The sequence below is a fragment of the Xiphias gladius genome, chromosome 22 (genome assembly GCF_016859285.1).
Source record: "Xiphias gladius isolate SHS-SW01 ecotype Sanya breed wild chromosome 22, ASM1685928v1, whole genome shotgun sequence".
Lineage (NCBI taxonomy): Eukaryota > Metazoa > Chordata > Actinopteri > Istiophoriformes > Xiphiidae > Xiphias > Xiphias gladius.
Window position 1 is genome coordinate 25,215,129 of NC_053421.1, and position 144,179 is coordinate 25,359,307.

Consider the following 144,179-nt stretch of genomic DNA (forward strand, 5'->3'; position numbering starts at 1 on the left):
TCACCTCGTCAGTTTTTGTTTTGATGGTCTCGTTTGTTTTTTTGTTTTTCCCCCTCCAGATGGTAGAATATGTTGAGAAGAGGTGCAGGTCTCTCACTAATTCTCAGAGACAGCAGCTAGCTGTCACAATGGATGATATTATATTTGTGCTTCCGGAGGACGTGTCTGTTGTCTTTGATCAGTATGGTGAGTTTTGTACTATTAGTTTTCCTACACAATGAGAACACTTTGAGCGAGGAGGTGATTTCAGGACACCTGAGTTGAAATATGCATTCTGCCAGGGTCACCTTTTGGTCAGTGGAGGTCCTTCACTAACTGAGCAAACCAGTTAAGCTGCTCCACTACCAAGTTAGAGTGCTAGTAAAAGGATCCCATTTGTTCAAGGTCGTAAAACCGCTCATGCTCTCTTCCCAAGAAGGACGCTGCAAACTCATAACTTCAGTTTCAGAGCTGGTCTTTATCATTCACTATTATTTCCTGCAGTGTTGTCCATTTTCTTCCCCCGGAGTAGTTAGAGAACACTAATCGGACAGCCTGTAATTTGGAGTCAAACTTCGCTGATGTGAAGCTCCTTGAACCCATTCAGGTCCTGTGCTCCCTTACAAGTCACGCATATCTGAGTTTTGCCCAAAAAACCAAAAAAAAACCAAAAAAAAAACCCACCAGGTTTCCTCAACACCTATTGGGTAAAGTGTACTTTAGCAAGGCACTTAACCCTCAGCTGTATCTACAGAGGACTATAGATATAAACGTTCTGAATGTGTGACTACATAGGATATTGCTGAAAAGACCTATCATGCCTGTTTGAAGCTTCAGTTCTGCTGACTCTGGTTCTCTCTCTCTCTCTCTCTCTGTGCAGGCAGAAAGTTCTGCTTCATCGTCATGAGGTTTTGGATTCTGTCAACACACGAGGGCCCCGATGACCCAGAAGGAACAAAAATCTTCAAAGTGGGCTCTAGTGAAGACGGCAGCCCACAGAAGAAAATTGCAACCGCTGTCTATGAGTAAGCACTCAGCTTGTCCTCTGCACACACATCACAAACAGGCCGTGTGTCCAAGAGAATGGATTACAATCAAATCTTCCCTCATTCGGCTTCAGATCTATTTCATGCAGTGCTTGCTGGCGCTTTCTGCTTATACTCAGTTTTGATCATTAATTTGTTCAGATGCTCGGTGCCAAAATCTCTGTTTGCTTCATTTCTCCATATAGAGTAAGCTGAATGACAATTAAAAAAAAAAAAAAAGGTGCAAATATTTACTTAGAGAAATAATTATATGTTGAAAAAAGCTCAATTACCTGCGGGCCATCTAACATATGGCAGGTCTGTTGTTGTCTGGTGGGTAGCAGAGCCACAGCTACACAACAGCTGATGGTAGCGAGTTAAACGTTTATCAAATATAAGTGGAAAGGATCATTTTTGGAGAAATGCTCCAAAGTTTAATGTGTGTATGGATGCGACTTCATCTAATATTTAAATCCTCACGTGGGGAAATGGTGAAAGTGACATCAATTTTACGGGAGGACTGCTACTAATACACTTTAAAGTAAGAAATATTAATAGAAGCCCTGATTGGAAGAAAAAAAAAAAAAAGCCACAAAAGTGACAGTCCTGTGTACAATGTGTCCACACAGCTACCATAGTGGAAATGGCACATCAGTAGGGCAGCAAAAACGTCAGTTCTCTGTCAGTGTCTACACAGGATGCGTTCAGGCAAAGTACTGTGTGTAGGTCATTAGTATTTTGGCAGCGTTCACAATCTCCGTAGTCATGCACATAAAAACAGCAGAAGGTAATTTTACCGGGTCGGACCTTTCAGTGTTGGTGTAACACTTCCAACACAGCGCAAGTCTGAGTTGAATGGCGTCAGATTAATGTTAAGTCCACAGCAGCACAAGGACAAATATGCAGTGAGGCAAATTAAGCAGGTCTTGTCCTTATTAAGAGCACTCTATAAATGAATCTTAACTCTATAAATTATCCTGATTTGCTCAAAGAAAATTATATATTGTTGAGGAGATTCTTCAAATGTCAGATCAGTCTATAATCACAACAATAACAGCGCCAGCTGTCTCCTTTTATATCTAAGATTTTCAGTCATGCAGTCAGAAGGCTTGACATGCATCATTTGAGCAAACGAAAAGTCACAACGTAGCGTGTTTTAATTTTATGCTTGGTCACCTTTAAAAAATACACAGAAGAATTTTCTGACTAATAAATGAGGACTTTGATGAGAAAATGTATAAGGGGATTGACTGTGAGAAGAGGGGTCTAGTGTCCCTCTCACTCATGATGGTCATTAATCAAGGCCTCAAAATATAAATCACTGAGCTTCTTCTTTTATCTATTCAACTCATCACTTTGCAGGTACCAAGTATCACACAAAGTATTGTGGCTCTTTCTGTAAAATGTCCTCTCATGCCTGAATAAAGCCAAAAGGAACACTGACATAATGGACACCCATGTCTGAGTAACAGAACGCTATAACTTTCAGAGACAGATTAGCCCAGCAATATTACATATTCCATGTAAGAAAAGGGCTAATGGCAGAATCCAGTTGTGATTATGTGAAATTCTTGTACTGCTTCACTTCAAGTTGCTCTGATGTCACCTTAAAGAACCACTGACACGATTTGCTGCTGTAACAAAAGAGGAAACAATTTCACTCCCATTGCATGTAACAGTTAAAGCCTCTTTCCATTTCCCATCAGTAATCCAGTTAGTTGTTGGACCAAATGGTGGGGTCTACTCTACCTAATGCCCACCTATCAAGTTGGCCAGATTCTCCTTCCTATTGTTTTCAGGTCTTAGAATCCCTGAGAAAGCCTGTTACACTTCAAATGTTATCCTGAAGGCTAGCAAACAGACAGTTTGGCAGACTGAGGAAGCCATTTTCAGAATCCTCACCTCATTATTTTCAAGGTGAGACAAGAGGCAAAACTTAGTTTGAATGTCAGTGTTAGTCTGCCTTTATCTTCAAGACTTTAAATAAACTTTTACTGCTAAGAATTTAGGATGCTCTTCTGCAGCACTTTTGAATTCTCAATATGATTTACATCAGTCTGGGGAGCTGCTCTTATTTAAAAGGAGCGTAAACTGTCTTAGCTCCTACTAAAAATGCCTGCCTCTTTTCTTTCAGATTCCACCGAGAGCTGACGAGGGGGGCCTCTCCCGACTGGACGGTCACGACTGTTTGGCACTGGCACTGGAAACTGGCAGAATAATTTGGCTCGACGCCGTGAGGCCATTTGTCATTCATCAGGACACAGCAGCAGACTAGCGATCAGCTGAATTTATTTATCCACAACAACACCGAACTGGACAACAAACAAAGCGAGCAGCAGAGTGAGGAAGTGTCCATTTGGATCACATGAAGCAGGACCCAAAGCCATAGCACTGAAGCTGTGCAGACACCTGAAGACCTCAGAACTTTATTAATGAACCAGTTTTCCTACTTGAAAGGCATTCTCTGATCCTCAGATGCCTTTAAAGCCTTCCTCCAGTGATTTCACACAGTTGAAAACATTTGCAATACAGGTCAAATTGGGAGTAACACCCATTAAGTGTTTTAGCTGATACATGGACCAAGTGATGAGGTCACTGGAGGAAGACTTTTAAACTCTTCTCCTGAAAATCTTCTGTGTGTTACAAAAAAACCAAAAAAAAAAAAAAAACTAATGTCATGTACTAGCTTTTTTCACAATTGCTCAGTCTTCCTCCGCAAATGGAGTTTGCTTATTTGTCACGGTGTTGGCCCAGTTGTCATCGTGTGACCTACAGTAAGCATGAAACTGGTTATGGAACAATAGATGTCAACCGAGCCATCTCCATTACAACCGATTAACCTTCATTTGCTAAGGAAGACGGCAGGATACGGCTGAAAGCTATAAAAAGCAAGAAAGTGGACCATTAGTTTAAAAAAAAAAAAAAAAAAAAAAGGTCAAAAACTCAATTGAGTTTGTTAAACCAATATCCTGTGTTAATAAATTGTTTGATCATGGCACCAAATTCTACCCTGAACCCTTTAATTTACATAGAAAATCTGCCTTCCCGCCACTCACAATCAATACGTGAGAGATTTAATCTACACTACACCAACAGTATGCCACTCTGACAGTTGCACTGATAAACTAAGGGACTGTACCAAAATGATCGGGGTGGTAAGACCAGCTGAACGTTGTTTAACTCAAAATCATCAAGGCCCTCCCCAGCATTATAAATGCTTTCTTCACACCCTCCCTTGACTTAGAAAAAACTACAATACCCTTTCCACAACAACATGTTTAATCATGTAAAGACACAGAACTGTTGTCCTCTGCACATAGCAAGTTGCAGCTTTGGGAGCCATGGCACAAATGAAAGTTTCTTTTTGACATAACGAGTTAAGAAACTATCAGACTATCAGAGGAAATACATGGAAGTGTCCATAGAGCCCCTAAGATTGCAACAATTTCATCCACCAGCTTCTGATCGCAACATCAACACGCTAATTTAACAGCTGACTGCCTTAGCATTAAAGGCATAGTCCTTGTATTCCATAAATGTTTTCCACATGTTATTCATGAAACATGTAAGGGACCAAATATATATTAGTATTCTGGTAGTTGGGATAGGAGGCAAAGTGAAACAAGATAATCCATTTTCCATAGTAGGCAGGAGGGGGCGTACGTTCTGGTACGTGGTTGTCAGCGATGCAGTTGACTGTTCAGGCAAGTGCTTTATGGGTCGTCAAGACATCACAACACGAGTCTTACATCAAGTGTAAATGGTTGTATAGCATCGCTGCGAGCGAGAATGACAAATTCTACCCGAAAAATTCTCCACCTGTTTGACTAACTCAAACACAAGCCCGCGCTTGAGCCCTCGTCAAAAACATCACATCTGACAGGCTTGTGAATGCTGCGTGTCATCCCATTCTGTTAAAGCTTGGCTGCGATATTATTTATGTTGATAACATATCTGACAAACAGAGAGGATTCTGTCATTAGCGGCCGCTAAATCATGCATAATGAAATACGCTGAGGATTATTCTAATTTTCCTGCATAGTAATATGCAGTCTGTAGAAGTTTGCGTGGGGGTTTTTTGGTTCCAGTAGAGCATGTTGCAGAGTCATAATGAGATTAAATGAGTGTGGTTAGCTTAGCCTGTCAATATGCTCATGGATATGGTGAGAGCACATTAAACAATTTAACACGCCTGTGCATCACTCAGTTTAATGGAAATTAACGGAAAAACAAAAACAAGTGGTGAATATACAAAAAGCTAATGTTTTTTTATTAGTTATTTTACTGTTTTGTAATGTTCTGCCGTGGATCAGTCAAGGCTGCGTGCCAACCTGTTTCATTAATCTGGTTAGCGAAACCGATTGCAAACAATTCCTCATGCCTCTTTGAGTCCTGTCTGTTTGTATGTCTTCATGTGTCTCAGCTCCAAGAAGCCATAAATTAATTGTAATATCTCTGTCAGACTCTCATTTTAAGGTTGATTAATAGAATTACATGATAAATATGCTTGAAAATCAAATCTAATTCTCTGACAGAACAAATGATAAGGTACGGAGAATGTACCTCTCAGTATTTACTGAAGTCTTTTTACAGGCATAGCAACAGTGTTAAAAGGCTGTTGCTATTAAGGCCAAAGCAATCAATTAAAAATTTAACACTGTTTCACAGCAGCTTAGGTGTACCAACAAAAGATGGCATGTTGCTTTCAACAAAAATGAGCGGGAATGCTGATGCGACAAATTAGCTGTTTCTATCCATGAAATTATATTTCATCATTTTAATAGCAAAACCGATTCACCATAAACAAAAAAAAAAAAAAACTTTTGTTTTAGTGACATGTTTATCTTTAGTGAATTTGTGGCGCTACTAATATTATGACTGATGAATGCTAATTATGGTTGAGAGCTTTCAAAAGTGCAGGATAATAAAATCAAGGCAAAAAAAACAAATCTTTTTGCAATTTAAGGGCGCTGTGCATTTCAACATACAAAAGTATTTTTGACTATAATTTATACTTCAGCTTTGATTTTTTTTTATTTTAAATGCCATCCAGAGTCAGTGAGGAAGATTCTCCAACTGTTGTTTTACTGACACTAAATTACACTTCATATTCAGGCAATAACAAAGACAAATGCAAGTCAAGAAAAGTCCAGACCGAAACAAATCAGAAAACACTGTGATGTCAAGGCCAAGAGCAGATTCAGACATGAATGTGTAACAGTCATGATAGTAACTGAGTTATTGTACCACAACAATGTTTATTTTAGTCATCTCAGAGTGCTGAAGGTATGAACCTGGTTGGTATCTGCAGAACGTTGGTTCAAATCTAAAGAAGTAAACACCACCCATACACCTGGTAGGTGTATCCTCTGAGGAATTCTCAAAACAGTTAAGTCAAAATGTATTTATTGGTGTAAAATCTGCTCAATGGTGCAATACTGGCTACTTCGAGCACTGCATGTAACACTACATTAAACAAGTTGTTTGTTGCTGTTCCCAATGATGAAGATAGAATTTCGCGGTGCAGCTCAGTTCTCAAGCATTTCATCATATACAACCAAATTGATAGTGTAAGATATAAGTCCATATATTGAAAAATGTGTAACAGATGCAATATATCTCTTTACATAACCGTCTTTTGAATGGATGCTCTGCCAGAAACTGCTATGTGGCTTCCAGCGAATTCATGAAATAAGAAGAAAGGCAGCACTCCAAAAAACCATAAACCTAAAAAAATAGGTCAAAAGGAGGCTCAGATAAAGGCTTATATGACAAAACACATTAGTCTGATGTTAGCCATTAAAAAATGTTTCATTTTTAAAATAAGTTCTATGGAGTATGTGTTGCTTTCCTGTATTTGTTGTTGTGTATTTATGGACTGATTTCGTGCACTAGACAGAGTTCTTAGTATTTAGTTAGTTCAACTGTCAGCTCAAATAGACCCCCACTAGCAAAAAAGATTACAACCTAACATTGCGTTAAGTGCAACACTTCATACAAAGCAAAGCCAAATATTGAACTTGTTCATTTCAGCTCTCCAGCAGCTGACACCTACGTTCATTAAAAAAAAAAAAAAAAAAAAGTGTTATATATGGCTCCAGATGCATCAAAATAAGTTTCCCAATAGTAAAGAAAAAGAAAATGCAGAAAGATTATGATATGCATTAGGAACGCCTTTTTTTTTGCTCTTTAAAAACTAACTGACAGGTTACTGAGAGTGGTACAGATTTTTGGTTATGGTTGTCATGTGAAAATGTTTTAACACCACAACAACCATGCACTTCAGATGAATGTTTCTGTCAGATATTTTGGGCTGCCAAAGTCCAAATTCTTCTTCGTTATGTCTAAAAAATGCACCCTCATCATACTAAAACATTTCGGAGCTCACTGTACTCACTGGACAGCGGAGATACATATTTCGACAGAAATATTGATGGTGATGGGGAAACACTGCACTAGTAAAAAGCATCTTCAGTATTACACTGCTTTTATTTCCTTGAGTACGTTACGGAAAACCTCGACACAAACCTCCCCTTCCGGTTGCTTCATGGATGCCAGCTTCCAGGCCTCCTCAAAGGTCTCCTCAGAAATTTTCACACCCACATTCCTGAAGATCTCTGCAATCTGTGAAGAAGAGGATGAAAGGGGTAAGTAACAAAAATCCTATTTCACTAAAACATGTTCATGTTATAACTGAGATTTATGTCTATAGCCACACTGCAGCAGCAGGAGACTTATAATGACCAATCTGGAAAAAGAACTGAATGAATATGAAACAGGCTGGTGATTGAAATTTTTTCCTAGACAGAAAAAAAAAAAAAATTAAACTCCTCCCAGGTTAAAGGTTGATTCAAACAACAGATAATACAACTGAAGAAAAGTGTTAGGCAGAGAGGGATCACAGAGAAAGGGAGTACGGATTCTACAGGGCACATCCAATTTAATGATTTAACCAAGTCTCAAAACCATATTTGACACAAGCAGCCAAAATTATTTAAAAATAAAAAATAAAAAATAAAAAAAGCTCCCAGCATGAGTTGAGATTTCAATTAAGTTTTGAGACTGAAGTACCCAACAGTGCATTTAGCTAATATTCAATAAAATGAAAATGTAAGTGGAAAAATTATAACTTTCTAATGTAAGAGAGTGATTTTGACAGTCACAACTGTTTTATAATGGAGGCTGAATACATGTATTTTAAGTCACTTTAGATAAAAGTGCCTGTCATATGAATTTGATGTATGCAGTGGAATAGAACATAATGTGATTGTTTTTAATCAAATGTGTGAAGCCAAGATATGACATGAAAGACAAAAGACATAGCTGCAAATTTTCATGAATTGTTTTGTCCAAATTATTGTTTAGTTAAAAAACAGACTGAAAAGCTAATACATAGGCTTTTCTCAGGCAGATATTTTGATTTGTCCAACATAGGAGTATTTAATAACATTAAAGATGGCTGAATTGATTTTGTAGGACAGGTCCAGGGCCCTGATATTGTGCATGCTGCCTCACTGGCATGACTTACTGAGACACCTAAGTAGAACAGAGCCATCATTAATGTTGTTAACGCTGTGCTTTCCTTCTATGACAGGAACAAAATTGTCGCCCATGAAAAAAAAAAGCATATTACACTAACATCTGTCTCATTCATCAGCTAATCATTTTTCAAAAAAAAAAAAAAAAAAAGAAAAAAGGTCCACTTGGTCACAAATAATGATTAAATTTTAATTTTATACCAATCAGAAACAGCCAATGACATAAAAGAATATCAGATAAAATAGCTATCAAAGGTAACCAATCAAATTTCAAAAGATAGATGCTGTCACTGCGACCTCTCTGTATTTACTCACATTAATACTTATTTTGTTAATTAGATACACAATTCAACTGATTTAGTGCATAGTGCGTACCTCTTTCTTGGTGCGAGGACAGAACAAGTGTTGCTCGTGAACACCCCAGAGGGCATGAACTGATGGATGCAGAAGATCTGCGGCCGTGGATGTATCACCGTAGTTAGTGGTGTCACTGACTCTCTTGATAACTGGAGCTGGAAGGTCGGAGCGCACAGACGGGATCCCGAATGTGCGACTGTCTATGTGAAAGAGACCAGATGATGAGTAAGGATTTTTAGGAGATGGGAATGACTGAAATGTAAAGAAGTTAAATTAGCACTTATAAAACTGGGGCATATCAGTCAAAAAACAGATGATGACCTCAAACTGCAGAACTAATTTAAGTATGTTTTAGTTTACACAATTATGACTCATGTAGAACAGTTTAATATGAGACACTAATACTAACTAACTACAAGAATGAACGGTTGTAATGAGTTCACTTATTTTATTTATCATCTCACAATGGTAATTTTAATTGTGTCATGATAGGGTCCCTTCAATATTTGCATATTGCTGTTCCTGTTTTTTTTCACCCCTGACATACACCCTTTACTGTACTGTGCACATTCTGACTACAGTCATAGTATGTTGTCGCCCCCAAATCCCACTTGTTGGGTTCAAATGATAAGAAAAATGTCAAATGGTCATTTTACAGTCATTATGTGTATTATTTTCATGTCTACAGTAGACACATGTGGCACTGTGTGTGGATGTGTGTGATTCTGTAAGTGTACAACTACTTAACACAGCACATTTCTACTGCTGTCTTACTCGATGTGAGCAGATCATCACTCATAGCCCCAATGAGGGAGGAGGAGGTGGTGAAGTGGTCTGGGACTGCCCTGGGTCGCCTCAGGGTCCTGAGAGTCTTCTGTGAGCTGCCTGGCTCTACAGGCTCCAGGTCCTCAGGTTTAATCAAGGTCTGAGAGACAGGGAGCTGCTCTGATTCTGACAAAGTCAAGAATGGGTTTAATGAAAGGACAAAGTTAAACATTAGTTGGTAAAACATAGTCAGAGGTCACACGATTGGTCAGAAGACACAGCCAGTTCTAATTCAGTACCTGAGACTTGAGCAGGTGAAATTAAAGCGTACAAATGTAAACGTGAAGCAAAGTGGACCTAAAAAGCATTAAGGTTAAAATAATCAGATCATCTTGGAGCACTATAGTAAATATATTGATACAGTACAATGCATTTAACTGACCATTTGTTATGATGCCTTGCTCCTCAGCGTTTATGAGCATCTTGTCCTTCCAGTTAAGGAAGTTAGCAAACTCCAGGAAGTTTATTAGTCCGTCTTTGTCCGTGTCACAGTAATCCATCAGGTCATCCAGGACAGGTTCGCTAACATCCAGCCGGAACTGACGGCACACTGCCTGCAGGTCCTCTTTGTCAATCATTCCCTTGCCTTTCTAGTTATTTACATGAAGAGATATACACGAAAAGGCTCAGCAACTACAATATGTTCTTAAAAGTGTGAGACTACAATAGGAGAATTATAGTAGCATTGTTACTTTATGACTTGTCTGCGACACCAGGGTCAAATCACTGGCTTTATCTCAAACCGGGAATTCTCACAGCAGATATCCTGACTTGTCAAACACAGGTTTAATCAATAACATCAACAATGTCTTCCAGGGATAAATAGGAAATCAGGGTTAATAATGTTACGTGTCACACTTGTGCTTTTACTGCTATGACAAGTAAAAATGTTCACTGTGAGAAAGGGCTATGCTCTTCTTTCTTAAACTATTCTTTAATATAAAAAATATGTGTTTGGGAACTTAGCATACTAAACAAAGTGTCACTGTATTTTTTCAGATTATGTTAAATGTGATGAGTTAAATAGTCAGCTGATCGAAAATACAGGTCTGCAGCATTGTGTGGAAGTGTCACTATGCCTGTGGGGATTCCAGTTGTACCTTGTCATAATGTCTGAACGCCCGCAGCAGGGAGGGGAAGTTATGGAAATTGATCTTCTTGAGTTGGTGTTGCACTGCATTGACCAGGCTGCGCTGTCGGTCTCGACCTCTCACATTCTGCCCTGGCTCTGTGGAGTGGATTATATCTCCAACACCTGTGCAAGAAGAGGGCAAGATGTTGTTTGCCGTCTTGAACAAAAAAAACAAAAACAAAAAAAACTCCAGCATGTGCATTTTCTTTTACATTATATCTTACATATTCCAATATATAACCCAGGAAAAAAATGTTTTACATAAACTCTACCAAATTCATCCACCGGCAAGAGCATTCCAAAGGTGTGATCTGGTGGAACATTCAACAAATTTCTTCTCCTGTAAATATTGGGTTTAATGAGAGAATGAAGTTAAACATTAGTTAGTAAAGTATAATCAGAAGTCACAGGGTTGGTCAAAAGAAGCTTATCAAATCATGATAAACTTACATCTTGTTCACTTTGGCAGATTGTGGCTCCATCTTTTCCCTGTTCCCAGATCTCTTCCAAACAGTCTTTGGATTGTAAAACCTATGGCTTAATAATATGAGTGACAGGTAAGGTACAATTTCATTTTTTATAATTAGATACACAGCGTTGTGAAACTTAACAACAAAACACTACTTCAGCACTTACTTCTGTGCCTCCCCAAGCCAGTGGAGAGTTTTTCCAAGATTACGGCCATCATTAAAATGAGGTGTGACTATCCCAAACCTGCTGTCTTTACTGTAGTGATTCCAATCGTACTTCCTATCAATGCGCTCCCCTGGAGTAGAGCAAGAGGATTTTATTGTGGTGAAAAGCGGGCATCACATTTCAAAACGATCGATAATATTCAACAAATAGAAAGTTAGTAGGAAAAGCAAAAGCCTCTTACCAACAAAATAGGCATTGTGGCTACGAATATAAGCCTCGTGTCCTTCCTCAGCTTCCCTCTCCACCTCCTCAGCTGTTTTTGAAGGGTTAATAATCTCCCGCATGTCCAACCCTGGACAACAAGGAATGTGAGACAATAAAAAGAGAGAAGGCTCCTCCTTTCAGTAAAATAATACCTACTGTTATGTTAAATAGTTATCACATAAAATTTAAAAACAAATCTGGACATTTTAGGGGACTAATTGCTGAGTTGATCCATTTTTGATTAGACTAGATAAATATTTGCTTGTTCAAGTTACAGCATTTGTGCCTTACCAGACTTAAACCCATTTTCCTCTTTTTTTATATTGTATCAGCAATTACCTTGTTTGATGTTACACATACCTTTAACTGTTTTAATACCAAACGTAGTTTTGTCATTATACCACGCAGGAAGTCCTAAGTGCTGATCACGTGATCTGCCCAGGGGTGCTTTTTGACTGGAGGTGTACCCTGCTTCACTGAGCTCTTGTAACTTATTTTGGAACAAGGTCTTTTGAGAAGGATTCAGCAAGCTTCTGCCCTGTTGGAATCACATAAAAATGAAGAAATTATATCCATATTCTGGTTGTGTGGCATCAAAAATGTGACGCTTAAAAAGTCAGCTTTAGTCATAAATGAATCACACAAATACTGATGACCATACAGTAAAACTGCCACCGATATTCTTCTCTTAAATTGATCCCTTGGCTATACCATTAATGATACATTATGACTGAGGCATTAAGTAATTAATCAGAAGCATCATTAAATGCCAACAGGTAAATGGGTTATGGTCTTAAACTTATGTAAGACATAAGTTTTGAGAGGTATAAATCTCATCACCGAGCAGAGTAATAAATCATTCACAGGCAATGATCTAAAAATATATCATCTCACTAAATCTGGGGCAGTAAAAACTCTCCTTGTTGTCCCTTTCAACCCTAAGGAGGCGTGCATGTGTGTGTGTGTGTGTGTGTGTGTGTGTGTGTGTATGTGTGTGTTAGTTACTTACAGTGAGGGATGATTTGTTGCTGATGCCATGAACAAGACTGCTGGCAACATCTGGATCGTTTGCCTTGCCTCGGTGCACTCTGATAGCTCCTGGTTCTGGTTGGATGCTGTTGCGGAATTTCCTCACCACCGGTGGGGTGGAGGGCTGAAGAGTAAAAAAATGTTGGCCCGGCTTATCAGAGAGAGTGAACATGCACCTTCAAATTTTACAAATCTGTCTGTCACTTCAAATGATATTCGCACCCTCAGTTATGCCAAAGCACCCAGAGATAAAACCCAGAGGGTGGATTGTAACATACATTAGTACATTTACTCACGTATGGTACTTAAATACAGTTCTGATGTATATGTACGTGACTATCTCCATTTTATGTTACCTTTGCCTGCTGCAACGTCAGTGATGCTTACACATTAATGCATCAATAATTACAGCCCAATAATATAATAAGTATAATTCTGAAATGGGCCATTCTGTATAGAGAGTATTTTTAATTTTGGTACTTTTACTTGAATGCAGGACTTTTACTTGTAACAGAGAATTTCTACACAATGGTGGTATTGCTACTTTTCCTTATCCGAGTAGCTACTCGCTCCACCACTGGACCTACCCTTGCCACTTCTTGTAAGCAGGTCTTAGCCCCCTCTCCTACAGGTATTAGTTTTCCGGCCTGGTGGTAAAAAAGAAAAAACGAAAAATTATATACGGTATCAAGTGTAGAGTATCCGCCAGACAAAGGTTTATGTAGAAAAAAAAAACGCCCCAGACTCCATAGAGTAGGAGCAAACTAACAGAACGTTAGCTAGCTAGCGATATCTTAAAGTTGACTTACCGTCGGTAGGTTTGGACATCTGTCTGTATATTTCAATTGGTAAGAGGGATTTCCGTGAGTCAAATTCATCTTGAATTCACGTTTAGCAGCAACAGAGGCAACCACCTTTACCTAGTCTTTAACCCTTCCCCCTGGGGAAAAAAATTTCAAACAACTTTCTAGCTAGCTTTTCGCAGTTCCTCTGGTCACTCAGAAGACGCTGCGTTGTGCACCTGTTTAAGTTCCGTTTCCAGGCAACAGCAGTCCTCGGTTCAATTCACAATACTAGGACAGGGTGTTTGACAGTCATTTTCAGTTGAATTTAAAATTATCTAAATTAATGGGCTTGTCCGTAAGCTATTTAAAATGCATAGTCAATCACAAATATGACTAATAATCGTTGTGGCAATTCTTTTTATTTAGGTACAGACAGGTTTGTTTTTTTTTTGTTTGTTTGTTTGTTTGTTTTTTTAAACCAAGGCGTATCAGTTTTAACAAATCCCCACCTTTCGGTCTTTATCCTCCTGAGAGTCTGCTTAGTTTCTATAGCTGCGTTTTGCATTGGAAAAGGCGCAGTCCAGTAAATTGGCAATGAACGCTAACATATGATTGGTCTGCCGCACTGATACGTAGGCGGATTGTCAATTCTAGTCATACGATCTGTCATCATCCTTCGTACAATGCGAAAGGGGAAGTTGAAAGAAGTGGGAGAGGGACATCGCGGAGCCTTTTGAAATCTAGCGTTAGAGTTGCTGGCTGGTTACTGGACACACTGTGAAAGACACTGGAGTGCCACAAATATTGTCCTGGAGACAACATTCACATTAACTAGCTTCCTCATTTTGGCAGGTGAGTAGCTAATATTAGCGTTAGCTAGCTGGCTAAGGGCTATCTGAAAGGGCTCCTCCCGATGCGGCCACAGCTAAACAACGTTAGCCAGCCCAGTGTCTATTATCTGGCTAGCTAACGTTAGTTAGCCGATACTGGAAGGGCCAAGCTAGTTAGCATAGTGAGTTAACGTAGTTCGACTGGTGAATCCGAATGAGTCATCATGATTGGATCATTAGCATATTACTGTTTAATATAACAAAGATCTGCGACCCTGTTTAGTCCACTGATTGATTAGGTGGGTCACTGATTTAACGTCATGCAGCTAACGTTAGCTAGCTGTCACTAGCTGTACACACCCAAACCTGCATCATCTGTGTTTTGGCATTCTCAAACGTTATATAAATGTCAGTTCAAAGTAGTATTAACAAGCTCGGTGTGTAAAATGCTACCTAGATTAAAACTAACATTACACAGTTTAGATCATGCTTTATTACTGGCAGAGATTGGTTTTGGGCTAGCTGTTGCTAACGCTAATAGTCGTTACTCTGCTAATTCGAGCCAGTCAGCAACAACATAACAGGTTATTTGTGGTTAACTGCGTGTCGTAACGCGATTTCGACGAAGTTGAAAGCAATTATTTTTGGATTTATACTCTGTGTTTACTTGGTTAGTGATAATGAGAAATGCCCCAGTTATAGAGATAATCTGTTGTTTACTGGTCATTATGGTGGATGTTGTTATTCACCTTCAATCTACAGACCCCTGCATAGAAATCTGTCTCAAACTTAACCTTGAAACATTTTCCCACATATGTGCCCAGACCCGTATCATAGTGATTCCCTTTGTAACCGTCTGCCTGTACTTTACTGTAACTTAAATCTAAAAGCAGGAGCTGCCAGAGGGTTGCTGTTCCAGATTTTCCCAGCCACACCATTCGGTCAACTTTCTCTCATTTCTAGAAGCTGATCTTAAAATGGCACAGGTGAAAACCTTTGGCAACTTTGGAAGCAGAAGTTCTATGCTCTTCAGTTGCCAAAATGCGTTTATTGTTAGGTGGAAAATTGACTTTCTGCCAAACTCTAGTACGTTTTGGCCATACTTGTTTTACTTATTTGCTCAGCTAGTTATATGGCAAACAAACAGCTATTGTTTGGAGAGGAAAGAAAGTGTGGCTGGTAATTGAAACATTTGTTGACTCTATGTCTATAGTGAACTGCAGTAGATTTCCCTCCATGTCATTGTATTATCTGTGTAAATTTGGCCTCTGGGACTTGTTTTAAAAGAAATGTTTTAAGAACAACAACATAACACTATAAAATTGAAATTCCTGAATATTTCCCCTGAATATTTGCTTGTACAGTTTTTTTTTTTTTCTCTTCTGTGCTATGGCCATGCTGTTTCAGGCTCCTTTACCTACAGAGAAAATACTTATCTTATTTAGCCTTAAGTCACAAGATATCTGTGTTCCAGTTGCTGTATGATACCAAAAGCTACAGCTAAATTATTTAAGAAATCATCATCATTGTCCAAGTGTGCAGCTCAAATTTTCTTTTTTGTAATTGTGATTCATGGTTTGAGACAATAAAATGTCCAAAATATGTTTAATTTTCTAATAAAAAGCAAATCTGTAAAATTCTATTTTAACCAAATCTCCAGATATTTTTGAATCATTAAGATTCTTTTTATGTGAAAGTGACACGGCTTTCTGTTCTCTCTCCCATACAGGTATTTTCTGAAGTTTTTCACAGTACATCAGTGTCTTAAAGGAAGAGAGTGGACGGTGTGACATGGCAAGTAGAGGTGGAGCTACACGACCCAATGGGCCAAACGCAGGCAACAAGATTTGTCAGTTCAAACTTGTGCTTTTAGGAGAGTCAGCGGTGGGGAAGTCAAGTCTCGTACTCCGTTTCGTCAAGGGACAGTTTCACGAATTCCAAGAGAGCACAATCGGAGGTATGTGTCTTCATAAGACCATTTTGTGAATTCTTTTTTATGAACACTGCTGCAAAACTGTACGCAAGGATCAATAGTATGGACATACTTTTCATTTACATTCTCATCATGGCAAGACTTGCAATCAATCACACAAGTGGAATGAGCATTGAATATCTGGATCATAATCATAAGGTTATAAACTAATAGCTGTCAGAGGAGTCATATTTTCTTGAACCGTAAATTGATTAAAAATGTGACAATTAAATCAGCATTAGTGATGTCACAGTATAGGGACTATTACGCAGATTGGAGGAAATTGGTAGACATGGTGTTTATCCCCACAAAATGAGCATGGTGGGAAGCGGTACTGGCTTCAGTAGAGAAGACGTTTACAACTGAAGATGTAGAATTTTGAGTGTGAAAATGGCTGATAGGAACAGAGAACTGCTGGAAAAAATTAAGTGAATTCACAGACATCTGCCCCTAGTTCCTGGTATGTCCTGTGGCTCATGCAAGGTTGAAGCAGTTGGTTACCATATACATAATCTTACTCTTATTAGCCAGTGGCAAACATACTTCTGACGGGAAATAGCATGATTAAATAAAATTCCATCCACTCCATTCCATTGTTTATTCCCAGAGTCACCTAAGGCCAAATGAAAACACCTGTGCATTTGTAAAATCTCAGACAGCACTAATCACAGAAAGTAGATACACCCACGCTCAATGATTAGGCACAAACAAGGTGCAGTTAAAGTTATAACTCAGGTTATCTCTATAATATGAATCAGTATGTGTTAATATGCACAATTAGGTGACATGCATACAAACACACTGAAGAACCGTTTTTTCAAAAAATAGAGAAAAAAGAGAGTCCAGTTATGGATGAATCCATCCAGTTAGGGATGAATCCCTAACTGGAAAGATGCAGTCAGTGGGCAGTGATGGCCTAAAGTATTGTGACCTGAAGGTTGCCGGTTTGATTCCCCAGACCAGCGGGATATGTCTGGTAAGGAAAAGTGAAGTCCTACTGGGCAGTGAGTGAATGTGAATAGGGTGTTTCTTAAATAAAAGGAGAGAAAGAGAGAGAGAGCATTGTTGTCAGTGAAACGTCCCTGATTTAAAAAAAAAAAAAAAAAAAAAAAAACGTGACTTCCACCCTGCTCAATGTTTCAGCACCCATCAAGATTTTGTATGTTCTTTATACGACGTGTTTGATATTATTAGGACCCCATTTACTAAATGTGGAAATGTGGACTCAGTCAAGCAGATAATCCCCCCTGTTTGTCTCCAGCATTGGTCTTAAATTATTACCTCACAGAAAACATATTTTTTTGTAGCTCATTTGCTACAGGCCCATTTGTCATTGGCTCCTCTGCTTTGTGCCCTTGCAGCTGCCTTCCTGACTCAGACAGTATGTTTGGACGACACAACAGTCAAGTTTGAAATCTGGGACACAGCTGGTCAGGAGCGCTACCACAGTCTGGCTCCCATGTACTACAGAGGTGCCCAGGCAGCCATCGTGGTCTATGATATAACAAATGAGGTGAGTCAGGTGCCAGGTTTTTGTCATGTGGTTTTTGTTAGCAGCGCTGCTTTCACTGACTATAGCGGAAACAGCAATGTTGTGAATGATGAGAAGAAAGTGGGTGTTTCCATCTCAAACGTTCTTACTCAAGCCTAAAGCAGAATCTTATTTTGGTATCTTGACAAATTAAGAGGTGAGTCATCACTCAACTACACAGCCTTTTGTAGATAATGTACAGTATAAAGACCTCATACATACATGGGTCGCTTGACTCCAAAAGGGTTACACATCACATATACAACCCTGCATATACACAAATACACAAAGTATATGCAGTGTGTGCTGATAGATCTACTTTTCTCTCTCTTTTGGTTTTAGAAAGGTTGCTTACATCTGTAAATAGTCTTAAAAACAAAAAAAGCAGCTGCCATGAAGACAGCAGCTGATTTAGTTATATCTTATTTCTAGATTGTAACTGAAAGATAGACTGGGTGTCTAGCTTGTTTGTGCATACATAACTTTGAAGTTACATTTTTGTTTTTATTTTTTTTAATATGATTTGCAAAGTGGCCAAGGGGGTGATTAGGGAGGTGTGGGTTGATGAATTGGGTGTTAACCCTAAACCGCGCCCGACATGCATAAATGAATTTTCAAATAAAAGAGACCCGATCCGTGGGGGACCCAAGCAAAGCCAGACAAAACCCAAACTGACGCAAAGATAATTAGGCCCGATCCAAAATGTGGTTGACCCGAACAGACTCCAACAGAGAAACACCGACCACTGGCAGCGGCATGATGTGCTATCAGTTAATTAAATCAAATAACAAGCAGCTGCGGTAGGAAAGAGCAGCAATGTAATAATAATAGCGCCCTAAGAATGAATGTAAAGTCATAGAAACTCCTGCACCGAAATAAAACATTTTGCAGCCACCTGTGTGACAGATGGACAAAAGACGTGATGTTCTAATTTATTTAACATCTCTCATTCAAATTGCAACAAACTGTAATTCAATAGCGTAAATGTAGTGGGCTGCTGATTTTCCTAAAATAAGCCCCGCTTCAGTTCACCCTTCAGAATAAAGCTCCAGTGAGCTGTGAAGCTCGCAGTCGTCAACAGTCCCTCTCACCCCAAAACACACCCGATACAACGTAGCTCGGGCTCATTCGGATCCACTCAGGTATTGGACATCCTGACACACAGACCCGAGACCCGACCCAGTTGGACTAAGTAGACTGTAGACCCGGTCCGACTAAGGTACTGGGTTTGGTATACATTTCTCAGAACCGAGTGGACCTGTGAAGATCTCTAGTACAAAGTACCCTCTGACACTTCCAGTCAACTTGCGAAAAGAACACTAGAGAGCAGTAGGTTGTTTTTGTTTTTTGTTTTTTTTATAAGTCAAGGTCCTGAACAAAGGAAATCCTTTCTCAATCAGAACACAAAGAACAGGCATGTAGCTCACATTTTTGAAATTTTTTCGCGTGTGCACTGCATAGCTTCTGTATGGCACTATAGCACAACCCACAGCCGCGCCTCCCATACTGCACCAAGTGCTGCTTTTACTGTACCTGGGTCCATTTTCATTTGTTTCATATTCCATCAAAAGCATTATTTTAAGGAGACTTTACTCTGTTCTTTGATCAAAAGATAAGCGAAGGCCTACCCACTGATCATGGAAAGGCTCCTCTTATCTTCATCTTTCCATCCAATGGGACTTATTGTTATTTTCACTAACTGAGTCACCCCCCCCCCCCCCCCGACCCCTCCATGTTTTGTTTGTCAGGAGTCATTTGTACGGGCGAAGAACTGGGTTAAAGAGCTTCAGAGACAAGCCAGTCCAAATATTGTAATAGCCCTGGCTGGGAACAAGGCGGATCTCGCAAACAAGAGAGCACTGGACTTCCAGGTTTGTTTTTCTTCAAATTCTTTTTTTAATGAACCGAGAAAAATCATTAGAAATAAACTGGAAATTTCGGTTTTAAAAAAAACATAACATAAAATATTCACACACTGATTCTTAATTATGACACGTCTTTACAGGACACATGGGAAATTTGTTTCCTCCACATTTGGTTTTCCGTCCATGCGAACTGTGAAGCACTTAAATTCATTTTAACTAATGGTTTCCTGATGTTTGTTTCACTTTCATAGGATGCACAGTCATACGCAGATGATAACAGCTTGCTCTTCATGGAAACGTCAGCAAAGACCTCTATGAACGTGAATGAGATTTTCATGGCCATTGGTAAGTGACTCTACCATAATGCTTCTGAAGAGTTTAAAAAAAATTGATGTGGTGAGTATTACTTCAGAATTATTACAGAACTGGTCACTAGCCCTGGTGACCGGGGCCCTGACACACTCAGCTGTGGACAGTCCGGGTTATGTTCAATGGCACAAGTGCCCTTGAGCAACAGTGAAAAAGAGGGTGGTCGTACAGGGCATCTCTCATGTGAAAATCTGTCATTGGATGAATGTTACTTGTGAACATAACAGACATACAGAATTTTATGCAGGTTGTAAAAAGGTGCTTCATTTAGTTTTTGTTAAATAAATAACAGATGTGACTACGATATGATAACTGTAAACAAGACTACAGTTCCCATGAATCCCTTTGTTTCCTGTCTCAAAGTTGATGTTAATACTCGTCTCCCATCATGACAATGTGTGCATAGTATGATAAAGTTATGATATGTTGGATGTGACGTTCTATTATCTTTTCACTCCTTCTTAATACCTGCCATTGTGAGAGACTCTTGCTGTTTCCCTTTTCAAGGAACGCTTCCTCTTAAGTCTGCATTTCAATGCCAGTCACAAATAAATAGGTCAACAAAGCGTACTCATTACAAAGGCTCCTCCAAATCCACCCGAGAAATACAGCCTGCTTTTGCTTGAATTTGGAGGACACAATTGGCTCACCCCTCTGTATCCCATAATACATTGCAAGGCAGTCAGTTTTTAGTGGTGCATAATCACTGGTTACTATCACTTTCTTGGCTGCTTAAGAGCAAGCTCTTGATGACGGTTTTGGAAATAAAGGTGCGTTTTGGACATAAAGTTTTGGTCTCATTTGGCCTCATGTGCCGGGGGTGGGTCTTCAGATCCTCTGAAGGACACTGTCCCGTTTGAGAAGTGCAGCCACTGAACTGGGACGCAGCGTTGAGAGCCTTAGCTACATCTGCATTACACGAGGGCACGCTAAATGTTTTTCGCCATTGAAGGAGTCAAGCCGATTTCTTACAAAATAAGGCCTGTTAGCTCACAAGGTAAAAGGTAGTTTGAGGTATAAGCAGTGTGGCCAATACACAGTTTGTCCACCAGAGAGTGCTGGCAAATGTATTTTTAAACTGTAAAATGTCTTTTCACTACATATCATGGTCACAATTCTTTAGATGTGACACACCTGTAGTCCACCCACACAGGTGCTTTCCACTTATGTTGCCCGATTAGCCCTGTTCTCAAGACTGCGTGGCCGTGTACAGGCTGTGCTTGATTGACAGCTCTCTAACTGTCCTGTAGAGCTGCAACTAGTTAATCAGTTAGTGGATCAACAAAGAATTAATTGGCCACGATATTGATTATCGATTTGTTTTTTCAAGTAAAATTTGCCAAACATCTTTCTCAGGTGTGAGGATTTGATGCTTTTTTTTTTTCTTTTTTTTTTATCAGTAAACTGATTATTTTGGACTGTTGGTTCAATAAAACAAGCAAATGAAGTGGATCACCTTAGGCTGTGAGGAATTATAACTGGCATTTTTCACAATTTCAGACATTATATAGACAAAATGATTAATTGATTATTTGAGAAAATAATCGTCAGATTAATCAATAATGAAAATAATCGTTCCGTGCAGCCCTACTCTCCTGCTAGTTTTGTTGTACCTGTTGGGGTGGGACAATTTACTCTGGTACCCTTTTTGTTAGTTCATAGAGGAGGACAAAAGTACTAGATATTCCTCCGGAAGAAGGAAGTAATTTCTGCGGTTATGAATACTATAGACTCTTGCCCTTTAAAATAAATTTTGGCGTCATCAGAGGTAGGGTCATCTACGTGGCTCGTCTGATCATTTCTGCTCACGTCGTCACCGGCCTCGTTGCTATGTCATTGCAGCAAAGAAGCTACCCAAGAACGAGCCTCAAGCCGCCGGGGCCAGTAGCGGGCGGAACCGGGGAGTGGACCTGACAGAGACGGCTCAGCCCACCAGCCGTCCCTGCTGCAGTAACTAACCCAGCTCTTCCTGCTCATCCTCCCCGCGCACATCCCTCACTCTGCTCACCTCCCCTTCTCAACTGAACAACATCTGGACATCGGGCTCCTTGGCTCTCTGACATCAGACCTGACCCTCCACCTCACTCCCCTGGATTAGCTAAAAGACTCTGTATAGCTGCATTTCTAATACCTTTTTTTTTGTTGATGTTCTTTTTTTTTTTTTTTCTTTTTTCTTTTTTTTAACCTTTTTTAAGAAGTGTATATCAGTATAATGGATGCATGTATCACTACAACGCCTAAAAACACATTTTTGGTTCTTATTAAGTTGGAAGACTAACCCCATTTAAGAAAGCTGAGCGAGTGAGAAACCTGTGAATGTGTGATTGTGTTGTGTGTGAGTTTCCAAGAGTGATTTGCTGATGAGAAGGTGTAGCCTCATTTGTCACTTCACAGGGTCGACTGGATGCAAATTATGTTGCCTGTAATATTCTTTCTGTGCGGGTTATGTTTTGCTCACAATCAGGAGAAAAACCAAATTGTTCCCATCTCGAGACGCTCGGCTTCTCAGACTGTTTGTTGTGAGGCATTGATGTGTCGAGACAGTGCCAGGAAAGGACTGTCAGGCAAACTGAGAACCCCCTCCCTCCTCACATCAGTTACTCAAGAGGAAATCTTTGTCCAAGGCTCCTAATGGAAAAAAAAAAAAGGCGTATTTTGAGAATATAAAATAAAAAAAACGCATTGAAACACGTCAGGCTTCCCATTATGCGCAACCAATCTCATTTGTTTTTTATAAAAACCAAAAAATGTGAATCTTCATCTGTAGAGCGATTATGGGCTTGTCACGTTGCCGTACATCATATTGAACGACAGAGTCTTCATGGGTGTGGAAAACATGGAGTTTTGGAAAGTGCAGGAACATCAGGAACCAACACCTTCAGGCCAACATGAAACCGGTATGACAAAAGGTTTAAATCCAGCTTTGCTGTTTAACGAATGCTTTCGTGTTGCGGCATCGTCACCCAAGTCCCACGTCAGTTCTGACACCGATCTGGCTTCACGTTAAAAAGAAAATCAACAGGAAACCTGAAGACTGTTGAACATCCTGTTTATTGAGTCATCTTGCAAAGACTTAGACATGAGTAGTACTATGTTAAACTCTTGTTTTTCTTAATCCCCTCTGTTTCTGTTCAGGCCAGTAGCCAACCTTCATCGGTTTGGGTGATCTGAGGGGGGGCGTGGGGGTTATTAGAATAGAGTTCAGACAGCACACAAACAGAAAATTGGACTACTACCCATTGTCGCAAATCTGTGGAAAAATATACTCTAATGTTGTTATAGGGTGCAATGTTGCGATGTTGTCTTCTCCCTTCTTTAGTACAGCTTGCAGGGCTCATGAGCTCACCAGGAAATGTATCTAGAGATTCCGAACAATTGTACAGTTCAATATAGGTCTTTTTTTTTTTTTTTTTTTTTTTTTCTTCTTCCCATTCTAGACCTTGTCACAAACTGGTCAAATGTTATGCAGTGGTGGTCTTTTTAGGTATATGTAGTGTTATTAACGAAATCCCCATGTGGTGTCTTGTTACTTTTCTCAGAAATGGTCATGTTTGAAAGGAACTTTTATTGCATTGCACAGTGTTGATCATGTTTTAATTAATGACTGCCCTTCAATTTTATATGACAGACTGTATTGGACCTGCTAACCTACGGCTATAAACAGGTAGCATACTTAACCTAACTGGTGGTCTCTCTTACAGCTCAATGAATTTTAATGATGTAAAACAGCATTACTAGTGATGGGCTGATCAGTTTTGAGTGTCTGAATACAACTTAATAAATTCAATAAAGAGGTCTCTTGTACGCCTTTTTGCTCGGAATATGTCAGTGGTATCACTTGTAAGTGAAGTTTCGAATTAATTTCAAACAAGATTCTGCATTTAACGAAACGGGATTTCAGGGTACACACTCAATCTTTTGACAGCCTCCGAATCCTTTGCTCTAATGATCACACCCGAGGTGGTTTTTCTCTGTGGAACAGTTGTTTCAGAGTCAGTCGCCCCCGGATATCAGCTGCAAGGTGGAGTTCTCATCATTTATCATCCAACAAGACTTCAGTGTCTCCAGCCATGCTAGCTTCTCTAAGAGCCTTTGCTGGGATCACCAACGTAAGTGGGCCTCATCTTCTGAATTCCTGATTTTTCAAATGCAATAATTTCGTGCATTTTTTTTCTTTCCTTGGGTTTTTGAGTCCTGGACAAAAGTTATTCAAAGACGATCTAGTGATTTGCATTTTTCATTATTTTATGACCTTTTTAAAGATTATGCAATTAACTGATAAGAAGAATAGTCCTTTGTAAAGAATGGAAGTTTTAATTTGGAGCGGTCAAAGTCCACGCAGCAGAGGTTGAGATATCCTAACTTCTAGGCCCTATTATGGCTCAAGCTCCAAAAATACTGAATCTTAACATTCCCATAATATGACTTTGTAGCATTGTTTTGTGTTCCCCGTAATCTGCATTGTAACTTTCTTTTAAGGTCTGCATATTAGTAGCCCGAGCCCAGATAACCCTGGGTGTGTCACTTAGGTTACGTGTTGTTTGTTAGACTCGATAAAGTTCCTTCATATCAACTCTCAGAGACTGGGTAGCACTCCCTGTCAAAATTAAACTGATCTTGAAGTCAACCGATAACAAAAATAACCGACAGTTGCAGCCCCTACTTCTAACCAAATTTTCCACTCTCTTGCTTTAGCTCTGTTGTCCGTTCCGTGTCCCACGTTTTCCACATATTTCTACCCCTGCGCCTCCTCTCTCTGTTCCTGGCCGTGTTCCACGCAGACGCTTCACACACACACACACACACTCCCCACCCTGAAAGTCCTCACTAGACCAGTCCTCTGAACTCTATACCAGTCTGATCATATTTTCGGCCGAGACTCAAATCTCTCTGCAGAAATGAACTCCTGCTCCAGTTTATTTCAGCCATTACAGCTTCATTAACGGCCTTTGCTCGTCCAGCACCACCCACACATCACTGGAAGCAAGAGGCAGTAAATAGACAGAGGAGCTGTACGGGTAGACCACACGGGGATCAATAACCGATTAAATGCATGAGCTATAAGCAGCCAAGACCTCTTGTAGGCTTGATGCTGTCCCTCCACTCTGCTGTGTATATCCAAAGGGTCAGTTCAGCAAAATTACAAAACATTTTCTCACTCATCTCTACTGGTATCTAGTCACAGAGGTTTGCCCAGATGTTGAGATTTCTGCCCCCCCAATATAATCATGAATGAGCTTTGGTTTTTGGTGCTCATGGCATTCGAACATAGCGTCCAACGACTTCAATAGGCACGTCTCTTCATAGAAACAGTGTAACCGTTTCTCTGAATAATCTACTTAACATTGTGTCAAAAGTTGTCACAGGGACCGTTTCTTCAGTAGATGTTAGTTCCTACGAAAACAGTTCACGCTGAAGTCTGTGGATTATCTTGTGTATCAAAGAGAGATTTTTATTCACCTTGCTAGAACCGGTGACCTTGACCAGAAACCTTGACCTGGCAAAATAAAACCAAAGCTTCTGGAGCCTTCGATTATATCATATCTTCATCAGGATGGACGGACGAACGGATGCTTTCCCACAGTCTGCCCTTTTTTTTAATGTTGAGGATAACCACTAACCACAGGGATGCACGGGGAAACGTTTTCGCACAAGTGGGATGGCATTTTGCTTTCATCACAGAAAAGCTTGCCAGAAAAGCTTCAAACAAATATTGGACCCTATGAGTCACTATGTCGCCTGCTGCTCTATTGGGAGAGCTGCCCATCTACTTTGTCCAGAAAGTTAAATCAAAACCCTTTGATGACAAGTTAAAACTTAAAATGAATAGTGGCCACAGTTTGCGATTACAATCTTTCCACTGGGGGATTCTAACCCCTGATCTTTCCCACTGTCAATCAGGCAGTGTGCAAATGCTCAAACAGATTCTTGAAATTTAATTTCTGCCCCCCCCCCCCAAAAAAAAGTGGTACATTCTATAGAAGCCTGTAGCAAAGGCTACTCCCACTATGGTTGAGTTATCATGGACTAGTTATTGGGTCTCAGTGCTCTCCCTTTGAAAGTGGGACAGACATTTTTCCAAAGACGAGGAAGGTTTGAAGAGCTGGTCCGGAACTAATAGTTATTCATGCACAATAGATAGCGGGCTATGTTTTCGAATTGCTACGGCTTCCGTCCCTTTCATCTATTTCAAGTTCCTGACGCTATGATCAGTATTTTTACATTTACAATGGTCACATGACCTCGTGTATGTGTCAGTCGTAATGATGAACCCAAAGAGAATCAAAACCTCATTCTGCAATTCCCTTCAGCTCTGCTTTACAGCACCTCCCAGATCACTGTTTTGGTTCATCGTAATCCCGCATGTCTCTTTTTTTTATTTTATCCCCAAAAAAAACCCAAAAAACCTGACTGTATTCTAATGCTTGTCAATTATGGACTAGATCAAGAACATAGTGCAGCACTTAGCAGCTAATCGGGCCAGATATTTCCCTCAGGAGTTCGTGGAGAGCAAAACAGAGTTAAAGGAAGAGCGAATATCGGACTGACATTCACCAGGTGGCAGAAACACAACTGCAAATGAATGCTAATGTTCTGCGTATCCGCTGGTTGGCAACAAGAGGCAACTGATTGCTAACATGTTCACATAAAAGCTTGTTTCCATTGCCCCCAAGTGGCCAAGAAAAAAAAAATCACTTAATGAAGGCTGACTTTCACAACTAGCCAGAGCATGAACAGCAGGTCGCTGCTGCTGTAGATGCTGTGTAGATTCTGTCGGCATGCTCAAAACAACTCAGTTGGTACAATGTGATGTGGACCACGTCTGAAGGCCAAACTGTTTCTAGCTGTTCCAGACAGCCACGCGTGAAAGTGTGGGTGAAAAGCCAGCTGTCACAGACAGGGTTGACAGGCCATAGTTGTTCTAATAGGGATGGTGGTACACTTTCTCAGTAAGTCTCTCGCCAAACGCGTGTATAGCGGTGAACTCTTCGTAGACACGAAGTGTCCCGGGAGTAATCGCGCGACAAATGAAAAAAGAGAGCTAGAGGGAGAGGTTCAAACCCGGTTTGCTCTCACACCGCCGCACAGCTGGCCAGCGGCTGCACGATCTGGGTTTGTCGGACAAAGACTTCCATTTGTGATGTCGCAAAGGGGTGGGTGGAGGACCCTACAGACACTTTTCAACCTTTTCGATCAGACAAACACTTCGTTTGAAGCATACTGAGGTTCTTTCCATCAGAGGTGTACTACTATGAGAATTTACCCCTCATAAGGAAAGACAGTTGGGTTTTTGGACGGATAAATACATTATCCACTTCTCAGAGTCTGCACCAGTCCGTAATTCTAGATGTAGCAATGATGGTTGAGTGCCTCTCTGCTCGTCTGAAGATATCATAGTCTATTAAACCGAATTCAGCTGGTTGCTGACCTTTCCTCAGTTTCCCTGGCAACAAAATCACTTTTTGAACTGTGTAGGATGTGACTGTCAGCAGCCTGCCAAAGAAGAGAATAAAGTAAGACCAGCATTTTTTGTGGGTGTTTTGACATGTTGGCTGTAAGCCTATAAACGAAATGTTTTAAAGTTTTCACTTGCAAACTGGGAATACAGCAATGAAGTTTTGACATATTAAAGGATTTCATAAGTCAGAAACTGCCCGCAGTAGCACTCAGTGCTGTCTGTCTGGTGATTGTTTCACTTCCAAATCTGGACCTTGGCAGCGTTCCTGAGGTAGAAGTGGAAAATACCCGTTCCATCCACAAAGTGTATGGAGACTAGAAGGCAGACGTTCTGTTCTGCAGCGCTTTTCGATGTCATCTTGGATTTTTACGACCGATGATGATAATGTAATCAGTTAGCCAAGTTATCGTTGTTGAGGTGAAAAGGACACATCGCGGAGAGGCAGAGGCCAGACTTTTCTAGATCTTAACCACCTGCCACATCCAGGCATCGTCCCAGTATTTCAGCAGCTGCGCTGCGCTCCACAGCTGACCACGAGCGTCAGCAGCACACAGTCCGGGCCCCTCCTCTGCCCTCCGGGGGTGGGGAATGTGATGGTGAGATGCTGAGGAATTGGATTTGAGATTCGAGTCGGCTTCTGTCTTTTATAATTGAAAGGTGCTTATTGAATAGATGCGGTTCACTAGCACAAGCACAAATAACACTGCCGGTGTGAATGTCCGTGGTAAAGTGGGTCTATGAGTAGCCTAACGTGTGACATGAAGTAAAATTCAGTGTCTTGCTTCAATTCGCCGCCTCGCCATTTTCCCCTGTCTACAAAATGTCCGTCTGCATGGGTCAGAGTTTCGGTACAGTCTCAAAATCAAGTTGCTGGGGAAATTCTGCCTTCAAGTCCATCCGCTGTAAAATTGGTGTCAACTGGGATAGGAATTCCCAAATTAAGCGGTATCCTCCCCTTTCCTGAGTGTTTTTAAATGTATTTTCAAGACTACTTGCGTGGCCAAAAGGTCCGTGAAAGGTGCTCAGCGCACAAATGTCAACATAAGTTTGTTTGGGTTTGTTTATATCATGTGTTCCGCCTCTCCGCAGGCTCTAATAGGCCTTTTTCCTGGAAGACACTTTGACACGAGACAGTGGTAACAACACACTCCATTTAGCTGCTTCAGTTTCAGAGTCCTGGTATTGTGTGTGCCGACTCACTGGGACAGAGACATTGTTAAAGTTATTTGTAAAACCAGGGTTTGTCCTATTACAACAAGGCAAACTGTCTGCTGTGAAAATTATAAGTTCTATCATAGGATTGTGGTAAACACACCTCGGTCAATTAATTAATTGAGACGCTTAAGACACTAAATTTGGGTTTGTCCTATCTAAATAAACTTGTGAGTATAATTCTATTGATAGGTAAGTTGTCATTTTCAGGACACTGTTTGGGGTTTTTTTTTCTGCTGCATGTTCTGACTGGATTAATTTAGCCCGGTGCTAACGTATCACTTCATGTGACAGCCTCCACCCTTGAGGCCTTCAAGTTGGGCCAGACAAACGCTCCCAAAATTTAGTGAAAATACATCTCCAGTGGCTCTTTGAGCCACATATCGACCTACCCTCAACTGGCTTCACAGCAACTTGTGGCTCAGCACTTTTAACTGCATTTCACTCCGGTTGCCATGCGAGGGCAGCAGAGCACCGTACCCCCCCCCACATAACATTCCTATCAGCCCAACCACTTCTGCAAAGGGAAAGGTCTGTTTTCCAAAATGGCCTTGAACATGATATCAGTCACTCACCCCCTCACAGAACTGATGCATTTGCACTTAGTAAATGTTGACCTGCTGGACTGATATTCGCTCTTCAGCACACATCACCTTCATCGAAACTACATAAAATGTCAAGCTTCCAGCTGAGGTGAATTACAGAGAGGATAAAAACAGCACTAGAAACGTAACAGATACCTGCTGCCATCTTGCTTAAAGTTGCGGTAGTATTGCTTACAAGTTAAACAAAATGTATTTAGTTGTAAGTAAGTCAATCGCGGAAATCCTGATAATTTGCAAATTAGTCACAGCTCTGAAGAGGACCTGAACCCACAGGTTTTAGTCTCTGCATGTACTGACTCATAAAGCAAAAAGTGAAACAGAAGAGAGAAACAAGTCCACTGCCCAAGAAAAATCAGTCATCAAATTAGTCACTGACCATGTTTACATGGGCAATAATATGACATGTCTTAATTTAGTTGTGAGACAAGTTTGGTTCTAAGTGATTATTGCTGTGGTGTGTTTACACTGGACATATTGGATATCACTTATTCCAAACACAATGCTGTTAGTGCTGTCAGAAATATAAATTGCAACTTCCAGTAAGCCAAGGGCCTTTTTCCCGAGAAACACTCAGTGTTCAGAGATGTGAAAGCTTTCATGAGCGGTTCTAGGCTGAATCAATATTTTCACTGTGCCAATCTTCGCAGAGGATAGCATGACAGAAACATTCTATGACAGTTAATAGTAATTAAAGAAAGACAGCAGCAACTTTTTCCACCTTCACCTGTCGATTAAAAGAAATGCCGGCAGACAACAGAGCGCCGTTTGCCTGCCTGCATTTGATATGTCAAGGAAAAACACAAGGTTAGACCTCCCGAAGGTCTAACCGTGTGGGCTGTTGCCCGCTGTGATCTCCATAGCTGGCGGCGTGCGTCACCCGTCCTGGCTGTCCCCGGTAACCCTGGGACGTCGCCACGGGGACAGCCTCATTACAGTGATAACTCTGCAGGGCTGAATATATTTCCGTTCCGTTTCCTCGTGACGTTACGACGTGCAGTGTTGCAGTGATGACCGGGGAGACCCTTCTGCGGACGTTTAAGGCCTGAGCCGCAGGCTGCGAGATATCTCATCCACCTTCCAACCTGCAGGCTCTAGAAGGGGCCAGGAGAAACAGTAACCAAGGTGACAAACCACAGCAGCCCTGGCTCATAAGACTTGTGGTTTATTGCTGCATGGCTGATGCTTATCTAATCCAGCCAGCTCTCCGGTTGTCTCACACCTCGACTGCATGACTGTATCATATATTTACATGCAAAAAAAGATCAGGCTTTGATATTGTACTTACAGAGTCCAGATCAGTCCAGCGTGTGCCATCTACAGGCAAGGAATTTACCCTTTGAATTCAAAGGGTTAGGGTGAATGAACAGATGGTATGGAGAAAATTTCCGACGTAGGTTGACCAGTTTCATGATGTGTATTTATTTTGGATAAGAGATAACAGTGCACAGAGGGGTATGACATGCAACTAAGGTCGTGGTTACGTGGGACGTGTCTTAACCAGCAGGCCAATGGGGCACCCCAAAACTGTCGACTTAGGTTTGTTTTGAATCACTGGCACACAGTGTAGGTTGTTTCTCCGAGCCAGGTCTGCACACGATCGACACGTCGGTTGTCTTGTCTGATGGCCGGGTGCCTGAAAGAGCTTTGTGTAAGAAATAAGTCGAGGTTTTGGGGAATGCGCTTATTCGCTTTGTTGCCAAGAGTTGGGTGAGAAGATCTGTACCACTCCCGTACCCGACGCTCAGTGGCGAAGTTTTTAGCCAGGAGATGGTTAGCTTAGTTTAGCACAAGGACTGGAAACAGGTGGGAAACAGCTAGCCTGGCCATGTCCAAAGGAAAAGACAACAATTTGTGGTTTTTACGGGGGAGTTGGTTACAGGATTATTTCTCGCGCAGTGACCTCCTGAAGTCGTCTTTGTCATTAAAATGTTTTTGTAAATTATATTTACAAACATCTCTTCCTTTCCCTCCTAAACATTCTTAGAGGTACAGTTTGACATTCTGGAAAATAGCTTATCCCCTTTCTTGCAAAAAGTTAGACGAAACAATACCCTGCAATCGATAACTGTAAAATCCATTAATTCGGCAGATCTACATTACATAACGTGTACCATTTAACGGACACTTTTACCCAAAGCGCCCACACGTATGATAAATGAACATACGTTGTCAGTGCTGGTGGCACCAGAGGGAATAAAAGCCTGAACTCTGAGAGCTTTAATGCAGCTCTCTACCAACTGAACTGAGTGAAATAAGCTCAATAACCCTGAGCAGAAGATAAAATCGCTCTCCAAGCTGAGTTTTTATTTTTTCACTCTGCAGCTCCAGGAAGGTTATATTAAGAGATTGCGATCTTTCAGCGACCGCCACCTTTCGTACTACCAGTGGGTTTTCCATCCAGTATGTCCAGCATGTTTTTTTTTTTTTACAGGTACTTTACCTCCATATGGCCCAAAGTAAATGCATTAATGCCTTCTACGGGGATGCCTGTTTGGTTCCTTGAAGTGAAATGGAGCAGTTTAAGTATTTATACCTCGGTACAAGCTGATATATGAGCCAGACATTGTCATGGACGCTCTCCTCTCACTAGTTCCCCCGTCCTTGAAATTTACAGCACCTCTGAAAGGTGTTCATACACGAGTGCTCACGGCCGGACGTTCAGGCACGCTCGCTGTGTGTTTATAGCTCTGTGTTATTCATCAGGGTGAAAATGTCTGTCTCACTTGACTGATATCTGTTTGAGCCAGTAATTAATGGCTCAGTAATTGATGTGCCCATCATTTGGGCAACGAGGATGACAGAGAGGTTAGGTCAGTCTGTAGGCCAGCGCATGCTAATGAGCGGGTCACCCAACAACAACCTCTGCAGTACTCGGTACTGTACAATGACTGAGGCGTCCAAGAAGTGTTGATTATTTCTCTATTAATCATCCAGCGTCTGTTGCCTTTAATGCAGTAGGCAATCATTTCAGCTGTCTTCAGTCAGCACCTAAAGTTTCCAGGGACTACAACCTATGAAAGAAGTTTGACTTTAACTCATTTCTATTCATTCAGGTTGAGTATTCACACGGCTAATGCAGCAGCCGTGACTGGTGCATGTTTGACCAGTCATTCCCTAAATTTGCTGCAGTAGTTGTGTTTTCAATACTCCCTTGAAAATCACTCAGTTATTTCCTCAATGAAAAGTGTTAAATAGTCATCCATTTTTTTTTTTTACTCCTTTTCACTCTCACTACAAACCACTTAGATAGAATAGTTTTAATTTGACCTTAGACTGTGATTAGTATATATATATATATATAGCTAGATAGATAGATAGATAGATAGATATGAATATATTAATTAATATATTTTACTAGTAAACTGATAATAATTTATGAAATGAACAATGGAGCTACCAAAAAAGACTCCGTCATATGGCATAAAAATTGCTGTTTCATACGGATCAGAATTTCGTGTTGCATGCCCGTGTGCAAACGAACAAACAAACAAACAAACAAACAAAAAACGGGGTGCACAAATCACCTTACCACCTTGGTACTATTACTATTGTTGATTGTTCACTTCCATTGGAGTAACTATGTGTTAACCCTCTTGTTCGGTGGCATTTTAACACTAAGAGTTGAGAGTTGGTGTACAAGAGTCGCACACCCGGTCTGGGATTTTCACCGGTAGCACTCATTCATCGAAGAGACAAAGCTCTCCCCACTGGGGTTGTTTTGGAGAGGATGTTCACATTACTTGTTGTCTGACTCACTTGTAAAGTATGATCCACTGCTAGGCATCAAGAAGCCTCTCAGCAACTTTGAATCATCCCAATCTCAGAATGACACTTTCTTCTAAAGGTCAGTTATCAAAGACACACATTGTGTTAACTTGAAGGGGAATGATGCTCTGATAACCAGGAGGAAAACATCTCACTGGCGCAATAAAAGTCTTTTGTATGAGTCTATTAATGTGGTGAAGGCCTCAGCAATATAATATTGATTTTTTAAAATTTGTTTTCTTGTGATCATTTTGTTCATTCTTTTGACGTAGACATAAAATACCTATTTTTCCCCCGTAATGACAAAATAATCGTATCAAAATAACCAGTCTGTGACCTTGACGTAAGCCACACTATCTTCTTGAGATTTGACATGTAATCATCTGTAATCAGAAGACAATCACTGACACAGATAAAGAGGGGATTAACAGCTATCTCCTCAGCCCAAGATTTTACTTACATGTGTGTGTGCGTATGTGTGAATGTACTGGAGACCAGACGATGTTTGTTTTTTTATTTAAATCTTAAATAAAGAATACGTTAAACTAGTTCAGAAATAGCAAGAACCCAAAATGTGAAACAAAAGAAACACAAGCGCTAATCAAAAGAAAAGAAAAAAAATCCAAACAACACCTAAAAATATCATCATGAGAGAAAAAGGGGTCTCGTTAAACCTGCCAAAAAATATCCCACAGATGTTGAATATTATAAATTCCTCCAAAAACTCCAGATGTGAATCTACCTTGGTTTATCACATTCGGATATAAATACTCTGCTGTGGTCATCACAGTACCGACAGCAAAACGCTAAACGTGCGACGCCACAGCCCCAGGCTTTGACATTTAGAGCTTCACAAAGGACAGTAAGTCCAGGTTAACATTATTGTCTTCTGGCCAAGCTAAGGTTAGCTAGTAGCATGTAGACGTTACTTTTGCAAACATGAAATCGATGAGCCCTCGATACGTTTTTTTTTACTCAAGGCCAGGTTGCCTAAATGCTGTTTTTTTAAAATCTGTTAACAATCAGCAACGTCTGCCTTTAGCTGTCTGTCACTGAGGGGTGGCCAGCAGTGAAGTTGGCCTCCCGATACCACTGTTTCCACTTCCATTATGACTTCTTTAGGACTCAAAACACAAACTTTGGGACCCATTTCTTTTAAACGTCTTCATTTTTGGATTTCACTCAGGACTTCATGGCAATAAAAATCGATAACTTTGTCCCATCTTTGGCCCAGTCTGCAACGTTACAGGTAGTGGACTAGAAACAACATCAGAATCGGAGGGAGACGAAAAGTTAATTTGCGAGATGATTTTCTGCGTCAGCTGCTTCGCGTGAGTCGCAGTAGCGGCAAAAGGCCATGCTGTCTATATTCATGAGCACCGCGCTAACACAGCTGTCAGACAAGCCCTTGAAATTTTCTGGATTGCACTCACACTGTTCATATACCTGTGTTCTCAGCAGCGTCCCGGAGTTTTCAAGAGCCAGATGCAAGCCGGTGTCTGACAGTGAGACACTTGACTACCGGTGTGTCATTAAATTCTTCACGCTGAGGTAGAAATCAGTCTCTGCACATCATGTCGGTTTTTTTTTAGTCTCGCTGCTTTTCAGAGAAAAAGAAAAAGTTTGGATACAGAGAATTCAACTCAGTTTGGATTAAAAAACCAATGTGTCGGATTTAAGCGGATCTATTGGCAGAAATGGTACAGGATACTCATCATTATGTTTTCATTAGTGTATAACCACCTGAAGCTAAGAATTGTTCTGTTTTCGTTAGCTTAGAATGAGCCCTTCATATCTACGCAGGGAGCGGGCCCTCTTCCACGGAGCCCGCCATGTTGCACCGCCGTGTTTCTACAGTAGCCCAGAACGGACAAACCAAGCCCTGGCTCTAGAGAGGGCCTTTCAGGTTTTCTTTTTTTTTGTCTTTGTTACCTAAAGGCCACCTGCACCTTCTCCTACACACTTGGAAAGGTAAGGGTGAGGGGAGGGGGGTATTGAGTCGGTTGCAATCTGCGATCCTCACCACTAGATGCCAGTAAAGCCTACACCCTGGTTCTTTAAAGGAAGATGACAACCACCATATGCGCTACTTCCACTTATGGGGAGCAAGTATTCACGACTGCTATTGATCTGTAATGAATGATATTATTGATCTGATACCTCAGGTAATGTCCTTTCCCGGTCTTGAGCGTGCAGTGGAGTGGACATTTGCAGACTTCTTGTCTGTACTGGGTAGTTTCAATGGAGGCTGGTAGGATTTCCTTAGAGTGTTAATAAACTGTTGCGGCTGAGGTGCTTTCCTGGAAGTTGTGTTAAAATGTGTGCTGCATATTGAAGGAAACCTGTCCATTGGCAGCCTGGAGTGAAGCCCTCTCCTCAATCATACCTTAAAACTTAAAAATTGGATCTATATCTCTTCACCACAGATCGATCATGGCACCATGCACCCTGCTACTTAATGTATCCGTTTAAGTGATTCCAGTGTGTATGTGTGCGTAGGTGGATGTGCGTACTATGCACACCCGCGTGTACACTGTGTGTACTTTGAGCAAATCTCCGACCTTTTGCTCTGAACTTATTTTGGACCTCGGTAAGTCGCTTGAAAAAATTTGCAAAAGTGTTCTGAGAGCAACTGGTGAGCAAACCTTTCAGGGGGACTCATCGGCAAACCTCCCCTCTTCATCTTTCAGAGACTAAAAGCACTCTGCGAAAACACACAGGACACTAAAACCAGGGCGCTTTTAATGCAGGTGTTCTGTCAAAATCACAAGCTGGACCATGTTTCAGAATGATCGCTGCCTGGGAGCGAGGCTTTTTTGTAAACCGTGAATGTCTGGATGAAGTAAAAATGTCAAAGCCTTAATGAACTGAAATGTAAATTGAGGCATTTATCGCGATGTTGAATCATAGCTTTTACATGGAAATGGATGGGAGCTGCCTGGACCTGCCCGGCCCTGCCAGGAATCCCGGGGCATTGTCTGTGCAGCTCAAGTCGAGAGTCTGGAACAACCTCCTGCCTGAGTGATGGGGCCTTGAGGCGTTTTCTCCTCTCAACCAGCTGTAAATGAAAAATGAAAAATAGCTTGATATAACTAATGAAAAGCAATGAACTTCTTTCTTGTTACTGTGACAGAGAAGCTCGAAATGATGAATCTGACAGAGGAATTTGGCCAAGACATGCTCCAACTGTGCCAAGCCTGCATATAAATCACCTCCCTCTATGCTGAGATGAATGAGGGCGGCTGCAGAAATGAAGACCACATGGAGGTGAATCTATAGCAACTGCAGAGGAAATGGTCTCTTAATTGATTCCAATAACACTCAATGTTGCCTTTTTTTTTTTTTTTTTTTTTTAAGGTCACTGCTATTACTACCATCGCTGTGACCCTGTTGAACAACTCACTCAATATCTACTGAGTTTTACATTTAAAAGTTGTATATCCCAATGGAAATTTACAAAAGTTATCTGTTGCCCAGTATTTTAAAAACAGATGTCTACATGCTCTTAAATATTACTTTGGGCTTGTAACCTCAGTACAGGGCTTGTAACTTTGGTAACAGTCATAAATAACTATGTCAGACTGTGTGTTGTTATTATTTTTTATTGGTTGAACAGTCAGAGCTTGTTGTAATTCACCTATTGCCAAGCATATAATAAGCTGATGAGGTGATGAGTTTATTCTATTTTTCTATTCTGTGCTCTTTGTACATTAACGTTTATGAAGAAATGTCAAATGTATCTGAGAAAGAACCTTTCGGATCACAGGATCTGAAAATGTCACATAATGTAAGTATGACTCAAGATCCATGTCCACAGACTTGCTGGAAAATAATTCTTTTTATATTTTAGAATCATAGTGAGATGTGTGTTTTGCTTTCAGCTTCATCAGGCCAGAGGATGATGACGTGAAGGTAAAAAACCCGTATTCTTTTGCACCAGTTTAGTTCTCCCAGGTTGTGGTACAAAAACGAGGCCTCTGATATTCTTCTTGCTCCTGCCACCACCTCCTGACTGGCAAACTCATTCTGTTTATATCTGCATCACAGCCACCATTTAAAGAGTGAGAGTTATATTTATCGCAACTTACTGCCAGTCATATTTTTATAAACTTAATTCATTAGAGTCAGTAGCAATTCTTACGTCACTTGATTATTATCAAACAGACAATAACAGACATAAGTTCCATGTTATTTTTAGTTGATGCTTAAGCAGCAGCAGGGGTTGCTCGGAAAAGTTACTGCTTTTTTTTTTTACGTTGATCAAAGAAATATAATCATTTAAAAGTTCTTATTTCTGTTGGTTGACAGTTTCATCTGTACTTGTTGCTATTTTTCTGGCTCTGGAACATGAAGATGGCGTCCTCATTCTTAATCTCACAGGCAAAGCTAAGATAAACAGCCCGTCCCATGTGAGGACAGTAAGGTCATGCCCTTCAAAATTAATCTAATATAAAAAAACATCCAAAGCCCAAGCTCTTAGTCTATTCTAAGAAATGTAACATTTCTTTTCCATTATTATTTTATCTTTATCTTTTTTGTCTCATGTACAAGGTATTCACTGTTATATTGCTTGACACTGTGTAGGAAAAAAAAAAAGAAAGCTACAATATTGGATGACTGGCAGTGTGTTTGGCTGGACCGCAACAGCAGGGCCAGGCCTATGCACACGAATGTCTGTGACTGACTGACTGATTGACTAAGTAATATAGTCAGTTAAACCACTGTTCAGCCGAATGCCACGTGACTAATTTGCTAAAGTTTCCCCATTAGCGGTTGCTGCTTTAAAATGAATTGGCGCAAACACTTTCTATTGCATCATCAGGGGGTCATTTACAACTTATGTTGCCTTTGTCGCTAGATTTACCGACTTTTCACACCCTTTTGGAGACTTTTCCTCACAAAAGCCCCTAGCGACACATCTAGTGACAAACCTTTCTGGACAAACCTTTGCTACTTTCTGTAGAAGAAAGTCGCAAGTGTTGCGACTTTCGAGGACGAGGTCGGGCTTCACCTCCGCAGACACACCTCTCTACGCGCCCCTTTCAATTTAGCGCATGGAAGCCGACAGAGACGTGAAGGAGCTTCCACCGCTCTCTCTGAGTGGTCATTTCACAAGTAAATAGAGCTGAAATCACAGCACAGCCGTTGTCTTTAATTTATATGTTTGGTGATTCTGTCAGACAACGTCACGGTTATAAAGTCAGGATTTTAGCAGTGCAGAGCAGCAGCACGGAAAAGGCTTGGAAGTGACTGCTGGTTAAAATGTAGTCTTAATGGGCAGCGTTTCAGTCACTATTTCATACTTGTTCCGTTGTCTGACAGCAGAAACAGAAATACATGTAAATGAGAACAGCTTCATTGGGAATTTCGGCTGTAATAAATTATTGTATAAGTGAGGACAGAGAGTAGCAGAGAAGCAAAAAGATAAAGAGCGGTTAAGCCGTATACTAGGTACTGACCAAGTGTTGTTTGTTAATAAATAGTTGCTGAAGATAAAAGAATACTGAATGTATACATTTTATTTATAGACTATTGGTTACTTGATTTTTAAAATGACTGAATGACGAGCACTTCATGACTGTTTTATCATCATTATTGTATTCGTTGTCTTGGAACATGCTTCAGCTAAGGTTCACTTGATTTCAGAATTAGTCTGGTAATCACCCAGAGCCAAAAACTGATTTTCTCTTTTCTGAGTCACACTTAGGGATAATAGACATTCCATTGCTCGCTTGGTTGGACATCCAGCTGGTCACAGCATTTTCCCTGCTGACAAAGGAGGAGTCAGGAAGTGCTTTTCTGCTGATAGCTCTCCTGAACAGAAGATAGAGAGACTCCGCATCCCACTTACAGATGTTTGTGATCACTGCCCCAGTGAGATTAAATGGAAGCGAGATGGTGGCCATAGATTCAACTCACAGAGCAGCGGCCAGGTCCTCAGGCGGCCTGCTGTATTGGTTTTGGAGTGCGAGCCGGGGCCCTTGGTGGAAAGAAGCTCCCTCATCTGGCTGGACGGCCAGCTTTCATGCGTCAGGGAGTTTGGGGGTAGATATGCTACAAACGAGGGATGGATGAATAAGCTTAGGGGTTCATGGAAAAGTTCAGAGACTGAACAACTGAGCTTAATATGTACCGTATGAGTTATGGTGTTGTGGTGAATTGGGGTTCGTCCAAAATGTCAGAGTTAAGGCGCTCAGATCTGCTTTTGTCAGTGATGTTATTTCCTGGATGGAACGAGGCCATCTGGGTTTTAGGCTTTGAGACATCATGGATGTATTTATAGTGTGTGCACGGGCGTGTGTGCGTGCATCAGAGGTCTGTGAATTTTGGGGGCCTATCAAGGAGTAATATATGGCTTGAAATTTGTCCGCCACGTGTATGTGTTTTTCATAAAGCCTCCATAAAGCATGTATTTATCCATACTATATCTTTATCAAATTTATTTTGATAGAAACAGATTACCGTCTGCAGAAGAATGTGTCCTTCAAGGGTTTATTGATCAGCTGTAGGACTGTTGCCCACTCTGTGTTTATTCGGTTGTCTCAGGTATGTCAACAATGTGGTGCACAATGTTTAGAACTGGCTTACTTTAGGAAAATTACTTTTGTTCTACTGATTGTACAGAACCATGTACACGGACAGACTTTACTGATGTCGGTCTACGTTTGACATTGTGGTCAAAAGCGATGTTGCTTTATTACCACGGAGCTGTGCTGAAAACAAAAACTCCACAGACCCTCATCGTTGAAGAGTAAGGCTTGCTGATTTTCTATATTTTTGTTATTGTCAATAAATCCCGTGAAAATACCGAAACCAACAATGACTTGATCTACCAACAGGTATCACCTATGTAATCTAAACCTTGCCATAGAGCTCCATTGTCCAAATACTATCGAAAAACTATAATGAGTCACTCTGTTGCACTGGGTTACTTGTTCTTTCATTATCATAAACATGGGCACAGTAGCACACTGGTATTTAGACAATTCTACATGCACTGCCCTGCTGCTAAAGCACCAACTGTGTAATAATCCATGGCTGAAAATGTCCCCTAACAAAGGCACGATTTACTTCCTCTTTAATTTAAAAAAAAAAAAAAAAAAAGAAACTTTATTTATGACTTGTTTCCAGATTTACATCTTCAGTAAGGCTGATGGAGCTTGGGGCCACAGACGGGGGCCAGCAAATCAAAGATCCTTGGGATTTGTTGACAATAAGGAAAATATAGTGATCTTTTGAAATAAAGTGAAGTGAATCTACTATATACTGTAGTCTTACAATGAAAAATAATTTGTACGCTGTTCAGCATCAGCCGCTGTAGTAAAGTGACTACACTCAGGTAATAATCTGCTGCATTGTTACTCCGATAGGTCACCTGTCATGCAGTACCACAGCGGCCTGTTTGCCAAAATGTCTCGTTGAAATGGCGCAAATGTAATAATTTTCACGTCACTTGCAGACACATCAACTCTGCTCGTTAATTCTGCTTAAATGCAACATAATACTGTAAATAATCCAATTTGCCAGCAGCAATATTTACATCAGGATTATAGACCAGCCTCCGTATTACAAACACACATTGTGAGTCAAGCAAGGAGAGAGAACGTCCTTCAGAGACATTGTGTTAATAGTGGAAATGGAGTTGTTTCAGGAGTTTTAATTATGTGGTCTGAATTAGAATTTTGATCTCGGGATGTGAATACGCATTTATGAAACCCAGTGTTATGGTCTACAGTACATCGGGACCTTGAAGAACCGAACAACAACCCATGGCGGTAACAAACACGCACTGAGGGTGAACATCCTTGTGTTCATAGTGAGACGTACACGTTTGCTGTGCTGGATTTCTGGATTTCCAGATGTCACAAGTATATTTTTCAACCCAAATTAATATTAAGCACTGTAGGTATTGTGCATTTGGATTGTGTGTTCTGCATTCGAATTGTGTGTTCCATGCTCTACGAGTTTGTGTGTGATGATTGGGATTGCGCTTTTATAACGCTGACTGGTAGGTCAAGCCGTATCAAAAATGAGTGAACTCACCTTGTTACTCAGCAGTGTCGTTAACTTTAATATACTGGTGGTGGATTTCAAGGAACATATTGCACGTGCCGACGTTCTTCGAGCACCTAACAGTACCACAACTATGAGTGATAGCAGCCACTGAACTACGCAGGACCACCAGCGTTAACAAATTAGGACTCTTTTTATTTGAAATTGTTCACCTTTTACACGATGACAGTTACTATACACAAGCCTTTGTGGTCCCTCTGGCCTGAGACATGATCAGTGACAACGTGTGCTGGATAATCGACCGGCTTAGGGTGGATGGGAAGCGCTCACGCACACACACACACACACACACACACACACACACACACACACACACACATACACACGCAGAAGTAAGTACTCGCACGCACGCGCACACACACACACACACACACACAGGAAATGCAAGGACGAATACAAAAACACACATTACGACACAGACTGTACTCTAACCGTCTAACGCAGTCTAGCCATCTAATGTAGACATCAACCGAAGAGGGGCTTAAAGTGCATACAGGAACAGCGGAGGGCCTGGCTCGCTCTTATGATCAGTAACAGCCTTTTAAATTATGAGCGGCAGTAATCCTCCACTAAAGCAATGATCTTGGTGCCGCGCTGTATCTTTACAAAAAGCATATCCCTACCGTAGTTTTAGCTCAAAGTGTGCCTTACATCATGAAATAATGACACTGCATAGTTCACAGGGTTAGTCTTATACATTATTGCGGTACAATGTAGGTCCGAGTTTGGGGTCTGGGTGTGAGCCGTGGGCTGCAAGGATGGCACAGAAAGCACGTACAGTACAGTCCAGGTTTTCAGTGGGATTAGAGAAATAGATCCATCATGAGAAAAAGCGCCCAATGCTTCGCTGCCGTCCAGTTTAGCTTCAAATGCAGGATAATCCGTACGAGGACAGGTGAGAGGTTTGATCTTGTGAAGATGTTCAGTATCCCAGATGCATAGAAGGAGTACAGATGCTGACACGACTCCTTGGCCTGGTCTGGGTGAAGCACATGGTTTGGTCCTTGACGGGAGCTGGAGCGGCTCCGCCCGGGTCAAACGGGTCAATAAGGGGCAAATAGGATTTGTGGGTGGGAGGTCCTGACAGGCCCAGGGGCCGGGCGGAGCAGTGCAGCGGGGAGGGTCTGTGTCTGGAAGAGGGCAGGGGTCGGGGCGTGGTTATTGGCGTGGTTCGTGCGGTGCGTGAAAGAGCTGCTGAGGGCGGCGGCGGCTGCTGCCACTGCTGCCAGGTGAGCAGGTATGATCTGGGTAGCCAGCGGCTGACACTGGCGCTCCTTACCCAGAGTCAACTTTATCTGGGAAAGTGAGACAAAACACGCTTAATGCAATCGGTATGTACACAGAGTAGATGAAATAGTGTAAACACCCAATGAAAAAGACCTACGCTTAATTAACACTGCTATTTTTAGCAGGGCTGGGTATCGTTTGAAATTCTTCGGTGAGATTTGGCTCAGATACAAAGTCAACACCGTTTCAATGCTCCACTGTGAGAAACATAGACATTATTTCCACAAACCCCTTCGTCATTTAACTAAGGAAGTTCTCAGATATTCTTAAATGTTGTCCCCACACAAGCAGCCATGCAAGAACCAGAGCAAAACAAAAGTAATTATATTAATTATAATTAATAATATAAATAAATAAACTTTGATAAAACATGATTTTGATCTAAATAAAAAACTACTGGATGAAAGAACAAGTAAATGAGATTGTAAACCTGAGCAGAAATTCAAATAGGCCTGCAATTTACAACTATTTTCAACTACTGTCAATTATTAGTTTATTACAAATTATTTTCTAGGTTAAATGTTTGGTCTATAAAATATCAGCAAAAACTGAAAACCAGCCATAAATCAGACCCCAGGTTACATCCTCAGATCGCTTGTTTTGTCCAACCAACAGATCCAAAATTCATAGATATTCAGTTGAATATTGTAGAAGAAGAGAAAAAAAATTCAATTTAAGGAGTTGGAACAAAAGAGTTATTGAAACGATTCCTCGATTGATAAAATTGCTGGTAAATATGCCTTGTGTCGATTGATTAGTCGATCAGTCGACTCAATTGAATTACTGCAGCTCCACACTGGATGCCAGCTTTTCAGTGCCTGACAGTTTTTAATCTGCCGTGTTACGGACATATTTCAGTCTGGAACATAAAAGTATCGAGGTCTGATACCGAGCCCCACTTTTATGTGCCAAAATGTTTTGCTGGTTAATCAATTATTCGATTGACAGAAAGTTAATCAACAACCGTTTAGAGACTCTCAAATGTAACAATTTGCTGTTTTTCTGTTTTTATTAAATGCAAATTGACTATCTTTGACTGTGACCATTTTAAATATTCTGTGACATTTTACGGTCCTAACACATAATTGATTAAATGTAAAACTAATCAGAAATCAGAGGATTAATTACAACAATCCTGCATATTTTTTTTTAGCAAGTCTCAGTATTTGTAAACTTGCCTATCTACTGCTCGGAGGACTTTACATTGTACCTCCATGCGGTACATAGGTACCGTGCAGTTTTTCCGTTTTGTTGTCCTGATTTTCCAAACAGTCCCTTGCTGCAACCCTGGATCAACAGCAGCAGCATGTAAAGTCACAAACAGTGTTTAACTCGTACGTTCTTTTGACGACAAGGAACGGGAACAGACAGGAGACGTGGTAGCTGATCTGTGGACACTGCTACTGCAAGGAGCTGGGGCCGGAGACCTTTAACGGGGCACTGAACAGGTGCCAGAAATCAGCCGCTAATTGCTAAACTGTTCCAGGTGATCTGCAACACACCAGTGTTTACATAGGAAATGGCAGTGGAAATGACAACCCCACCAAATATAAAAATTATTTCTTCAGTTATTTAATCAATGTACCTGTAATTTGGGCATCAGGAATTAGCTAAATTTGTTTTTCTTAGACCTCTGTTGTTGTCTCCAAACTAGAACTTGCAAATTGATGTTCTGACCTTTTTTATTCATCCCAACAATAGGACAAATTTTCTCGCAGTAATTGTTCAGTGGAGATTTAAATTAATGGAAAAAAAAAAAAAGAAGGAAATAAACGAACAGAGAAAAAGGAAAGACACAAGTAGAGAAAAAATAAGAGTGACAGACAAACAGCACCCAACCTCCAACCACAGCCAAATAGGGTGAAAAGGTCACTGAAGTTATCTGGCTTAATCTTCTGTATCAGTAATGGAAAAGCTACGGTCTCGCGCCACCAGGATGGCAGCCGTTGTCATGGGTAATCAATCAACGACTCAGGCATCGCAACCCTATGGGAAGCATTCTTTACTCTCCGCTCATCAAAGAAGCTCCTCGCCGTTAACTCAGTCAATGATGGGTTTCAGAAAAAGTCATTTCCCCCACACTGGTAACCCCCGCGCCTCGTCGCGGCGAACAGCGGGTGTGTTGAATGCTGTTTTCTGCGGGCCTCCGCGAGATGAAAAGTCAGGCTCCCCTTTATCTTTGCCGCATTGAATCCACATGGCACTGTCGTGCATCCTACCAATCCTGTGCCACGTGGCACTCAAAAAAAAAAAAACCACCCACAACTTTTGGCTTTTGTTTTAACTCGGCTGAAATTCAAGAAGGTCGGGGCTTGGAGAGGACGCCGTGTACCAGAAAGTTAAACAATTACCTCAGGAAAGTTATTTCAGTGCTTATTCTTCGGTTTTGTCAACTTGCCTGACACTAATCTCCACTTCCCTGGTGCAGAAGACCAGAGGCCGAGGTACTCCAAATGAGTTCAAACTGACATTTACGATCACCTCTAAATAGTACTTTACCCGTGTCTGCATTCCTCCCTCAGTTCGCCGGGTCAGGTGAGCACTGATACGTGTCATTTTCTAGTTTTCTCAAATTTAATCAGTGTTCCCCGCCACAGATTTCAAACAAAATCCAGGTAACAGGTGATCCGCTTACGAAAGCTGACATCTCATAGGATTAGGTGCCGTCACGGGGATTGATTAAGACTTAACAAAGAGCAGACCCTAGTGCTTTCCGAGAGGCGCGTAGCATTTTTTTTTAAAATCATAAACAAAGAAACTTTACTTCAGAAATTCTGAATGCAGTTTCGTCCAATGTCAGACAGCAAGAGAGATCAATACATACCGGGGTCGGGCTTTTTATTTGACCTGAAAACTGTAAAGCCAGGAAGTGGCTGAAATAGGAGATTGACAATGAACACAGTCTCAGATACCAATCAATAACTGTCTCTCTCATGGGTTGATAGCACTGTCTCTTAAGAGGCTATTAGGACAGAGTCCCTGTGACTGTTTCGCCCACATCAGGACTTCTGTTGCTGATAAGATGACGGAGGCGTGCAGTGACTCACCGGCTGCCTGGTCTGGCCTTTCTGCGGCTTGTTGTAGGGGCTGTATTTAGGTTTGGCTGGTTTACCTGCTGCTCGGTCTTTATGACGCCGGCTGCTGATGTGCTGAAAATGAGACAGAACACAAGCTTCAAATGAGGCAGAGAGGTGTCAATCCTGAGTCGCGCTGCACTGTAGGTTTCGGCTCCACCGCGCACGAGTACTTTTCGTATTAAAACAATAACGAATAAACGGGATAGAAAAGATCATTTTCCATTTCTGTCCATTCGTGGCTTTGCATACATTTGCCCAGTTTCGGATTTTTCATAGGTCTTCGGAATATTTTTGCCGTCGTCGAGGCCAGGCGTTAGCTTGACTGTGGCTACCAAGACAAGCCTGGAAAAGTCACAGTCAAAGAAACGCCGTAAAGGTTCTTTCAGACACTGAGCAGCTGCCATCGCTGTCCCTGTTATTTCCAGCATAAACACAAAGAAAGCCAGTGCTGTCAAAGTGGGCAGCAGCGGCGAGGAGAGAGAGAGAGAGAGAGAGAGAGAGAGAGAGAGAGGCTGGCCGAAGGCTCTCCTGAATGCACACGACTTTTTCAACAAGTTTTCTCAAGCAGCCAAATAGAGGGGGGAAAAAAAAAAAATCTAATCTCAGTGGTACCTCTTCACCAGCAGTGAACCAACACGTCAACTAACCTAAAAAGGGTTTGGAGCAATATCAGCTTCAAAATGTGATTATAGTCTAAGTCAGTAAACAATATTTATAATATTATAGGATATTAAATTTTTATACTACTTGCAATGATGCTAACCTTTTCCTGTAATTTAGGATAAGATGCTCTGTTTGGCTGGATGGAAGATGATTTTAAAATCTGCCAATTGGCAATTCCAGAGTTTGTCCGGAGGAACTACCTCGCAAAAGGATGCGAAGCATCTTTTGGCAACCTGACCTTTTTTTTTTCTTTCTTTTTTTTAAATTTCTTGTGTGTGAGCGGCCCGGTTGCGGTGCTAGGAGGAAAGATCGGGGGGGGTCACCTGAACCACATGACTCGTCTTCCGGGGACCGTGAGGAGCCACAGCCAGTTTAATGGAAAGCCAGCCATCAGTTCATAAGACAGCTCGTCAGACTAATTATCTGGTCAAGGGGAAAGTTCGACCAGACAGTGGCACTAGAGGATGTTACAGACATAAACGTGTTGAGCCCTCTGGGACTATGAAATATCCAGACCCAGTTTCGGGGCAGTCTGCCTGAGACACTGCGTCTCTCTCTGGACAGCAGCCAGTCCAGAGGGGGAAAAAAAAAAAACAATGAAAATTCTTTTGGTTTTTTGTTGTCATTTTAAATCATTATTACAGATTAGCTGTGATGCTTTATAGACGCCGGTTGCCTCAGCCACAGGCTAGATGCCATTTCAGGGAAGATAGCTTATCATGTGCTGAGGCGGGAACCTGACCAACAGGGAAGGAGGGGGTAGGACTATAAATACACCTCCCGACTCAAGGCAAAAAGTATTAGAGCTTTAAAAGGTTTCCTTCTGACTGGAGCCCCCCCATAGTGAAAATAACTGCAGTTACAGCCATGGTACAGTGCAGACAGCATTTAGCAAATGATACATTAGGCTCCCGTATTAAATGTAGTATGTCATGTTGTGGATGTTGAGATGTAATATTGAATGTTTTCTGATGTTAGAAGACTAGAAACAAGTAAAATACAAGAATCTAGAACAACATAAAAATACTTTGTAACCCCAAGCCAGTAAATAATTCAATTTGAGTACACGTGGAGAACAAAAGGCACATTTCTGGCTCGATCGCTAAATTTCACAAAGTTCTTGCAGTGGATTTAAGAATCACACTCTTCCTCTGGATTCAAGCTGTTACTGAAATCTGTCACGCTGGATTCTTTTCACAGAGACTCGCCGCTATTCAGAAGTACAGGCATGAAAAATTCACACAGAGCCTGTCTATTTCCAGTGATAAATCTCAAGGTTAGCTCAGACAAAACGGAGGGGTTTTCAGGTATTGTAGATGAAATTTCCGCCATGACAGAGTAGTCACCAACGACAAGAAAAGATTTGTGGAGTGCCCCGAAGCCACAACCGAGATGCACATTCCTAGGCAGAGTTTTCAGCCAAGGCGCACTCAGGAAAAAATCACTAAGAGATCAGATTATTGTCAGCTTTCCATACTAACCTGATTTCTTTAACCTCATGTAAACTAGAAACGCTTTTCCTTATTGAAAAGAGGGCTTAGGAGAAACTCAGTTAGCTTTATTTTTACCAGAGAAACCTCATTTCCTGGCCGTGTACGGTCTACGCTTAACCAGATTTCTTCTGAGTGTATATGCATGACAAAGACTTCAGAGAGGGAAAGCTCTGCTGTGACAGCAATGCAGCAGGATGAAAGGAAAGATGATCACTAGTAGTCTTTGTATCCAAAAAAAAAAAAAAAAAGATTCAAATCCAACAAAACAAATCTGACACTGAAATAAATGCGCTAAATAGGTTTTCAAAAAGACTATGTGTAAAATTCAAACACGCACACAGTAAATTGTTTGCTCTCCTACCGTAGAGCCAATATGTCATCAATCTAAATACTCTGACAAAAATAAAAACATGAACTCTTGATGCCGCAGCTTGATAGCACTGATACTCGTCAGTCATGCCATCCCTAGTTCAACAACATGGTAGGGAGTGAGGCAGGAATGACCGAGCGGCTGCATGAAAAACGGAGGTTAGAGCACGTGAAACGTTTTTTGCCTTATATCGATTCTCTGAACCCCGCTGTCTGGTGAGCATCTAAACATTTTGAGGGAGCCAAACACTTAAAGGATAAATAGACTGATTTTTTCAATGTTATTTCTGATTTAGGTACTGGTAGCAAATGGATATCCACTGCTAAGTTGATATCCCTCCCCCCCCCGAACAGTGATTGTCCAGTCATAGATTAGCCACCACGACCGGACATTACAGTAGTTTGGGAGGCGGGGTCGGTTTTTAAAAGCTAGCTGCAGCTAGGAAAACCTGCGTAGCGACAGCCTGTCAATTCGGCCGACAAAATCAGCTCGGAATGAGAGGCCTGCTGTTTGCTCAACTTTGTGCAAAAACCAAGATCCACTGTTCCTAAAGCTACCGAGAATTTCGAGTGGTAAAACCTGCCACCGTTGGAGTCGTAAAACTAAAGTGCAAAGCTTCACAGGCATAGCAACAGTAGCTAAGGCGGGGTGAGACAATTACAGTTCAATCTCATAACAGCGTATCGTCTACTTATTTATTTTATGTTTTACCTTCAGTTTAAGATGCATCGCGTGCCTGAAAGTTATTCATACAAGGTTTCCATTTTCCTCACGCCATCAGAGTGTTTCGGTTTCCATCCCACTCACCTGTTTTAGCTGAGTCTCTGAGTTGACATGCACATCACACGTCTCACAGTGAAACGTTTTGTTCTGCAGGCCCGTTGTTGATTTGGAGGACGTGGCCAGTTTGCTTTTGACTCCGGTCCGGGGGAAGGACTTGATGGAGCCCACGCCGCTCCTGGCCCCGAGCATCGTCTTGTGCTTCGTACCTGCAGGTTCAAAACAAGAGGCAGCCCGGTTGGTAGCGTATATGAACTTGACCTGCAGATGCTGCCTTAAAGGAAAGGTGGGATCACGGGACAGAGGCTTCTCTGATCCGGGAAATATGAGGAAATTGTAAGATGAGAAGTGATCCCTGGTAAAATGACCCTGATCCAAAACTTTGTTAAAGGTTTCACATTTGTCCTGAGTTGTATCGTGTCTGGAGTGACGGGATACTCGAAATTAAGAACAATCCTTGACTTTTAACTCAGACCGGCGAAAACAGCCCTTAACCCTCCTAAGACAACGATGAAGTATCAGGGGGAAATAAGCAATGCATTATTACCGGACAAATAAAATGACTAGGCTTAAAAGGCTACAAATAATTGATGATGCAATTCCAGTATGTGAGGGGGAAAATAACCACTACACCGTGGCCTCAAGGATGGAACCAGTGACCCATACTGGTAAATTAATGGGCCAGTTATAGCACAGTCAGCTGTCAACACCACAGGTTTCAAAATGGGTTCCAGCAGCTCACTCCCTGGGCCAGTCATCATTCGTGACCTGATGCTTTGCCTTTTGTGAGTTTTGAACAGACGGATTATGTAGCATTAACTTAACCTGACTTCAAATTTGTCAGAACTTTAAACCCGTCTGTCCGGAAGTTCTTAAAAAACCCACACTGATCTGCAGGGGGACCGGGCTGGATGCCCCAGATCTAGCGGCTGAATTCCTTACGCCTATAAGATGACCAGTCCGCCTTTGCTGGAGCATCATGTTATCAACTGTGTTGAAGACTGTAGACAAGTCTGTGTTTATGATGTTAGAGGGCATCACGCAAGTCACAGGCGACTGTGTGACCCTTTTTATCAACGTCAAACATCAGTGGACAAGAGATGTGACTGTCCGATCCGCCTGTCAGTAGATGTTAACCCAGGAACTTATCACTGTGAGGAGACAGAGCTAACCACTGAGTTACCCTTCAATCACATTTCAAAAAAATGTAAACAAAAATAACTCAAGTAGGCAACAACTGGGGTTTAAAGCTAAAAAATATGAAGAATTGCAGTACAGGGCCATTAGGGGCTTAAAACCAACATTTAAAATAACAAGAAGTCCTCCAACCTAAACGAACACACAGGTCAATTGTCTCGACCCTCTGATACAATCTATAGGAGCGTTTCCTGAATTAGCGCCCCCTACAGCAGCAGCAGATGTCCCATAGACAAACCGCTAAAAAAAAAAAATCACTGGTGAAAAACAAATAACCAGCCCTTTGTGATGCTAGCGTCAATGCTATGTCAAAGGTTTGCTTAGTTTTAGGGAGAAGAACAACTTGTTTAGGATTAGGGAGAGATCCTGGTTTGGGTTTAAATAGATACTTAGTTTAGGTTCGAGGAATTTCGTCGCCGTGGCAAAGATAATAAACCTGCGGTTAGGTTTATAGACCGATCACGGTCATGGTTACAGGAAAAACACTGTCTGTTTGGAAATGAACAGCGGCCTCTCACGTTAACGTCAAATGCTTGGTCGACCCATCCATCCGCCCCGACCTCTTTGTTACGCATCATCGTTGTATAACGACGTCGCCTGACCTCCTCCTTTACTCCCGTCATTATTACCGCAGCCACCGGAGGGCTTTGTCACTTGAACGGAAACATCTTGTTTTGAGGCTTTTTCTGAAAAGCCCGATGCTGTCCTCGCACGGCCACTAGATGTTACTTAGCAATAAAACATAACGGTGGGTCGTAGTAAGCTGCTTCTTGCAAAAATGACCTATGGAGGTGGGCTTTTTTTTCCAGGGAAGAACAGTCTCTTTTAAAAATATTAAAAGCAGTGTAATAGCAGTTTAAACTACTATAGGCTCATGTTGGGTTACTACAACTACTCTTAAAGCAAACCATGAAAATAGACCTCATATAACAGAGCACTACAGCAGCTGCAATGCCGACAACGATAATGAGAAGAGGAGTTATTTTACATGCCAAGTTTCAACCCAGGCCAGTACTGCATAAAACATTTTTATTCAGTTTAAATAAAGTCAGGTATTTCCTGTTTCACGATTAGAGTGAGAACGAGTGTTCGATTCCGCATACACTTTGGACAGAACTTAAGGATTGGTGGAATAAGTTCCAAGAGGCTGTACTCTCTGTATACTACATATTATACGCTAAAGTTTCTGTAGAACTCTCTCTCTCTTGGGTTCAACCACTGAAGTTAAAGACTCTGGCTTCTCCGTTGAAAGGAGATGGAATATTTTGGCTATGAAAACAGATAACAGGATGCCGCTGAGACGCTGGAGGAAAAAACATCCGCCCACTTGTCAAGAATGAGATACAACAGAGGCTCAGCTGCCTGGCTGCGGAAGGGTCGCGGACTCTCTGTTGAACAAACTTTATCAATATGGGTTTGAATGGGACCCTTTCACTGTCTGGCGACAGTGACTGTAACTTTGAGGTCACTTGTACAATCCAGTGTAACCCTTGGTCCGCTGTGCTTAAATCTGAAAAAAGATTTCCCTGTTAATATCCTATTTTTGACACTGTTCTCTTACTCAAGCCTTCATTAAAATTGCTGTAAGGCAAAGCAGCAGGACATTCTCTGACTGAAGACACAGATGACTCAGCGCATTGTGTGTGTGTGTGTGTGTGTGTGAATGGGGTGTTAGAAATTTGTCTGACACAGAGTTTCAACACAAATGTTGGCACACGCCTCTTACCGCTGTTGTGAGCCTCCAGCTGTGATGCTGAGTTGACCGCCACTTTGCAGAGCGAGCAGTACAGAAGACGTCGAGCTTTCTCCTCCTCTGTTTCCACGTCAGTCTCCGCCTTGGGTTCGGCCTCAGGCTCCAGGTCTGGTTCTGAGGGTGAGTGGAGCTTTGATTGCCTCTCGTCCCCTCCGGCAGCTGAGGTAGTCTCTGGGGCTTTGGCTGCCGTGCTGTTCGGCGAGACCACAGGTGCCGCCGTTGGCACAGGAGTAGGAGTTGCCAAGGGTTGTGCTGGTCTCAGCACAGGGGATAGTGGTAGGGGTGCTGCACCTGGGACGCCATCTGTAGAGAGAAATACATGATTTGTTGTGAATCATACGGCTTCAATCGACAGGTGGCTGAACATGTTTTTTTTAAGACTTTAGAGAATTATTTCTATTTTTTTTTTGGTCTTATTTAAAGTCGTAGGATTTAGCATTAACATGAGAAATGAAGTACTTTGTAGTGAACTAAAAGTGTCCTGACAGTTGAAATTCAGACATGGGAGAAAGAAAAAAAACTGCATCCGGAGGGGGTCATGTGACAGTTGGACATTCTGTTCATTTGCACATGTCGGTGCATGTTTGAGTGAACATTTAAATTTGAGCCACTTCCAAAACCAGGTTCAAAGAGTTTGAGAACGAGTGAAGAAGATAATAACAAAACAAATCCTTGACAAAAAGTCATAATATAACGATATATACTGTTGATAACACTAAGAAGTGACGGCCGTGTTCGCCAAATTTAAGTGTCCCCTGGAATTTTTTGTTGTTTGGTAAGTAATTGCCATTCTGTTCTGTGCGAACTGATGCCCTCAGGGCCACCATATCTTTCTAACCAAATATTTGTCAGTTCTTCAGGAGTAGCTGTAGTAGCTCTGATATCTATTTACGATGATAAAAGGGCTTTAAAACAGCAGAGCTCACAGGATGAGATATCCAGAGGATAACTGATTATATACCATGTAATGCATGCACATATCAAACCAATGCCATCTAAATTATTGGGGAGGCTCTGCAAAAATAATCAGACCTCTAATCCACTGTCAGTACATGAGATCACATTAACAGGTTATACAAATATAGCTGCTGTGCTCTGAGAGAACTGTCTGATATTTTCAGGAAAAAAAAAAAAAAGACAGCAGTGGATCAATATATTTGACTCATAAAACAACATCACATGTCAGCAGTGCATGGAATACAGAGGACTGATGCCATATTTACGAAAATGAAATTTTGCCTTGGTGGCTCTACCTGATCGATGCCAGCGCCTCTTAGTTCTCTGCACTCCAGTGTCACGAAATGAAGATCAGCCAGCAAGGAGCGCAAATCAATAGTGAATTATGTCATGCTATTTTTGTGAGCCATTACACACGGTCCTTATTTATCCAAGCAGAGGTGTCGGCAGTGGGCGCCACAAAACTGCTCAAAGTTACATCGTCAAGGGCTTCAGTTCTGCCAAAGGTTAAAAAAATAAATCGGGGAGGTTGGAGCGGCAGGTATCTGTTTCTGTTATGACCTATGGTGAAAGAAGTACAGACATCCGCTACATTAGAAGAATCAGAAAGAGCTTCTGGAATCAATATGTCTATTATTCAGGCCAAGGTATTGAACGGCATCCAGGGACTGAGCTTTATTTTACTGTTGCACTGACACTCTGGATAAAAGCTTCAGCTAAATGCTTCAAATGTATGAAAATGTATGCACTGTGGATTTTTCTGTCAGTATTTCAGTGTTTGCGAGCAGCCAGTGCATTAACCTTTGAAATGGTTTTGGGGCACGTTTGTACTTGTCGAAATACTGCCCTCTTACAGCTGACTGACTCCAACTATGAAATTTGCAGCACTTTCATGAAACTTGCCGCATGTTTTTGAATGCATCTTTATCGTAATGAACAGGAGCAGGTGGAAGATAAATGTACAAAAAAATATATGACGTCTGCATTGATACGCAGTCAGGTGGAACTATGAGGAGCTTCTTCTAACAATATGTAACAAAATCTTTAAAAAAAAAAAAAAAAGATCAAATGCCTTATTTTCTGCAGTGTTGGCGAGCAACAAGATGAGCCTTAATGATAGTCATGACGGTATTTAAGAGTGAAATTAACATCTTCTAACGGAGTATCAGCTGGTGTTCATCTTTTCAACTAATACAAACATGTTTCAACAAAGACCCCTAATATCTGGCTGACAGAGAGTTAAGAGAAACGTGTGTGTTTTGGAATGTTTGAGAGCTAAACAAATAGGTTTACTGGTACAAGACAACAGCAACAGCAAACTGTGAAATTCATGTTTGACGTTGCTAATTCCTATGGATGCACAACAAAGTAAATTAGGCCTTTATATTTTAAATCATAAGTTGGTTTACTCTCGTGTGTTCAATGAAACCACATTCAGAAGCTGTGATGCTTATCTTTCCGCTGTCAGTGTTGCTTCTGACTGCCCCGGGCGGGATCTGCCCATCACATGAACAGATGACCTTAAGCCAGGGCGAGCCTATTGATTACTGTTACCAGCAGAGGATCAGGCGCTGGTGGTGCAGCGTGGTGCACCCATGACTAAAGTCGCCTCTACCTGTACGTCTGCGTGTGTGTTTCAGGGGGCCGCTGCAGATGCCTGTTAACTGATCTAGAGAAAACATCTGGCAAGAAAAGGCCATTATTCTAGGTTGTTACGCTCAATACCGTGACTGGAACATTTATATAAATGTCTGTGGGCTCAGCTCTGAAAAGGGGAACAGTGACTTCCCCTATTAGCTGTGCTTAAATTAGTGTTCTGCTTATGTTTCTGTTTTGCAAGAGCACAGTCATCTGAATACAAAAATGAACAATATGACTTTCACATTTGAACCATAAGACATAAATTAAAAAGTTCGAGTTGGTTTGATAAAAGGGGGGGCTAACAAAAAAAAAAAAAAAGTGCGATGGCACAGTTTGGGTTTATGACTTAAGTGTAACGTTACATTGCCGTGTCCCATCAAGCCCAGGCCATCACTACAAGAACAATAATTAATCTGTGAACTTTTTATGACACGGCTGACCTTCTTGCTCCTGATTGATAATGTTTATGCCACGAGCAGAGCGGCAGCAACCTCTCTGCCCCCTGCAATTAACCACTACCTAACTCCCAGTCCAGTCCGGTGTGCCAGGCATCAAAACAAAACCTGAAATCACAGCGATTAACTCACTCGATCTCACCGGCCAAAAGGCTGCCATCACACCTGCTTCTTTGGGCAGCTTTTCAATGGCACGGTCACCAGAGTGTCAGTCCAGAAAAAAGTGCAAGAAAGGGTTTGGTGTTCATGTGAGCCAGCGATTCTTTGCCTGCGAGTTGTCATTTAGCTGCTTTTGGCTGACGTTCTTGCCTCGGGAGAGCTAAAATAAATTCACCATCAGAATAATCGTAAAGTGGTAATAAGTGATTTTCTGGTATTGGTCAGGGATTACTTTTTGGTGCCAAGTCATTGCTGTGGTGTTTTTTCAGCTGTACCTCACAGATTGCTTTTATTTAGGTTCTCTCTTTTGCATTTATAAACAGCTGGGAAGCATAATCTGCATCAATTTCTCTCCAGAGGTTTTTTTTCTGGCAAAGACTAACTCAAAATCGACCCACTGTTTGGAACAGCAAATACACCAGCAATTGTTTGTAATGTCAGCTGGGGAAAGTAAATACCTCCATTGGTCAGAAGATTGACATATTCTTATTGGGAAACGTTGCTGGGAGCTATTATTAAGGAAAACTCCAAGATTTTGGCAATCTGTTTGTTTGCTCTGATACCTGGAGTGTGAAGATTAATATTAATTTCATCTTTGTGAATTCAGTGGAGATGGGTCCATGATTTCTTTGGCATAACTTAGCACAGGCTTGAAGGAGGGAAATTGTTAGCTTCCAAAAAAGGAATCACGCAGCATCCAACAGATCTAATACTGAGTGGGAAATCTGATTCTTTACCTCAGAAACAGTACTTTGACTTTTTCTCATGCTGTCATCTAAAGGTCTGCTCTCTACATTTTTCCAGAGTTTTCAACGGCATCTCGCAGTCTTCTACAGTAGGCAGAGTCTGCTCAGTTTGTTTTGTTGGAGTTTGCTCACACCAGTCAACAATACAGCAATGAATCACGTAGGTGTTGATCAAAAATGTGCAAAGCGACTTCACAATGATGCCAGGATGCTGCATGCAGCCCCTGTGCCTTGCTGGTTGCCTGGTTGGCAAAGAGTACCGATTATAACTTTTTGTTAAACTTTTTGTTTAATGACAGCTTCACTTTGGAAGAAGATAGGAACTAGCCTGGCACCCTCCAAGGTTCAGAAATAAGGCCATACACACGTGACTCCTCGTAAAAACTGCAACTTAATTTTTTCACATTTCTATTTGTGTACAGATTAAACAAACAGCACACCATGTGTTGATTGGTTGTGCTTTAGAGATTTTGTTAAGCATATTTTTTTTATCTTTGGACTGAGCCAGGCTAGCGGTTTCCCCCTGCTTCCAGTCTTTATGCTAAACTATGCTAATCACCTCCTGGTTCTAACTAAATACGTAATGCGCAGGCATGACAGTGGTATCAAACTCCCTCATCTAATTCTCTCCAATAAGGCGACTAATTCCAAAATTTCAAACTATGCCTCTGAGTGATATGTCAACAAAGCTGACATGGCAAAGATGAGTTTTTTCCTGTTACTAAGCTAGGCTAAACGTGTCTAGAAGCTACCTCTCTAATGCTACTTTAGCAAGTGCGCCATTCCCAATTTAGCATGACACCCGCTGGTAACGCTTTTCAATAACATTTCAATAAGTTACACTGCACATATATTCATACAGAGGACGTACTGAGGTTAGCACACAATTTTCGTACACAGCGCTGAGCTCAAAAACCCAGCACGGGGCACGTCTCCCATGAACTGGCAACACTGCACAATTACCAGTGACTTTTTCCTAGAGAGGGGTTCCCTTGAGCCAATAAACCTACATGGATACACGAATTAATACAGAATACTATACAAACTATGTTACACTAGCATGACAGAGAAATGCATATAACAAAAAAGTCATGAACTATTTTCAACCCACTCAAATGCTGTTTGATTACTTATAAAAATTCCTTTTGAAGAGGCCGTAACTCTTATCAAGAAGGTCACAAGCCTATTTACCAACTTGAAATAGAGTATTACTTTAATTCCACCAATACTTAATTCTAATTCCAACGGTAAGGACTGTAAAATTCAGAGCTAATACCTGCAGAAGCGTGAGATACATGAGTAATAATCAGCAAGAACAAGAAAAGTTTTGTCTTTATCTGTCCACTTATTACAGAGCCTGGTGGGTGAGCCTATCCCATGTTAAGTCAGGCATGTATTTGCCCTTGTGTTGGGGTGAACCCATCTACCACGGTATCATTAAAGAGTCATTTGCTGCTGGATGGGCAGGTGATTAAAGTGTACTTTGGCTGGCCTAGGACGCCCTGCACTCCGGGAAGCCTCCAGTAATCCATATCCCCAGTCAGTGTGACCTAGCTGGCTCTGCAGAGCCCAGTTAAGAACTCAATCCCCTCTCATTAATGGAGGTAATGACTGTGATCAATCTAAAGTTGGTATGGACGACCGAGGCCCGACAAAGTAACAGGAGGAAGACAAAGAAAGAGATAGAGATTGAGGCCAGGTAAAATAAAGGAAAGGATTGGAAACAAGAACAAAAGCAGATAGATTTGGGAGACGGAGATAGTGAAAAGTTAAATGAAAGTTAAACTGGAAAAGTAAACAAACTTGTGGAAAATCAAGTGTATGACACAATGAGAAAGAAAGAAAGAAAGAAAGAAAGAGAGAAAGAAAGAGGGGTGGAGAAGAGGGGAGGTGGGCAAGGGACGTGAGAAGGTGAGGAAAGAGATAACATTAAAAGAGAGTAATCGAGTAAGGAACACAATTAAAGAGAGAGAAATTGAGAGGGTCGAAGTGGTAAGGGCAACAAAGACGAAGGGAATCGAGAGAGAGGGGGAGATCAGAACAGACGCTGTGACCCTTCGAGACAGGATACCGCTTCTTTTCTTTCCTGCATTTGTGCCTCAGCTTCTCCTGAGATTTTCTTTGGTGATAGAGGAGAAACGCCGCTCTGAAATCCTTCCACTTTACTTAGGCTTTCAGGCAATCACAAGGCTCCCCAGAGATCTGATTACCTTTCTCAGTGAAGCTGGATTAAGCTCTTTAATTAAAATGATTGGGCCGTAATATATGCTGTCACAACTTAAAGGACAGAAATCCCTCATGGCCCTTGAGCTCTGTCAAATTTCATTCGAGGTTTATGATTTCCCCCCCTCTTGTCAGTATTCAAAGTGAGCGGATGAGAAAAGAGTCACGGTTGAATATTCCTAGAGTAAAAGACCGATAAGGTGAAAAATTTGCATTTACAAATAAGTGTGCATCGACGCTTGCAATCATCTTTTTTGTTGAAGGGGGAAAAAAAGCAACATTATCTCAGATATTTAACAACAGCGGGAGTCATTGATTTGAATTTGCGATTATTTATCTCTTTCCAATTTCATCCACAAGCAAATGATCCACACCTAATATCTGTCGGGAAGTTTGCGCTGTAAAACATCGCCATTCAAAATCCCCACAAATGAGAACAATTTCAGCAACGCACAGGTATGGAGCCAATCTCATCACACACTGCTGCTGTCTCTGACGTCTGTCTGTGAGGGCTTTTTCCAACCCAGTGCTTCTGTACGGAGACTTAGGCACATAAGCGTTTTTTTTGGGTGGAGGAGGGTGGGGTGGGAGGGCGGCGGAGGGGGCGTCAGCTGCCGACGGGGACCTTAGGAAGGAAACTGCGGGTGAAAAAAAGCCTGTGCTAGCCTCCTGTCTCCCTGCAGCCTGCTCCATTGTACAGCTTCTGTCAGTGCTGGCATGGCTCCCCTGACAATCTGCTCTTTAATAGCTAATATCAGGGTACATTTCCTCAGGCACTGGAGTGGAACTGAGAGATGGCGGGCTCTGCTGTGGGCATTTCTCGCTCTCCCTCTTTGCCTCTCTTGTTCTACCTCTGCTCTCCCTGGCGCTGGTGTAAGGACCCACAAACACACCCGCAGAAAGCTGACAGGCGGCCGCTGAGTCATCCCGCTAATCTATACTGCCTCGCTGTGTCCAGCTGTTCATCCGTCTCAGAACACACACAACTTCAACGATGTAGTAAAGAACACGGAGCCTCTGTGCATTTCACGAAGTCCGCCCTGGGATTACACGCTTCCTGACTCATTGTTCCATATGAGATGCACATGTGTTCTTTGCACATCAGCTTGCACCACTCTGAGCAGATGGACTTATGAAATTTAATTATTCACAGGAATTTTTTTCATCACGTGCTAATTTTCTGTGTTTTAGTGTTTTCCCCAAAAAGTTTGTTTTTAATTTGCATCTTTTGATTTTCCTAAGATAATATACAAAAAAAATTTGCGTGTGTGTGCGTATATATATATTACTGTAACCTCTCTCAATTTCAAGTATATTCAACCTAAAATTTCTAATTTTTATTTTCAGAGCATTTCAGAAATTTTAGACTTTAGTTCTTCTGACTTTCATTTCAGTCATTTCATCTGGAACGATTGAGATAAATGAACGTACTGCTGAGAGTTCATTCAACTCATGAAATTAAAGGAGAATTCCACCAGTTTTGCACACCAAAGTCCTGTGCGTGCTACTGCATGTGAAAAAAAAAAAAGTCTTTTGTGGCTCCAGAGGGAGCCGCATGAGGTTTTGACGAGGAAGAAAAATGGCTTGAATAAACAAGACAGTATCTCTTGGATTCTGCTCAATTTTGAGCCTTTTTTTTTTTCCAACTGTTCATTGCGAGTCTGAGTTGGTTATAGACGTATAATGATAAATCGGTGGAGTACTCTCTTAAGTTCCTGAAGAAAACATGATTTGCATATAATCAAACTTCCCAGCATGCAGTGTTTGAGAGTTAAAACTCTCCAGAGGCCCCCCCCCTCCCCTCCCGGTTTCAAACTCTTAAAACCCATGGGAAAATTTTGAATTAATAAGTTCAGTTAAACAATCATAAGGGTAACTGTGTGCACTTTGTGCATTTCTGCCTTTATTTTTATGCAAATTTCTTTTTAATTTTAAACTGTTTATAGTTTTAAGACCCTTTAGAGCTTGTGCGTGCCCATGATAATGATCTGGAGCTTCATTTAAATGTTTTTCTTACTCTTAGTCCTATCATAGACACAATAAAGACAAACGTGTTCTGGTTTTTCGTCTTTTAAGTTTCGTCGTTCAAATACAGTAAGACCGTCATAACATGGGTTGCAAGACTGAATTCCCCATTATCTCGACTTCAACATGTCTATAATGTGTTTTGGCTTGATGGATGGGATCGACTGGGTTATCACTTTAGTACAAAACAGCCCCGAACGTTACCACACTGAAAATTTACCTACATGTTATGATGTTGGCCAAGTAAAAATGTTAATATTAATTAGATTACTGTTTTACATATTAGTTCCATCGCAGTATCACTGAGTCGTGTCCTCTTTTAGCAGCCAACATTGCTTCTGTCTCATGTGGGTGGCTGGCTCTGATTATAATGCTTGTTCATTACACAGGTTTACATATACATGGTTAGGGAGACAATTTTGTTGGCTTAAACAGCTAAATGGTTTCATGCTGCAGACACATCACTGGATGGTTCTAGCTGTCAATGAAACCCATGCGGGGCGCGTGTAACAGCGCATTTTTACCAGAGGCTAATTTGGTTAAAAAAGGCCCATAGGTCCAACATCTTTGGTCGAAGGGACATGCTGGTTGGTTTGTTTTGCTCCTGGCAGTGTACAGATGTGAGCAATACTAAACATTGTTGGTCAAATCATTTGTGAGTCCCTTGAATTCGTCTGCACCGGCTTTGTTTTGGATGTGTAGGTTAATTACACAAAGGGAGACCATAGAATTCAGCTCCCAGTATTCCTTTGTTCTTCAAAATGAGCCCCCAGTTGTACGTGTTTTTTTTTTTTTTTTGGCATGAGACAAGGTAGCTGCAAGTTGCAGGTAAGATGCCAACTGCTTTTTGCTGTCTTTTCTAAATCTTGTCATTTCTATGTCATAAATCATACCAAAAAAATGCCTAGTGCCGGCTAAAAGAAGAGATTCCAAGCTTTCAATGATGTATTAAACGAATATCTTCAAGTATGAAAATATAATGTCATTAATACAGGCATATGAAAAATAAGAATTTATGAATTATTATACACAGATCTCAGGGCACTGGTGCTCTGTAAACACTAAGGGGTTCCTTTTTAAAATGTTTTAACATGTATTTCTACAAAATAGAAACAAAATACTCACTGTTGATTAAATTAACCCCTTACTGCAGACCTCTCATTAAAAAGCAACACTTGAATGACACAATCAGGTGAATTTTTGAAACAAAAACAAGCAATCCTGTTATATTGTTCCCAGCATGGGTATGTTGTGCTTTATAAATAATAAACCCATTGAAAGCCCTCTCTTCAAAAGCAGAGCTCTGCCTTCCTGTTGTTTCTACCTACTCTCACCTCGGCCATTACTCTTCCCTGAACTTGGCTATTTATTAGAGCGGGTTTGGTGCCACTGATGTGCCGTCAAATACTTCAGCCTTGCAGATAATGCAGCGTTTACCCATCTCAACAATTAATTCTTCTGACATCTGAGCGCATTAATATTCATTACCGAGTGCCACTTGTGACAAACCGCCGCCCCCACACACTCTAGATATGATAGTGAGATGGTGTAGAAATGTGCTCCTGGTTTTGTTTTTTTTTGTTTTTTTAAGGGCACTGAAATGATTAATAACCATTCTTGCATTTCGTTATGACAGCTTGTTGTTTGAGGCAGTTGAGTTCTCTGCCTGTGTACACTCTGTTTACAATTTTCCCAGGGCCTGGCTGTTCGCTTTATGTCAGGGCTCTGTAGAGTTAATTACAGATGGGTATCACCAGTGAAGGTACGGCGGGGGAGGAGGTCAATGCCTGAATCCCACCTTTACTTATTAGCCTTCTAGTTATAAATGTGTATAAGAAGGGACTATGTACAAAGAAGGCTACGAATGCCAGTGTACACCCCATATGGATAGAAACATCCTCGAATTAAAGCGAAACATCTGCAACTTAAACCGTTCACATCCACTTCACACCAGTTTCCCCTTTAAGCAGCTTAAGGGTTGGAAAGATCCTCCTATCCCTCATTGTCTGACAATATCATATATTATTTAGTGAGATGTGTACTCAAGACGTTATATACACACCTCACTAAAATTCACCCTGACAGGTTTGGTATCTTGGGAAACTCTGAGATCTCCTCTAAGGGTTTGATTTTTTGTTGTTTAGCTGCACGGCATGAGTTCGCACTGAGTGGGATCGAAGAGTCATCTTTTCATTTCGTTTCATTTCATTTCAAATCGAGTGCGCTGGAGTACAGATGCAACACACTGGGCATGTATCAGTGTCAAATTACTTTCTGACTGCTATTATTCATTTGAACCTGTCTGATGTGAGCTGCACTCTTAAAAACCTTCAAACTTGTTTTGAAGTATCTTTTTTTTTTTCCCTGTAAAAATAATGCTAGCTTTTTGTAGATGTTTACAAGGAAAAATTAAGCCGACTAGCATCCTATGGAAAGGAAATTATGCAGACTATTCTTAAGGGAAAGGTTCAAAATTTCTGTCTGTCCGTCTTAAAACAACATTGCCATGCTCGTTTGTACATACTAGCCAGGAGAGATCGCTTCCTAACATGCTTCAAATGGAAGTGACGTGATGAGATCCTCATTCTATGCAAATATGTATTCAAAAGATTTTATGAAGTTAATATGAGGCCTCAGCAGTCAGAGTTACACAAATCAAGTGTATATCCTCCAAAGGTCCTGTCTTTTCACAACGACAGATTTCCTTTTTTCCCTTTTTTGTGACTATCCATCCACTGTAGCTCTGGGGGAACATATAAGAGAAATTTTGCACTAAAAAAAGTCTCCAACTTTGGAAAATACCTACTTAAAACAATTAACTCATTTTTTTCACAGAGCAAGGACAAGCATGCCCAGTATGAACAGGAGGAATGATTACCGCGAGCAAAAAAAAGTTTCAGTGTACATATGGGCACCTGACTATTGCTTTAAAAAGGTGCTACATGTAAGTTTTTGCTTTCGCTACATAGCCAACATTAGCATTAACAGCTGTTCGTTCCTTTACTCGCCGCCGATGTTAACCCTTGTTTTGCTTCTATTTCTATCACTTCTTTTCTTCCACCGAAGTTAGCATGCTAACCAGCTAGCCCCCGGCCGGTCCCGTCTCGTAATACCACTTTGCGATAGCGAGTCTCTGTGGGCGTCCGGTCTGCCCTCGGTCCGACACAAGAGGAAGACCAAGCAGCGCTGCTCAGAGGGGGTACTCTGACCTCTTGTCTTCAGCAGCGATGGCCGAGGCTCTTGGTTAGTAAACAGCTCTTCACGCTAACGTTGGCTACGTAGCAACAAGCAAAAACTTACATGTAGCAACTTTAAGACAGACTTGAAAAACTGCGGACCTATCCTTTACCAAGCAGGAAAATACACCGTTTTGGGGCACATGATCTTTAGTAAAAGTAAAAAGCAAACAAAAAAAGAATAATGTGAGTAAAGCTTGTTACCAAATAAACTTTCTCACTTTGAACCATAGCTCTGTGTTAGAACGGTAGCTCAGTTAACCACCTTTTCAGTAAGTATATATATATAGAAATTGTGGAACAATCTAAAATAGTTTTAAAACTCAGGTCATTAATATACAACATTATTTAATCCTGCTTCTTTCCACAAGAACAGAATTTGATTTCATTTTCAGACGTTTTTAGTTCAAAATGTCCTTCTTGAAGTCTGTTTATATTTAACAATATAATTCTTCCGCAGTCATCATTTTACTTCATAAGTACACATTTCATCATGACTTTTCATCAACAGGGCAGAGCCAGTTATGTGACTGGCTGTTGCTTTTGTCTGAATAAGCAGACAGCCAATCGCAAACCTGGCTCTGCCCTATTCGTCTTCACTGAGAGGCTTTATGATGACAAGTGGTATAATAAACAGTAATTGGGGAAAAATGATGTTGTAAAATAAAAGCAGACTTTGGAAGAAGGACATTTGGAAAGTAAACTGCTGGAACAAAATAAAAATGACCAGCAATAAACTCTGTTATTGTAAAAAGAGGCCGAATTTCATAATGATGAGCTGAATTTTAAACACTCATTATTTCACAATTGTAACATTTCTAAGTTAGTTAGTTATGTAAATATTTGTTCTATGTTTTATACATTCATCTAATATTGAAAACTTTTGGTCCCCATATCAGGCTTTGTCTTAGTAAGTAAGATACCATAGGAAGCAAGATAACTCATTTAGTTACCTCGTCACTATTTGCTTATAGCAGATATATTAATTATGATCTAAAAGCTGACATTTATCACATTAAACAAAGACATGCTGCGTAGCAGCAGCCGAGGTTGTGAAAACAGACTCAAAGCATTAAATATGTAAACATGTTAGCTTGGTGAAATACACTATATGTCTCTCCATCAATGGATGTTAGTTAATAGTCTTTTAGTATTTGGCACATGTATCCATTAACAAAACAATTCCGTGCCAGACACTTTGGTCCTGTTCCATTCAAAAACTGTTCAAAATGTGATCCCTTTGAACGTGCCAAGTTAGAAATTAACCGGAGTTGTAATTATAGAAATGCATTTAAGTTTTCACAACCACTCTTCCTTGAGACCTCCACAATGGCAGCCAGAGGTTGCATTGCATCACCAGAAAGCTGAGAGGCTCTTTTACAGTAAATGCCGGCAAAATGCAGCATAGATTAGCTCAGGACTGCCAAGTGCAAAGCTCTTAATATAACATTAAGGCTAACATATCACCTGTGTGAGGTGAAATGTATACATTTAAATATTTTTTTAATACTGTTTTCTCACCTATTTAACAAAAGTAGTAGATTGTATTTCCCACTGTTAAATCAAAAAAAAGAAAAACAAAACAAAACAAAACAAAAAAAAAAGCTGGTTGTGCATCTCAACCATTAAATGGCTGTTTTTTCACCTCAAGCCACCTTTAAACTTCAAGTGTGAAAAGGTCAGACTAGGCCAAATAGGTTACGGTCCACGATGAGCTCCAGAAATGTGCTCCAAATATACTTGTGGAACAATTGGAAGAATACATGGGTAAGGCTAAAATTAATCCCAGAGTGCAATGGTTCAATGTGTTTCCAATTCCTTTAAAAAAAACTTATACTGTTACAGTCAAAGGGGAAGACTTTCATTGGGCCAATTTCATGACATAACAACGGACAGCTTCAAGAATATTACATTAGAGGAGACTGAGAGGGCAGGGCTCCTCGGCAGCGCCCTACAGTTGCAGTTAAGACGTCATTCTCCCCAGAAACCCATATGAAACACAGCAGATAAAATCATTAAAATAACCTGCATCTTGTTCCTGTCAGGCGCTGGAAGTTTCAGTTAGTTTTTTGTTTTGTTTTTTCCAAACACACTTTTAAACAGCAGTTCCAATGAAAATAAGAATCTTTAATAAGACCGAGAAAGAATCGGACACCTGGCTGAGATAACTGGGTTTAAACAGCCACCTGGCTACAATGTGGTCAGCATACAACAATGTGCACCAACAAAACTGTAATTAGAAAAACTGGATAGGGCAAAGACAAATTCAAATAAGGAAGAATGAGGCTTGGAGCACATGGTTATTATATATTTGATGGCAGTTTGGCAATTGAAGAATTCAGTTTCACCTTCAGACGAACTACCTTGTACAGCAGGTCTTCCAACTACAGGTTTTATAGCCGTTCTTAAATGGGCACACTCGAAGGTGCGGTGAAAAGTTTGGCATCATAGCCTCCACCATCTCTCTCCAAGAATTCTGTGTCTTTTGCGTGTCTTTGTAATCTCAACACAATGAATCACGCAAACGGGGATAATGGTGCACACTTTCGCACAGTCCCTCCGCAAAGCGTCCATGGTGTTGCACTCAGAAACTCTCTCTCTTGCTTCCACACACCTGGCCAATCGATGTGTAAAGTGGGCTTGATTGTTGGATGATTGGCTCGGAAAATAAAACACTTGTTGGACACAAACTCTCCCTTGATTCTGCCATCGGAAAGGGAGTTGCAGTTGCGTTATGGGCGCTAAGACCGAAAAAAATTAAAAAATGCCTCTTCAGGTACCAGGGTGAGACCCTTACATATGATCCAGGATTAACAGCTAAATGCGTTGGAAGGCTTTTCAGATGCTAAAACGTAATTATAGTGGTGATATATTTTTTTGTCATGATGATCACAAAACAGAAGAAATAAGACTACATGTTACAAAGTGATTTACCAGGACTGTGAGCTTGTACGTAGTTAATAATATTAAAACATTTTATTTATACAGCGCTTTTAAAGGCCCTCAAAGGCCCTTTAAGTAGAGAAAAGATTGCTTGACATACTCTCATATAAAGCATCAGTGACAGAGCTGAGCGTTAATTCAAAGCAGCTCTAAAAAGGTGAGTTTTGGGTGTTTTTATAAAGCTGTGGAGGGTGACAGAATTCCTGAGCGTGGGGCCAGCGATGGCCGACAGCAACATTGAGAATTTGATTAACGAGGCTCTAACTCATCCCTCATATATCTGACTGTCCCGTGTGTCCTTCAATATATGAGTACTGAGTCGGCAGCCAGCCATTGGCAGATGAGCCAACACAGGGTTGATATAATCAACAGTGAGTCCATCCAACTCCTAAAGCGTTTGCATGTCGTGTGCAGCCAATTTAATATGCCACAAGGGTGAATTTGTTTGGGTCCAACATTTGTACTAAACAAGACGGCAGCAGCTACATGAAGAAAAACAACGCAGGATGTGTGTTGAGGAATGTGCAGCAAGCAGGTAAACACAAACCTTTCCTGTTGGTTCTGTTGGGGACCTGCGAGGGTTTGATACCCTTGGCGATCTCCTGATTGGTGGTTTCCTTGGTGACCACTGAGCCTTTGAGCTTACTCTTCGGAGCATCCAGGGCTTTTAGCTTCTTGGCATGTTTGGTCCCCTTGTAGTGGGCCAAAGCCTGGCTCTGCGAGGAGAACAAATAACAGGCTCGATTTAATGCTGGAAAAGCAGCTAAACACAGGCGCCAGGATGAAATTAAATATGAAAACTAAAGTAGCAGATTCAGAGTCAATGAAGCTGACCAAACATCATTAGCAGGGGCCAGTTGATATGTCTTGCAGTCCAGCAAAATGCGTTAATATTTGACTCTGTTTCTGCCAGTTTTTAGGAAAAAAACCCTCCTCTTATAAAGTGATTCATATACCCAGGTAACATTGTTTTCTGAGTAATTTAAGTACTTTCTTTCTTTTTTCCCAAAAGGCTATATATTAGTAACTGCAGCATTTTGGATTTTAAAATAATTTATTGTTCTATAACAATGAGCTACTTTAGAAAGCCTTGATGTTTAATCATTTTTTATGTGACAAGTATAAAGAGTTTAGCCAACTCAGTCACTCATTTTAATTTTTTCTTGTTTCCAGAACCTGAATAGCTGATGAGCTTTCAAATTATAAGAGTGGTAATGAGATGACCATTCGCTCTGAATATGAAGCTCATTTCTTTAAGAAGAATACCTTGATCTGCGTGATTGGGATATTTGTGTGACCCCCGATGTTTAATTTATGTGGTGGGCGTGTGGTTTAAAGTCTGAACACGTAGTGCCACCAAGATTCACCTTCACAACAGATTCATCCAAGCTCACAGAAGTGGGACATATGCAAAGACTTTGAGCTGTCCTTGTTTACCTCTGCACGGTTCCCTGCATACTTTGCCTTTGGCAAGAACGATGGTATCAAGAGGGATGCAGTTGCCTCTTGGAACAAATAAATGTTCCAACCACACACCCACAGAAGACATTTGTAAGCACCTTTATTTATGGGCCGCGGTGGGGATATTCACTTAAGACTGCCGGGAGAAAGATACCATTCCAGGTAGTATCTTTGCATTACAATACAAACCATTGTTCCTGTTTCCTTTTGTTCCTTTACAGTAGTGTCCCTTGTTTGAGCAGAGCTCAGATTGTTTTAATTCTAAGAAAATAAGCTCATGATCTTATAACAAAGCTCTCATAGGATTTTGTTTTGGATGTTTATCACTTAAATTGATCTAATTTACTTGATAGTGAATGTGAAATTTGTATTATGCCCTGAGAAGGTGTATAAGAGTATCTGACAAGTCAATAGAATGAGACAAGTAAAAAGGTTTCATTCCATTAGGGGGATGAAGCTGTCAGAAACTCATAGTACAATTATTTTGTGGGCAAAGGTTGTGAAATTGCTGAATCACCTTAAATGTTTTCCCTTCATCCAAGACACCATTTCTGGATGAGGCGTCACTTTTTCAAATAGAGTGCACATCTTTTTCTGGCACGAAACTATCCATTTTGACCCACATTCATCACTCTCCAGGTACCAAAGACATAACTTATTTTTGTCATGAGACCCAGGTGATATGGATTTGTTTTTAACGTGACTACAGCAATAATTCATCTTTCATTAGAGCAATGAAGTGGAGGAATTGCCTGAACTCCAAGTCTGACACAGGCATGATTAAAACTAGGAAGGAAATCATTTATTTTCCTTGCATGTGTGCTCTGTGAGGGGGGAAGAGACACGAAGAGACAAACCTGATTCGAGGGGTGGTTTTAGGATGTGGAGAGGCTGTCTGAGAACCGAAAGGTCACAGTTTGGGTCCCAGTGTATCCGTCAACAGACGTGAACAAGACTACCCCCCTTTTGGGCACTATAAGTAAACTAGAATGAGTGTCAGCTAAATGCTAAAAATGGAAGCTTTGCTTAGCCCTGTCGTTAAGTCGAAAAAAAAAAATGGCTTGAGTGATTTACTTCTCTCTGTAGACCTAACACATTTTAGTTTATGGGTGAATGTATATTAAGCACACTGGAACTATTTCCCATTTGGATATGTTTCTGTAGATCTCCTTTCCAACGTAAACTTCACTTTTTAAATGTTTCATGTTTGACTAAGCCCTAGAAGTCACTTTTTCCATAGAAGTCATGATGTTTCCCTACCACTTCATTAATGCAGACGTATTAACCAAAAGTCTACGGCAGAACAAGCTTAATACACAGAGAGGCATATTTAATGTGCATCTCCTTTGGCCCTCCTGAAGTTAACAATGGATTAAATGATTCTGTGGATTGTGAAACGTGTGGCTTGTGGGGACAAACCCACAGAAAATTATTATTACTCATTTTTTTATTATTATAAACTCTGCAGTCCCACTTAGCCCTCGACTTAAAAGGCTTGGTGACACCAAACAGTGGAACCACGAAATGAATCCACGGATCTCTGCAAAAATACTCGGTCTAGAAGCTCAGAGACGTGGTGACTACTCACGGGGCTTGTTCATGAACTTCTCCTCAATACATCCATGCTACTACCCCCTGGCATTTTGTTCACCATTGTACATCAAAAAGATTCCTGAAATTGGAAAAATTAAAGCTTTCCAAGCTAATGAGCTTGCTAACGGTCAGAAAACTCAACTAAAACAAAATGGATTAATGCAGTTCTAAGACAGCACTGTATTGATGACTTTATCATTTAATTAACACTTTTTACACAAGGAAATAATATCAGTTGACTGTGAATGGACCGGTTTTAAGTTGTAGGCGAGATATTCTTCCGACGTCAGGACTGTGAAAATGTGTTTTCATCGAGGACTTTTCTTTTGCAGTGCCAGTTTTAAATGGCAGAAGCCAGCAAGGTTCATAATTGAGGAGGGAAGCTGCACTTAACACGATGAAGCTCGGCTGGGCTACTAAAAAAATAAAATTAGTGAAATTGTGTTAAGAATCCTTAAACATATGGGTTCACATTGTCTTAGAAAATTCCTGAAAAGCTGGTTTTCTTTTTTAAGAGTGACGTGGTCTCTCAAACACGCTCCCCCTTTCTTAATGAAGTAATGATATTTTCATGTTCTACCTCATGGTCAAGATGGAACTAATTCAATTAAAGCAACTTTTAATACTCCATGGAGTGAGGTTACCTTTTGTGGTTTGAGTCAATCCTCGAAGGATCTGAGCAGACAGAAGAGGAGGGGGAACGGCAGAAAACAGGATTAAACTTGAAATGTTCAGTTCAAATAACGAGCGCTTTGTCCAGATATCTGGAAAGTCTGAGGAAAAAAAAAAAAACTCTGAAAAATAACATGTTTGAAAATTGAATTAAAACTTTAGACCTTTTTGTTTGTTTTTTTTCGCTGAAAAATGGGGAGGATGGGGGGATTTTAGGTATCAAGGCATGGGGGGTGGGGGGTGGGGGGGGGGTGTTCAGGAACATGCTGTTCTGGCTTCATAATTCAATTAACTCAATGTGATTTAAATAAGACTGTGACCAGTTTCTTCCATAAACAACAGTCGATTTTCGGATGGTCAGGGCTTACTCAGAACAGACCAGAAACTCAACGCGGAGGAAAGTTTTCAAGCTTTACAGCTGTTTGTGTGTTCAGTTGCTCAAATTCATCGAATCCTGCGCTCACAAGGCATCCAAGAACTGTTAATTATTTCGATATTCAAATATATTTATCTCCAAAGCACAACATTGATGTAATAGAGGGTAAACCAGCTTAAAACATTTTTTTATTTGTGGAGTAATTTACCCCACTTACTTTTTTCCTAATCTTTGGATTTAATCCGTTTTTTTTATCTGTGGAGTTGGAGTCACTTTTATTTGTAGTACTGAGTTTATGCACCATTTTTAGCCAGTCCTACCGAGCTGCGTCAACAATAGTATCCAGTTGTGTCAGGACGGTGTCTTCAGGGGAAACAGCAAATATAAATTAAAGTCAACAGTAAAGCGGATTCTAAAGGGTTTTTCACTTTATAATGAGCTGGAGGTCGTCCTAGTTGTTACTACATCATCACTCTTACACATATGCAAAAACACACCCACGCACATTCTTGTGGATAACTTAAGGCCCAAGCAACTAATCTCAATTCACATCAAAGACCCATTGGTCATTGTTTTAACTCTTAACACCCAGTGTGGGAGCCTCCGTGTCTGCGGGGGGAACAAGATCAGGTATCATGGGAAGGAGCCACACCTCATTCGGATTCATTGTGACTCAAATGTGGCGTCACTGATGTCTCAACCAAATGGAAAAGCACACATTTTTTAAAAATACATTTTCCTCTGGCACCAGGATGCGGCCAGCACCTGGACACAGCTGATACTTTCAATTTCCCCTCAATAAAGTTACGTCAGAAACTAATGATTCCTGCATAGATTTTTGCTGTCTGGCAGTGTCAGAACTGAAAAAAAAATGTGCAGGCATGAATTCCTGGTCAAAGAATAAATGTTTCATGCACAGCTGAAACAAAAAAATACTCCATTACAAGTAAAAGTCCTGTGCTCAAAATCCTCCCTGAAAAGTAAACGTATTCATTTTTCAGATATTGGACACTATGAGAGACGTATTATTATGTATTGAATTATTAAATTGTCAAATCTGATGTATTAATGTGTAAGTAGCATTTGCCTATTTTAGTGGATCGAAGTGGAGCTAGTTTTAACTTATTATACAGTTAGGTAGTTTAATCCAGTAGTGCCTAACCTAAGAGTTAGGCCTCTCCAAAGGCTCACAATAAATCTGAGGAGTCATAAGATGATTAATGGGGTAAGAAAGAAGAAAACACAAAGCTTTGCTGCAGAAATGTATTTTATGTGGGGATTTTTTTCTAATCTTTTCTTTTTTGGAAAATGTCTCATGTCTTTGGGTCTCTATTTTGAAATGGAACTGTATGAGAAGTTTAGAGGGGAGGTGTCTTTTTGGTGGAAATACTCAGACATCTGGAATTTGATAAGACGTAGGCCACCACAATAGACTGGACATTGCTTTTTTGTAAAGGGGTCACAAGCCAAAATTGTTAGAAATCCCTAAATTAACATTTGACAGTGTATTGTATGTTATAAGATCATCAACATATTTTATGTTAATTCTCAGATAAATGTTGTGCAGTAAAGAGTACAATATTACAATTTACAATATAAGTAACACGTGGCATTAAATGGAAATACTCGAGTAAAGTACATCTTAATTGTATTTAAGTACAGTACTTTCCGAAATTCATCAGAGGCCTGTTGAACATCGAAATCTATCTAATTGCAAAAAAAAAAAAAAGTTCAATATGCAGTATATAGTTAAAATCTACAAAACATATTTACGCTGGTACAAAAGAGTGGACACATTTCAAGAATTACAGTGAGGCTACGATCAGAAAAAATGCAGTCAAGACTAACATGATGGTCTGGTCCTTCAATCAACTCCTGTGAACTTCAGGCCTTGTGCGAAATATTTTAAATGATGCTGTTCTTACTACTCCAAATCCGACAGAGCAGGACTAATGACAATATCATACCCAGAATCATCAAGATGCCAAATGCTAAGGCAGTCCCCATGAGCGAGTCTGATACTCTATCCAACCACGTCATAATGTACTTCATACACGGGGTTGAGTATACCTCACGTCCATCCACGACCGTGCAATTCCTGGAGCTGTCGGTGCAGTTACAAGAGCTGGGCACTACCTTTGAGTTTCCCCAATCAAGATGTCCAACAAAGAATCCACAGCAGAAGCCGTTCCTTTCCACCTGCTGAAACGACTCCTGAACCTCCCTCGGCTGTTCGCTGAGCGAAAGCAGCTCCTTCATGTGTTCCTTCACCACCTCCTGGGCAGCTGAAGTTCTCGCTATGGCTCCCAGCACACCCACAGCCAACAACATGAGGAGCATTGAGAGCAGGCCCAGGAAGAACATCGCCAGCAGGCACCTGTTCTCTCGGATCGCTCCACAGCAGCCCAGGAAGCCAAAAATCAGAGTCACGGCACAGACAAATACCAGGAGGTTGACGGCTGGGAGAAGGTCATCACTGATCTGGTAGTCTGCTTTGGCGCTCCTGACATGTGTGGATAAACCAAGAATAGTGATCCCACCCACAAAAAACAAAAAGTTGAAGGTGAAAAGCAAATATTTGATAATCTTGCTGACCGTCATTGTTTAACTCTACAGTCAAGCCAGAGCCACCGGCTGCTGTACCGCTGGGTGTTCAAATATACAGAGGCTGGGTGGGTGGGAACTTTTAACCCCGCTACTATTGCGGGGTTGTGTTCAGTGGGTGAGGGGCCACCATGCTGGGCGCAGAGCACAATGAAAACTGACCCGAGCAGGTGAAAAAAGTTGTTCTCCGAGTTTTTCAAAACTATCCAATGACATCACCTCCAGATGCTATCCCACAGCATGGAGGGAACAGAGCACGAGTTTGAGACTGTGAACCGAAATCTCTGCAAGATGACAAAGTATGCCTCTTTTCAACCACATAATCCAGATACCGAGGAGCCACAAGAACTAAATTTAGGAGATAAAAGATTCGTAACACATGAAGAACTGCAAACATTAGGCAACTCAGTCCCATAACAGATTACCCGTTGTCTGACTGTAACTTTGGCTCGTCTTCCTCATTGTTCAGGGACCCACAGACACCACTGCTGTATGTGTAAAAACAATAATAATAATAATAATAGTTGCAAAATCAATCAATTTTTTCCTTCAAATATTTCTTTTCTTCAGATCTTCTTAAAACCCAATGCGTAGAAGTCTTGAAGTGGCAACTTTTCCCTTTGCTCTCTGAGCTTGCACATTTGAGCAAGGTGACAAATCACAGAAATGTCCATAAAATACTGTTACTACACCAAAGCTGACAATAACTCATGTTATATATTTTATACAGGCAATGTATGGACAAATATATATGTTCCTCTTGTTGTTTTTTTTGTACATTGCAACATTACTTATAACTCTAATGACAGAAATCCAAATAGACTCATTTGGGAATTGGAAAGGGTGGTGCCGCGTAAAAAGTACTGTCAACACCAACCACAGATGTAAAACGAAATGAAAATCTACTGTACGTGTTTTACAGCTAAGGTCCCGGAATGGCTGTGAAGGAAATATGCAATTAAATTACAATTTAAAAAATCTGACAGTTATTATCTATTTTGTGATTGATTTATTGTATTGTTTTTTTTCAAGGCTTTTAATCTCTCATTTTTATATTCCTTGTTATGTTATATTTATTCTTGTTATTCTAGTGTTACATTGCCCCTGTAATTCCTTTTTGTTTTGTGATCTTTGATTACTGATTATCTGATTTATATGCTGCTGCTGCTGCCGCTATCTTGGCCAGGATGGGGGAAGACAAATTACGCATAATGTTGTTTTTAATGTCAACACATTACAAGAAATGTCCATCCCACGTTTAATAGTTAATATTTTGGCACCCAGGGCTTGCTTACTAGGTGAATTAAGCTGTAAACTGAAGCAGTCTGAGATTTGTGTTTGTCTAGTGAGCCCCGAAAGTGCCCGAACCATCAGAAAGTACTACCTCGGGGCGGGGCCCTTTGAGGGGCCTGGAACTATGGCAGAGTTCAAATTCAACCGTGGTCCCTGCGGTCGAGGCAGGTGATGTTCTCAAGCTCCCTTACATGGTCCCCGGCCTCAAACCCCTCAAATGAGAAGTGACATGTACATTTCTTCATGTCTATTTCAAGAAGAAATTTACAGAAAAGAGATCCCTTTTAGATGATCATCTTGTAAAAACCACAGTCCTCAAAAGGAAACAGGTTAAATTTACAAAAGCATGAGTCAAAGGTAAATAGATAAAGGAAGCGCTGTAAAGGCATCAGATATAAACGGGTAATGAAGCGTGGCCTGTTAAGGGGGCAGACACGTTTACCCACACGCAGTCAACTAATTACAGGCTTCAGTCAAGTTTAGGATCATGACTCAAAGATGACTCTATCTAGTAAAGCAGAAACGTCTTAAAAATCTTTTAAAACACAAAAAGCTCTTTTCTCTTTAACATCTGAGGCCATCAAGTCTGCTTGCAAATAGACCCTCTCCGCTACAGAGAAGCACATATTTAAGCAGAAAACCACGCGGGCAGGTCCTGCTTCCCGCCTGGTTCTGCATCATCGCTCGGTCCAAGCTGCAGTTTTCTGCGCCATGATAAACTGTCACTGGAGGTGACGGACTCTGCTGCTGTAGCTGTGGATTATACAAAAAACAAAAAAATGCCCTCAAGGTATTTTAGACCTATCTCAACACAGCACTACCTGTTGATTGATAGGTAAACATTGTCTCTCTCTATCTCTCTCTCTCTCTAATGAAGCATTAGAATTAACAGCTGATGGACAGTAAATATATGCTGAGATAGATTTCCCCGTGTAAAACATAATAACCTCATTCTGAGTAATCACCAACACATCCAGTGTTAGAAATGGATTGATTACTTCTTTAATAAAGGAGCGAGGACACTGCTATTTAGGGATGCTACTGATTTAACAACATGCAGCAGTACCAGTGATTTTCTTCTCAGAGTGTTTTGATTGCTTTCAAAATGGTATGGAAATTAGGTGCGAGGGAAATCGAAACCCATCGGCCAGTCCATCAATTTGATTTAGCAGGCTAGCATTAATGCAATGCGTCTAATTCGATTGTGTTGCGAGTTTATAACGCCCCCCCGTCTCTGCAATCTGTTTGGAACACACGATGTGTAATTACTCAAACACTGTGCGATGATGACAAAGATAAAGACGGGCGATGACGAGCTTGGGTTGGGACAAATGCAGAGAATGCCACTAAAGTGCATACCCTTAATTACAATAAGAAGGGGCTTTCACATCAAGAGGACCATTTTCAGAGATGACACTGTTCAACAACCCAAGACAAAACCCCCGCGAGTACTTAACTCAGTCCCATCTGTTGTTTTATCATTAAGATAATGATACCTTATTTCAGTTTAAATAGGTTTTCTACAGGAAGGTCAGTAATGCGTCCCGTTGACATTTTAAGATTGTTTTTTTTATCTCGCAAAGAAAACAACTGGTCATTTCCCACGTCTAAACGACCACATTTGGTCGTGACCTTTAGGGATCATGGCCCGCTCAGGTCCCAGAGGCAGGTGACCAGAATACTGCTGTATCGCATGCTGTGAGGTGATCAGTCCCCTCAAGTCAGACATGCTTGTTTTTCAGATGTACACACAGACCGAGTTTCCGCCTAGTTTTGCTTTAATGTTCAACCCTCTCTGTTTCTTTTCTCTCCCTCGCTTTTTCCTCTCACTTACTCGGCTTTTAATTGTGTTTTTGGCGGATAAGTAGACCGTGACGGGGTGCGAAGAGGGCAGTCGCTTCCACCAGGTGGTTCCATAGACCTCAAGTCAGCAAACTGGTCGTGGGGAAACCCTGGGGTTTTATCAATTTTTAATCACAGGAACCTAGTTCCAGTTTTGGTCGCTGAGCCGTTAGTCAAACATGACTCAAATTATACAGTGTTACAAGCAGATACTGGTCCACAGTATCAATATACTATTTTTTTTTTTTAATTTACAGAGCAGTCGGAGATACTTTACATGATAAATTAGGTAAGACGACCACCTTCATAGGGTTAGGGGAGCTCGTTCCCTACAGACTATAGCCAGCGTTGTTTATTTATGCTTGTTTAATACTAACATCGATGTCTGTTGTTTCAGCTTCTTTGGTGCCAGGAATTAAAATAACTTACCTTTGCATATTAAAATAAAAAGTAACTGCAACAATTTTAAAAAGAACTTCAAATTATGGAGGAGTGATCTTATCATACTGGTTAAAATAAAAAAAATAAAAAATAAAAAAATCGGGCCACATTTTCCCTTGCTGTCTGGCCTACAGCTGAAGTGCATAAACATGCTGACGTTTGTTCTGGTATCAGAAGAAATGTTGCCTTTTCAACGACGTCTATCCAAAAGATTTTGGTTGAATAACGAGGCAGAACGAAGAACCATGTTCTTCCAACTTCTTCCAAGTTCTTCCAAGCCCTTCCAAGTTCTTCCAAATTCAACTTAGTTAAAGCTCCAAGTTACAGGCCAAAAACCTTATACAGGTGAATATCAAAACAACAAACTGAATGCAAAAGTCAGACAAAAGATCTGCACACCGCTCTGATAGCTCCCAACAACTTCAATTTAACAGATCTATAACTTAACAGAGCAGCATTTCGTTCCAGAGATCTTTGTCTCTGGCACTGTCAATAATATTGTTATTGTTACACTCAAACATCTATGTAGCCAACCTTCTGAATAGCAAAGAGTGAGCGCATAAGAAACCAAACAATGAAAAATACGTTTGAAGACTGTTATGTCTTAAAGCAGAAAAATAACCTGAGGGAAAAAAAACATTCAGCACACTTTGCAGATAAACACCAAACTCCAATTCTCCTTTTCGACCTCCTGTCCTTTCCAATCCAAACATCACAGTTGTGGAACAGTAAAGTACAAACAACAACATGATGATTCAGACCAGAAAAAATTTGAAAAAGAAAAAAGAAGTTTCAAACAAAAGCATCTCCTTATTCTGCCTAATATTCACGGCTCTTGAGATATAGTGGAGCTGTAAACAACTACACAATAAAGGATCATTTAATACCTGATTTAATTAGAATTAGATTAGGCGTAATAGGTTAAAAAGTCCTGCAAGTGCCATTTCTTAAATTAATGTGTTATATAACTGAGTGTCTTGTATAAGTTGTTGTTCAGAGATGGAGTAATGGATGCGTCTCTCCCCTCTGGACCACCATGTTAATTCCATGATGGATCCGACTTTAGGAAGCTAATAAAACCCACACACTAACTGCCAACACCCACAGCACCGTGACGGAAACTCATAAGTCACTGATTTTTTTCCCCTCACATCTGATACTCCGCTTGACAAATCAAAACCTCACAGCAATAGCAAAATTGCAGGTTACAATATGTGATTTCCTACAACCATTTGCCTGATTCACAGTCAACACCAGCACCACCATAAGACTGAATACATGTTCTGTATTTCAGCTCTTTGCTGGAGCTAAATCCTCCTGTGACTCACCTCTTTTCTGAAGGAATTAAGTAAAATACTCGACAGCCTGTTGCTGATTAAGAAAATACTTTAGTGTCTCTTCTCATAAATATCAATAGCAACTTTTAATTTTTTATTCATATTCCTCACGCATTTTACTTTGATTATCTCAGTACGCTGTACTGTATATTCATTTGAATACTCTGCTTAAAAGCTTATTTCTTTTTATCACTTGTATTTTTACTGCAATAATATATAATACAACATAATATCATAGCTAGTGCATAACAAAAGTGTTGGAATTGCTGGTTTGGTATAATCTCATCCACTATTTCAACCTTTTTTAATTTATTCTGTCGTTGAATGTTTGCTGCCTACACATATATTTTAACATTATGATTCATCTGATTGAATTTTAATTTACTGGTCAGGCTAAAAGGTTGTCCCAAAGCTTTTTGGTTTTTTTTGTTTTTTAAATTCTATTCAAATTCAAAAGCTGAATTAAGCGACAACGGCGGTTCTGACTCAAAACAGCGGAGAAGTTGTTCTCACTCTACATAAAGCTTCTACTTTCTTGATTCAAAACCATTTTCCAATTCATTCAGTGTTGCCCTGTAGGGCAGAAGCAGCACCTGCTCATTATTACTGTCATCACATTAATGAATAGTTGTGTTTCAAATCAATTTGTATTTTTGCACTCTTGTGGACTGATGAAGACATTCTAGCATTTTTACAATAAGTTTGCTCCTTTTCGACAGGTTCCCACAGGAGGCGCACACAGACAAACCCGACTAAGAGTCTACATCGTTCACAGAACTAGCATCTCTGTGTTGTTTGTTTATCGTGGTTTTCATGTTCACAATCCATGCGTCCCAAATCCATGCTACAAACTAACTCCAAGCAGGTTTTTAGGATGTAGTGCGTTCACACTGGAAAAATGACCAAAAAAAAGAAAAAAGAAAAAGAAAAGAAATTGGTATACTCAAAGCAGTCAGCATGCTGACTAAATGCAGCCTATTTTTGGGTGTGCTGTTAAGGTGCACTTTTCTTCTTCAATGCAATACAGAAAGGAAATGGAGGAGCTGCTCAAAAAAAAAAATTGCATAATTTGTGGTTGGTGGTGAAAAGGGTAAAAAAAGACGTCGGAAGAAAAAAATTAGCAATTAATCTTAAGAAAGGCTTACTTCCTATTTCTGGAGTACTTTCTGGTATAGTTACTGCAAAAAAAAAAAGGCTACTATGAGAATTACTATGAAGTACATACTGTAGAGAGTTAGTATGTAGCGTGGATTTGGGGTACAGCTATGGTTTAGCGTGTTAGCATGCTAACATTTTGAATATCGGAACAAAATTTTATGGAAATCCATCGAAAGCTTTTAAATATTGTAATTTATTTTATTTGCTCTAACAAAACCAAAAAGTCCTCTGGAGGTGGTGATGCAGTTGGGGTTCTTTCCTGTGTCTATCTTCTGCAGGAGAAGTTGTGACTTCTGAACGTCCGCTCCTCTTCAGGAGAGAGCCTGCTCACCTGTGAGTTGAACCTCAGCTGGCAAACGCTGCAGGAGACGTGCTTCCTCTTGACGGTGGGGGGGGCGCGAGCGGTGTGACGGAGGACGGCTTTCCGCACCGGGTCCATCTGGGGGGACGGAGAGACACACAGGGAGAGGCTAATTAAAGCAGCGCTAGAGCCGACCCGTAAATCAGCTTCACTCCTCCGCCACTCTCCCTGGGCTGTAAAGAGAAAACAGGCCACGTGGAGCTTTTTCTATAAAGCCAGACGTCTGTCTCTCGCATCAAAAGGTGATCGTGGCTCAGACGTTAACACAGACTATCAAGAATTAATTCCTCATTTGCTTACTGGGGGCATAGAGCATCAGTCTTTTAACACAAGGACATTACTGTAATGGCTGTAGGCAAAATCCCTCAGGTGAAAACATAAAGAACACCACCTTGTCTTTTCACTATCATCAACAACTTCTCAGAAGAAACCAAAACTAAATGAATTTAACCTGCTGACCTGCCGTCCAAGCCGCGGAACTCGATTGCTGTCTAAAACACGCTCGGTACCAATATGCTAAGCTGCGCACGTGCACTTCCTCTTTGTCACACGCAAACACGCGTGCACACAGACCGCAAAGCGAGAGTCGAGGGCATGCGGTGCGCTCGCATCCCGGGGACCGACTGGGAGCGGTCGTGCTGCCGCCCCGTCTGTTTGGTATGGTCCTCCGCTCTGCGTGGTGACACAGATTTGAGGAATGACCGAACACATCTGCCTCCCTGAGAAAAGACTCAATAGGCACAACTCGGCCGAGGAAGGTGGAAAGGTGCAGACACAGTGTGTGGGAGGATTAATCCGCCTTGACAATTGTGCTGCAGAAGGTATACACACTGGTGTTCTGCTGTCACTTTCCTTGGACGCTGTTTGACTGAACCGAAGTTGTTTTCGCTATTTGCTGTTTTGAAAAGTACAATGTGTGTGTGTGCAGGGGCAGAAAGAGTTTCTTGAGATATTCACCATAGGAACAAAAGTGAAAAACTGTGGTACTTAATAAGTAGAAACACACAGTAATTTAAATTTTTATTTAACTAAATACCTTTTCCTGTTCTCTAGTGGTACACATCCATCTTGTTACATTGATTGAATGTAATGACTGACAGTAATCCTGATTACTGGACTCAGTAAATAAACCTGTAAATACAAAAAGCTTGCTTAACTGGACAGACCTTGTAGTAACACTACACTAAATCCTATTTTTGTTAAGCTTCAAATGTTTGTTGATGTTGTGCCAGTTGTGAAGCTGACTCATTTTTGAGGTTGCAATTAGTGTTTGGTGCTGTGTGTGCTGTGTGCTGAACGGTATTTCTGGTATATTCACTGTCAGCCACCCTCGCCACAGGCAGGAAGTAACAATTAGGCAAACGACGCAACAAGGACCAAAGCAGGAAGACAAGTAATCAGGTGCAGCTGACAGCAATGGCCCGAACGTCACAGAAAACAGGCAACAAAAGACAATTTCACAACGACTGGCTGAAACCTGGCCTCTGCGTCGACACTGTGTTTATCTCAATTCCCCCTAACTGCATCCACGTTTCCCCTCACTTGCGTCCGTTGTCCCTCCCACTGAAGACAGGAGGAGAAATTCAAGGAGGAGAGAGGAGAGAGGAGACGAGGAAACGTGCTTTTAAAGAAATGACACGTCCAGTCCTCTGAACCGTCATCCATCAAGTGACGTCTGTTTCTGATGACGCCGGCACAGCTGAGTCAGCTGTCAGTGACTTTCTGATGACTTGGAGTTTGTATTTTCCATATACACACAGTGAAAATAATAAGTAGGCTACACACACACACTGCCGTCGGCACAGCAGTGGGTTTTTCTTTTGTTTTGTTTTTTTAAAGTTTTTCTGTAAGTTCTGATAATATGTTTATACTGTTTGACAAACATCTGCACATTCATTAAAAACGGCATTCTGTATTTACACTGTGCTCAGATCAGTCAAACCACAGTGTGTAAATGGACTTCACTGCTCAGAGACTGAACGCACATGAAGGCAGTGTTTTGTTTTGTTTTTTAATCTATTGATTTATTGCATCAAAATGTAAATTGATATTTGGTTTGTAAATTCATCAATTTATAATCCAGGCTACCATTAGAATGTCTAATGGACTTGTAGAAATTATTTATTAGCCCAAATGTTTTCGGGAAAGTGGAAATTAAGAGGACAACTAGAGGGCAGGTGACGCAAAGCAGAGAACGGAAAGGTCCAGAAAAAAAGACGCAGTCGTAGAAGGAGAAGACAGGGACTTGAAGGAGCGAAGAGTGAGACAGTGTAGGCATAGTCGTGACAGAAACCCTGTCCTAGGGATGGCTACCGACATCCAGCAGGCTGGCCTAGTGTGCCGCCAAGAACGTGGAGACAGGACGACCAGCGGATAACTCCTCAATAGCGTCACTTATGCCAGGATACGAGCTGAAGCGTTCAGACACACGGTCCAGTATTGGTTTTAGCTGTTTTTACCGAGATGGGGGATTGAGACTCTAGGAAACCTGACACGATAGAGGGACTGGACGCTGGAGGACATGTGCTCAGAAAAGAATAAAGACAAGTAGACCGGGGCGGCATGCAGTGAGAGACAGTGAGCTCTCACTTAGAGGACATTTGAGGTTCAGGTTCAGTCAAAGAAGCTGAATCACAGTCTGTCAGAGTGCAACTGGCTCCAATTTAAACATAGAAACTGGCTCAGGTTTAGAAGCCAAAACGGATTCAGGCCCAGGCAGAAAAGAAGTCTCAGGCTCAGAGAGAGAGAGACAAGTTCAGGCCAAGCGCACAGACAGATCCGGGCCCAGAAACAGGGACCGCTTAGACTGGTTCAGATAGTGAGGTGGTTTTAGACACAGAAACAGGTTCACGCTCAAGCAGAGTATAATGTTACGGCTCGGACAAATGCAGATCCGGGCTCAGAAACAGAAACAGGTTCAGGCTGGGATAGAGAGACATTTGGATTCAGGCTCAGGGGCCCGGTATACTGTCTCAGAACGGCTTGTCAGGTAGCCAAATTCAAATGTCAGATTAGGGAGGGGCTCTGTATCTGACCACTGCTGTAACTTTCCAAAACCAACAATGTGGCATTCATACCCACTTCATGTCGTGAAGACAACTATTTGTCAGTTTTTATGGGAATAACCCAGTGAAAAACTATTAAAGTCCAATGTCTGCAGGCTATTGCAAGGGGTTAATGGAGTTATGTGCCGTCAACGTGGTTCCGACTTTGACACCAGATTTAATGGCGAAAAAAAAAAAAAATAGGATTTGTTTTCAAAAGGAAAGCACATTATTATTCTTCACAGAGTTCTGCTTTGTTACTGATGCTTTTTGAGCAAGAAGTGAGTTCAGAATCTTTAAGTATCCATTTAAATACTCCTGTAGTTTTTCCTACTGTCTTGAATCACTTCTGTCTCTTTCTTCCTTGGACCGTAAGTGTCAAGTAAAATAACATATTTCTGTTTTCTTTAAACTGTTCAATTTTCATACATCGGATCCAGTAAGTGCTTTCTACCAAAATGAGTACATTTGGTTTTGTAATCGAAATCGTGCTCCAATGAAAATGTTCTTCTCACAGCAAAACAATGGTGGCAACTGAGACATCAGTGAAGAGCGGGAGTCTCACATGAGTCACTCTGTGTTTATGTTTACAGCAAATCACTGTAGGACAAAGTAGTCCTTTGTGGGTGTTTTCAGACACTTACTGTACGATCCACCGTGGCAATCAACACAAAAGATTTAGAAAATGTCATTGTGTTTCAGCACTGCAGCAAATCCAGTGGTATGTAATCGCGATGGGAAATTTCTGCCGCACTGTGCACTGACACAGAACATGTGAGAAAAAAAAAAAAAAAAAAGCAGACACGGGGAGCTGGTCTGCTGGGGTTAATTACGCGCGGTTTTGAGAACCGAGATACGGCCCGGTTGGGGATCAAACTCGCAAACTGCAGAAAATCAGGGCAGATGCTCACGTTCTGAGCTGAGTCACGCTCAAAGTATTCATCAGCAAAATACATACACTGTGTGTGGTAAGAGAAAGCAGAAAAAGGCCAACGGACGAAATGATGTGTAAATGAGCTACGAGTTTGCCTACAAATTCGCCATATCAAATTTATGAGGTGTCAGTGCGTCAGTGTAGTGTTTACGGTTTTCTCCCAAGGAGGGAAAAAACAAATACTGCTGCTTCAAGACGAAAATTATTATTTTTCGCTTAATTTTATTAGCTTTGTTTGGCTCTAAAAGTGCTTCAGATGTCAAACGAAAATTTAGAGGCAGCGTGAATGCATTCAAAGTCAACTGAAAGAAGCAAAAAGACACCAAGTTGGATCCTCTTATGTAAAAAAAAAAAAAAAAAAGTTGATAATTAAGTGAAAATTTATAGTTATGCTGAGCTACGTGACACATTATTGTACAGAGAGAAGAGTGGAGAAGATACTGTGCTAATAAAAGCTTTTACAGTTGCTTTGAGAAGTGCGACCTCACACACCTACACAACAGTTGGGAAAATGATCGGATACATTATCAGCTTTTAATGGGGAATACATTTGCAGGGAATGTTTTAGTAAATTAAAATGTTTAAAATATAGAGTGGCGCGTTTTAAAGTAGCTGATATCAGAGGTGAACTGCCATCAGATACCAGCGTTGGCATCGCTTTCGTAAAAACTACAGCCGTTCCTTGCTTTATTGATTCATATGCAACACGCAGTCAGCGTTTTTGAAACACTTGTGCACTAAATGCGTAGGCGATGTGGAAAGGTTAGGAGCATATTATGTTCACTTCTTCAACTGAAACGCATTAGATGATATGCAGTGAAATGTGCAGCCTGGCAAAGAGATCAGCCTTTCACCCCGAAAGCACTGAAAACTCTGCATTACGTTAGCGGAGCAGGGGCTCTCCTCTGCTTTTGCTCTGACACACTTTGTTGCCGAACTGGAGAGAAAGAAAGTGTTATGCAACAGTCTTCCTTTGTACTGTAAATCTCACCCAAGTCTTTGGGACGAGAGAGGAGGATGACACATGGAGTTGGCAAGGCTCGCTGGCAGGGGGAAACACTACAGCAGAGCACCAGACGCACTGCAGCCTGCTGGGAAAGTGGGGCCCAAGCTCTGGAAAGCTCACGCCAGTTAAAAACATCTGGGCCACAAGAGAATGGATGACCTCTTACTAGAAACATGCATTGGGCAAGGAACATGTTATTTCTCCTTCACACAGCAGATGCTGTGAAACGAATGCATAGTGATGAGACCACAAGAAATGACACCATCCTGCAAAATGATCAGTGGAGATATTCGTACTTATTTTTTGGAAATATCATTAATCACTGGGTATAAAGTGGTGAAAAAGGGATCGAAATTCTCTGTCTGAATTTATTCCGCTGTGCTACACTTGGCAGCATTGGTAATTTACCCACAATTCAGCGCCAAAAACTCCACCACCTCCTGTGCATCTTTCCATGTATCTTTTAAAGAAATCCCCCTGTCATGTAGCATTTCGATCCCGCCCTGCACCGAAACATGATGTGTTCGGGGCCTCGTCTGCAGGGAGCAGCTGCGGCGCCAGGGACACGTTATTCCCCGAGCTCCGCTCCCATCAGCCACCCACCGAGCCACACACTCCACATGGGCCCCGCCTGCCAGGGACGGAAATGTCGCCGGGGCCAATGTACCGCGACGCACATATAATCCACATGCAAAACACACAGTGCAAAACACCCACACACGCCAGCGCAGATCGCGTATGCCCATTTTCGAGACTGCGGCAGCGCGCCGCCTCAGTCCGCAGCGAATCCAGCGTCATCTTTCATATCACTTCCTACAGCTTCCAATATGCAATTCTTCCCTCAGCTGGTCGGGTTCCAGCACCAACCCTTGTCAGTCATCCTGATGAGCTGTCTGCTTAGTAACAGCCTCTCGCCCGCCGCTGGAGGTAGCAGCAAAGCCACCACGGACGACGAGAGAGCAGATGGCGAACGCAGCCGATCTGCAATTGAAGAGCGGGAAGTGTTTGCGGCGCTTTTGAACAGGTCTCGGACTCACGCAAACGGCCTCAACGTCATCGGAAAAAAAGCATGTAAAGGGTAAACACGGAGGCTTTAAGATCTCATACGCAGTCAAAGATTCAGACTAATGCGTGGTGGAGCTTAATTATAATTGTAATGTAAAAATGTCGCATAATGCAGCTTTGAATAGCTTTCTTTTTGTACTTCTTGTTAGCCCTCTTTGTTCTTCTTACAAGAGGTCTAGTTACCTACATTTTTTTTCAATCTCACTTCTCACATACATTTCAAATACTCTAAAACTTCATATTTCTCTTCCTGCTTTGAGATGTAATGCAAAGCTTTTCTTCGTGCAAGTACATTTCAGAGGAATTTGACCATCAGGTCTAATCTAAAAGCCGACTTCAAAGCTTGCAGATACGCAAGACATTACAGTTTAATAATACATTTTATGTGTTAGTTTTCTGAGAAATGTAAAGGTATCTTAACAGTTTAAGTAAAGCGATTGTCTTGTTCGCGCTGCTCTCTGTCTGCGGGTGTCTCCTTTCATTCGTCTGTGTGCCTCTGATTCCTACTGATGTGCGTCTGTCAGTGGAGATGTTGGCAGCGTGCCGACAGCGAGGGAGAATAAGCAGGTCATTTGCCGGATACTATCTGACAGCCCACAGAAGGCCTGTCCGTCTCAGAGTTCAGCACAGCAGCCACCACCGACGCTCCCGCACTCAGCACTGCCGGATAATGTGACAGGACGCGACAGTGATGAGCCGAGACGGTCAAGTCGAGACTGGCTGACTTCTGCAGCGGGCGACTGATAAAAGCGACAAAAAACACAGACTGAGTGCTATCTGTTTTGGTTGCGCAAGGCCTCATATGCCAGCCGTCTGTGATGCGGGGTTTTTTTTTTTGTGTGACAGAAGGAGTTAGTGTCAAACGAAAAAATCTGGATCTAAAATACAAAATACACAACAAAGCATCAAATAACCCATTATGTGACATTTTGGTTTAATTCGGCTGTCTGAACTCCCTTTGAGGCCATTACAATCACTCTGAAGGAGCACTAAGTCACAATTTTGCCGCTCTACAGCATAAAATGACTATAACATTACTGCAGGGGGTTGATTGATCAATACCAATAGCTCTGGTAACCATTTTTAGATTTGTTGGAACAAAAGGCATTCCTCTGACGTTCAGAGAAATGTTCAAACAATGGATGTGTGTTCATTATCCAGCACCATGTATGGGGTTTGTTTTTTTTTTTTCAATTCATAGTCCAGATGGAAACAAGAGTCACTCCTCTACCAAAAAGTGACGAGAAACACGTGACCAGGCTTTTCACGCTACTGCACACATCTCGTTTCGAAGGGCGGTTTAAGGATATTTTCAGTGTTGCCTAACGCAGAAACACAGACGTGACCCAGATAATGTAACGATCCTTACAAAAAGGTTTATGTTGTGGCCATTAGTTTTAAATACTTCGACTTTGATTCAGAGAAATCCTATTTTTTCCATTTCGGCCTGGTGGACGGGTTTATATACTACAAAACACTGAGCCTGAGCCGCCTCATTCAGCGGCACGAATCCGAATGGTAGCAAATTCAAAACGCTTTGTCGCTGCCGTCGGGAACAAAACACGTAGCCACAGTTGCGGCATCAGTTCAAAATTAACTCATCGAAACCGAGGATTACATTGTCAGTTTTCTCAGCAATGTGATCTTCAGCGTCCACACGCCATTAGTGGTGCTCATAACAGAATGCACCTGTGGAAACGAAGCCTTTATGGTTTTATGTCCACAGACTTGTACCTTTGACTCTTTAATCAAAGAACCAGATATTTTTCTAACATGGCCATTCATCTTTTGTACTGATGATTCATCCGGCAGAGTTTTCATGCTGATGAAAGCCACAGAAGCGCTTCAACTGTGACTCACATAACCTTGTCTATGGGGAAAAACAAGTATCAACATTGTTTCTGGAACCGGGCGTGAGAGAAGTAGCTTTTTTTTACATTACATACACCTGGCACACACTTTTATCCAAAGTGACTAAGTGCATTTAAATTCAGTGGGAACGAGGGAATCTTAAACGATAAATCAAAGATAAATTAACAACACCAATAAGATTTTTTTTTTTTTTTTTTAAAGACAAACCAATGAGCCCAAGCAAAAGACAAACTTACTGCACATTCATGTAATTGCACAATTAGGTAATTTATATGCAGCACTGGCAGTTCTTGAGGCTTTGTAATGATGTGTGTTGCAAAGCTGTATGTGATACTACTCTGGAGCCTCTGGAGAGCACATACTTAATACACACTAACAACAGATGCCTATGTTATAATGTGTTATATATACAATGTGTGATATATTTGACATATATGTGTATGTGTGTATGAGTGAGGCATGTGGTGTTTATACTGGGCGTTCTCTTCACATGCTCCACGAGTTACTGAGGAATCTAAAGGCAACAAGGTGCTTAAAATACACGTTCATATCTAATCAAAATACACATAAAGCGAGAGAATGACTGCTCAATGAGGGCTCCACTGGTGGTGGAGGTCTAGATGCTCTATTCACAGCGACCAGCCTCGCTTACTATTAACTAAAGTGGGATGAATGACCTGTCAAACATAATCCTCCCCACTATGTGTCTCCCAATTACCTCCACCACCTGACCCAGTCTGTTAGTTCATCATCAGCCGACGTCGTAGATTGTTGCCACGTGGAAAGGACTTCAGAAATAAGCAAGTCAAAACCTAAGGGGGGGGGGGTTATTGGCTTATAATGAGCGAGAGCGGGGTTCCAGGTGTGCTTTAGAAAACACAGGACGTTATGACACAGGAGGGAGATGAGTGACCACCAAAATATTAAATCAGGGCATTTATCAGGTAGGAAACGTGATGAGTCCAACCTCGAGATTCCCAAAGTAAAAGCCCAGCGTTAAAGCTCTAAGGGGCCACTGTGCAACTGACAAAATGTAGTAAAAGGTTATCAGACAAGTCCAAAATATACCTGAATACGCCATTAAATACTAGAGTGAAATAATTAAAATGGAAGTTAAAAAAAAGAAATATAAAGCTTTTTCCTTTTCCTTTAACATCCAATAACTGCTCCACACATGCATGGACACGCCCACCTCAATATATATATGCAAAAGAAAATTTTAAATGTGGTGAGGAAAAGAAAATGTTGTGTAAAGGAAATAGATACATGATTAAGTCTGTGATAAAATCAGAATGATATGAAAAAAGAAAGAAGTTGAAGTTTTAGTTGATTAGAGGAAAAGAGGAAAACTTTATACTCCTTTTTAAACTATCGAAATTGTTTAACTAACGATATTATTCATTGATTTATTTTGCCTTTACACAAGGTACCTATAATCTGACTTGTGTGATCATTTTTTAATACATTTTGTCAGTTTCGGGGCTCCACACCACAAACATGGGGGGGGGGGGCATGAATCGCCCAAAAATAAGATGAGGAACACTCTCAAAACCCCTTTGTGTGTGCCCCCAATCCCCAAAGCCAACCTCTGAGGTAAGATCCGGCACAGGTGACAGACAGCTCGATGTGTGAAATGAGCCACCGTTTAAGCCCAAACTAAAGTCATTCCCTACTACTACCGCGACTGGCAAGGCAAGATATCTATGATTCTAAATTTTGCAGTCGACGCCTTTAGTGCACTGCAGGTCAGTAGCCACTGGCTGCGCGTCATTTGTTAACGCAGCTGCCTATAAGGCTCGGCATTTGTAGTTTTGGCCAATGACTTTTCTGATGTTTCTGTTATGAAGCACTTTGTTACAATGTGTTGTATCATGTGTATGTCTATTTTCTGACTGGGTACAAAATCAGCATCTCTCAGAAAATAAAGTAAAATTGGTAACTCTTAATTTTTATGGGTTTGTGAATTCCAATTTATTTCCGAATAATCTCTTAGGAGGGAAAGCCCCATATAATAGAGTGATCAGTTGGTGCACTTCCAGTTACTTCTAAATGCTAAGCTAGCCCAAGCTTGAGACTTTTTTTCGGAGGATAGCAGGTGAGCCTAACGTGCAAAATGTGAAATGTGTCTGCAAACAAACAGACAACTCATCATAAATGCAGAATAAAGCTTCCACTGATAAATGAATAAGGAATAAACATCCACTGGGGTTTTATTTGAGCACTCTCTTCCATGGGAATTCATCCAGAAGTCTCAGAACTTTGCCTCTATTTTTCCTGTAATTACTACCAAACTCCCTGGTTTTTTCCAGGAAACTAAGGAAATTATTGGGAGATAAATTTATTAAATGAAGCGTCACTTTAAAATGTTATGAGAATTTCAACGTCTGTTGCGCATATGTATACAATCAAATCAAGGTGCTTGTAACTGGTATAAAGCATGCGCATATAATAAAACCTGTTATCTTAAGAGAGTTATTTTATATATGATTAAATTGAACAGAACTGAGGGTTTCTCTCTTCTAGGCATAACTCAAGACTTATAGATATAAGTTGTCCTTGTGTCAATATAATATTTCCACCTACGCTACTGCTACTGTATTTATTTGGAAAATATATTCTAAAGAGTGCAAATTATGTGCAGTATAATGGGTAAAATGACTCTAACAGACACACTTGCACACGAGGAAGGAAAGACTGATACTGTAGATAGATAGAAGGCAGAGAGATGAGGTGCTGAGATGTTGAGCGCTTCACTGAATAGGAAAATTCACAGTCTGTGCTTTGAATGAAATTCTAAAAATGCTTTTTATCTTCAAACCCCTTTTTCATATTTTAATGGTTTAACTGAGTTACTGAAGATCTACTTGATCTTCCTCAAATTTTACGCTTCCTTCTTAAACCCTTTGGGGAAATGTCTGTTTCCACCCGATGATTATGCTTGTTTATCTGCTTTTCGTTTGGGTGGAGGCTTTTAACATTGAGGGAAATCTCTTTAAAAAGTAAGTGTATTCATTTACATGTTCCTAAAATGTAGTGTCTCTGTTTAATCCGTAGGTCCAATTAGTTAACATAGGATAATGGAGAGCCATGAAAAAAAGTAAAATAAACTGTTCATTTGACAAATGCTTCTTCATATAAAAAAGTCTCATTATATTTATATGTCGTATTAAGGAATAAAATTGCAGAGTGGAGGTGAAGCGACATTTGGAAATGAAACTAAAGTTTATGTATGGACCAAATAGATGCGTTTTAGGAGGAAGGTCAAACGTTGCACTCTCATTCGCTTTCCCTCTCCTTGTCATATTCTTGCCCTGTCTTTATTTCGCCGTGAATATTTACTCCACCCTCCAACACTCAGCCTTCTTCCCGCTCCAGACACCACTCTTTATGCGTCTCCTCCTTTTGATTTATTTCTCCATTTTCGTCTAACCCTGACCCCTCTTTTTCTGCACTCCCTTCCTTCCGCCTTCTACTCCCTGCACTTCTCTTGCCCAGACATGGTGTTTTTCACCAGGTATGAATGTTCCCCCCACATTTTCCCCATTGCTCTCCACCGCTGACCCCTCAACACACCACTGCGTCCCATCAGGATGAAATATCGAACTGGGAGGGCTCCCTCAAGGCATCTGGCAGTCTAACGCTCCGTCCCCTATCCAGCTGAGATGAAAGATAAAAATGTAACCCCCCCTTTCCACCAGGTCCTCCTGTAATCTTAAATCATCACACTTCATTCAGCACCATCGTTCAATTCTAACAGTCAGCTCTTATAGTGCTAAAACTGGCTGTAATGCAGCCATATAGGCTATTTAACATAATTTTCCATCATATTTTTATATAATTAAAAGGTGAATTTGGCTTTTGTCTGTGCTCAGTTGAAATAAAACAACCTGTCTATCAATTTTGCCCATCCAGCGAATCAAAGCTTTTGCATCTAAGCTAGCCCTACCTATTCTAAAAAAAAAAAAATCAAGGGTCAGATATAACAAGAAAAGTACTTTTCATCACTTCAATTCAGCTTACGCAGTTACAAATTAAAAAACGAAAAAACTGCTCCCACGCACTTTTTAGCAACGTTCGCGGTGTGGCTCCAGGGATGGTATTGTTGGTAGGTCCATCACTTTGGTTGATAATGTTAGCATGCTAGCACACTAAACAAAGATGGTGAACATGATTAACTTATACCTGCTAAACATCAGAATGTAAGCAGCATGTTAGCATTTAGCTCAAACCGCTGCCGTGCCTTAGAGCAGCGATGCTAGCACGGTTTGTTGGCTCTAGGTCTTGTTTCTGCTTCGCTTTACAATGTTTTGGTCAGACAGTTACCTTCATAAAGACCAGTTTGGTGGCCACACCAGCCACTTTTTATGAAGCCGTAGACTAAAAACATGACTGCATACAGTCCGTACTGGCTAAGACCTTAGCACCCCTAAAAGCTTTCATATCAAACTCCAAATCCAAAAAGCATCAAAATGCTCAACTTCATTGAAGATGGGGGCTTGCTGGATACATTCTCTCCCACTGCTACTTGGTGCCAACTACCACCAGGCTATTAAAAACAAACACATCTGTATCATCTGTAAATGTGTAGATTTAGAAGCGATGACAGTGCAAACTGGCAGTGGAAGGATTCTAACTCAAAAGCTGCTAACGCTTAGTATACATCACTGTGACTATAGCTGAACAGAATAAGGGAATGGTGCTACCTACCGAAACCCAAACTTCCAAGGAGAAACCTGTTACAGTCCCACCCACATTTTTGGACTGACGGGTGATCTCCTGGACATGCAGTGACAAAAACAGCACAGCAGTAATAGTGAAAAGCTAAAGTTATCGGCAAATCAAATGAAAAACCACAAATTATAGCCATTATGGGCATGGAATACTTTATTCACGATAAGGTATTTTGCTCAAAAAATGTATGTATTTGGCCTTTAGCATGTACCTTAAGAAGCTTTGGAAAAGTGCAACGTCAGGACCTTGAAAGTGTTTCGGTATATAAAGCACCATCCATTGCCGCAGTGAAATTCAAGCGGATGGAGTTCGATCGTGTTTTTGCAAAATTCCCTAACTAGCTAATTTCTAATCCATCATTCTATCAAACTGCTTCAGCTACACCCACAGGATGGAGATGAGTGTCTCACTCATGACAGGGTTCAATAAAAGCTAAGATTAAACGATTTATCTTCTCGTAATATTCCACCATGAATATCAAACAAGGCTGATACTGTGGTAATGAGAGAGGAGCCCAAGGAGCATGGCCATCTATTGGATTTCCAAAATCAATGCCCTCGGATAGAAAAATGCATGAGCCACCTGCTAACACTGAATCTTAACAATGCAATGAAAGCACAGTATTCCCTGTAACTTTCCTCACAGGCCCTGTGGGGCTTCAAGTTGATAATCCTGCTTTCACTGACGCTGGTATTCTTTAGCTTAACTTAATGCAGGGAAGGTTTGCTGAGCAAGCATGCGCTTTATAAACACTCCCTGCTTCTCATTTACTCAGTTATACATATTTACACACATTATGTGCTAAAGTAAAGCCTCCCACTGTCAAATACCACTCACACTCATGAGCTGCATTTGGGGGGCCTCCCTTGTAGTTATGTGCTCTCCTCGAACGGCAACACAACGAGAGTTATTGCATTCTCTCCACACAGATTTTCCCAGGCAAAGCAGGAATTCAAACTGCTAACTTTCAGCCCAGTTTCTTCCACTCCGAAGTGACCGCCATCATCTTACAGAGGCTTTGCGCCATTAATGATTTACGGCTGACCCTTGTTTGAGTTCTCTTGGCACGCAGGGGACACATTCATGTAAGCTCGCGGACAGAAAAACATTGCCCCTGAGAAAAATACATGAGAGAAAGCTTTACAGAGGGAAAGTATCTCTGCAGACGAACAGGGTGTGTCCGAAGACCTAGTACCACTGGCACACGGCTGTGTGAGCCCCAGGCTTCCTCATGAAAATGATGATTTAGTCCTGGGAGTCTGTCACTCTCATAAATCCCCGGGTCAACCCTGTCTCTGTACAAAAAGACACTGTTGGATTCTCCCTCTGGGACTGGTGTGCTTTTCATTATGGGAACAATGGTGATGCAGGTGCAAACTGCTTGTTCTCGTGCTCCAGCTGGTTCTCCTTTGACAGTGAAATATGGTACGGCACAAGGCCCACCCTAATGCACGCACACTTAGCGGAGATTACTGATGGACAGATGTCAGAGACGGATCATGTTCAGCTCTGGGAAACTCAGAGACAGCTGTGTCTTCAAGGCTAGCAGCACTCCATTTACCAATGTTCATGTTTGCAATGTGCAGATTATTACAGATTAATTGATATAAAGAATTCCTGGAGAAAAATTCTGGTTGAGTTAAACCTCAGTGGGCAAAGACAAACCACAATTTTTCTGGCTAAGTGATGAGACTCAGGCTTCCCATGAGAGAGGCTGTTAATGCGAGAGGGAAGAAGATAATAGTGTGAAGCCAGTGGCCAGTGCTCTTCTTATTAGCTGATACAATTTAATCAGGCTTTATAAAAGTAATCCAGGTTATCTGGTGAACTTCCAAGTACTGAATTTCCAAATTTAACCAAGCTGTACTAGTCATTTAGGTCAGGGGTTCCCAGCCTTTTCTGGCTTGTGACCGTTTTCAGCAAAGCAGTGTTGACTTATGACTCTCTTTCACAAGCTGCATGTGAGTTGTGAGCAGTTAAACCAAAAATGATGTTCAGCCCTCTGTTTTTTTCATTTGAATAGTTTTTAGAGGCCTAAACAGTTAACGCTATTTTTGTATCTCAAAATGCTCTTTTTCAAAACTGCTTTTATCTGTTAATAGCATTTTCCCCCAGGGATACTTCAAGTTCATATCCCTTTTTGTTTCATAATGTAATGTAATGTAATGACATTGGCGGCTTCAGCCAGTCACATTTGTCCAGCCAGGGATAGCGTTACAATTTCCATATCCACGAGTATGCGATGGTCCACTAGGGTCTGAGTGACATAAATTTCATCATAAGGAGGGTGTATGCAAGGCTCTGTGCCGACGTCCGCGTACCCTCCAGTTTGTTGTGACTGGGTGGACAACTACGCTACAAGGGCTTAGTCCTCCAAATGGACTCCAAGCAGACTAGAAAGTAGTATAATGACAACAACTTCGCGTCCGTGGTGTCCGCAGCTGTTCGTGTGCGGGTCCGCAAGGGAGTATAATTGAAGCTTTAGCACACTCAGCAACTGCATCCAGTTTTAGCCATTTAGCTCCTGTTAGCTAGAGAAACAACAATGCCCAGGTTGTTCTGAGTCCACCAACTAGCTGCTGCTATAAACAAAGTACACAGTACACAGACACAGAAACTGTTTTGATGGCAGTATATATCAACTTTCAAATTTTGGGGGCATCTCAACCGACAGCCTGAGAACCACAGATGTCTCTTTAATAATTTTGACATGATTCAATACATTTAGTCAGTCATTCCAAAAACTGAAAAACTCCTCTCTTGCGATCATAACTGATCATAGGATGCAAAAGCTGCATTAAGTGCATTCACTCATGACGCTTTTTCAGAGAGTGTAACCATATTCTCCCTTCCTACCTCTATATTGTTGAGTTTTTTGTTGCGAAAGTCTGGCTGGATGTTGTGTGCATTTTTCAGCATGTTTTTGCTGTTTCCTTTTAATTGAAACATGGCATGTTTATAACAAAAGACAGATTTCAGAACCGTGGGGTAACCACATTGGTGTTACCTATAATAACAGGCAATTATGGGCCCAAGCTCTAAGCATCTCCATCTTAACAAAGCTTTGTCAGAATCAAGATAAAATGTTCAACATTTGTGGTTTTGCATGCAACAGCTGCACAGACAGTATTTTTAACAGACTCTGGCTTTACAGGCAGTTTCCCCCCCCCCAACAGATCAGTCTGAAATGAACTCGTTGTACAATGAGGTGACAGTTTCAGTGACCCTCAAACCTCATACCTATCATCAAGGTCCAATGCTTTTACTGATGTCTGCAAAAATCCAGTGACTGACTGTGACCACAGTTTTCTCCAAAACCTAAATCTAAGACACTCTGCTGCTTTTAACTACTACATACATTCTCTGAACTCTCAAACAGAGCAATATTCCCTTTTTAAGTTGACCAGATGGGCAGTTAAAGCTGGCATATTTTTGTTATTGCCTCAAAGAACCCCGAGCACATGGCAACACTATCAAATAAGCAAAAACAGATTGCTCCAGTCTTCCATTTCCCTCTTACTTAAAAGGCTCTGATCTCCAGGGAGTGCACTGAAACACAGGAGGGACACACACACACACACACACACACACACACACATACATATATATATATATCACTGTCCCTCGATTCAAACCCCGTGTTCATCAGTTATCGCGCTGAGGTTGACATTTCAATGAATTTGAGCAACCAGATGAGCGTTGTTAGCCTGACTGCGGCGTACAGTACCAGCAGGCTACTTACACAAGTAGGATACACTGGACTACAGCTGGCACTAAGCACCTCCATAAAAATCATCTTGAAACCCCCCACTATTATCTCTGCATTCCACCAGAGAGAGAGAGAGAGCGTTGAGCTGGCAGCTATCCATAGAGTGAAATATTATCGTGGGAGAACACATCGAGATGAGCTATGCCAACATAAAGCCTCGACTCAGTTCAAGGGGTTAAAAAGCCCCAGGGCATGAGCTAAACGATAAGGGCCACTGTGCTGCACATTAGACATGTACGCACTCCGCTGCAGCAGGTGTGGCTTGCTGGAAGGAAGGCGGCTGGCACCGCGGCGGTCCCGCTCACTCTCCGGCTTTGATCATTCCCCATCGTTTTGTGGGCTTGCATGCTTCCCCCAGGAGTAAAATTTATAGAGTCCATTAGATGTTTATGGGACATGTGTAAATCAAATGAGAGTCGGCAAAACAGCCATGACTCAGGCCTTTGTTCTTTTCATTTTATCATCATACAGAGCATGCTTTGAGCTATCATTTGTCATTTGAAAGTCAATAAATACAAAAAGGAAAGAGTAAAGCTATAGAGTGGGAATAACTGCTGGTTCCACCAGTTCTTTTTTTTCTCCTCTTTTTTTAACCATTGTAAATTTCTTTTTGAAGAACTTTTTTTAATGATATCCACAATTAGACACAAGAGTCTCCTGATTTACCCATAGCAGATTAGATTAGATTCTAAATTTATATTCGGATTTATCTGAAATTTGTCTTGTCTCCACTGTGTTTCACATACAAAAATTGATGTACAAAAATCCAAGTACATATATATTTATACTGACGGCCATAACAAGATTATGTTATGGACATCATGAGTTAGATTTATAGCTGCTGTAATCAATCCTTTTGGCCTCTTGTCTCCTAGAAATTACACTTACATGAAACTATTTTGCAACAGCAAATCGATTGTTAATGCAGACCAGATTACATTTCATACTAATGTAAAGTGGAAATGTTGTTAATTAAAAGGTATGTGGGAAGCTGCGGTCAAATGTTCACTGAAAACATATTTTAATTTGTTTTCCATCAAAATAAGCAAACTTATAGCAGTACAATATCCACTTGCAGTGACTACAGCATTGTTAAACTTTTTATGGTTCTGTTTACATTCTTACAGCACTTGGTAAAGGTTTAATACATAAAAAAGTCAGCAGTGACTTGAGACCCAACGAGTTTCTTAACATTTAACAAAAACCGCAATACGCCTGCCATCCTTCCCCCGACCATGTCCCAGTGACCGCGGTGCAGTCCATAAATGTAGCGCTTCATTCTTTAAAAACAAAAAACAAAAAAGTTGGCTCTGAACATCAGCCAGCCAGCGATCACATTTGTCACCACAATGTAACTGAGAAACAATTTAGTTATATATAAATGTGATTTCTAGGAGGCAGCGTTGCTTGGGAACACCGAAAGACACGGAGCACTATTAGCAATATTTTGAATCTGTGTTACTGGATACCAGCTAGATAGATAAGTCCAATATTCGGTGTCATTTTTCTGTCCTTTTTTCCACATTACACAGTCATTCGATCCAATGTCGTTATTAAAATATTGATAAGAACAGCTTAAATTTATGAGTTGTATTTTTCATGTCAGTTGGATATGGAGCCATCTCAGGCTCTATCTAGATAACTACACCAATACCGATCAGCATCAGCCTCCATCGCTGTGGAGAAGAAGCCAGACAGGGGAGTGAATCAGGGCTGCAGTGAATTCAAAATGCTTTGCTGTTAGAAATGGGAACAAAACACCATGCCAAATCCAAACTGATTTAAGTTGTAAAATGTACTATGATTTCTACAAAGCTTACTCTTTAATTTTCTGATGCCAAACCACAGACGTGGCCTGATCATCAGACCGGACTTGCACTTTGTTTCATGTCATTAATTCAGGCATCCCCTCGTACTTATGTTAGCCAATATCTGTTTCGAGGGGGATTGTTTTGTTTTGTTTAATGCTTACCAATCAGTAACAAGTGACCAGTGACCAGCCTGCATCATTTTACGTCAACACAGAGGCTGCAGCAGCGACTGCTGGGAGCAGTAGACGGATTTCCCAACAATCGAATAGATATGGCAATTTTAGCGTTGCTATTTATGTAAGTCGACTTGTACAGCAACCTGTACAGCTGCCTCCATCTCATCCGTCGCTATTGTTGTGGCCATTTTTTCTTTTTTGCTGTTTTTCGTGGACATAGGTTTGTAGCTAGTCTGCTACGTTGGAAGAGGGCGTCCGCGTTCCCAATGCCGCCGACAAAGCTACAAAGATTGTTTCCCTAGTTGGAGGAAATGGCAGTGAATGAGCGCGCCAGACCTAGCTGAATCGCCGAACAAATCTGAAAATGTGATTCAGTGATTGGGGTCAGGTCAGGCTAGCTTGGACGTGTCCCGACTATCCGTCACCTAGCACTGCTTATGCAGAAAATACAGTTGAAAGAACTTTTACTTCCAGAAACCCTGAAAACAAAAAATAATTCCTCCGACTTTGTTGCTCACTGTTTTATGTGCTTTGTCGAAGAGCGCGTTTTCATTACAGCCATCCATGCTAACATTGACTTAGCGGGGGTACACACTGAAAGGGACTGCGATGCTGTTGTGAGAGCCGACCGAGGCCTGTGTGTCACTGCTGTTGCAGGACTACGTAGCAATTTCCCAGCGTGCAGATCTGCGCACAGAATCCATAAATCACATTCCTGATTACTCTGCAGGGGGAAATTGAGTTTGTATTGTTTCTCCAAGACAAATGTAGGCTCTGGGCAAGATAGATCTTATTTTCATGGCCAAAGACAGACAACCCCAACACACAAACACACACACCTCCTCCACTCGGCCCTCCACTCTGTTAAACTGAAAACTACTTTCCCCCCCTTTCACTTTTCTCTTTCATTACACTCACCCGTTCCTGTGGAGCTCCCCCCCCCCCCCCTTTTCTTCTCTGGTTTGCTCCATTTCTTTCTAGGTGGCAATTTCAATAACTCCTATGCGATTGAATCAATTGAAAGTTGCAGAGCAATCCCAAAAGTTCTTCAATGCTCACTTTGTTTTTTTTTCACCGAGAACTGGCCTCCTTGCTGCAAAGTAACGATGTGCCATCCTCATCACATCCATGTAACGAGCTGTAAGTGGTTTTTCTCAAAAGAGGTCAAGAGCACATATAGTTACATGCTTTGAGTCTTTTTTTTTTGTCTTGAAGCCACATTTTTCTGTTACACTGACTTGCATTAAGGCGTACCACTGGGGGGAAAAGAAAGAAATATGGAGAGAAGACAAATATCCATTCCTTCCTTCCAGCCAATGACTTCCTGATTGTGTCAGTCACTCACCCCAGAACAAGACTGAACAAAGACTCAACGAGAGACTTTAGTATTAGTGCCATTTCATGCAGGTGTGGACACGCACTTGCTTTCACTATTTTCTTTTGTACGAAAAATTTGTCCAATAATATGAATGTTTTTTGGATGAAGTGTGTTCTTACTTCTGCAGCGCGTTAATGGAAGAACAGCCATCATCATCTATAGGATCATTTGGTTTTGTATGTGTATTTTTTTTTTTTAATAAGGGAGAATAAATGTTTATTGAGCCCTGGAGTCACATAGGCAAATCTGACCTCATCTCAGCAGATAGAAGTCTGTGTGCTTTCAGTGGGAGTGCAGATGGAAACTAGCTCCAGCGTGATCTGTAAATCACAACGTCTGCTGGACTCAATCAAATAGCTGTTTGGTTTCTGTGCACAATTATAATCAGATCTGCAACTTCCAATAAACTGCTTGAAAGAAGCCATATCACTCCTATGTGGATGAGGTGGAAAGTACTTTTTAGTTAGAGAAAGTTAGTTACAAACTTTACTTCAGAACATATTTTATTATTTACATTTGTGCCGCTTTATACTTCACATAATCATGAATATCACTAATATCTTTACTATGGTTTCTTCATTATTCTCTCTTTCCTTTGTTCTTTTCTACTAAACTGTCCTCTTTTGTATCATTACCGACCTCTTCTCTTATTTTCTTCTTTCACTCCTTTTCTCCCCCTTCCTCATTTCCTTCCTTCTTTAACTGATATGAAAGCAAAAAATAAATAAATCCCCTAGACCTACAAGGTAAGTACTTTTACTTAAGATTCTTAGGTACAATTTACTGACAACAGTCGCTTAGTTTGCCTCAAGTAACAATCTGAATCCAGGACTTTTCCTCCGTGGCACTGATTTGGCATTTCAGTTCTTCCAGCCCTGTTTATATGATCAGTAAAACACCTTTTCCCAGCCATAGAGCCACGCAGTGTGAGACACACATAGGAACCCAATCAGACCTGCAAGCTGGCAAACAGGCTCCTTTGTTGCGGCGTTGAAACCAAACTTACACTGGTGTTGAAAGTGCTGCAAAAACGCTTGTGTATGCAGCTCGAAAGAATGTAGAGCAGTAACTTGTGTATGAACTCTTTTAGAAAGCGTCTGGTGTCGACTCTCGCTTTTACAAGTGCAGCACATTCGGCTGGTGATTAGGAAATCGGGAACTCTGAGGAAAGGCTGAGAGAAACAGCGACAAAAGAGGGAAACAGGAGGAGGCTGAGAGAGAAAGGCGAAGGGCTTAAAGAGTGAGAATGGTGTGTGTCTGTGTGTCACAGGGCGAGCGGTGATTACTTTGTGTTCATCTAGTATCAGCTTTCCACCATTTGGAGGCTTCCCGGTGTCTTACTTATTATCTGCAGACAAGTCTGTTAAATACAGATTAGACGGGGCGAGAAAAGTGACGCAGAAACTCCTTGGAGAAACAATCTGTCTTCCCGTGGGTTATCTAGGCTTTTCTCCATGATGTCCCCGCTTTTTCCCTTCATGTGTGTGTTTTTTCTCACTCTTATCCAGCTGTGCTCCATATTTCAACCTCTCTTACAGACAGTTTTTCAATTGAGCTATCCCTGTAATTCAAAAGAAGACACTGAAAAACCTTTTAGGCCTTTATCTGTCCGGGATTTTCCAGGAGTCAACAAATTTTTTTGATGACCCCGCTGATTTGATATGCGAAAGGCCACATATTTCCTCATAATTACTCTCTGCTTTCAAAAAGAAAAATCAATAGATCCATGAGTGTACACAAGAGTCCTGGTACGGTAAGTGCACATTGGGTGAGTGCTCCATTTAAAAGGTAGCGCCTCACTGATTGCAAATCTAATGAGGTCTGCGTAGCCACATGCTACCATTGCTTTTCAGAAAGCTGTTTACGTCAGTTATCAATACTGGGAAAAAATGGCCAATAAAAGAGTCTGAAATGTGACACCCCTGTATATGGAAAAAATTAGCTTTGAAGGAATTATTTCAAATTTTAGAACATGACGGCAACTTCGCCATGTCAAAATAACCATCAATAAATAGTATACCTAAGACAGACAAATGTATAGACAGCAAACCAGGCCAGTAAAAGCATAGACTGGGAGGGGACCAGAGTCATAGACCGGGAGTCAGTGGGCAGCCTGAGAAAGATGGAGGGAGAAGTTCGGTGCAAGTCAAGTCAAGTCTGTGTTATTCATATGGACCAAAGTCACAAATCGCAAATTTGCCTCAAGGGGCTTTACGGTCTGCGCAGCATTCGACACCCCCTTTGGTGACACCCTCAGGCGGTCGAATCACATTCAGATTTACAGATCATCCCCGTCTCTCAGAAATCCCATCTATTCAACACCGATTTGTATTTTTGATTACATTGCGACGGGAAAACGTGATTGCACCCAGGATATAGGCTCACAGGCATTCAGGGTGGCTGGTACAAGTACAAAAAAAAAAAAAAAAAAACAGAACTTGGCATTGCAGACCCACATGTGGTTGGGTTTAAACACAACAGAAGCACTCTGGTTAAAGTTAGGGAGAGATCAAGGTTTCGGTTAATTGTTAAAGTCAACACAAAGTGTCACTTTTCAAGTCAGTGCTTACTTCTGTTTCAAACCAAGACCATGATTGTTCCCTAACATTAACCAAGCTCTCAGTGCCCAAACATAACCATAAAAAAAAGTTCAATTATGCTTTGGCTGCTACGAGGGAAAATTGTACCTTTTCGATTAATTAACGTGTCAATTGCCTTTTTGTTTCCTAATAAATAACTGTAGCTCGGTTCTCATTACTGAGAAAATAGGAATTTAATTGAAAGAAAAGCTCACTTTAAACCCAAGTAAATATTTTGGAAGCTGCGTCCTCCACGTATGTTGGATTCCTGTGGACATATTTTCACATTTTTGCATGTTGAGCTGACCTGCTGTGCATTGACTCTCTAGGTCACACTGGCATTTAATTGGAATGAGTTAGTTACAAATGTAATAACTCTTTTCTCTATAATTAGTCCCATATTTCACAGGTTTCTCCGGGAAATTTCGTAGAAATGTTCATTAGCAAATTACAGAGCCGTAAACGAAAGCGTTACCAAATTATTTGTATGGCTTTGCAGCATTTCTGCAGTTGAACTTTTGCCGCCTCCAGAGGTAGCGCAATGTATTGTACAGTGACTCTCATGTAGAGGTCATTATACAGTAACACTACATGTTCCAATCAGCCAGTAAAGGCACCACCAAGCATGTTTTGTCAACTCCCCTTTAATTGTTTGCAGAATTCTTGACAAAAGATGCCGTTTTTGTAGCTGTACCAAAAAAAAGAAAGAAAGAAATAAAAAAAGTTGGCATTCAACAGGACATTCAATGCACCAACACTTGCTGTACTTTTAAAATCAATTTTTGTCATGTTTTAGAAAACACTATTGTCTACAACTGCTAGACACTACTTTTCAACATTTTCTATGGCAAACTATGTTTCTGTTTGTCTGAATGAAGACAGAAACAGACGCGAATGTTAACAAGGAGACGAGTTGTACTCGGCGGACAAATTCCTCAAAGAGAAATAACCTGTTTTCAGTTTATGAGTTTGGTCTTAGAGCCTAAAGACAGAGCTGTCAGGAAACCACCAAGACAAAGTCAAATATGCGACTTATCTGCAGACTTAATGCACCAACACAATAATCACACATAATCCATCAAGCTGCATTTTTGGCTGGACTGCAACAGGGACACCAGCCCTAGAAAACACAAAGGTCCGTGATTGACTGACTGACTGTGAGATGAAGTTACACCACTGGTCGGCCGGCTGAGGGTTGGAGCTCCCTCATTGGCCGTTACTCTTTCAGAATGAATTGCTGCAAACAGTTTCTATTACATCAACAGGGGGCGTTTACAGGCAGTGTTGCCAAGTTAGCACCTTTGTTGCTAGATTTACTGACTTTTAAGACCCCTTTGGCGACTTTTTTTTTCCCCTTCACAAAATCACCTAGTGACAAATCTAGCGAGTTATAGGAAAAACTCTGCTACTTTCCGTAGAAAAGAGTCGCCAGTGTTGCCCCGCGAGCACGAGGTCGGGCTTTCCCTCAAGCACACCTCTCAATGCACCTAAATCAATTGAGCTGACATAGACGTATATGCGCTTCCAACGTTCTCACTGATTGATCATTTTACAGGTAAATACAGCTGAAATCACAGCAGAGCCGTTGTCTGAAATTTATGTGTATGGTTTTGGTCAGACGATGTCGCGGTTATAAAAAAAATCAGGATTTTAGCAGAGCAGAACAGCAACTTGGACATGGCTTGGAAGTGACTGCTGGTTAACGTGTCGTCTTAACGGGCCACGTTTGAGTCACTATTTCATACTTGTTCCGTTGTCTGACAACAGAAAAAGAAAAACATATAAAATGAGAACAGCTTTATTGGGAATTCGGCTGTAATAAATTACCGTATATGTGAGCACAGAGAGTAGGACAGAAGCAAAAAGATAAAGAATGGTCCAGCCACAGACTAGGTTCTGACCCAGTCTTGTTGCATTACAAAAACAGAAATAAACTAAAGTTGTCTGAGATCAACTTCTTTTACCAACTGAATAAATCTTTGCCTAACACAACATGCAGTCTTTCATTAAAGCTTTAAGAGCCTCATCATAGTAAGATGTTTCATGGGTAATTATAATAGAACGAGCGTTCATAAAAACACAGACACATGAACTTGACCAAATGAGGTTGAGAAAGGTCGGACCTCGGTGAGTCAGAGCTAAAAGCTGTTTATTGCAGCTTCGAGGCAGCGATAACAGCTTTAAATAAAGACGTCTGCGAGTACAGAGATCAGATACAGACAATGTTTTGAACATGACCTAGGAAATAAAAGACTCAGTCACATCTTCAACCCAAAACACTGGTATCCTTCAGAATGATTTTAGTGAGGGTCACGACGCATCAGAAAGCCAGCGAGCAGATCACATGGCACACAGGAAGATAAGGGGTCTCGCACGCACGCACGCACACACACACACACACACACACACAAAATCTTGGCGTCGTTTTATTGTTCTTTTTTTTCCTGTTATGTACTTGGCTTAACTGTACTTTGATGCCTTGGCAACGTCGTTTCTGAAACTCTCATGCCGATAAAGCCCCCTCTGACTTTGAATTTGATGAGACTGACCGTGTTGAATCGTGGGAAGAGGCTGACCGCTGAGGCTGTTTCCAGTGGAAACGGCAGAAGCTGCTTCATGCCCAGTGAGGTCTGGACGGCAGGCAGGGTGGGACGCATCAGGGCAGGCATGAGGCCATTTTGACATGTGTTACCTGTGGGAGGGAGAGCAAATGCAACATGTTGAACTGCAGACAGCAACAGGGACAGACGCTGGAGCCAAAAATCTTCCTGTTTACAGCCAAGTGAGCCTTCAGAGTGTGTGTGTTTAGTCTGTGCCTGCCTGTATCACACTGTCTGTGCGCACCATGCAGCATCTTATTTGTGAAGGTGCCGTATTTAACTATTGAGCACCTGAAGCACCAATGCCGCCGAGGCAGATATTCCTTACTGTAATTCCAGAGCTTACGGTGCAAGTTGATTTCATTTAAATTAACGCCAGGAGTAAAAAACTAATTCTGGCAGTTTGCAGAGTGTAGAAATCCCCCAAATCTCCCGTGTGTGTGTGTGGTTTTAATGCTTGAACTCCAGAGCTTTGAATCATACTTTTGGGGGAATTTCATGGTACACTTACAACCCTTTTTTTTTTTTTGGAACTCTTCGACGCATCTCAGCTGATGAAGACCGATGCGATGTGGTCGAAAGCCAAAAAAATGCCAGTAAGCGGACCTTGAGTTGAAAATGTTTTGTCTCACATACTGATCCTGACATCAAAAATGAACGCCCATGCTCGAATAAATAAAATAAATAAATAAGACTTTTTTATGATCTCACTGCACTTTTCCATCACAAAATGTTTTCTATTGTATCGTTTTATTTTTTATATTTTATTACCAACTCGTCATAACTTAATTTTCAATTTCAGACTTTGGGGATTACCGTTATTTTACACTCAGTCTTTACCGATACTTGCGCATTTGACTGCAGGACTTGCACTTGTAATTGGATTACTTTTACATTCTGGGGTTGGCTACCTGCACCTCAGCACCTCCACCGCCGCCAGGGTTAAGAGAGTGACCTCCATTACTGCTAACTGGCTATAAGATTCCGTCCGTCATTCACTGGCTGCTGGCTCGTGAATCTACTGACTTAAATTTCTCCGCAATCTGACCAAAACTATTCAGTGATAACAAGTTGTACATGGAGTTGACCGCTGCCTGATGCTCCGACGGTGTTTATCTCTCCAAAACAGATCTTCTCGTTTTGAGGATGCCGTCACTAATAGCTGATGTGGAATGACTGCAGCAGGCACAGCGTGTCTTATAAGATGATTCAAGGGAGGCCTGGCCCACACATCTCTAGGAAAAACAAAAGTAAATACTTCACTTTTATTGTCATGTGAGTGTGCCACGCCAGCAGAGTGCTTTATAAACCACCAATTGGAAACAGTACAGGGCTGATTTCAACACGGTGGGATCAAAAAAAAAAAAAAAAAAAAAAGAGGCAGAGAAAACCGTCATAGACTTCCAAAACATTAGGAATTAAAGAAGCTATTTCGCAAAAAGCCATAATGAGAACCAGAGGGAGCTTTTTTTTTTTTCTCTCTTTTTTTTTTTTTATCACTGCACATTTAACAACAGTGGAACTCTGGGCCAGCATGGCTCTAAAGCACTGGCAGATACAGATATCAAACCCCTGTCTTGAGACAAATAAAAACAAGGCTTGCCACATTTTGGTCCCCAGGCAATGGTGAGGGGTAAATAAAAAGCAAAACTCATAAAGACAAGATGAGAAAGAGGGGAAACCACAGACTGCCCCCCCCTCTCATTCTGTCTTCTCCCTCCAGTCGCCGGAGCGCTGCCATCTGTTGGAAAAAGAACACATGCCGTCTCTCATGCGGAGGCACGTCCTCGTCCCAACCTTAACAAAGCATATCCTTCTGTAGGGTTCATCCAACCGTGCCATCTCTCGACACGCTGGCCTGACGTCAGCCCACAGGCACGCCTCACCTCGCGCCCGGCCAAATCCACCATTCACCGCTCCGACGTGCACAGTCAAAACAGCCCCGTCTAAACGCACCGGGGCTGATGTGTGGGATTAGTCTGCAGCCAAATGAAGAGTGACAAACCGAAACGTGAATTTGCTTGGTAGTGTCATGTTCATTTTGCTTATTGATAGGAGGTGAAATCTGACATGTCACCACGACCGAAGTCGGTTAGTTTTCTAACCTGTAACGTCACACAGATGGTTTGAACTGAACAAGAAAACACAATAAAAGTCGTGTTTTTCTGCTGAATTTTGGTGGAAGAAGCATTCTGATCCTTCACTTAAGCATAAATGGCAATATGATCCTTTATACAAAAAAATTCTCCATTAGAAGTAAAAGTACAGATGTACAGAACAGACTCACTTATGCAGAATGGGCCCTTTGAGCTGGTTTATTATTCAATATTTTTGAATTTCTATTATTACCTATGTAATTTAAGCCACATTTTAATGTCGCAGCTGATCCTGTTGAAGCTCATATCAACTACCTTATGTGCTGCTGTGTCGTTTAACATGTGAGATTGCATCATACTTTATAAGTTGATCATCCGTTTTTTTGTGATAAGTCGGAATCTGTAAAGTAACTAGTAACTTCGGTGGTCAAATATATAAAGTAGCAGAACAAAAAAAATACTTTATTTCCTGCTGCAATGTGGTGAAGTAGAAGGATAAGATAAAAAAAAAAAAAAAGCTTATCAGATCTATCAAGTATAAGTACATAAAGATTAATTTTGTAACATTCTTCAAATAATTTGCAATAAAAATATTTAGCACAAAGAATAAAATAGCAAAGACAATAACAAAGCTGTTAGCACTAAGTTGCTGTGAGCTAAATGTTAACTTAGCATGTTGCCATGTTCATAAACCAAGGTATTGGACAAATTCAAAAATTTAACTCGACGATGCAACTTGAGGGATCACCGAAGCTGCTTCGTTTCTAAACAACCCAGGCCAAACCACCCGGCGTCACCGCCGTCAATCCTCTGGAGCTATGATGCTAGCACGGCTAAAAATCTGAATTTCTCAAGAAACTGATAACAATTATATAGGAGTTAAAAGTGCAGTATTTTGTCTTCAAAGTGGTGAAGTGAAAGTATAAAGTAGTGTAAAAAACAAAAAAAGCACAGTAAAATTGAAATAAAGCACAATTACCACATATTTGTATTTAGGTAGAGTGTTTGTCTAAGTGTGCTTACTTTCCCTCACTGGACACAGTCGACCGCTTACTGTATTTCACCTCCTCTAAACTCACAACCCCTCCTGAACCTCACGTCGTTTGAGGCGTAAAAACTTTGAATGATTTTCTTTCGTCCCCTGTTGTCAAAGGAAAAACACACAGCAATCACGATCTAGCCTACATGTCCAAACACAAAAGCACATTCCAGTCTGCAGCAGAGGTTGTTGTTTCAACTCTCTTAAGCCTGATAATCTTTCACCAACACCAAAATATGAGACAGAGCGGGAAAATGAGCCCGTGGCTGCCGAACTGAACTTCAACCCTGACCGCTGAGCGACACACCGACTCCGACACTGACTGTACCACGGCACTAAGACAGAAAAAGATAAAAAAATATATATATATAAATTACAGCAGGATCTGGCAGAGACACGCAGATGGCATCTCTAATTATAATTTTGTTAGAAGTGTCAATATTTGACTTGAGTTTGGTTAAAAAATGTTAATATTTGAGCTCTGGAGACAGCCTCTAAATGCCGACGCCACCGGCAGAGTGCAGGGTCCGGTGGGGCGGGGTCTCTGCAGCTGACGCCGTCATGTACTTTGTATCTTGAGCTGCTCAGGAGAGTCACGCCACCCGGAAAGATCAGCAGGTGACAGTCATTCAAGCAGCTAGTGGAAGCCTGCGGGGGGGGGGGGCAGCCTGGGAGTTGGGCAGGATAAAACGGTGGGAAAAAAAAAAAAACCTCAGCCTTGTCTAAACCACAGCCAGCAATCTACTTTTTTTTTGTCAGGAGCATTTATTGACATGACAAAAACAAAAGCATCTGAGAAAGGTCAAAGCCAAACAAATAGAATACAGAAGGTCGTTTGAATGAGAACCCTGGTTGAGTGTCACTATCACCCCCCTTTTACACAGTTTCCCCACAAGCTGCTGCTCTTTTTACGTGGTGAATGAAGTCTTGCAGCTCAACGAAGACTGCTCACAATCAGCTTCTCATGCAGGCACTGGGAGCAGGTATGTGAAGGCTAAAAGTGAGATTTTTCTAAGTGTCTGAGGTTATAAAAAATGTTTGTCTATGTAAAATTAAACCACAGATTTTTTAAATTTTATTTTAGGCCACACAGAAAGCTGCAAACAAATGATTTCTTTCTGTCTGCAGCTCTTAATGAATAACAAACCTGAAACCGACTTAACTTCTGTACAGTATACAACACTAGAAATTTTGCTGCATAGTCTTTACTGCACAGTTATGACACAATGAACGTCTTCAAACTAGATTTCGATACGGACGCTTTTTCGGGCAGGGCCTCACAATCGGGTAATGAAGCAGCACCTTAAAGCTGCACTCATCAATATTTTTATATTAACCACAGATCAAATTATTTTTTGCAATGGGAAAGGTGAAGATTGTTGTGAGGAACCCCGGGAAAATTATCACCCTACTCTGCAGGTTCCCCTAGAAAAACACGGAGCATTTTAGCATCTTTCAGCTCACTGTTTTGGTATTCCGGCCAGCAACTTTACTGTTCAGGCTCAGTCTCGCTGCTCTCATCAACTTCTTTTCGTAGCGCCCGCAGGCATCTGTTTTAAACAAGGTTAAAAAAACAAAACAAAAAAAAACAACCCCCCCCCCAAAAAAAAAACACTGTATACTACCTGCAAAACACCAAATGTGCTAAAGCTAAAGAGCATGAGAGACCAAAATCAGAGTTAAAAGGAGAGTGAATATTGCACTCACATTTGTCATGTCACGAGAAAAACACGACTCCAAATGAATGCTAATTAGCTGCATGTCTGCAAGATGTGTAAACCAGTTGCTAACACATTAGCACATATCAACTTTATAAGGCCATAATAAGTTTAAACGTGTGCCATTTTCAGCCCGTCTGGGTGAAATTCTTCCACCGAGAGGACACAAAAACGAATTAATGCAGCTTTAAAGACCTTATCATGTCTGTTGGTACTATGCTTCAGGGAAGCATTTTCTTAAACTAAATTTTAATTAATCAAAATTAGCACGAGCCGGTTGGCACACATTGAACCTGGGGCTTTTGGAGATGCTTTTTTTTCCCCTGCCTTGCCCAGAAGTGTAATGATGTAGAACTGAGAGGAGATCCGACTTCTGGAAACATTTGAAACAGATCGGAATGGATGAAAGTTTTTTTTACCCACTGGCCTTTGTTTATCCATTCTCTTTGACGCTGTGCTTAATGATGCAGCACATACAGTACGAGATGTTACGAGCAGCCCACTGGACAGGATGCGTACGGCTGCGATATCGCGGCGAGCCTCGGACTCTGACCGTCCTCTGCATTGCCCTTCCTGAAAGATTCACTTATCTGGGCTCAAGCGTTTTTACTCCTGCGGCAGTGTGTCGAGAGAGGGAGAGAGTAAAAATGATGTCTGGAGGACGCCGACTGGCATTAATAATTAATCATCTTGTGCTGGTTCCCTCCACCTTCCTCTTAGTGCTCTGAACCTGGCGGCCGCCCCTCCGATAAAGATCTGTCCAGAGAAGCCGACAGTCCGCTGCAGCCGGAGAGCCTCAAAATAAGAAGATCGCTCTCACCTGGCCAATCCATTTCCTTCAGCAAATATAAATCCAATTATTAGATAAATCTGAATCCCACCGAAAGTCATTCATATTCTGGTGACGTTCCAGATGTGATTAGCACCTTTTGTATTTTCATGGAGTTTCGCTGATTATATTCTGTGACCCCTTAACATGCTCTGAGATCAGCACTTGCCTCCAAGCGAGGACGATAAAATCATTTCACCCCCATTAAACTGAACAAAGTGAGTACAAAGGGTAGATTTAAAACATTCTTGTTTTCTGAAAGCCACTTTCACTGATTTCCCAATTAACCTTTGCACGATAACTTCTGTATTCTCCTGAGATTCCATAAATCTCACCAGTGTGTGGCATACGGCTCGCCTTTGGCTCTGAGCTACATAACACACGCTGCCTTCATCCCCTTCGGATTAGCGTGCTGTAGCCCTCGCTGCTGTCGCGAGGGTAGCTCACCAATAAAAACAGCTGTCTCCGAATCGGATCCAACACTCACTTCCCATGCGCTCTGTAATCTGAGGTTAACTAAAAAGACGTTTACGTGCTGCTAAACACCAACCGCAAAGCCAGACACACCGGATAGATTTCCTCCGGGCCTTCGTCTCAACATCTCCTAATAGCTTGTTGGATTGCAGCACACGCTCAAGACCTATTAGCCTGCTGGGTTACAGTTCTTCCACTGCCTGGTTTTGATGTGTGTGGACAGCTTTTAGTGCAAGGGGGAACGTCCTTTTTGATCCGTTTAATTTTATTCTTTTCCACTTAGACGTCTTGTTTCGAAGAGGTCAAGAGTCCCGCTGGCTCTTCTAATGATATCACCTGCTATGGATCATTTTTTAAACAGAAAACATGTTCCAGTTTAATGGCAGCAATGCGCAGCTGCTGAACAAAGTGTTATTAATCTTTTAGGAGATACCATCTATTTTCTTTATGCAGTCGTGCACTCATGGGCTGCATTCATAAATGCTAAAGCGATGCACATCCCCAACACAAACAGTGACCTTTACTCCCTCTGCTTTTTTTTTGTTTTGTTTTGTTTTACTTTGAGCGGTGGAGATAAGACGGTCCGTGGTACTTCATCTGACAAAAAAAAAAAAAACACAGACCAAAAGAAACCTCTCCGAAGCGTTCTTTGGTCCAAGGCCAGCAAGCTTCTCCGCTTTCCCCTCCTCATGATGTTGGGTTAAACCGGGACAAATTCAAAACCCATCCATCCAACCGGGCCCGCATCACCTTTATTTTCTCTTTGTTTCACACCTGACCGACGACAGCGGTGAAGCTCAAAGAGCTGAAGCCGTCTCTGCACCTGACAGCTTATTCATTTATAAGCTCCCAGGTCCCTTTTTTTTTTTTTTCCTTCCCCCTTTTCCCCTCCCGCCTCTGTGTATGGCATAACAGGAGAAAATCCTTCTCGCTCTTACAAGCCACGGTCTGTAACTTCAGACTGCTTTAATCCCCGGCATTATAAAAAAAAAGTCTTTCATTTAACAAATCGCCCCTTCAGACCTCTCGATCCCTGTGTAATTATTCCTCCGATGTGACTGTAAGCCAGCTGTGAGAAGAGCACTTGAGGAGAAGCCGCTCTCGCATTAAGTCTTGCTAAGCCTCCTCCGGTTTCCTCCATAAGAACTAATGAAAAGGAGCCTTCCTCCAATTTTTCTAAGCAGCCTACGCAGACTGTCAAGGGGCCTCTCGAGGCTGGCGACTCCGACCTGGTCTGGTCTGGTCTGGATCCCAACGGACGGTCAAGCTGGTCGATCAGACACAATCAGATCCAGAAAAAAAAAAAAAAAAAAAAAAAGGCTTGGATTCTCAGCAGCTGTGCCAACTGGGATTTAGTCCAACTGCCCAGAAAGTGAGCATGAGGGAGGGGGGGGGGGGGTGTCACCTGGTGAGCAGGTTCATTCAACACTTCCAGGATCCCACAGTGCGCGACTTCACGCGCTCTTTTGCCCTTTTTTTTTTTCATTTTCATTTTCATTTTCATTTTCTGCTGTAACAGCAACCCGCTCTCTCCGTGTGTGTGTGTGTGTGTGTGTGTGTTTTTTTTAAGTACCCAGAAACAAGGCTGCAACACATTCACATCTCAGATAGGAGGAAGGGGGGGGGGCACTTGTACTCTGCATTTGACTGTGCTAAAGCACATGCAGGGAGCGCACGCACGCACGCACGCACACAAAGACACATGAAAAAGAAAAGAAAGAGGACTCGTAAGTGTGTAACTTCACACTCTTTTCCTTTAATGGAAACCAGTGCTTCCTCCGCTCATGCTTTTAGTATCCGGAAGTGTTAAAATATTAAAAAAAAAAAAAAAAAAAGATACACATTTACGCTTAGACGAACGAGTCTGCAGACGAGCGCACGAGGTCGAGAGGTAAACACCACGCAAACGCACGCAGAAATACTAACTCACCGAAGAACATGCTGCTCTCCATAGCTCCTCAGGCTCGGGGATCCGCTGTATTTCCTCTCTGGTGCCCTGCCAGTGTGTGTGTGTCCATGGGCAGCAGCCCGGGCATGTCTCGTACACTCCTCGGGCGCGTGTGTGCCTGTGCACGTGCGTCCAGTCCAACGGCAGGCGTCAATGGCCGGTCCGCGCGCTGCACTCTGCACACCGCCGCTGTCTGTGGACCTCCGTATCCGGCTCTCTCGCTCGCTCGCCCGCCCGCTCGCCCTCTCTCTCTCTCCACCCACTGGTCCTCCCTTGCCGCGCTCGTCCCCTCCCCGCCTCTTCGGTTGTTCCCCTCCCTCTTCCTCCTTCTCTGTCTTCCTCCCACTCCGCCGCCTCCTCCTCCGCCCCTCCCCACGCTGGATCCCTTGGCTTCTTTCTGTTCTGTCTCTCTGAGGTATCTATGTACGTTCTCCAGCATCAGCCTCTCCTCCACAAACGTCTCTCTCTCTCCCTGTCTCTCTCCCTGTCTCTCTCTCTCGTCTCATCTTTGTTTCATGTGTCAACCGAGCCTCTCTCTCCCCAACACTTCTCGCTTTCCCCTGCTGTCTCTCCTTTATTTGATCTTATTCCCCTTCTCCATCTCCACCTCGGTCCTTTCCTTCTTTCTTCTCTCTGACTGTTCCCTCGCTCTCCTCGGTTCTGTCTCTCCCACATCTCTCTCTGTTTCCAACCCTGTAAATATCTTTGCAGCGGTTTTTTTTTCTTTTCTTTTCTCTGTCTCTGCCTTTCTTCACGTACCCTTTTTGTCTCTTATCGTTCTCTTCCTTTCGCTCAGTACATTTATACGAAAGGAAGAAAAAGAAAAAAAAAGATTGCTGGGAGAAATCAGGTTATGTTGGAAATTGGGCGACGTAGGAAGTTGGAGAAGACAAAAACAGAGCTAAAAAAAAAAACCCCAAAACTGAATATGGAATTTATATTCACTACATGATCGGAGACATGTCTCCGAATGAACGCTAACGTTGCTCTGTGCCCGTTGGATGTATAAATAGGCAGCTGTTTACTAGCACGGTCAGCAAACCCATTTAATAAGGCGGTAATAGGCCGGTGTTGTGTTTACAGCTTGTTATGGTGCCCTCAAGTGGCCAATAAAACAATTACTGCAGGATTAGGGTGGGAAAACAAAAACAAAAACAAAGGAACAATGAGCATTATTTCCGTTAGCGTCAAAACAACTTATGTAAAATCAAAGACGGCACAGGAGCGAAGCGCTCAGGGCCTTTACTGGTGGCCCCGAAATATCTACATAAGAGATTACTGTTTAAAATGCCAGCATTACAATGATGTACAGCACACAGCGTCTTAGAAGCGGCGTCTTCCAACTCCAGCTGGAAGTCGACAAAGAACCCCGGTGCCATCTCCGATTTGACATTTGACATTCGACGTTGTATTTCCGGAGTTCGTTCTCTTCAGCTCTGGGCCTGCAGTAAAATTTATGAAGCATTTTTGCGCCCTGGCTGTGGGGCTACACGGTAACCTGTTTACTGCATCCAGCTGTTATAACCGCGTATACACGCAGCCGGTCTGTAATGTGATGCCCCCCCCCCCCCTCCGCCTCCCAGCTTATTTTGGAACCATGGCTAATTTATTTTAAGAGTTTTTGTGGTACAAGATGTTGCCTTGCGATGCTTAATTATGTGTGTGTGTGTGTGTGTGCCTGTTTACTCGTACAGCTATACATTGTGAGGACCAGTTTGAGTTTTGGACCACTGGAGTGAGGACATTTTGAGAACTTCAAATGGGCTATTTGAGGGCTTAAGACTTGGTTTTATGGTCCAGGCTAGATTCGGGTTCAGGTTCGGGCTAGGGGTAAGCGCGTCGTTGGGGTTAGGCTTTCAGTTGTGATGGTCGAGGTCATGCACCATGTCAATGACTGTCTTCACAGAGACAGAAGTGTGTGTGTGTGTGTGTGTGTGTGTGTGTGCACTGGAGGATTTGGACTGATGGCACAGTGAGATCACAGGCTCTGCGGGGCGAGAACACACAGTTTAAATACATTTTTACAAGTAGTCACCTGTTAAAGCGGCTACTCGGCGCTGGAGCTTCCATTTCAGCCCGACTCGGGACCTAGTTATTTCGTAACAAGGACAAATCGCTGCCTGCCGTGATCTTTCTTTTCATCCCGCTGCTCGGCTGTCACAGTGATACCTTCCCCGTCTGAAGTCTTTTTCTCCAGGAGAAACGTAGCCGGGTAATCAAGTTTTTTTCTAATCGCCTCCCCCAATTATGGAAACCGGGTTTCTTGTTTACATGAAGATAAAGAAATCAGATTACTGCAGGAAGCTGACAGTAACACAGTTACTTAAGTGCATGTAAGTGCACTGATTGATTCTGTTTTTTTGTCCTTCGCTCCATTCTTTACACATCCTTTTTTCTCACCCTTTTCTGTCTTGTTCTGTTTTCACTTAGTTACACTCCCCCTCTCTCTCTCTCTCTCTCAGCCCCCCCCCCTTTCACTCTGTGTCTCTCTCTCCCTCTCTCTCTTTCTTGCTTTCTGTGATTCCCCCCCTCTCTCTCTGGATGCTTGTAATCAGACTCAACAGGAGCTGATATCAGGGCTGCTGCTGCTCTGCTTCTGCAGCCATGAGACACTGCTGCTACTCCCCTCTATCTGTGCTCCACACACACACACACACACACACACACACACACACACACACACACACACACACACACACACACACACACACACACACACACACACACACAGACAGACTTACAGAAACAGATAAACAACCACGCCCTTAAATAGTAAAATATTTCCAAAAAACAAGACACACACACAGACCCACAAACTCAGACAATATGCAAGCAAGCTCATATACCTACATAAGCCCCTAGTACACACACACACACACACACACACACAAACACATATATACACACACTCTTACAGAAACATATAAACAACCACAAACACAGACTCTGCCAAACATGAAAAGTGCAATGCAAGGAAAATACGAATTATATGGAAACCATATAATTTTCTATAAATTAGACTGATAAGAGAAATGGATAATTGATAGGAAAACTGTTAGTTTAGGCAATGAAGTGTAGCTACAAGATAAGCAAGATCATATAAGTATAAATACATTTCCCACTGCCACCTTTGTCTGCGTGAAGGAAAAGAGTTGCTTTTTGCAAACAGGCATAACAGTCGACTTTTTGCCGTGATATTTTTCTTACCAGCAGTACAAAGGACTCTTTTATGTGATGGGAAGTCACTTCTAAACAGCAGAAGGTGTTGTCAGACACCTCGCTGGGTTTTCGCCGCCCCTGAAATGATCCCCCAGATCACCTCTGGGCACGGCGTGGTCCGGCCAAACCCGTCCCGTTCCGATCACCGTGTGTGCGTTTACCGTTGGCATCAACGTGTTTTTGCCATATCCGGAGAGGACATTCAGACACAGATCGTGAGTTTAATACCAGCTGTAAATGAGGTGGAAGCGGCAGACTCTCTCCTGCTTCTCATAAGCCTGAGGCTTGCGGGTATGTTTTGCGTTAAGCCAGTAATCTGAATATTCGGCTCTCGTTGTGCTGTTATTTTCTACCGTAGCAGGCACACAATGACGTAATTAATTTCTCGAGCAATGTGTTTCCACGCATCATTTCTCTTATTCAAGTCCCGGTAGCTTGTTAAAGGGATATCATAGAGAACCGGGAAAGCAGTTGACGGCGAGCAGCAGCTCTATCTCCATTTCGAAGTAGGTATATTTACTCTGGTGACTCTGAGTAGCATAAAAAAAAAAATTGCTTCTGTCTCCAGAGGGAATAAAAATGTCAGTGATTGCTTGTCTCCTGCTTTTCAATCCTGGATGTCGGAGGGCACATGCATAAGGTTGAATCTCCCTCGACTTCCCCCGCTCGCACCGCTGAGCAAGTTTTGAGACATGGGTTGCAGCGGACGGTGCCTAGCCTATTGTCTATTGTCTATTGTATGAATGTCATGCTAAGAAACACGCAGAAGAAGGAGCAGAAGGAGGCTCTGTGCACATATTTGCACTGGTGTTTCTGTTTGTGATGACAGAGGTCTCACTGTCCCCGAGGGTCTTAGCAGGAACATCCCTGTGTGCATCTGTGTGTTTGTTGGTCAGTATTTCCGCATGCGCTTAACCTCCGTCTGAGTTGGGTTTTTTTGCTCACACACAAACAGACACCAACACACACACGCACACACACACACACACACACACACACACACACACACACTCTGTCTGATTGGCCCACTGTAACGCCGCCAGTGAAGGTCAGACAGAATTGACCGCTCCTGAGCTCCGGCCGCCAGTATTGACTGCAGATGAGACGCTTTCCTGATCAAAGCGATGTCTGACTGCACACGCACACAAACATATTCACACGCACACACGCACACACACACACACACACACACACACACACTGAGATATCTATCCAAACAGCCAGTGAGTTAAACATCATCAGCTGTCTCCTCTGTAAATAAATATATACAAATAAATAAATAAATAAATACAGAATCAAATACAATAAATGTCTTCTAGTGCTGTGTGTATTTCCTCTCTGCTATCATCTCCTTCAGTCTCCTCTGCTGCGGCCATTTTGCACAGCACAGATGTTTTCAATTAATCCCGAATTCCCATTCTCCCTGTCCACCCTCCACCTCCTCCCTAAACCCCCCCCCCCACTGAGCCCAGTTCCAGTAAACAAGTTTATTTTATATCTGAAATGGCAGCTCTCCCTTTCTTTACTCCTTCGTCTCTGTCACCCCCTTCCTCCCATCTTCCCTTCCTCCATCCCGGTTCCCCCATACTGTCGTCCTCCATCGTGCACCGGCTGTGGCGAATGTGTTTTTTAACCTTGACTTGCAGGTGTCAGTGGCAGACTGGGGCATTATTTGTCACCATAAATAGCAGTTAAGCGGCGGCGGCAGCCCTGCAGGAAAAGCCCCAGTGCGCCGCGTGCGAGCGCGGCCCAGGGTACTTCATTAATCTTGCTGTCACTTCCATGATGCTTTTCATTAGTTAGGGGGCTATCTGATCAACAGGCAGACTCTCAACTTTTCAAAGCCGTCCGCCAGCTGCCGAGAGCGGAGGGAGGAATAGGAAAAGCTGGAGCTTTGTGAAGAGACAGAGAAAAGAAAGAAATGAGACTCTAAGAGATTCAAAGGAGGACTTCTGATTGTTTTGGCCTCTAACAAATCAAAGTCTTGTGGGAGGTCGACCCATGTGGCGCCACCGGGAATCAGTCTGACCCCCCAACAGAAACATTATGCGATACACAGATTTAGTTAGTGAATAATTCTGCACAGTGTACACATTGTGTTTTTTTATCTGTAGTTTGTTTGTTTAGACCATTCGATCTAAAAATCCTCTATTCAATCGGTAAAATAATCTCTCGGTGGATTGAAATAATTACACCAAGTTTAAATGAAAATAAACTTAATTTAGAGAATTTTGCAGAGTGAAAGTTGGAGTCCCTGAGATTTTCATGAAATCAAACCTAGTTGTAGCCATTACAACATTATGTGATATCTTTGTATATAGTAGTTTTCAGTGTTAGTGGCAGATTCCGCCACAGCGATGCTGGACTCAGATTGCTTTCACATACACGAGGGACTCACGGGAAACAATGTGTGCATGTAATCTAATTGATACCAAACGTTTCCTACCACCTTCTGCTTCACATTAAAAGCATTCAACTGGCGAAAAAAGAAACCAAAAAAACAAAACAAAACAGTTGGCTGACAACAATTGTTCATCGCGAAAACAGAAATGATTCACTGCATTTTCTTGGTCAGCGGGTTATTTTGAATTTTTGCATGGGGGTCATGGAAGCAGCAGCCACAGTGGGCTATTAGGTGAGGGGGTAACAGGCGACGAGGTGCACTTCTTTGACGGCTCGGCACGGTAACCAGCTCCGAGTCCTGCTCTTGTGTGGGAAACAACTCGTGTCACATGAAGCATGAAATCAGATTGTGGTTGCAACTGTATTTAATCGACATCTTTATTAAAGCAACATGAGTTTGTTTGGTTGTGCTGTAAACGGAGAGACCAGTTGTCCCTCTGTTGTATTTTTGAAAAAGTAGCTGCTGGGAGAATGTTTTGCTGTGGTGTTGAAACCTTAAAAATTACAAATTTAAGGGTCATTTACTTGAAAGTTGTGCAATTACCCGCCTCATTTCGTTATAGGTACTGCACACTCAAACATGTTCTTTTGAGCTGTTAGCTAATTGATATGACTGTACTTTGATGAAACCCATCAGTGCTGGTTTCGATGTTGACATTTCTTTCCGAAGTTACAGTAATCTTAATTTCACGGGTAGAAAATGGCGCAACACGCCGTCTACCGTTTCAAATTGTACTCAACCTTGCGAGGCCAGTGCTGACGTAGAGTCAACCGTTTGGGACTTCTTTACGTCATGAAGTTTACATATTAAGAAAATTATGTTTACGTGCTCTAATCAGATGTGGGCGCCCCACCTTCCCCCAGCACCCCGTCCTTCAGTGGTAGTCTGTGAAACCACAGTCATTTTCAAAATATGTACCGATTGAGATTAATAATTCACAGGAGTGTACGCTATTTTTGCTGATCCTCCTCTTGGTATTTTTCAATTTTGGCGGCAGACTTGTGCTGTTGGCGGCTGTAGACGCACCACCGGACTGCGTTCTTTTCTCCACGAGACCCTCACAGGGCTCAGCAGTGGGTTGCGGATGGCAGCGGGTCTCTCGACAGCAACGCACTGCTATGTACATCTGCAATCGGCGTTTCTCACCGGAGAGCTATTCTAACAACATGCTCGGCTCCAAGAGCTCTGGCTTCAGGCATTACTGGGGCTGGAGCCAACGATTGGAATCAATACAGCTCGGGACGGTCCTCCCCCACACTGATGTCCACTCCAGGGGATTTGGGAGGGAAAAAGACCTCCACCTCAGAAAAAAGCCCTCTGGCATAGGTGCCCTGCGATTCTGTGTCGCTCTCCATTTTTCTCTGGCCTGGGGATGTCACTGAGCAACTCGAGCCTCGCACATTCATGCCCCCCCCCCCACCCCTCCAGCACCTACCCACCGTTTAGCATTTTTCAAAATGATGGAATTGATGGAGTTTGACTCAGAGCCGGGGGTGAAGTTACACTTTAACCTTATTCCGCAGAAATGTCAAAAAAAGGAACAGAGTGTGTTGAGAGCACGGCAATTTGTACACCGGCGAACCCGGACACAAAGTTTTCATTTTAATGCAGCAGATGTCAGATGAATATCTCTGTCAGTTTCTCCACGCTGACAAGTCGGCGTAATGCAAGATGTTGTAACACTCTGTAACATCTATTCCCGCCACACCTCTCGAGAGTGACGAACCGAAATGTCATGACAACAGAGAGCCGAAAAAAATAAAACAAAAAATTATTAAGCTGAGTCGTTTCATATTTTATTTTCTTGGGATTGTAGAGCCATCATGAGTCACTCGCAGTGAGAAATATCATGACTGCACAAGTGGAAACTCGACACCATATGGGAGAGCTGCGGCCCACATCGACTCGACCACAAGCTTTTTCTAAGTAGACCGAGTATTACACTGATGACCAGTGACTGTGATGGAGGGTTTTGTGAACTGCACTGCAGGATAAAACTACACCATGTCAAATGTGGCTTGCGTGTAACCCACCTCCATGTGCGCCGAAGCCACTGCGGCCTGCGCCCCTCCAATTCGGCCCCCTGGGGTTGAATCCGGTTTCCCACCATTTCCTCTCCATGTGTTGCACATCACTGGGGGAATAGCTAACAGGCGGGAGATAGCAGCTCGTACCTGCGGAGAAGAACAAAGGCCAAGCAAAGTGCTCGGAAGAGCTTTTATTCTGAAATTTGATACACACCATCTGAAACAAGTGGCAGCCCTCTGAGACAATCCTGGCATGCCAGTAAAGCACATAACTTTTTCCAGTTATCGCAATGAGTCATCCAAAGACCTCTGCGTTGAGAACAGTTTTATTTTTGAGGATATCATCAATGATATACAGTAGGAGATACCGACTGAAGGCATGAGCCTTTTTCCTTCCCCGTGAGTTTCAGGCAGGCACAGATGGCAGCCCGCAGCAGTTAAGAAAATAAAATGACACGTGAAACCACCGCAGTAACACAGCCAGTTGCTGTTAGATCGAAAATGGGGTTTCAGGTAATCAGCCTGAAAATGCCGCGGCTGCATACTCCGCAACACTCCAGCACTTGCCAAACTGTTGATCCGTTTCCACATCCTATTTTTGCCTCAGAGTTTCTCAGCAGAGGATGAAAGCGTCCTTTTTTCAACATCCAATACCACCAACCCCCCGCTTTTGCCCTGTGGAGTAATTGGAAACAGATAGTGAAGTTACGGCACCCTGGGTGAGTGCCGTGATTGTTAGCGAGGAGGTTTCAGAGCTGGAACAAGAAACGAAAAGAACAATGATTGCAGAGCAGTCGGGACGAGGGCGACTGCTGAAAGGTTTGGCCGGTGAGGCCTAATTTTAAACGTGCAGGTCAGAAGAGACGAGCGACAGTACAGGAAAGCAGAGAAAAGTACGGAACAACTGCTTGTTTACTCATGTATTAACGTATCAGAGACTTTCTGCTTATCCTCGACCACATTTCAGAGGGAAATGTTGAATGTTTTTCTTCACCAGATTTTGACACGAGATGAACGACGTCGGATAAAACTCTTGATCTCGTATCACCCCGTATGTCAACTTTTCGGTCAAGGTTAGGGATGGTTTTGGTTGAAAGTTAAGCCGTCCTGTGTTATGTCGTTGTCAACTGGTTCTCTGTTTAATATCCACAGTCTACATCACAGCCTTCATAGAAAAGTTTGGGGGAATTAGTCGGATTTAGATGCGTATTGATTAGATGATATCAGCTGGGAAATAATAGCAAATGATAAAGATAGTTTGAGTCAGTTAAGTTTGGCTTGTCCTCATTTTTGTACATTAATTTTTTAATATCTTGTATGTATGTAAATAGTTACATTATGCCACAGATCCAAATCAACGCGTGAAGTAATCTTGAAAATGTTTTTCTTTGAAAATAGATGGCACCATTACACTGATTACATTTCTCTCGAAACGTCCTGTAGAACCTGGCAATAAAACATTTTCAGGTAAGAGTCTCCTTCTTCACAAAAACCTAATTTCACCGGAGAACATTTTTACTTGAATGCAGAATCTTTATTACGGTTTTACTACATGTACTACAGGTATGTATGAAGCTAAAGCACGTATATATACACTAAACATTTAAACTTGATGCACGGATCAACAGTGGAAAAGTGGATTATGTTGTGCGCGTGGTTTGACAAGTTTCTTGGGGCATTTGAATACAACTTGAAATGTTCGTTGAGTCTCCTTTCAACTGTTGTGAATCGAAGCTGAATACAGCTGCTGTCCTCCCAGCAGGAGCAACATTTTTTTCGTGCCGTTTTTCAAACCCGCGGGAATCGAGTGTTTCACACTGAAAACATGGATTTTCAGTGGATTATTCCAGTGGTCAAATTCCGTAAATTTGACTACTGCTTCCGCCACCGTCTGCGGGACCTATCTTTTGAGATTCAGCATCTCCTCCCGACTCTAACCGACACTTTCGACACACGACGTGTCTGCAGTTCGCACCTTCGTACGACCTCTGTCAGCCCAACCTATGTTACCAACAGCATCCAGAATTAGGCCGGTATAGCGTGTCGATATCAGCCTTTTTCTCAGCCGGTCAGGTCGCCGAACTCCGACACGTTGAAGGCTCCATCCCTGTAACTCTGCGAGGAAAACTCCTTTTTCTGTACAACATTTCATCTGTCCCTTTAATTGCTCAGTTTTATCAGGCAGAACGACGCAGTGTCCGCAGTGGTGAAACAGTCTGAGAGGAGTAGAATAGTTGGGAAGATGCTCTGAATACATAAACTTCCGTTTCAGCTGAATTCCTTTATCAGACTGCGGGAGACTTCAATTATACCGAATGTTTTGTAAGCGAATCCATAATTTAAAGGACTAATCTGTACCAGGGATTCTTTACTCTGAAATACGGCGCGTTGGGTCGCCCTGCCTTGACAAGCTGCTAATCTTTAAAAAAAGAAAAAAATCGATTAGTCAGACTTACAAAGGAGGGCTGTAGAGTCACATGAGTCTCAGTGATGTGTGTTTTGGTATGAAAGCGTGTGTAATATAAAGCAAGTATTAGGCTTCAGAAATCCCTATTAGAAACATTTCTCAGTACCCTTTATTGGGTGGAATTACAATAGTGCGGAAAGTCAAGGAACCTTGGTCTGAAAACATCACACTGGCCGAGCCGAAAAAACATCAGGGAAGTCATGCTCCAGCAATAAAACCAATTCCAGATTTACTCTGCAGCTTGGCTGTTGTGATTCCTTCCACCTCTATTTCCCTCTCTCCTTTCAGTCTCCCTCTCCCTCTTTCTTTCCACTTTATCTGTCTTTACAGCTTGTAAAGCCGAACAGCCAGAAAGAGACGAGCCGAGGTATTGATCTCAGGGGGAGGGAGAATTGCTGCAGTCTAACGAACACAAATTGGTGTCAAAAGCTCATCACTTGACTAAAAGACAAGTTTGCCTCAGATAAACGTTTACCACCGCTCAAAGAGAAAGAAGAGGGAAAAGACGAGAATAACCAAATTGCAAAGCACAAAAGTGCTTAGACAGAGGAGGCATCAAAGTTTAAAGATTATTAAAAGGGAAGAACTTTCTGAGCTCAACAGAGCTGAGATGTAAATCGTCAGCACTGGGGCTTTTTTTAATCTAATCTTGGCCCATTTTACTCCCTCCTTATGTGTTTGGACATAACATGGAAATGCAAGACTGTAATGTAGAACCAGCTCAGCGCAGGCCTCTGACTATGGAGTCACTCGGTGCCAGGAAAGATAAGTCAAAACAAGGGCTCTACCATTTCTTCAAAAACATGGGAAGTCTGGTGGCCACTGGAATGGTGTGATTTAAGACAACGGGCGTCCAAAATTAATTCTGTTCTTCCACCGCCAGCGCCTGTCATTCCCCAAATTACAGCGGGGATTATTCACTCTCCAGTCCCCCTTTTGACACGAGAGCAGAAAAAAACCAACAAAAAAAAACCCCGCAGCTCTTGAACCTCTGCCCCTGCCAAACTCTACACGCAAGGTTCACAGTTTTAACTTGATACCGACGTGTTCCTGACGGCCTCCTCCTGCAAGCGGGCGCCTTTTATAGGCCGTGGCTGCTACCAAGTCGGGAAAGGAGCAACATGTCCGAGGGATGGCGACCGTCGAAACATCTGTTTTCACGAGGGACAGGGAGGGTAAGCTGTGGGGGTTTTTTTTGCGGCGCGGTCTGCATTTCGTTCATTTTGGAGACGCACACAAAATGACTCCGAAGCACTGACATCGACACATACCGTTGCATTAATTGAAACAAAGTGTGGACGTTAAGACGTACCATTTTGGAAGAGATTTCCTTTTGTGGCTGTACATGATGAAATATTACTGTCTGGCTGCAGGGCCAATCATCTGACTCTCGTTATCTTGAAAGAGGAGGTATTAGAGGTGGAATGTCATTAGCTACACACCAGAGACAGTTTTATGAGTGCTTGTGACAAACTGCGTCGTTGCTGCGACATTGTCAAGTCAAGTCTGATCACTAAAAATTCTAAGTATTGCCCAAGAAGCCATACTTTATCTCGCTTGATGTCTGCCTGGGACGCTTCCCCCTGTTGTTGTTGGCCATCCCAGGGCTTAATTAAACCTGCCAGGAACGGGGTGTTTCTGTGGAAATAAATCAGAGAGCTCTCGGAGTAACACACAGACTCGTGGCACTGAAGCCGATCCGGTGCGGTCATATCGATTGCAGCCTGCGCGGCTCAACCGAGCCCTCTGGCTGTCGGGTCAGCGCGGATCCGATTTGCGTCAGCGTCTCAGAAAACTGACTCGGAGGTTTTTCACCCTTTGCAATCCCCAGACGCGCGCTTGGCGTGGCTGCGGAGATGTGCATCGAGGCCATCACGGAGCCCATAGGAAAGGACAGCTGAGACAAAGCAGGACTTATCTTTACTGCGCTCACTGTTTGTGGTTCCACCCGGACCCAAAACAGAGTGCTGAAGCATCAGCCAGATATCTTGAGTTTCGGCTTGTTTTTTTGGCTGCTTTGTTGTGTGTGTTGTCAGAAGGCATCTCACCAGAGGAGAGTTCATCCCTTTTTATTTTTTTATTCGAAAAAGCTGTTCAAGACGACCTGCCCAGTGAGCTCAGCATAATCTTTCACACTCCTTTGAACTTCTTCATTATGTAAATATTTCATCCCCATCTGTGTTTTTTAATTTGTATTCTCTCTTATCTTTTTCATTCGTCTATGTCGGTGTTCTCTTCCCATTGTTTAAGTATAAAATAATCATCTTAAATTCTAAATTTAAATACTGTGTGTAGAGAGACATGGCTGCGTATCGTTATTTGCAAAAATAGTATTAGTATCTAAATAGAATTCGCATTAAAAAACACAACGACAGCATCCTCTGCCCTATTAATAATAAGTGAGTGAAGGTCCTATGTTGCCTGTGAATTAACGTTGGAAGCAGACTTATTTTCTCCGAATAAGCATCCCATTTTTCAAACTGTGAAAAATCTCACTGCAGGACAAAGTCCAGTGGATATTTTCCTGACAAGTGGTGCAGATCTGGGGCTTTCAAAAGATCAATTTTCCTATCAAATCTGTCCTCATTAGTTTCTCAAGAGCCGAGAATTTCCTTGACATCAGAAATGCACAGGCCCGAGTAAGCAATTCACCGCCTGTACAAGCATGTCATACATCCACTTGCAGTGCTTAAAATGCATTTGTGATCCAATCCAAAACCTTCTTGGCCGGTCAACAAAGGCTGCCTTTGTAAACTATCTGAGAAAAGTGTTTGCTGTATTTTCCAGCATCGCCGGATTAGTGAGCTGTGAGGAGAGAGGAGGAGAAAAATTAATGCGGCGGGTCAGTGCTGCAGCATACTTAGTTAACGTTGCAATGAGACCCCTGCTTACTGACTCCTTTATTTCCCCCAAGAATGACAACGTGTAGCAGACCCCTTACTTTTCCCTCAGCGCATTTGTACTGAATGGCCCCAGATCTCACTGTCAAGTGTGTCACTTATAGGTTATTTACAACCATTGTGAGTCTGTATTAGCCCCCGTTCGTTGTGTAGTGAACAAGAGTTTGTGTGACTATTTTTTGACTGCGTGACTAGTTGTTTGTTTTGTTTTATCCTCTAATTAGTAATTCATGGGCTCAAATGGTTCGTTTCTAATCAACATAATAATTACTCAAATAAATAAAAAAAAATAGTAATCCAACGTTATTCATTATGTATCAACATCAATTATTATTTGTTATTCTCAGACAAGGACGTTCGATCTTAGTGGCAGTTTTTTTACGTCACATCTCACGTCTAACGTTACCAGCGGTGACACTGGGACAGAGACGCGTGACACCGCGACAGGCTTACGGGTTGCAACTGCGGGATGTAGAAACAGTCAGGCGTCTGGAATGACGTCCAACTTTGCCAAGATGACCCCCAAAAAGTCAAGGGCCAGATATGCCAAAGGAAACTGGTGTATCACTAATCTATTGGCAAATCACCTGAAAAGGTATGGCAGCGTCGCCATCTTGCAACTGCCAGGATTTTGTTTTTACTATAAAGGCTGATGTTCGTGCGACCTGAGTGCTAAGTAAGTATAACGCTGAAATCCTCGTCTCTGTCTGAGATGAGGACCTATTGATAGTCAAAGCTTTGAATATTCACAGGTATTTCAAAGCCCCCGAAAATGTATTCAAAGCACAAGTTTATAGGAAGGTGGCCGGGGCGGACGGTGGGTGCGGGACTTTGGCTGTGCATCCTGTGTCCCGCGCGTGGGTGGGTTTAGGCAACAAAAGCACTTTGGATGCGTTGAGGGAAAGATTGTGGTTTTGGTTAAATATCCATAAAGAAAACACATGGTATTGTGCTTCGAGAACTTTTTCAGTACTACAAGAAACAAGACCACAATCTTGATTTTATTGACTTGAGTTGCTAACGGCGAGTATTGTATTGCAAGAGCAGATGTCATAGGTAAAAAAACGAACTAGGTTGTCAGCAAACGTTTTCCAGATATACACAGGATCAAAATTCCGTGAATTCCCATATTTGTTAAATAAACACGTTTTGTGTGTATAAAAGAAAAATCGTAATACAACCCAGACTTACATCTTCCTCAAAGCACATTCACTATTTTTTTAAATAAGTATTCTATAGACATTAGTTTAAGAAGACAGAGAAGCCGAGAGGTTACATCCCATCATCCACTGTGCAAAGCGAAAGTCATAGTGTCATCTGACACAAGGTAAAGGCCTCCACATATAATTCCCTACAAGCAGATAACTGAATGGCAGAATTTTGGTGTAGAGGAGACCAAAAATGACTGAAGCTGTTTTGTCCTCGTCCCTGCCGGTTGTTCTCTGTCCCTCTCTCTTTCTGGTGCAGTTCTGGACTCCTCGTTTACTTGCTTTTGTCCAATGTGACTTCATAAACAAGTGCAAAGCAAAGCAACTGAGATTCACGGACAATCTAATTGAGCCGCCAGGAGTCGGCAGAATTTAGGGTTAGGCCTGAGATAAGTGGATACACTCTCGGTTTTTGCAATATCTCACATCCCTTAAACATTTTTTAAAGGAAAGCCGATATAGTCTGTTCTGCTTATCGGTGCTTATTCATTCAAAAGTCATTTTTATGCATAGGGGTTGTGATAGGGTCATCCTCCCGATGCCTGACATCTCTGTACTATTGTTTTGTCCGGGCATCACTATCTTCACATTATCACCCATACAGCGGCCCAATGTATTTCCTCCACCTCTGTTCATGCTCCCCTGGGAATTTCTACTCGTATATTCCTTTATATTTTCTTCCATTGGGCTTCGGTCATAAATTTCACACAATGTATAACTCAATAAAATACATAACCTCGAGGTTATTTACAAGGAGCCTCCAACTACTATCATCTGGGCCCATAATGCACGGAAAGAATGTGCAACTTGTCACAGGAAGCCGCCCAAAGGCTAATAAATCCCACTGCCGCCACTGCACCAGAAGATAAATGGAAACCTCCTCCATCCGGATTACCTGCACCCCCCACTGCTGACCCCTCTGCCCGCCGGCAGTCTCTGTCAAGGTCACCTGGAGCGGTGCACTCTGTGAGGGATCGTCACTCTTTACTTTCCATCGTCACAGTCCCGAGCCTCATGCGGCCGGAGCTGAAGACGTCCCGTCTGAGGGAGAGGAGGATCATCACATGACGTCTGGCCGACAGCTGAGCGAACTGACTCAGCTGGGCCCCGCGGGAGTCACAGATGAAGGAGAAGCATTTATTTATTCAGGTCCGAGTTTAGTTAATATCGTGCCAGTAGTTAAAAGCAGGCACTTTTAGAAAAAACAATGAAATTATTTTTCATGTCTCTCGCCTCTCTCTCTGCAGTCCATTGCTCGTGCCATGTAACATCCCTGGTCATTCAAGTACAGCTTTTTCCATTGTTTGACTTTATTGTGAACTAAATATTTAAAAGGCGGATGACAACAAATCGGCCTTCTTCCTTTTATTCGTTTTTCATTCCCCCGTCACGCGCAATATCTCAGACACATATTGGAGTTTTCGTTATACAAACACAGCTGCACTGGGAGCAGAAATAATCATATTGGTTGGTTAAACCTCAACAGGCAGAGTCAACAAACCAATTTTTTGTCAGAGCCTTAGAAAGCAAAATTGTCAACTGAGGGAAAAGGAACACTGGTTCAGATTTAAATAAAAAGATGAAGAGTAAACACTCGATTTGGGCGATGGCAACGATCAGATTTTTGAGTTTTCCCTTTAATATCTCTGGTTTTAATATACCCCGAAATGGACACAGACACTCGATGTGCATGTGATTGTGTTAATACTTTGTTTGGCGTCTTCACAGAGGTTTATCTTCGAACACTTACTGTGTATCGATGCATATGGTCGGTGTCTACTTGTGGCCACACGGGTGCGTAAAGTATAATCTGGGTTTCTGGACGATTGTGGACACGTTAATAGTGCGGCGGGGCGGGAGGAGCTACCGGTTCCTGAAGCGTTCTTCTCCATTCTGTATTCCCATTTCAATTTTTTCTTTAAACAACATCCTCAGTGTTACTTTGCACAGAAGGTCACAGGACTCACCCAGACAACGCTGGTCGTGACCACCACTTTTATTCATTTTGTTTCTAAGAAATCTTGGCACGGCGGACACTTCTAAATACTGCAATACATATGAGCCTCATCGTCGCGGCCATGGCGGGAATAAAACACGGCACCATTGTTGCCAAAATAATTCAAAAATTGACCCAGAATCTGAGAGTAAAATAATTTGAGCTCTAGATTATATTGTCGGGTTTTCTCAGCAGCATAATCTTCAGATTCCTCTCATCGCCGGCAGTGCACGTAACAGAAATTTACGCTCAGTGACTGGATGTTTCTTGGAGAAAATCACATCGGGAGTCGTAGTTAACTTCTGTCTCGAAGTTCTGCGAGTATAAAAAAAAAAAAAAAGGCTGGTAATTCCAACCTTTTTTTTTCTTATGCAGTCGTAAACACTGAGCAGACAGTTAGCTAACCGCTAAACGCTACTGCTAGTTTACTAAGACAGCCGTAACCTAGTAACCGAGCAGGCGGGCCGAATCAGACTAGTAGCCCGAGCTAATAGACCACCGTTGAGAGTTAGCAACAGCACGTAATGGCAGTGTCTCCATTCTTGTTTTCTCTGTTTCTCTGCTTGAAAAGATTATTTTTGGCTCCTTTGAATTTCAGCAGCAATCAGCAGCTGATTTGTTTTGATCAAAGTACAAGGAAGGACTGCTGTGTTCAGAACTTTTCAAAATTACCTCCTATCGCTCAGCGCCACCGCTTAATACTTCCTCATCAGCACTGCAGAAAATAAATAAAATAAAAGATACTTCATTCGCTTGAAGCAGGGGGTCTCGACACGGGGGCTTTCGACGAGTGCACATAATAACCTGGTAATAAACCGAAGCGCACGTGTGCCTCTGTAGCATCTACGTGGAGAACAGAATCACTGCTGCCGTGTTGAACTCCCGGAGTACAAATGGACCTCAAGGAGGTTGGCTGTGCATTGTCTTGCCACTCGATAAGCCCGACAAGACGTTTGATAAGACTTGCAGGTATGCATTTTATCTTCTTTCCCTGTAGTCTGGAGCAGCCAAACCAGCGCGGCTGCTCTTGTTGTTTTGCCGCAGCGCTTTTATCCCCCTAAAATGTATCTGTTAATGTAACTGTTTGAGGGGGCAACTGTATCACCGTTCACGTCGGATTACGTGTACAGCTGTCGTACCCTAATATTTTTGAATTTTTATTTGAAAGAACTTTAAAGCAAAGTTAGATAATCAAAATAAAAAAATAACAAGTAAACACACAAAAACAGCAGTGCTGCCATGTGAGTATATGCAAATGTTTTTATTACTTGTTACGTAAGATGCATAATGTGTAACGTGGGGCCTTACATAATAACGGTGGCGCAGGGGTTAGCACTGTTGCCTCATTGCAATAAGGTTCTGGGTTAGCTGGCCGGTTCCATTCGGTTCCTTTCTGCGGGGAGTTTGCGTTTTCTCCCTGTACCTGCGTGGGTTTCCTGCGGGAACCCCAGGAGTCCAAAGACGGGCGGCTCTGAATCTGTGTCTGGAAGCGTGACCAGTTAGCTGTGTGATAGTGTCAGCTGGGATTGGCTCCAGCCCAAGGTATGGCTAATGGATGGATGGGCCTGAGTAAGATATGACCCAAATTGATGCCACATGGCTCTTGTTATAATCTATTTGATGGTTTACGATTCTGCATTACTTTTCCCAGCAAAATTACAACTGGCTGTTAACTAGTAAGAGAAACACTACAAAGTTCTAACCACAGTAAGGGAGTGTTGCTCACCGCTGGCTCCATCAACCTCACAAGCTGCCAAGGCCAACTCAGCACATTTCAGAAACCACACTGGACTCAACCAAAGGGCGGATTAATAAATGCACCACAACATAATGAGAGCAAAAACAAATTAGCAGCAGGTTCATTAAAAGTTTCAGTTGTTCAGTAGACCCTAAAGTTTGTGGTTAGCTTTGGTCCGGCCAACACAACAGGTAAATAAACTGCACCTCATGCTGAGCACGGGTGGAAGAAGTACTCAAGACCTGTACGCTGAGTTAAAAGTGGTAATATAACAATATGAAAATACCCCATAACCTTTAAAAGTCCTGCAATCAAGGTTTTACTGAGTATCATCAACAAAATTTACATAATTATTACTCACGCATTAATGTGAAGAACGTTTTACTGTCTGAAAGGTATCCAGAGTAACAACAGCAACTAACTGCGATCCCAAACATACTGACCTCTACAACACACGCCCAAAAGCATTCTGGGATTTGTGTGGAACGGATGTGGAAGATACAGCAGCAACACTTTTGATGTGGAGAAGCGTGGTAGAAAAAGTTCTTTTTGTGCATCACCAAATCCACGGACTGCCAGAAGTTTAGTGAAATATCTTCGCTTGTGCAAACTACTCACCTCCTGTGCGTCTGAAACCGGCCCCATCCGGTCGAGGTGGAGCCACATGTAAGTGTACCTACTGTGTATGGTGTTGGGTAGTTTAATCTCACAGGAATTGTGGGACATTTTGAGAAATACACTTCAGTGCCCTCTGACAGAGAGTTAGGTGAGAGGATCAACACCACTCTCATACCTGTTCGGTACAGCCGACGGTCAGTTAGCTTAGCTTAGCACAAACACTGGAAACTGGGGGAAACAGCCTTTTTCTGTTCTGGGGAAAAGTGAGCGCCCAACGGCAAATCTGAAGCTCGCTAATTAACACTTTATATTCCATTCGCCTAATCCATACAAAAAGCAAAAATGTAAAGACCTGCACCTGACGCACCACAAAACAGCAGTTGGAAGAAATTAGATAAGTTATTTATTTTCATATTTGGTGTTTATCAGTGAGACATTCATCAGAGTAGGAGCAATCTTCTCATCTAACTCTCAACCAGGAAAAAAAAAAAAAAGCATTTGGGAAAAGTCGACATTTCCCAAAATGATCAGCTTTTTCCTTCGTCTAGTAACTGTAGCTGTCAGAGAAATGTAGTGGAGTAGAAGTATGAAGCAGCATACAGTAAAATCAAAAAACCCACCAAGTGCAACCTCAAAATTGTACTTACTGGTATGTACAGTACTTGAGTTAATTGGTTACTTTGCATACACTGAGGCTGAGCAGCAAAAATATTCTGTAAAACATGTTTTAAATCCATGATATAGAAACAAAAATGTCATTTACCATCTGTTTCCGTATTATGAAACCCACAACTTCTTAACCAGGGACCATAAACGATATTTATTGTATTTTGTGATTATTTTTGCATTCCAGGATTTATTTTTGTGGCGTAAATTGTCATTTAAAGACGCAGATTGCAGCTAAATTGATACAGCCAAAGCACCGACAAAAACAAGAGCTGAAAAATTGTTAGCCTGCAGAACTTTATGCATTTTGTGACATAAAAATAAACCAGAAAATTATGCAACATATTAAAGCGTTTCATAGTTATGTCATATTTCATTTGCATTTAAATTTCAACCATTTTGAGGACAGAGAAAATGGCAAGTAGAATCCAAAAATGCATTTTTTGGATTTAGGTCATCTTTTCACAGAATGACACCAGCACCAGGGAAGAATATTGCAGCTTTACTGGAAATACTTAAATGTATCCTCACGTCGCCTTTGCCAATTGATCCACGGGAGTGAGAAAAATACACTCTGAAAGAACAGCATAGACCCAGAAACACAAAGTGCATCTCCTCCAGCAGCTGTTTCATGCAGAGGTTTGAGTATTTTAGAGGGGATTCTTCGATTGAATTTTATCTGCCTATCTGATATGCATTCATGTGGTGAGGCAAAAAGCGGATTCCCTGTGAACACTGTTATTGCGATTTGCAGATGTCTCTGTACTTGTTGCTAAAAACGGCTAAAAAGCTTTCACATTTCGACCTGACATCTTCCCCCGTTTCAGCCTTGATGCTCAGTCCTGTTTTTGGCCACAAAACTTCAAACAGTTTCCAGGCGGTTGCAGCTGTGGGAGAAAGTCCAGCAGAGCCAGGAATCCTTGATAGAGAGAAGGACGGCCAATACGATCAAATTAAAACAGAATAAAAACGCTATACAGCTGTTGAGCAAGGACACTAAAGGAACCACTGGATGTGAAACACATAGATGTATTTGTTTTGGTCCTTCGGGAAGCAGCAGTGTCTTAATTATCCAAAAGGCCTCAAGTCGCACGTGGAGTATCATCATATGAAAACGCCGGGCTGAAAAGAAGAGCCCCGCAGCTTCTTGCTCTCACATAATCAGAAGAAGTGCGGAAAGGCCCAAAGGACTGCAAGGGTGGCAGACGAGAACAGAGAGAAATCACAGAGGGACGATACACCAAGGTGAGTTTTCAGAAACGTGAATTCTGAATGAGGCTGGAGGCTGCCGCCAGCGTCAAGGTGAGACAAAAGGAAGAGCCACGGCTCACACAGCACCACACGTTGCTTTTTTTTTTTTTTTTTAAAGATTATTTTTCCAGACGGCTCCCTTTTTTGCTTTGATGAGATCTGCACTTGCCAGCGGGGCGCCAGCGAGACACCGTCTTATTTCACTCCCCTGTAAAGTGATGAACACAGCATTTTCCTGAAGCCCTATCTGCCAGCAACACGGTAACACGCAGCGCGCCCCGCGCCACTCCATGAATCTGTGAACATACAGCCAGACAAAAAGTGACAGGGGCTGCGGACTCCACCACGTTTCAGTCGTTACCGCACGCGAAGGAGGCTATGTGTTTAAACACTGTCTGCCGCTCGCGCGTTGGTTCCTTCCTGCGCGATCAGGTGAACATGTCATCAGAAATCTAATGGGTGAGTTAAACTTTCATATGAATCATGCAACGGCACAAATGTGCTCCATTTTGACGAACCGGAGGCCTGGTAACTCCTCACCTGATAAATAGGAGCTGACAACAGACATGCTTGTTCATTTATCAGCTGAGGGAAAGTGAAAAAAAAAAAAATGATATCCTTTTGCATACAGATTGCAAAGCCTTATGGGAAAATCACTCACCAAAAAGGCACATCTGTGATAATCTAAATCAGAACTTAGTGGTGCAGTCGACAAGTTTCAAGCTTGGTTCATTTCTACATCAGAGAAAGCAGATGTAGAAGTAAACTTTGAGCTCTTAACAGATTTGAAATTCTTTATATCTTTAAAAGACATTCTGACAAACTGCCATCAGGCATGGACTGAGAGGAGAAGAAAGAGATGGGAAAAGAAGATCTGGTCTGTTTCGCATCAGCAGTATTTTCAGTTTACTCTATATTAGTCACAATCTGTTATGGGAGCTGTATCACATTTTCCTGATAGGTGTAACATAATCTCGGAGAACATCTCTCCGAGTTTGTTGCGAGCGTCTATTCATCCAGGGAACGGCAGCTGAGCACAGCCTCCCCCCTGTCCACTCCTTCACTTACTTCCCCCGTTTCCCAGCACAGCCAACGGTCTGCTCTTTGCCGCTCACTGAGCAGCGCCGACGGAGCTCTTACAGTACGAGGACGCTGCTGGTTGAGCAAGCGGGAAGCATTATTAATTTACTTTTCCCCTAACCACGGTTTCCCAGACAGTCTGGGAACCGGTGACTCTCCGATCACATACCTGATCCCTAACCTCTGCAGAGGGCTTTGCTCGCTCCATACGTGCACTGAATCACATGTGGCATGAAATAGCTCACAGCTATTTTTAGGTCACCGTGCATTTGTGAAAAATGACTCTCCCTATCCAATATCCTTCCCCTCAGTGCAAACCTCGGGCTATATACCTATTCAGACTTTTTTGTAATAACATTTTCAAAGTTGAAGTCAAGTTTGCAGAGGCTCGGAAGCACTCGCCTCCATTTGCTGATACAATATATTTAGCAGTTATTAATTAAACATTAAATTGATTAATTCGGGATTATTAATATCTGATGATGATGGTTTAATTATAAATGAGAACTGCTGAGTTAATGGAGGATGTTGTTTAACACTGCTAGCACTGCAGAGATAAAGTTTTGATTAACCAAAAGGAGGTTTTTTCCCCCTTTTTTTCCCCCCCCTTGGGCCTTTCTGGCCCAGATTTTAAGGAGGACAAAAGGCAGATCCGTTTCTTGCCGTATGCGGACTACACATGTGCAAAGGCCCCTGTGACCTGTTGCGCAACAACTGACCTCCCGTTCGACAGAGGTTTTTCTTTTAGAATCCCCGAGCGGATTCATTCCTACAGTATTTACCGCTGCAGATAACAATATAGCTGACAGGAACTATGTTCGAGTTCCAGCTGCAGCGGCACCTCCCCTCTCCTGGCTGTGAAGTGCGTCTGCGACCTGTTTTCCCTACGGTCCTGGCGCTGCTCAGGTAAACTTTCCCCGGGGACAAATTAGTGGAACAAGGATGCAGCCGGAAAACGGTTGAGCTGAAATAAACTGAAATCAAATGATACTGAATAAAATACCATTGACGTTGAGGTCAAGTTAAGTTTTAAGTGAATGTTAAAGCAGGAAACGTCACATGTCTAGATACTTCTCAAATTCTGACTCTCAAAATCTCTCTAAAATGAAAAATGACGTTTTTCTGTCCAAGTGTGGAGAACACAAAGACACTCTATTGGCTGTCACATAAGACAGACAGAAATGCAGCAAATCTTCACAATGACTAAAATCAAATATCACAAGGATTGACTAATTGCTTTAGCCATAATAATTATTATGTAAATATCCGAATAAAACTAGCTCCCTTTGCAAAGCGTATCCCTAAGTGCGATGGGTGGAAGAAGACACCAACAGCTGTGACCGTGTTGTGGTCCTATGAGAGGAAACTCAGATTCTGTGTAGTAGGACATTATGGCATCACCGACATTATAGATCCACAAGGTCATTGTTCTGGAGCGTTCCGTCGCATCACGTGATCTTTCTCCGCAGATGAAATTGCCGGGTTCATTTAAGTCTTTTTTTTTTAAATGAAGTGCGCAATGTGGAAACGCCAACATCTACATTTTTCTGAGACAACTGGGCAAACTCCATCTGCTGAGGAAGATCTTGTGATACGTTAGCTACAGCTACTGGGTGGACTTTGATGGCGACTGTTTCGATCCCAGTCATGGATACAGATGTGGCGAAGCGAGGCTCACCGCTGGCAGGCACTTTGGAGTTTTCTTGTTCCTCGGATAAATGAAAACATCTAGACTAATTTAATTTTTGTACTGGCAGAGGCTTATCTTTGTTTTTCTAGTATCAGAGGCAGGGTTCGCTTCTTCGATACCCCTGATCAAAAAAGAGCAGCGCTGTCCCATCGTTATCACCACTGAGCTGCCCTTAAGCAAGGCACTTAACCCCCACCTGCTCTGGCTAATGGCCAACAGCTGTGGTTGTTTAACATTTAATTACGGCCACATTATCCTGACTAGTACAATATAACATTGTCACATTGCGTGGTTAATTCTGTCCTCCATATGGTTGTACAGGGCAGCTGGTGTGGATGTGTGTAAGGCTCATCTTACACACGTGCAAAGGTTAAATGAACTTCTAAGAAAAAGAAAACTTAAACCAAGGGTTATACAACGCAAACAGGAAATTGGATGCATTACTGAATTCAAACACTAACGTGAAGCAAACAAGCTAGTGTCACATTTGTGTGACACTATTTTTAGCCTGCGGCGCCAGGGAGGCTGGGCTCAGCCTGAGAGATAGGATAAGGAGCTCTGACATCCGGAGGGAGCTCGGATTAGGGTCGCTACTCCTTCGCGTCGGAAGGGGCCACTTGAGGTGGTTCGGGCGTCTGATTAGGGTGCCTCCTGGGAGCCTCCCACTGGAGGTCTTCCGGGCACGTCCAGCCGGTAGGAGACCCAGGGTTAGACCCAGAAAGCGCTGGAGAGGCTACATATCTCAGCAGGAGAGGGGGACACCCGGGCTGCCTCGGTTAACCTGCTGCCACCACAGCCGGACCCCAGATAAGCAGCAGAAAATGGATGGATGGAGTCCGAATCCAGTACTAACTCCCTTTGCACCGTTAAACTGAAGGAATATCTTTGCTAGAGAAGCCTCTACTAACATGTAAATCCAATATGTAAACTTGACTGCAAAACCTTAATAAAAAACAAGTATTTTATTTAAATACCTAGTGTATGTAAGTGTAAACGTTATAGATTAGTAGAATTCATGCAGTGTTGGATGAGTGGGAAATATCTGATTATGCCAACGTAGCTGATGTTAGGTCATTTATCAAAACATTTGTAGCAGCCCTCCACCCTATAACCTGGCTGATGCGCTGCAAATTTAGTGTAGACCAGGCCGGTGGGGCGTTTGGGTTCGTTTTGTTATCAAGGTAGCTACCACGAAGGGTTACCTGTCCTGACTGAGACTTGCACGACTCTGCTCATAACTTAAACTATGATATGAACGACCGACCCCAGACAACACTTTAAAGGAAAAGTGGATGATAGTTTACTGCGTGCCCTCCGACAATGCAAGATTTAGACCTTAAAAATGGAATGAAACAAAAAAACAAACAAACCCCAAAACCACAAATTAGACAACCATTAAAAAAATTAAAAAAAACTAGCTTTCAAAACAATATTAAAACAAAATTACCTTCTCACAAATTAGCTAACAAAATGACCAAAAAAAAAAAAAAAAAATGCAGATTGTAATTGCTTTTTCCCAAAATGTTTGAGAGAACACAAGAAGACAACCTTCAATCTAAAGGCAATTACCACAATTAAACCCGAGTGACCACCTATACTGACCAATCAAGAAAAAATAACTAGAAAATAAAGAGCATATAATGGGTTTACTGCAGCAAAACTCCACTGTTCACCTTGAATAATTTCCTAACTTATAACTGAGTTACCCTTAATTCTAACAACTTATCAAACATAAAAAACATTTGGTCTCATTTATATGTTAATGGAATATGATGCAGATTTGGTGTGTCTTTGTGAGGTCTTGGAATAGGGTCCCCAAACAAACACACCCACAAAGCCAGAAACAGACCTGACTAAATGAGACAGCAACAGGCTCATTTCACCGCATTGCTTCAGCGTTGGCACGCAGTGTGGACACGTTGTATTGCCCGCTGAGGTGGATATTGAAAAGACAATACAAAAAAGTAGACAGCCCAATCCATTACAGGGCCTCTAGAATTACATTTTCCTCAGATACAGTGGAGCCCTGTGAGACCCAATACATTCTGTTCCTGGAGATGGAAACAATTTGGCCCAGGTTGGCTAATTTTCTGAGACTGTGTGCTCACTGGCAGCAAAGATGGTTTAACGCTTAGAAAAAAAGGGTCTCACTGAGGGATTTTAGTGACTTAAATTCACTGGACGTAACTCAAGAGCGATGTGCTCCCCCACAACGGCGCAGACTCAGAAAATCTGGCCGTGTAACCTCTAGGATGGCTGATGAGCGAGCTCCAACCTCATGCCTTTTCTCCTGCGCTGACATAGCGCTGCGGTATTTTTGCTCAGCACTTCAGCTGCCCAGAGAAAACCGGGGAGAGAGAAAAAAACATAATTTGGGAACAGATGCCTGCCTGTGAGAACGGCTGAGGGGTGTGATCGAAATTAAAACAAAATGAGTTATATTGGGCTTTTTTTTTTTTTTTTAATATTGAACTGGGCCCCGGCGACTATTGTCAAGGGGCAGAAGTGAGAAGGTGCTGTGAAATGCAGAGCTGTGTTCCATTTCAGTTTTTAATTCACAGTGCTGCGGGGTTCCCTCAGCAGCTCAGAGGCGAGGACACCGTTGAAGAGAGCATACTGGGGGTCATCACGGCCGCTGGCTTTTGCTACGACGACATCGGCGCGAAGACGTCAGGTGGTCCGGAGCCGTGACGCACCGAAACACCGTCAGGACAACCACCAATCTGCCATTCTGCAGGCAAGATAAGACGCATGCATTACCTACGTTATCTACAAGAACAAAATATGGCATGGGAACTCCCTTACATGCTCACAGTAACAATGCCGGCAAGCTGATGTTTTGCAAGTAATGTTTACCGTGGTCACTGCGGTATTTTAGCTTGTTGGCATGCTAACATTTGCAAATTGTTTTAAACCCAAAGTACAGCTGGGGCTGACGGGAATGTCATTGGTTTTGAAGGTATTCGCTCATAAACCAAAAAACTGGACTAATTAACCCAACGATGGCCCCAGATGAAAAGTCAAGTGATCAGCCACGTTATTACTATTCATCTTGTGGTGGACATAAATGTCTCCACCAAATGGCAAGCCATCCAATAGTTTTTGAGATAATTCAATCTGGAACAAAGTGGTGGACAAACGGAAATTGTGTTCTCCTTTTTATTGGTTTTTATTGACATGCTAACTTCTCAATTTCTTCCAGATGAAATTATTTCCCCTGGCTTACCGAGCTTGTCACATTATTTCGCTCAGCAAAGCTCTGTCTTCCTTCATCCCACCCGTCATTTGTTGGTGTTTATTCATGGCTTTAATTGGTCACTGCTGTTTCTGGTTTCCTAAGTGGTTATGGTAACATAACCACAGGTGCCCCCAATTGTTTAGCTTAATGCTCAGACGTTAAGAAGCTGCAAGAATGTATTTCCAAATTTGAAGGATGACAAATGAATATGATCCCTAAAAATCCCCATGCACACACACACACAAAAAAAAAAAAGTTTTCCCGCAGGGGAAGGTTTTGCGGTAGAGACAGGCTCAAAGTGGAGGTTTCCCATTCCTAAAAAATGTTTTCTGCCGGCGGTTAGGTTTTCTGATTTGCCCTGTTACATATTTAAGGCTGCGCTGACCGATGCTTGACCACTACAGTAGCTTCCGAAACAAACGTCTCAAGTTTTTCTGGCTAACGCGTTGCCAAATCCTCTCTTACTTACAGAACCAGAAGACGGAGAGCAACATGAGCATCCCGCTGGACTTTCTTGCCCACTGTTGAACGCTAGTCCAGCAATCACTGGTGTTGACATAGCTCTGGTTTGGTCCACCAACCAGAAGAGAAAATATCTGGGTCGGGGTTTCCACCATTCCCATATCATGCTGGGAATACATCTGTGGTTTTAAAATTGGACTCAACAACTGAAAACAGAGAGCTAAAAGCCAAAAGATGAAAAAAGCTGCAGACCGGGGTGTTGTTTTCTAGCACCTTTTCATGTTACATTGAACCATTTGATTAAGTGTTATTATCCAAAGTTTGACAAGATGGGATTTTAATTTCTTTTACCAAATTGTCTCGATTAGAGTTAGCTGTTATCTAATAAACATAATAAACAGGGGAAAACTGCTGGGAGGAGGGCAATGTTTGTATTATTCCACCTCTGCTGAGACTTTATATTAAATCCAAATTAATTTTATTAGAATGTGTTGCAGATTTGTATACACCGGAGACCTCGTTGTCGATAAACCCACTTCTCAAGTCTGCACATGCTAACTGTTTTAGTAACATACTATTAGTAGTGTTTTCAGACACTTCTGTAGCTCCCATACAAACCTCATGACATCGAGGAAAAGAAAAAAGTGATAGATGAAAGCAATTTCCTGTCGACCTCGTGAAAGCAGTGTGACTCCAGTTTAGCATTCCTCCAGAATTGATAGATTCCAGCTACTTAACCCAATCAGACACATGAAGCCACTCTGCAAGAGAAATATACTGTTTGATCCCAATAATTCAATCATCATATACGCTCTTGCAAAGTGTGCAGAAGTGGCACAAGCAGGTAAAAATGAAGGCGGAATTAAATCTTGGTTGTTGCGGCATTGAGACACTTGCGACTAGTCGGTGAAACAGGATGAAAGATTTTCATCGCTTGTCACATCGCTGGCAGTTTTCTTTGATTTAGCCCAGATCTCTGTTTTTTGTTTTGTTTCTGAACAGTCTGCGCATGAACAACTTTGTCCCAAGAGTGACGGGTGGATTTTTCTTTATTTTCAAAAGCATTTTAATGATAAAGCTCCTAAAAGAAACAATAAAACACATCGCCAACTGTGCTTGTGGTTAAAAGTGTGTAAGTGGCAGTTCAGCATCACGCTGCCAAGCCAGCAGAGATCACATGTCTAGAAATGAAGGCAGTGGTGGTGGTGCTGGTGGGTTGGGGGTGGGTGGGCAATGGAAGACACTATTTCCTGTGTTTCTAACCAGCACTCCATTCACCAAAGTCCCAAGGGTGACATAGTGACAGCTCCATTGACAGCACACATTGAACCAGGGCGCATAATGAAAGAGACTCGAACTGAAAAATAGGCTGCCCCAGTTGTCCTTCCTCGGCAGCGCCATTAAAATTCAGAGGCAAATAGCTGGGTGAGAGACTTCTGAGTAAGTACTTCTGCCGATGCTGTAACTGCAAGAAAAAGAAAAAAAAAGGCAAGCGATAACCTGATCTAAATCTGAGCAATTCAACCGTTCCATTCATTTATTGTCATTGTCAAAGCTCATGTTTCTTAATGTCAGGGTTCATTGACACCCACAAAAAAAAAGACCCAGAAGAATAAAATCGGTGCATACGTGTCTAAAATCCCCCCTCTATAAGTCTCTCAGTTCATTTACATATCCGGTGTATGTTGTGTATATTTTCCTCACTCTCTCACTCTCTCTTTCATATCATCTCACTACTTGAATTTCTGCTGAGTCGGGCCGCAGGTTTTTTTGTCGTCCCCCATCTCTTCTTTGATCCATCTGCTTTTCGAGGCCCAGGCGATTCAAGTCATCTCCATCACCCCTTTTGTAATTAATAACAGGCTCCTTTCTGGGGATCTCTTCTCATTTGTTTTTCTTTTTTTTTTTCCCCCCCGCATAACCGTCCAACTGTGTCCGCACGAGTCCCGCAATAATCGTTTTTGGGCCGCTGTTGCTGCAGACCAGCAAAGAAATACACTTTATATCAGTTTGAGAGAGAAAGAGGGGGCATGGAGTTGCTGTTGTACCGTATGTTCATGCCAGTGGGCAGGGGGAGGATTGTTCTGTCGCTTTATTGGCCCACCTTGGAACTCAGATGATGTAATTTCCTAATAAAGTAATTGGTCTTGATAGGAAACAGGAGGGCTTTGATATTGTCTGCAATCCAAAAATATGAAACTCATTATTATTTCGGATCAAGTAGTTGCTTGTTGGAAAATGCAAAAGGATATTGCATACTGCAGGGATAAATTCTGTTACTGTTCACTTATCTTTTCAGCTTATTAATCAGACGAAAGGTTTTAAACAGGAAGAGGGTATTAATAAGACAAGAAATAGAGCTCAAAGAACACCAGGAGCAAGAAAACATTAGGTGCAAGTGCTGCGTTTTGCCTGGGAAGCGTTCCAGCGCGTGTAAACCAGGACTTTAGCTCTCTGCACAGCATGTGGCGTTGTGTCCAAGCTTCTCACCAGCTTTTGATTCACATGGGGAAGAAAAGGAAAGCAGGAAAATCACAACTAAATTGTAGCACACTTGAGTTGAGCACTTAAGGCTTTCAGTTAATGAAGACAAGGTCACGGTGAATGATTTATGAACCAATTTTCGGCTGACCTGGAGTTGGGACCATGTCTAAATGATCTTTTAAGTGTGAAACACTGGAAACCTCAAATCATTTGGAGCCTGAACAGGCCCGGGCCGAAAATATCATTTTCGGATTTGGAGCTGAATCTGGCTAAATCCCGAACTGCCCGGGAGCTCTACATCAGGATGGCCAATAAGTGACTAAGACAGAGCAGGTTTGACAAACAGAGGTGGATATGGATGGTGGGGGGATTGATCGTTGTGTATTAAAGGGGTAGCTTCAGAGCTGATGCACGTAGCCACTGAAGTGGCACAGCTTTTCCTGCAAGTTTTCACTGAGAGTTGAGAATTTAGCTGCGACCCGTCTGCCGCACGCTACCACGTCACTCCCACAGTTGGAACCTGATAATGTGTGTGTGTGTGTGTGTGTGTGTGTGTGTGTGTGTGTGTGTGTGTGTGTGTGTGTGTGTGTGTGTGTGTGTGTCTGTCCCAACCCTCAGCTCAACTGGATCTTGCCAGCTCACGAACTCTCTGCCCAAAGCTCCGTCCGAAGCTGCCGATTTACAGTTGAATCCCTGAAACTGACTGACCTGAGATTTTAATTCAGGAGATTTCCCCGGAGCTATCACGTACTGTCATGCAGGAGACGGGACATTTGATTCTGCAGAACTAATTCTGGCTCTCCTCGACATTCACCCCTCTGTCCAAGCCGTGGTAGCCAATGTCGGCACAGATGACGTCACGCCCGGGCGATCAATTAAATTACAATAAGAACCTGAGTCTCTGTCCTCCACAGTTGTGACCCTGGGGAGGAGGTGTGTCCCGTCCGGTCCCACTCCTACAGTAACTTAATGCTCTGAATGTTTTTGCCATCTTTCTAGTCTGCGCCATTGGATGCAAAATTTTACAACTGCTACTGGGCTTGGTTTTATTAGAAACTTTGATTCCTTATGGACGAAGTGGGATCTTGATGATGGTTTGCATCCTAACGGGAAAGGAACAGGAAAACTAATTTCTAATTTTATTAATTTTATTGCTTTTAGCCACAACTGACTAAAAATGGAAAGTTTCCCCAGCATCCTGGCTCTATACCATATAGCCTTGTCCCTGACCAACTCAGTCTTACTCCCAAGTCGTCACGTACGGGCGCTTGATCAGGACCCCCCCAGGGTAGTCCGACAGGAGAGCTGTCCCCCAAAAAATTGCGTTTCTATACAAGTGAACTGCAACAGCAAATGTGTTTTGGACAAGGCGTAATTGCGATGGGATTATGTTTTTTAATAACATATTGAGGATATGTTGTTAATTTACGTATCTGGCGAGTCACAAATACGTTGATACTGAACAGGTATGACACATCCAGTAAAATATTCACAGACAACGTATTTGTTTTCCACCAAAATGTCCGATCTGACCAAAACTGTTTTTTTAGATCGTCGCAGAGTCTCGGATTACTCCTGATGAAAATGCCACTGTTACTGAGTCACGTACCCCAGAATTCTTATTTTTCCAAGAGCAGAGAGAGACCGGTCGAGGCAGGGGCCTTGCATGCACTAATACAGAGAAATCATTTTAGCTGTGCTCTAGTCTCACCCTGCACCTTTCAGAGCAAGTTTGCTATTTTATGTGTTTTAATTTACAGATCCCCTTAACTTGCCTCTGGTCTTTCACCAGTTATTATGTTCCAACATGTTCTCATTGTTGGAGATTTTAATATCCGTGTTTGTTGCCCCTCTTCCTCCTCTTTTACTGGTGATTTTATCCAACTTTTAGACTCTTTTAATTCAACTCAATGTGTCAAGCATCCCAGCCATTACAAATGGCATACACTCAACCTTGTACTCTCCTATGGTCTCTGTATGGAAGATGTGAATTTGGTTGATTTTTGCAGTCTCTGATCACCAAGCAGTGCTCTTCCAGGTACTATTCCTCTCTCCTGAACCAAAAACCCCTGCACTTATTTGCCCTAAATTCAATCTCTTTTCCTCATTTCTACCAGATTTTTAATGCCTCAAACACATTTTTTAGTACCCATGAACACCAGAGCCTCACTGCAGAGGAATTTGTCAGTGTTTTTAATGGCTCCCGCACAAATATTTTAGATTCTATAGCTCCTGACAGATACAAAAAGTCATAATCTTCGTCTCTAC

At 41.9% G+C, this 144,179-nt stretch overlaps 5 protein-coding genes across 8 annotated transcripts in view; 2 read left to right on the forward strand and 3 right to left on the reverse strand.

Moving 5' to 3' along the window:
- si:dkey-82o10.4 (uncharacterized protein LOC797793 homolog) overlaps window positions 1–3,915 on the forward strand; it is a 5,598-nt gene extending 1,683 nt beyond the window's left edge. The window contains exons 3-5 of the mRNA XM_040118706.1: window positions 60–186; window positions 860–1,004; window positions 3,139–3,915. Coding sequence (XP_039974640.1) covers window positions 60–186; window positions 860–1,004; window positions 3,139–3,223 — 357 coding nt within the window. The 3' untranslated portion in view covers window positions 3,224–3,915. The remainder of the gene's footprint in view (window positions 1–59; window positions 187–859; window positions 1,005–3,138) is intronic.
- A 3,189-nt stretch (window positions 3,916–7,104) lies between these two features.
- Window positions 7,105–14,184, reverse strand: efhb (EF-hand domain family, member B). 2 transcript variants are annotated; one of them, XM_040118057.1, is made up of 14 exons: window positions 14,080–14,184; window positions 13,595–13,725; window positions 13,373–13,432; window positions 12,766–12,909; window positions 12,117–12,294; window positions 11,734–11,844; window positions 11,493–11,622; window positions 11,307–11,393; window positions 11,129–11,196; window positions 10,825–10,979; window positions 10,107–10,314; window positions 9,674–9,850; window positions 8,918–9,099; window positions 7,105–7,628 (listed from the first exon to the last, which is right to left on the reverse strand). In XM_040118057.1, exons 2-14 carry the CDS (start codon window positions 13,661–13,663, stop codon window positions 7,482–7,484), a joined length of 1,716 nt encoding a protein of 571 aa, XP_039973991.1. In that variant the 5' UTR covers window positions 13,664–13,725; window positions 14,080–14,184; the 3' UTR covers window positions 7,105–7,481. The 2 variants fall into 2 exon arrangements, with proteins under 2 accessions (XP_039973991.1, XP_039973990.1); XM_040118056.1 differs by lacking the exon at window positions 14,080–14,184 and having other exon boundaries at window positions 13,595–13,778.
- rab5ab (RAB5A, member RAS oncogene family, b) lies at window positions 14,150–23,941 on the forward strand. The gene is made up of 6 exons (XM_040118058.1): window positions 14,150–14,422; window positions 16,130–16,357; window positions 17,734–17,885; window positions 19,652–19,774; window positions 20,020–20,113; window positions 21,980–23,941. The coding sequence occupies exons 2-6, from the start codon at window positions 16,192–16,194 to the stop codon at window positions 22,093–22,095; spliced, it is 651 nt and encodes a 216-aa protein (XP_039973992.1). The 5' UTR covers window positions 14,150–14,422; window positions 16,130–16,191; the 3' UTR covers window positions 22,096–23,941.
- Window positions 23,942–41,365: 17,424 nt separating this feature from the next.
- Window positions 41,366–112,709, reverse strand: znf385d (zinc finger protein 385D). 3 transcript variants are annotated; one of them, XM_040117837.1, is made up of 8 exons: window positions 112,446–112,708; window positions 104,309–104,451; window positions 79,365–79,472; window positions 66,804–66,972; window positions 51,845–52,174; window positions 48,949–49,130; window positions 45,586–45,687; window positions 41,366–42,546 (listed from the first exon to the last, which is right to left on the reverse strand). In XM_040117837.1, the coding sequence occupies exons 1-8, from the start codon at window positions 112,465–112,467 to the stop codon at window positions 42,295–42,297; spliced, it is 1,308 nt and encodes a 435-aa protein (XP_039973771.1). In that variant the 5' UTR covers window positions 112,468–112,708; the 3' UTR covers window positions 41,366–42,294. The 3 variants fall into 3 exon arrangements, with proteins under 3 accessions (XP_039973771.1, XP_039973773.1, XP_039973772.1); XM_040117839.1 differs by lacking the exon at window positions 104,309–104,451 and having other exon boundaries at window positions 112,446–112,709; XM_040117838.1 differs by lacking the exon at window positions 79,365–79,472 and having other exon boundaries at window positions 112,446–112,709.
- LOC120784232 (tetraspanin-8-like) lies at window positions 72,091–74,276 on the reverse strand. Its single transcript, XM_040117840.1, has one exon. The coding sequence runs from the start codon at window positions 72,957–72,959 to the stop codon at window positions 72,264–72,266; it is 696 nt and encodes a 231-aa protein (XP_039973774.1). The 5' UTR covers window positions 72,960–74,276; the 3' UTR covers window positions 72,091–72,263.
- Window positions 112,710–144,179: the final 31,470 nt, after the last annotated feature.

Bases quoted from the DNA above. Each gene is read 5' to 3' on its own strand.
- efhb (XM_040118057.1), bottom strand. From the start codon at position 13,663: ATGAATTTGACTCACGGAAATCCCTCTTACCAATTGAAATATACAGAC. The intron at 11,197-11,306 runs GTAAGTTTATCA...CAATATTTACAG, and splicing joins TCTGCCAAAGTGAACAAGAT to GAGAAGAAATTTGTTGAATG. The intron at 10,980-11,128 runs GTAGAGTTTATG...CTTCTTGCACAG, and splicing joins CTTGCCGGTGGATGAATTTG to GTGTTGGAGATATAATCCAC.
- rab5ab (XM_040118058.1), top strand. From the start codon at position 16,192: ATGGCAAGTAGAGGTGGAGCTACACGACCCAATGGGCCAAACGCAGGC. The intron at 16,358-17,733 runs GTATGTGTCTTC...GTGCCCTTGCAG, and splicing joins CCAAGAGAGCACAATCGGAG to CTGCCTTCCTGACTCAGACA. The intron at 17,886-19,651 runs GTGAGTCAGGTG...TTTGTTTGTCAG, and splicing joins TCTATGATATAACAAATGAG to GAGTCATTTGTACGGGCGAA.
- LOC120784232 (XM_040117840.1), bottom strand. From the start codon at position 72,959: ATGACGGTCAGCAAGATTATCAAATATTTGCTTTTCACCTTCAACTTT.
- znf385d (XM_040117837.1), bottom strand. From the start codon at position 112,467: ATGGAGAGCAGCATGTTCTTCG. The intron at 104,452-112,445 runs GTGAGTTAGTAT...TCCCTCCCACAG, and splicing joins GGAGAGCAGCATGTTCTTCG to GTAACACATGTCAAAATGGC. The intron at 66,973-79,364 runs GTGAGCAGGCTC...TTCTCCTCGCAG, and splicing joins AGCTGAGGTTCAACTCACAG to AGCCAGGCTTTGGCCCACTA.